General features: G+C 40.9%; 1 protein-coding gene across 2 annotated transcripts; it reads right to left on the bottom strand.

Moving 5' to 3' along the window:
• Positions 1 to 27548: 27548 nt before the first annotated feature.
• Positions 27549 to 122472, bottom strand: epha8 (eph receptor A8). Of its 2 annotated transcripts, XM_026344592.1 has the most exons (21): positions 122263 to 122472; positions 99008 to 99072; positions 80300 to 80353; positions 79879 to 80022; positions 78137 to 78286; positions 75077 to 75392; positions 52066 to 52221; positions 51508 to 51933; positions 45637 to 45761; positions 43991 to 44153; positions 41267 to 41399; positions 38298 to 38365; positions 37852 to 37977; positions 37107 to 37292; positions 36254 to 36315; positions 32813 to 33040; positions 29966 to 30115; positions 29690 to 29880; positions 29228 to 29230; positions 28593 to 28751; positions 27549 to 28042 (listed from the first exon to the last, which is right to left on the bottom strand). In XM_026344592.1, the coding sequence occupies exons 1-21, from the start codon at positions 122348 to 122350 to the stop codon at positions 27928 to 27930; spliced, it is 3108 nt and encodes a 1035-aa protein (XP_026200377.1). In that variant the 5' UTR covers positions 122351 to 122472; the 3' UTR covers positions 27549 to 27927. The 2 variants fall into 2 exon arrangements, with proteins under 2 accessions (XP_026200377.1, XP_026200376.1); XM_026344591.1 differs by lacking the exon at positions 29228 to 29230.
• Between the last annotated feature and the right edge of the window lie 21707 nt (positions 122473 to 144179).

Here is a 144179-nt window from a genome sequence, read left to right as displayed (position 1 = left end):
AGCCCTTGGCACTGCTTGTTTACCCTTCATTGTGACAGCTGTGTGTGTGTGTGCGTGTGTTTTTGTGTGCTGCTGTGTCGATCTGAGGAAGGAGATATTGCGTGTCAAGTGCTCTCCAGGGCTAAACTATCATTTCTGAGCGTTATCACACCATCCTACTTCCCAGGGGCTTGATGTCTTTCTCTCTATGTCTCTCTCTCTCATTCTCTCTCTCTCTCTCTATAACACACACAGACACACACACTTTGACTTACACACACGCAGGAGGCACTCCAGACAGTGTTAGCCCAGTGAGGCGTGCAGTCAGAGAGGAGACTGGAGTAAGTTGACCAGTTGGCGAACACTTTTTCAGACTGGAAAATCAGTCATGCAATGGTCCCACCCAGACACGCAGCTTTGCAAGACCTCACTGACATGCAAGTACAGAGTAAGTTAAAGTGTCTGACCATTAAAGTCTGTGGACCTCTAATTTGTTGTGTTCACTGCATACATATTTTATAAATAGCTTAAACTAGAGTTCCACTACAGTTCATACTCCTGTGTTGGGAGAAGGCTGCTGACATATAGTTTTTTCCATGCACGATACCAGCTCAACAGTACTTGCATGAAGCTGTCATGAACTGCTTTGAACTCCTGTGAAACAGCTGACAAACAGAAATATTGAGGGGATGCCGTGTTTGTTTCTATGTTCGTGGCTTTTTGTCACAGCAAGGAGACAAATTTAGTTTCAGAAGAGACTGAAGGCAGAAATACAAAACTGAACAGACAACAAGACAATTGTGCTTCTCTCGAACCACTAAACTGGTCACAGAGACACACTGAACCACAGTGTTTTTATATGTTGTCTTCTGGTATCGCCTCAGCTTGCTTAGGACCTCAATGGAGATAGCAAAAAAGTAGTGGGTGCCGGGCACTGTACACAACTTTCGCCAGATGGAAAACTGAGTTGACTTGAATCAGTGGAAAAACTGCTAAATCGAAATTAAAACCACAGACTTAACTTGGTGCTTTTGGTGATGATGCTCAGAAATGATGGTTTAGCCATGGACAACACAACTACACATGTAGTCACACCTGTGACTTCAAACCAGTTAGAACAGAACAAGACTTTTGGAGGAAAAATGTCTTCAAGAACATAAAGTGTTGTTTGAGTCGCAGCTTAGCTTGGATGAGTGAAATCTCCACAAACATTTGTCAATGTCAGCCTGTAGACCAGTGGTATCTTTTTGTGTCACCATGGTGTCACATTTCGTGGATCGTATCATCAGTAAACACCACTACAACTAACATTTTTATACAGGTGTCACTTATTGTGGCTGATTACATATTTTCCGAACACCTTTGTTGTATCTGCTGTTGAGACAAATTACACACAGTTACAGTCATTCAGGTAATTCTCAGCATGGCTCTGTCTATTTCAACATGAGCAAACGCCGAACCCAAATGTCTAAAAACACCAGCAGTAGTGATTTTTCGGTCTCAAACATGTTTCAAATGTGTCAAATGACACATACCAAATAACTGGAGGCTCTTTGATGACCACCATCTAGAGTTTATCTAAGTGGAGCTTATTTATAGGTGAAACCCACTACCACAGCTGGGCCACCATACACCATGACACAGAAGTACAATGAGAGTTATATTCTCAGAGTGGAAAACCATCTTTGGCACCATTTAAACCAAGACATTCAAAACTTTCATCTGAGATAATTGCAATTCCTAAACACTAAGGTCAGCACAAACCCTTAACCCCTATATTTCTGTGCCTTTGCTGTGCTTTTGATAGATAACTGGAAGTCCCTATAGCCTTGACTACTGTTGGTATTTCACATCATTGAATGACGAACACAGTGCTTGTGTTACTTAAAATTAACAGCAAGTAGGAATCTTATGCCAAAGACGAAGGGGAGAAAAAGCAGTACTGATTAACATTATGTTATCAGCACATGAGTCTGCCCATTGTTCTGTGGTAAGAAGGCCTAATCCTGCTCTTAGCAGTCTGGAGGAGATTGAAGCTTTTGTGTTTTTCTGTCCTGCTGGGTTTCTGGGTTTGATGAGTTTGCCCTTTGCATGTCTGGAACTTTCCCTTTCACTGACAGTGATTCATCTGTGGCATGCAGGATTGGAATGGCACACACACACACACACACACACACACACACACACACACACACACACACACACACACACACACACACACACACACACACACACACACACACACACACTCACATGTGAACCCCAACAGCCATATGAAGTCTCCATCTCAACAGTCGTGGTGACTGTGGAATCCTCATCACAAAAATAGTGTAGCTCGTTGCAGACAACAACCAGGCTGTCTGCTCAGCATCAGGCTGCCACTGAGAAGCACAGATGCCACTGTTTGTCCAAGGACTGCATGTGTATATGTGTGTGTTTGTTTGCCATTGCTCAGGAGTGCGGCAGATGCCTCTGTTTGAGGTGTCCTTGAAATGTGTCCCTGACCGCCAATTAGTGCTGCCTTATTTGTCCACTGCAATGCCGCCCCAATTAGCATCAAAGCAATACCTGTTACGACCTGCCATGAACCACAATGAGCCAAAGCCACACCTTTGCTCCACCACTTTAAGCTTGAAGACCCCAGGTCATCACTGTTAAATGGCTGTCACCATTTAATTATACTACTGCTCCAGCTAATGGAATGGCTGCCACTCTTATTTGTAGAAAGAAAGAGGCATGGTGAAGTGTTTTTGGTTTATTTGGTTGCAAGGGTAGGGGGATTTAAATTGGTTTCATATCCACTAGTCAGTATCATCTCTGATATTTCTTACACTTATTAGTAGGAGTGTAACTAGAGTCAGGGATTAGGTGTAGTCTACAGTATACACAACCAGTGGTCCAGATTCTGTGGAGTTTGTCAAAGATCAATACATAATTGGAAACTGTGCTTTTGTTCTATGAAGCTGCAGTGGTTTTATTTAATCTTTGTTTTGTGGATGCAATGCAAAATCATTGCATAGTAGGTTTTATTTGTATTGTAATGAACCTCCTCTCAGTAATACCTGCTACCCCCTGATTATACCCTCCTAATAGGTAGTTATGCTGTCCAGTCATCTTCTTCTAGCCATTCACTTCCTGAAAACATTCCACACCAAAAGAAATGTGAGAAATGTGAGACTACCGTATACATCTTCAGTCTACAGGCCTGCACTTCTATAAAATAATGAAGGTTAATACTGCTGTGGTTGTTGTAAAAGCTTTCAGTAATTTTAGAAATCAATATACCTACCTGCATAAACATGTTAGGTTGTTAACTGGCAGACACATTGTCTTTGTTAAGTAGATGTAAATCAAATTAAAACAAAACGCAGCATATCATACTATAAAGTTTTTACCAAGTTCTGCTGAACATTGCTGATGCTAACAAGCAAATACTGCTGCAGACGCTTCCACCAAACCCTGCAGGCAGCCATGGAACAGTTATCCACACGCAAGCTAGTCCACTGTCTACGACACATCCATGAATGAATGAGGAGCCTCAAAGCTCCCAAGAGATGTCTGCACGAGAGCTGGGATCAGCATCGAGTCGAGTCTGTAGTTCTGGCTTGTCTCAGCAGCCAACACAAGCACATGAAGACTTCTTAAGAGTATCATAAAGTCTGAAGCCAAGTCAATTTTATAGAATATCACAAGAGAATAGAATTAAATCCCACTCGGAATAGAAATGTTCACTGTTGTTTTTATCTTGGACCACATGTTTAATTCATTGAGATTTTTCCACTTTGGCTGTCTGACCTCAGGTTGCCTTTGCACTCTGACCTCCTCTCATTTCTCTTCTATCTCCCGACTGCTTGCTGGTACTGACCCCTGTCTGAAGTGTTTGCTGGGTAAAGTTTGAGCTGCCATGTGATGTTGAGCTGTGTAAACAGGGACAGAATAATGATCAAAACAAAACCCAAAACAGTGCGGAACACTCTAATTATACATGTTTAAGTGAAGCTTTATTATTAGTATTAGTATTATTGGTATATTGTTTTTATAATCTACATTGTTACTAAAACTTGTGATTTAAATTAAGTCCTCATAATAACACCAATCATTTTGATGTAATAATATCACAAGAAAGCACATCAAGAAATGATCAGTATCAGAAGAAGTAAATTATACTGGATAGCTGGTGCTGCTTGCATGTGGATCTCACGTGAACTCACCTGAATTGTCACTGAGTGTTAAGTTACTCCATTTATCCCCACTGTATACAGGAATATATTTCATTCATGAACATTCCCCCTCCTGCATGCCCCAGTCACGGAATAAGTCACTCACACACACACACAGACACACACACACACACACACACACACACACACACACACACACACACACACACTAGCATTTCCATGCATGTATTTTTAATTCATGAAAGGCAGCAGAAATAGAAAGTCGAAGGTAGAAGAGGAAGATATGATGAGAGTAAGACATGATATGCCGTGCGTAATGAAAGCTATCTGTGTTTGTGTATATGTGCGTGTGCTTAAATAGCTCATTAACCCTGCATCACATGAAGCTGGAGTCTATGCCATGATGTCACATTTTAGGGGCAGACAGACAGATACACACATCTGGGACTGTGCTTGCGTGCAGCACTCTTTAACCAAGCATTAACCCAGATTAGACCGGTTTCCATGCTGTGCCTGAGGGCAAAAACATTATTCACGCACAGTTCCTCCCACACAACAAAGTCAAAAATATTGATGCACATAGTGACTTTTAAGTTAGAGAAACTACAGAGATCGGAGACAAAAGGAAAGAAAAACCTGAAAAGACAAGAATGTTTTGTTGTTTGATAATGTCTAGAAGCTGCAGTAAATATTACACGGTTAATACCCTCAAAGTTTACCAGGTGGCAGGAGGGGAAGGAAGGAACCTTCACACGGAGGTGAAGAGTCCAGCATGAGACAACTTTTTATTGATGCTATTGTTAGCACCAACACGATGAACATGACCAGTCCAAACGTCACGGTTGTCATGTGACGAATGTCGGGCAAGGCTAAGGAAGCACACACACAAATAAATGCTGCTAAAAGTTTATTTAGAAGCTAAACGTAACACAGAAGCTCTGCACATTATCTACTGTATGACTGTTTCTGTGGAAACTTCTAGCGGGACACATGCAGAGGCGACTGACAATCAGCAGTTGGATTGCTGCATAACAAGGATGGGCTTCTAAAAGCCAACGCTGTGTTGTTCGAGGAAGGCAGGAATCCTGCTGATGTTGGTCATTTTTATTTTGGGAGCGATTAGTCTCTCCATTTGCATATTGGTAGCGGCTGATCTCCCTGGCACTCGCTCATTCATCCATATGCAATACAGCTGGAGAAGAATAATTTTCCTTTTCTAGCTTCAGGCTGTTAGAAAAAAGACACAACTCCTGAAGAATTGGTGTGGTGCTTGTGTTTAATGTATGAATTATATGCATGAAGCCTTTTTTTATTTTTTACAGTTGATTTGAATCCCAAATTAACTCGATGTGAAAGGAACAGGTCAACAAGGTCTGTGCTTCAAAAAAGAAGGACTTTAAAGAGTTTCTCATTGATATCTTGGGGTTTAGTGGGAAAAGAAAAGGTTAAAACACCCACGTGATCAAACAGATCATGTGATCAGCTGACTCGAAAGCCAGATGCAGATTTCCTGATTCATTAGACACTGAGAAGAAACGCATGTGTAAAACCTTTGGTTCATACAGTGCACTGTTTAGCTAGTAACTTCTATTTTCTGGTCTCTATGTTTGCTAACATGAGCTTTACTGCTAGGTCAAAGGGCTGCGATGTCGTTGGTGTGGTTGTTGGCACCATCACCCGTCAACACATCGAGAAGGATTTGAGTTTGAATTTGTTTTAAGCCACGTCATGGTGAGTTTCAGGGTCTGTTTCTTCTTGGCAGTCCGATTGATGCTGCATTAAAAACACGTATATCTCCCAAACACTAATATGGAAGTACATGTACTACAGTAATACAAACACATGTACAAACCACATTTCTGAGTTTGTAAAACTCGGCTTAGGCTCAACTCACAACTTTGTCAAGATTTTCAATAGCGTATGCAATAATATATATATATATGTGTACTAATATATATGTGTTCTCAGTTAATGTTTGATGGATCTGGTCACTATGAAACAAACAAACGCCATCTCATCTCATCATTGAGGCTTGTTGTCTCGTAACAGCGACTCTGTTTCTATGAGAACTTGTCATTTTGAAGATCGACAACATTTCACCTTCTGTGTTGTCTTTTTAAATTGGGCTTCCATACTCAGATAAAATAGTAGCAAGAGTACAGAGTAAAAGGACTCATTTGACAGTTTGACAGAACATATCCTACTGCTGTACTTCACTTAGATTGTCACGACATCACAAAAGAGGCGTATTTTGCTATTAATCTGCTTAAAAGGTGAAGAAGAGAGTTGAAAAACAACTTAAAAGAAAAAGTAATGAAAGTGAAAGTCATATTGAATTTTCCTGCCTCGCAGTAATGATTTACTTTTGTGTGATAAATACTTTTTCTTAACTCCTCCATAACTCAGAAAGAAGACATTCATCCAAACTGATTTCAAACATTTAAAAAATGTAAACAGGCCTTGAACAGAACGAAGATATATTTGAATGTCTAGCTTTTTATTTAGGATTCAGTCAGTGTGAGTGTGAAAGAAGATGATGTCAATCAAAACTGAACCAAAGCCACTTCAAGGTACTTCGACATGAACCAACACTGCAGTTCATTCTATAACAATTACACAAAAAAGGCCATCTTCTGTAATTCCCCATAAACCACCTGGATTGACGTGAGGTTATCGATGTACTGCATCTTCTCTATACCTCCGTGCTTCCTTGTGCAGACTTCTGTAGTTGAACTGGCACACTCCACACACTGTTGAAGATGCATGTAAGATACTCTCACACACAGACACAAACACACATGCTACAGATACAGTCTGCTCCACATTCATACACCTGCAAACTTGCAAACATGACATGCAAACTGCTGACACAGGCACTATAATAAATATAATAATATTATAAATAAGTTACACAGCTTACGGAAAGAATGTGAAACCCAGGTTACTTTCATATTCTTTAATATATCTGACACTCTCGTGTGTGTATTATGTCTTTGTGTTTGCTTTGTGTTTTCTGGTCCTTTTCACATTTAATCTCGAATTCTTTTCCTACATTCCTGCCTTTCTTGGTTTGTTTCAGTGTCCTTGCTTTCTCAGTCTGTCTCCCTGTACAGTACCAGTCACCATGATCAGCTCCACCTGTGTCTTACTCTGCCCACTCACCTTGATTCCATCTGTTTCACCTGTGCACCAGCCTTCCTTTATATACACTCCCTCATCCAGTACTCCCCTGCTAGATAGTCAGTTTTTCTACTGCTCTGCAGCCATTCACTTGTGAGTTTTGTCTTGTTTCTTGCCGTGTGCTTTGGACTTGTCTTTGTTTGTTTGTTTCTGTGTCGGACCTTGTTAAATTTTAGATTTTGCCTCCTTGTGTGAACCCTGGACCTTCCCCTGACTCTGCCCACTGAAAAACTGAATTTGGTGGCTGCTCAAACAGCCGTGATTTGGAGTAGTTACTTTTCCAGTTTTACACCCCGTCTGTTGTTATTCCCTTTGTTCGCCCCTTACTTTCCAGTTTAGTTGTTACTTTGTACGTTTTGTACCTGTATGTTTTCCAACCATGTTTTTTTGTTACTCTGTGTCTTCATTCCCTGCCATGAGCCTCAAGTCCCCTGGTTTCTCTGCCTTGTTCCTATTTGGTCCTATTATCACCTTTTTTATCATAAACTCCTTTTCTCATAAATCTCTGTCTGACGCTTTTGGGTCCTCCTAAAACCCAAAACGTAACATTTTCTTTTCTGCCTGCTACTGTTGTCTGACACATTGATCTCAGAAGTGTCATTTGACACAGGGACAATCTGATTATTATGATTCATACACATTCACTTTTCATGTAAAGTTCCATGGTTTCTTTGGTTGTGGAAAGCTGCTTTGCGAGAATGTCAATTGTAAAAAGCGCTAAACAAATAAAATTTAATTGAATTTGAAAATGACAAATTAAAACCTGATTGAAATTGTTCTAACATCACAGATGTTCCTTCATTTTTTAAATGAGTTTCAACAAGTCTTTACTGCTGTATTTTATACTTAAATTCTATATTATTATATATTTATACTTATGAACCCTGAGCAAAACAAACGGTTTGAGGTTAGTAGGACTGTGCTTTTGTTTAAAAAGTATTTTTACAATGATTGTAAAATCATAGTTAGATTATGTTCTGGATTAACTCAGACAAATTGGTCTCTAACTTAAACCAAGTGCTTAGTGTCTACTACATTCCCATTATTTATTTATGGTATTAATTTCACCTTCAAATAAAATTTTTTGTGATGCTGTAGACATCAAAGTTTTCTGCTATTCTAATTCTCACATATAAGTCTTGAGGTAACAGGTACGGTCTGATTGCTCTGCTCATTTTGACCTACAAATCTTCAGAAACTAATTTTTGCAATTCATTAGCCTTGTGTGTTCTTGCTGAGATCTTGCATTTTGCATTTGTTTCTCTTTCTCGGAGCTCCTCCCCTATCCTCTCCTCACCCATCCTGCTTTTTCTTTTTTTTTTCTTTTACACCACTGATAGGGTTTAGTCGGGAGAGACATGCCTTCGGCACTGCTTGAAAATCGGGGTCCCATTAAGCCCTGCAAAGTTGAATCTGAGGGCAGGATGTGTGTGTATGGTTGATAGTGGACTTTTTGGAGGTTCTTGGCAGAGAGAACCCATTTAATGCCTGTCACACATAAGCTACATACGTCTAGTGGAATTAAATGTAGAAAACACTAAACATGCCACCAGTGCTGTGTTTCATGTCTTTCTTTGAGCACTTTTGCTAAAGACTGCTGTGACAGTATCATCAGACATATAAAAAGGGTCTAATGAACAGCTGGATACCTACTCCACACATTTTAATTTGATTGTGTTTTATCTGTAGGTGTAATAATGCTAAATCAACATCATTTAAAAGCTAAATTCAGGCCGAGCTCTTTATCTTCACACAGTAGGTGCTGGTGTTCAGATTTAACATTTCACCCTCTAGCAGTTCCAAGCGATAAGTGCCGTTATCAGTTCCTCCACGTCCAGCCCTTTCAATCTGTACAGAGTTAAAATTACTGCAAGCGCTGGCAGTCGTACATGACACACACACTGTAGAATGACAGACAAGAACAACTGGTCTCAATCCATCTCCCAGCTTTTCATTGCAATAATGCTTCCCAGGTTCATTATCAATTTTTGTTGCTACTTAATGTTTCTGCCATTTTGTGCCGACTGTGCTTTTGAAGGTGTTCGTTGCTCCTTATGTGCTCTCTCGCTGCATTGCCACCGTTTCCTGGACGTATTTACTGTTCATTTAGCAAATCAACTTTGAAAGTCACCTCTTGTCTTTTTTTATTTTCCTCTCTTTTTTTCTCTCTGTTGGCTTTGGGCATGTAAACTTCTCATCACAATTGGTGCGCTGTCAAGTTGGATTAGCCCATGAAGTTTAACCTGTGGGTATTTTTTATTACAGGAAAGCCACTCCAGGCTTACGTCTGACAAATGAACCCAGCTGAGTTTAAAGTTCTGAGTTTAACCATTTATTTTCTGCAGGTCATTTCACCCACCTCAATGATTTCTAAGTTTAAAGTGTTTCCGCTGTTGCTTAATGATGCCACGCGAGGAGAGAGATGTGTGGGGTGACGGGGAGGTTGAGTCATGCCTGTGCAGAGGAAACAGACTACACAGGTAGGTAACAAAATCAGAGAGATCTTGTGAACTTGCGAGGCTTAAGGCAGTGTTAGAGTAAGTGCAGAAACGTTTACTCTGTTATAATATATAATTTATTCATCTTAGATTTGTGCTAACTCAAACTCTCATGTGCTCATGCCCTTTAACCAGTGAACATTAACGGGGAATCTCGATCAGATTTTTCCAATAACAATCACAGTTAAAGTTGTCAAATATGAGACTTCTACTTTAATCTGAACGTGAAAACATGACTAATGTTGGATTTATGTTCCTATAAAAAAAACCTTGAAAAAAAAAGCCTGTTACTCCATTTTTCCATTTCATGTCATGCCATACCGTGTGAATAATGCTTTATTGGAGCCACTTTCACCAAGAACTGCTGGAATTATTGCAAATGTAGGATTATTTGATAAAAGTAAAGTTTGAAGGACACAATTGTTATAAATATATTTCTTTTCTGCGTCACATTATTTCCTATTTGTTGCTGTATTTATTCTTCAAACTCATTTCATCTATGTTTTCGGGGAAACAATGACATTTAGCTTGACAGTAGAGAGGCAGTCGGGAAGCATGGGGAGAGAGGGTGTTACAGTAACCATGGTCCCCAATCAGCTGGGCACGTTGCCATAATATGGTATGCCAGAAAACAGCACATGCCTGAGTGATCCCAAACCTTTGAACATACATGTACATGCATGCATATGTACACAACCATATATCTGAGTAGAGAAACACGTTATACTGTACATCTGCATTTAAACAGCAAAAATAGCCAAAAGCCAAAAATATTGACTGGGCACCAATGAGCCCCAGCTCCCATCTCCTCTACTGTCTTCCCTTCTGTTCCTTGTTATAGCCTGTGAACTTTTCCTGTCCGGTCTCTTCCTCTGTGACTTGGCTCCTATCTCCTCACCTCCAACCACATTCATCTCCTCCCTCCCTCTCTGATTCAGTGCTGCCCCTTTAGCTTTGTCGCAGGGAGACGAGTTTATCATCATCATTATCACCATGTTAATTCCAGAGCCTTATCTTCCTAAATAAAGTGTGTGGTTTTGTCTCTTTGTGCTGACATCCCCAGGCTGCACTTGAATGTAGCTCATTTCTATCTTGTTCCACTTAGCACTGAAATGAACCAGTTTTTTGGGGACTAGCACTAGCATAGCTTGCATCAGCTCTGTGCAAGCTAATAGGGGTATCAGCAGTTGCCTGCATCTGAGAACATCAAAGCGAGCAATTCCCTCTGAACACAGAATCCGAGTGCACACAGCGGGCACGCATGCAAAAACACACACTCAGGCATGCACACATACACACAGACTAGGGTGCATACAGCGGGCATGAGAGAAGGGGAAGCTTCTTGTTTTCATATATGTTAATAGCAGCCTTGTTATTGTGCAGAAACTGCCGGTGGTGTGATGAAGTAATGAGGTGTCCTGGCTGCAGGGAAGAGGACAGACAGGGTTAGAAAACAGTACAGTCTGTGATTTTTTTTCCAGGCATTGATTTTGTTCCAAAACACAAACAAACTGTACACACACAAACACACACACACAAACATGAACATACACACAATTGATTTCCCGCCGCTGTCCGTGTTAGTGCTGATATGAATGAGGTGTTTGATGTGTTACACGTTGAGACGAATCATTGATGTTACTGCTAACACCACATCATTATCCTGTGAATGGCTTCATTTGATGCCTCTTCTGAACAACCTGCATGGGAACTGGGTCATGAAATTTCAGTCGTTCAAACAATAATACTGCAAAAACTAGATGAATGGGGTTTATTTGGAACAAGCACGGCTTTTGACCGGCTAACTGATGCACTATCATGTGTGACTGGAGCAATCACCGCTCCTTTATCTGCACACTGCCGTGACAAACACAACACATTAGGCCTATCAAAGTACTGTAATCATATTTGGTGAAGGAGCTTTTTTTCCCCCCATTTGTTGTATAATTTGATTTGTTCGGTGAGTGGCCACAGAGTGCTGCTCGTTATCATCTGAATAATTCATAATGAATTATATTTGTAATTTCTGCTTGTTTATTGGAGCCCTTTGATGCCATGCAACAAATGGATTAAGCAGATAGAGGTTAATATATTTTAAATATAATATATTTCTGCTAGCAGTACCTCATTACTTCAACAGAAAGCGGTTGTATGACAGCCAGACGTGGCCTTTTAGAAATTAGGGTACAAAGGCTTTCATAGAGTGATACATTTAGAGCTACTTTGATGTATTTCATTAATTATTTGGAACAACCCCATCGACCTCCTGAAGGCTCCTTTGGCTTGGTTCTAGAACTTTAGTCCAGCTCTTCTTCTTTTCCTGGACTCCTGAGGTGTCAACGAACTCAGTCTGTGCTTTGTGGACTTTGGTATGGCTAATAAGCAATCTCACAGGGTGCCCTGTGGGGAGCCCTGCACAAATATACAGCACTGGTCTCTAGGAGCCATTTAGTCTTTGCAAAACTGATGAGACAGCTGTGTCCGAATTCTCTGCGTCAGCTCAAGTTGCTTCACTAAAGCTCAGTGAGTGCTGGACTTTCCCAGCGTTGTGCTTTGTCTGAGATTTTTCAAAATCTCTAGTTTTAGGCCATGGCTGATATCCATGGTTGTTTGCAGACTGTAGCCTGTAGCTCAGTTTGACCAACACGTTAGGCATTTTCCCCAAGGGGATCAATAAAGTATGTCGTTATTATTTTGCAGCACAAAATGTATATTCAGTGTGAAGTACTGTGGCTTTTAGGTAGCAAGAAATTAAAGGTTGAGGAGGTTGCAGTAGTAGAAGGGCGTGTAGCACATCAGACTGTAATGCATGAGCCAGAAGTTTGAGAGCTGTTACACACTGACAACTATTATTTGCCTAACCTTAACCAAGTATTTCATTTGCACAACCTTATCCGTAGGAGCGTGAATCAAATTCATTATGTTTGGTTTAGAGGTCTTCACGGGCTCTCTTGGATGCTGTTGTATTAGACTGGTCCTCGTGTCTATTTAAGATAGGTGTATGTAAGTTTTGTTTTATTATTCAAAGTATTAAATCATTTACATCATGTTTTGTCTTTTCAATAAAATATTCTGTAGCCAACCGGGCTATGAGATGTATGAGGTGGAAACAAAACTTAAGTTATGTCCACGTATTTGTTCTTGCAATATGTAAATACATGCTTCAGTTTCTACAACTTTACCTTCGTTTTTAGGACACTGTTATTATTGTTATAGCCCATTACTGCTCCACTGTATCTGCTTTTTATTTAATGAAATGAATGCTCTGAGCATCATGCTGTTGCCAGTGTTGGTGTTCTTTTTCTTAGGGTCTGTTCAGGTCAATTATATTTTTGATGGTATCTAATTATGCTGGGATCTATTTGCATCTTGTCTAGCTTAGATAGTTAATAAAGCAGTAACACCAGATTCAGTGGCAAATATGACTGTCCTTTGCAGTGTGTGCAGTATGGTTTACCTACAGTACGTTTGGTAGGAGTTCTGAGTTGAGTGACAGCTGCAGTTGAGGTGAGTCGGGCATCTGATCAAGATGTCACCCAGATGTTGAGAAGATAGCATTACTGGGAGGAAGCTGCAGGGTTCAGGCTGCATTTTCCATTCTGACCTGAGAATGCCTCGGGAATCCTCTGGAAGAGCTGGAGGCAACACTGATTATTCTATCTATCTATATATATATATATATATGTATATATAAATCCTTGTAATTGTTGTTTTTGACCAATGCTGTAACTCAAATTAGCAGTTACTGTCAGTTTTGACCACTTGAACAACCTGTAAGCAACACTGAGATGGCCATTCCATAGGCATTAATGCACCCCCATATCATTATAGGTGCAGAAACTGGTTGCCTTGAACTGAGTGCTAATAACAAGCCAGAAAGTCCCTCTCCTCCTTCATCTGGAGGACTCGATGCCCATGGTTTTAAAAGATTTCATGTATTAATGTGTCTGACCACAGACTGACCACTGTAGCTTTACTACAGACTATTTTAAGTGACCTTTAGTCCCGAGAAGACAGCAGCATTTCTGGATCATTCATATGTGGCTTCTTCTTTGCGTGATAGATCTTTAACATGCATTTTTGGACCTCTGTGTGAACTGAGCCCATGCAGTGATGTCCATCTCAGAATGTCTTTAATGCAGTGCTGCCGCTGGTCCTAAAGATCTTGGCCTCCAATATTTAGATTAAGGCTTGTTCAGAGATTTCCCACTGTCTCTGAATCTTTTGATGATATTATGTACTGTAGGTGATGATATATTCAAAGTTTTTGGAATTTTACGCTGAGGAACAATATTCTAAAACTCTTTTACAAGCTGTAGATGCAGCTTTTCACAGAGTCAACCTCTGCCCATCTCTTCTTCTAAGAGTCTCTCTAAGATCTCTAAGATGATCTTTCTCTTCTTATCTTCTACCCAATCATGTTACTGACATGTTACCAATAAACCTTATCAGTTGCAAAATGTTCTTCCAGCTTTTCCCTGTTAGTACCACTTTTCCAACCTATTATTCAATTCAATTCAATTCAATTTTATTTGTATAGCGCCAATTTACAACAGAAGTTATCTCAAGGCACTTTACAGTGTAAGGTTTAAGACCTTACAGAAAATATTTATACAAAAAATTATAGAGAAAACCCAACAATCCCATTTGAGCAAGCTTTAGGCAACAGTGGAGAGGAAAAACTCCCTTTAGAGGAAGAAACCTCCAGCAGAACCAGGCTCATGGTGGGCGGCCATCTGCCTCGACCGGTTGGGGTGAGTGGAAAGAGAAGAGAGAAAAGAACAGCAGGCAATAAAGACAACAACAAGCATCAAGAACATTGGGCAGATGAACTGGATTCTGGAGATGTACAGCTCCAGGCCGAGGATACCTGCAGAAAAGTACAGAGAGAGGGAGACAGAGAGGAGGAAACACAACTAAAAGAGAGAGAAGACACAAAGTTACTGACATGCAATGGTGGCATTTGCATTGATACAGTAGAAAGGAGAGAGGAGAGGAGCTCAGTTTATCAGTAGAGGTCCCCCAGCAGAATAACCTATATCAGCATAACTAAGAGATGGTTCAGAGTCACCTGATCCATCTCTAACTATAAGCTTTATAAAAAAGGAAAGTTTTAAGTCTAGTCTTAAATGTGGAGAGGGTGTCTGCCTCCCGAACCTGAACTGGGAGCTGGTTCCACAGGAGAGGGGCTTGGTAGCTAAAGGCTCTGCCTCCCATTCTACATTTGGAAACTCTAGGAACCACAAGTAAACCTGCAGTCTGAGAACGGAGAGTTCTGCTTGGAAGATAAGGAACTATGAGGTCTTTAAGATAAGATGGAGCCTGATTATTAAGGGATTTATAAGTTAGGAGAAGAATTTTAAATTCAATTCTGGATTTAACAGGGAGCAAATGGAGAGAAGCTAACGTTGGAGAAATATGATCTCTCTTGCTAATTCCAGTCAGAACTCTGGCTGCAGCATTTTGGATTAACTGGAGGCTCTTTAATGAGTTATTGGGACATCCTATTAATAATGAATTACAATAGTCCAGTCTGGAAGTAACAAATGCATGGACTAGTTTTTCAGCATCACTTTGGGACAGGATGCTCCTAATTTTAGCAATGTTTCTTAGGTGAAAAAAGGCAGTTCTAGAGATTTCTTTTATGTATGAAGTGAAGGAGATATCCTGATCAAAGATAACTCCAAGGTTTCTTACAGTATTACTTGAGGCCAGAACTAAGTCATCAATGGTGAGAATGTGTTTAGACATAGTGTCTCTGAGATTTTTAGGCCCAAACAGTGTAACCTCTGTCTTGTCCGGATTTAGGAGAAGGAAATTGGAGGTCATCCAGGCCTTTATGTCTTTTAAGCATTCCTGAAGTTTGACTAATTGATTAGTTTCTCCTGGTTTCATAGATAAATATAGCTGGGTATCATCTGCATAACAATGGAAATTTATAGAGTGTTTCCTAATAATATTGCCTAAAGGGGACATATATAACGTGAAAAGAATCGGTCCAAGCACAGATCCCTGTGGAACTCCATAGCTGACTTTGCTGTGCATGGAAGACTCATCATTAACGTGTACAAACTGAAATCTATCCGATAGATACGATTTAAACCACTCTAGTGCTGTTCCTTTGATTCCAATGACATGTTCCAGTCTGTGTAATAAAATGTTGTGATCTATAGTGTCGAATGCAGCACTAAGATCTAACAAGATGAGTATAGAGAGTAGACCATTGTCTGATGCTAATAGAAGATCATTAGTGACCTTTACCAGTGCTGTTTCTGTACTATGATGTACTCTAAATCCTGACTGGAAATCTTCATACAAGTTATTGCTACGTAGGTGGTCGTACAATTGCTTAGAAACTATCTTTTCAAGGATTTTAGAGATAAAGGGCAGATTGGATATTGGTCTATAATTCGCTAAGACCCCTGAGTCCAGACTAGGCTTTTTGAGTAGGGGCTTGACTACAGCAACCTTAAAAGCCTGTGGTATGTAGCCTATTTGTAAAGACAGATTGATCTGATCTAATATGGACGTGCTGATCAAAGGTAAGACATCCTTGAGGAGTCTAGTTGGGATGGGATCTAAGACACATGTTGATGGTTTAGAGGAATTAATTACTGAAATTAATTCAGAATGATCTACAGGGAGGAAGCAGTCTAAGTACGAGCGTGGATCTAGAGTTGTTGTACAATCCATGCTATATGCAGGGATGATCTGATCAATTTTTTCTCTAATAGTTATGATTTTATTTGTAAAGAAATTCATGAAGTCATTGCTGCTGAGAGTTGAGGGAATACTAGGGTCAACCGAGCTATGACTCTTTGTCAGCCTGGCTACAGTGCTGAAAAGAAACCTAGGGTTGTTCTTATTTGCCTCTATTAATGAGGAGTAATATGAAGTTCTAGCTTTACGCAGGGCTTTTTTATATATTATTAAACTATCTTTCCAGGCTAGGCAATATTCATCTAAATTGGTGGAACGCCACCTCCTTTCCAGCTTACGTGATTTCTGCTTTAAATTATTGACTCTGTCTCAACTCTTTTGAGACATGGTGCTGCCATCAATTACCAAAGTTACATTTTTTTAATATAATGCTACATACAGTAGCATTTGTACATGTATAATCTGTTAAAAGATAATATTTAAATTTACATATTTTACAATCTGCTTCTCTAATATCCCCATTTACCTTGTATATTACTTAGTGTCTATTCTTTCTTATTGCGCCTTATTGTTGCTGTTTGTCCATTTGTTTGTCATTATTTAGCTGTAAAAAGTGAATTTCCCTTATGTTTTGGTTTCCTGAAAAACAACTAAATCAAAACAATAAACTGAAAGATGCTAAAATGCACAGCAGAGCTGAAAGCAAATGCAGAAGTGTCTAATATTTCTGTGAGGGTTAATAATAATGACTCATCCTTTAGACCCTACATATAGTGATTTTATTTGTTGTTGATATGAAAACTTTAATTAGTGCAGCTTTAATTATCATATCAACTTAGCTTCTGTTTGTGTATCATGGCCTTCAAACTGCCCTTTTCAAGTTTGCTAAAGATCTTTTAATGAGCACAGATCTTAGCATTTCCTCATTGTTGGCTTCATGACATGAGCGCAACCCAAACAGCTCAGCAGGCTTTTTCTTTTTTTTTTATGATTTAAAAATTGGGCTAGCATCTCTGGGACTGTCAAGAGTTTATACTCGGTGTTAGGGATTCAGTGTCTTCTGTTTTATTGATCATCTACATTGACTGCTGTGCATCAAAGCTCAATAGTAGGCTCAGGCCACTGAAGCTAAATAGCGATAGATATAAAGATAGATAAGTATATTTATTGCCTTATTGAATTAAAAGATGTCGAGTAGCTGAACTTGTATTTCAGACTGACGCTATCAGGCAAACGTGGTGTGTTTTCAGAAAGACCAATACTGTCCAGCAGCGGAGGCAGATTAAAATCTCTATGACAATATAATGACTTAATGTGATTTCTTCTGAACAAACACACGGGTAATTGGACTCATGCAGCTTTAAATCTGTTACCATGTGGCAAACATTTACACAATGATTATTATTCATTCGTCTGCATACATACATTATTTGGTAAACACTTGGAGACACTTGGAGCTTTCAGCTGAGCTACAGCTGTACAAAGCAGTTTTAGGGTGGCAATGGTGAACAACAAATGCAACAGATTCTAGTCAAACATAGTCTTTTATGTTTTTCTGTGTTGAAATAACTCCATGACCTGACCACATCTATACCCCAATGGCACTGTACAGAATCCAGAACACTCAGCAAAATGTTGAGTAGCAGTATTTTATTTGAACTTATATATTTATATTTATTTTGTCAGTCTGTGTGTATTTCATGAATTATAGATGACCTATTTACAGAGCAGCACCATTAATGCATGAATATATGCATAATATAATAGTGTTTGCACAAAATTGGGCACAGAAAACATATTCACTGTCGGTTATGCTTTGGCAATCACTTCTAGTCTTGAACCCTCAGGTGGAAAATGGCAGAAAAATGATATAAAATAGGACAGGATTATTTTAAAGACTGAATTTATGTGAAGCAACCATTAAATGCATGCATCTAGTGTGTGTAAAGCTGTTGTTTCATTAGGTGGTTCGCGTAAATTGGTCAAATGTTGCTGTAAACTAAAATACACATTGAGACATTTTTACTCAGTTGCCACTGAGTATGTTTACATGCACACAACAAATTAAGAAACACTGTAGTTATCTGGTTGGTGTAAAATATACTGTAGGTTCATCAGGTAACACTTTTCTTCTTTCTCTGCCCTTATTTTAGAAGAATGACACTTCATTGACATGAGGTTGCTTCCTTCATTGTGCTGTGACAGGACAGGCTCTGTGATAAGCGCACAGTCCTCCAGTGAGTCTGATTTTTACAAACTCTAAATGTATTATTAATGGCAGTTTCAAAATTATTCTGAAAATGAGGCTGTATCGCTGCATGTAATCTGCTCACCTTTAATTCTACACTTGATATGTCTGTCATGCATATGTTTACTTTAAAACCTCATTAACAAACCAGGTTGTACATGACCAAGAAATGTACTTTCTCCTAGAGAAATCTGGCCTTTGAACTCTAATCCCCCACCCTAAATATAGAAACCAGATTCCTGGTTTACATGGCACTTAAGAGCTCAGAAGAAAGCTGACAGTGACATAAAAGTACATTAACACACCAACTGGCACTGGCCCTGACCACTGATCAGGTGCCTTCTTTCTATAAGGGAAGCTTCTGTGTGTCTGGTGTATTTCCAGACATCGTTCACTTCCTCAAGCAGATTTCTCTTTGTAAAGCCAGGGTGGCATCACACTGAACTGATTGTTTAATAACTGATTGCCACTGGGTGGCTGTGGATCAATAGGTAGAGCAGTTGTCTACCAGTCATAGGATTGGTGGTTTGATTCCCAGCTGCCATGTCACATGCCAAAGTGTCCTTGGGCAAGATACTGAACACCAAATTGCCCCCAGTGAGTCAGGTCAGCTGCATAGCAGCTCTGCCATCGGTGTGTGAGTGTGTGAATGAGACACAGTGTAAAGTGTTTTGAGTACCAGTTAGGTAGAAAAGCACTATATAAGTGCAGAACATTTACCATTGCTTAAGGCTTTTACGATAGTTTGCTATTGAATACAGAGTGTTTATTTCTTCTCATTATTAATCACATTGTGTGTAGAACAGTGGCAGGGCAATGCAATAAAATCCAGTGGTGATAAATGTGCACACCTTATCCACGTTCATATGAAATGTTCAAAATGTTCAACAATAGTAGAGCTGAAAAATGTCTTGTTTTGTTTATGGAAAGTCCCCCACGCAGAAGTGTAAAAATAATAGAGAGCTAAGTAGAACTACCTATACAGCAATGCAATCCCCAGCGACGCCTTCTCGCTCAGCTCTCATGGATTGTCTACTTGATGAAGTATACTGGTGGAATTACAACACTCAGCTATCCACATGTATTGTTCCAAGGTTGTTCACAAAGACTTCATTATGACTGTGCAGAGATTTACACAGATTCGATTGAAAGCTTGTTAATGAATTTGCATTGTTGCTGCTTCATGACAGAAGCAAACTTGACAATAAATGCTCTCCCTCACGATGCAGACCTGCTGTGAGGCGATAAGACACACCACAAACCACTCGTCGTCGTTCTGCTCTGCTCACAGCTAACTGCGGGACATTCAGGGGAAACGAGGACGCGTACACAGTGGAGGCTCTGAGGGTTCCTGATTGCAGATACAAAGACGTCAGTCTCAAAGAAGTCAATGAGGGGACAGTGGAGATGGTCGTTAGTGATGTGCGGGGCTCAGCGTTGTCACAGGGACGAGGCTGCGGCTGATAATTGGGCCTGGGCCTTGATGGCAACAAAGCAACATGGCCTTAGTAATGAGATTAATGATGCTGTGTTAGGTCTTGTTTCACCAAGGAGAGGATTATCTCCTAACAGCCCTCCTAAGGTGAAGGAAAGGACAATTACTCAGACACAGATTCAGCGGGGCCATTCCCTATTCAGGCTGAGCTCGAAATGATGTTTCAGAGCTGGGTCAGGCCTGATTTCCACAGAAAAAAAATGCAATTTACTCAAAATCTCAGTAATGAGCATTAAGGAAGTCAAAGTCAATTGTTTTCAATCTGAGTGTTTCAGAGTGAGTATTATGGTGCTGCAAAGTTCACATCAACTCCTGATCAAACGTGCCAGGGTGAATATAAATATGCTTCTTATATGTGACCAACCAGAGTGATGACAGTTGGCTCTGTCAGAGATGAGTCCTAGAATTTTCTTGAGCCCTGCCCTATCTGAATGCAGGAAAAAGGGTTCATCACAAATCATCTTTGGATGATTGTTTAAATGATGTGACATACATCCATGAAACGGACTTTTAGATGCAGCTTCATTCAACACCACATGCTCATGTAGCCTTAATGGAAAATCCCATGCAGGGAGGGTTAGGGCACGGAAAATGACCCACTGGCCCAATCCTCGTGAACAAACTGCTCCAGCTGTCTCAGGTGGGAATGGTGCATTTTCCAGACTGGATGTTTCTGTTCTTTCTACAGATGTTCAATATCATTTAGATCAGGTGTTTGGGTCATCTGAGGTTCGACTAGCGGCCTAACTCTCCTCTCCAGTACTCTGGAATAGACTTTCCCAGGGAGGCTGAGGAGTGTGATGCCCCTATAGTTGGAACACACCCTCCGGTCCCCCTTTTTAAAAAGAGGAACCACCACCCCGGTCTGCCAGTCCAGAGGTACTGTCCCCGATCTCCACGCGATGCTGCAAAGGCGTGTCAACCAAGACAGCCCTACAACATCCAGAGACTTAAGGTACTCGGGGCGAATTTCATCCACCCCTGGTGCCTTGCCACCGAGGAGCTTACTGACTACCTCGGTGACTTCGACCAGGGAAATGGACGAATCAACCTCCGAGTCCCCAGCCTCTGCTTCCTCAACAGAAGGCGTGACGACGGGGTTGAGGAGATCCTCAAAGTATTCCTTCCACCGTCCTACAACGTCCCCAGTCGAAGTCAACAGCTCCCCACCTCCACTGTAAACAGTGTTGGCAGGAAACTGCTTTCCCCTTCTGAGGCGCCGGACGGTTTGCCAGAATTTCCTAGAGGCAGACCGATAGTCCTCCTCCATGGCCTCGCCGAACTTTTCCCAGGTCCGAGTTTTTGCCTCTGCGACCGCGCGGGCTGCGGCACGTTTGGCCTGCCGATACCCATCAGCTGCATCAGGAGTCCCACAGGCCAACCAGGCCTGATAAGACTCCTTCTTCAGCTTGACGGCTTCCCTTACTTCCGGTGTCCACCACCGGGTTCGGGGATTGCCGCCACGACAGGCACCAGAGACCCTACGGCCACAGCTCCGAACAGCCGCATTGACAATGGAGGTGGAAAACATGGTCCACTCGGACTCAATGTCTCCAGACTCCCTCGGGACCTGATTGTAGCTCTCCCGGAGGTGGGAGTTGAAGACCTCTCTGACAGAGGGTTCCACCAGACGTTCCCAACAGACCCTCACAATACGTTTGGGTCTGCCAGGTCTATCCAGCTCCCTCCTCCGCCATCGGATCCAACTTACCACCAGGTGGTGATCAGTTGACAGCTCAGCCCCTCTCTTCACCCGAGTGTCCAAGACATATGGTCGGAGGTCAGATGACACAACCACAAAGTCGATCATAGACCTCCGACCTAGTGTGTCCTGGTGCCACGTGCACTGATGGACACCCTTATGCTTGAACATGGTGTTCGTTATGGACAAGCTGTGACTAGCACAGAAGTCCAATAACAGAACACCGCTCGGGTTCAGATCAGGGAGGCCGTTCCTCCCAATCACGCCCCTCCAGGTATCACTGTCATTGCCCACGTGGGCGTTGAAATCCCCCAGTAGGACGACAGAGTCCCCAGTCGGAGCACCTTCCAGTACCCCTTCCAGAGACCCTATGAAAGCTGGGTACTCTACACCGCTATTTGGCCCGTAGGCACAAACAACGGTGAGAGACCTATCCCCTACCCGAAGGCGCAGGGAAACAACTCTCTCGTCCACCGGGGAAAACTCCAACACATGGCAGCTGAGCTGGGGGGCTATAAGCAAGCCCACCCCTGCCCGCCGCCTCTCACCATGGGCAACTCCAGAGTAGAAGAGAGTCCAACCTCTCTCTAGGAGTTGTGTTCCAGAGCCCAGACTGTGTGTGGAAGTGAGCCCGACTATCTCTAGCCGGTACCGCTCAACCTCCAGCACAAGTTCAGGCTCCTTTCCACCCAGTGAGGTGACATTCCATGTCCCAATTGCCAGATTCTTTGTCCAGGGATTGGGTTGTCGAGGCACCTCCACACGGCTGCCACCCAATCCACACTGCACCGACCCCTTATGCGCCTTCCTGCGGGTGGTGGGCCTACGGGAAGGCGGTCCCACGTCGCTCCTTCGGGCTGCGCCCGGCCGGGTCCCGTGGGAGAGATCCCAGCCACCAGGCGCTCGTCTACGTGCCCCAACCCCAGGCCTGGCTGCCTGGGGTTGGGGCACGAGTCGAACCTCGGATCCAGGAGGAACAATGCGGTTTTCGTCCTGGCCGTGGAACACTGGACCAGCTCCATACTCTTGCTAGGGTGCTCGAGGGTTCATGGGAGTTCGCCCATCCAGTCTACATGTGTTTTGTAGACTTGGAGAAGGCGTTTGACCGTGTCCCTCGTGGCATCCTGTGGGGGGTACTCCGGGAATACGGGATTCGGGACCCTTTGTTAAGGGCCATTCGGTCCTTGTATGACCGGAGTAGGAGCTTGGTTCGCATTGCCGGTAGTAAGTCAGACTTGTTCCCGGTGCATGTTGGACTCCGACAGGGCTGCCCTTTGTCACCGATCCTGTTCATTACCTTTATGGACAGGATTTCTAGGCGCAGCCAGGGGTCGGAGGGAATCCGGTTTGGGAATCACAGGATTTCATCTCTGCTTTTTGCAGATGATGTTGTCCTGTTGGCCTCATCAGACCGGGACCTCCAGCAGGCACTGGGGCGGTTTGCAGCCGAGTGTGAAGGGGCTGGGATGAGAATCAGCACCTCCAAGTCCGAGGCCATGGTTCTCAACCGGAAAAAGGTGGCTTGCACCCTCCAGGTTGGGGGGGAGATCCTCCCTCAAGTGGAGGAGTTTAAGTATCTTGGGGTCTTGTTCACGAGTGAGGGAAATAGGGAGCGTGAGATTGACAGACGGATTGGTGCATCGGCAGCAGTAATGCGGTCGGTGTACCGGTCCGTCGTGGTGAAAAAGGAGCTGAGCCGAAAGGCAAAGCTCTCGATTTACCGGTCAGTCTACGTTCCTACCCTCACCTATGGTCATGAGCTTTGGGTCATGACCGAAAGGACAAGGTCGCGGATACAAGCGGCCGAAATTAGTTTCCTCCGCAGAGTGGCTGGGCGCACCCTTAGAGATAGGGTGAGGAGCTCAGTCACCCGGGAGGAGCTCGGAGTAGAGCCGCTGCTCCTCTGCATCGAGAGGGGCCAGTTGAGGTGGCTTGGGCATCTGTTTCGGATGCCCCCGGGACGCCTCGTAGGGGAGGTTTTTCGGTCCTGTCCCACCGGGAGGAGGCCCCGGGGAAGACCCAGGACACGTTGGAGGGACTATGACTCTCGGCTGGCCTGGGAACGCCTCTGTGTCCCCCCGGAAGAGCTGGAGGAGGTGTCTAGGGAGAGGGAAGTCTGGGCATCTCTGCTTAAGCTGCTCCCCCCGCGACCCGGCCTCGGATAAGCGGAAGAAAATGGATGGATGGATGGATGTTTGGGTCATTATCTTGTTGTGGAACCCATGACCTGTGACTGATCAATATCTTTCTGACACTGGACAACACGTTTTGCTCCAAAATGCCTGTATAGTCTTGACAGTTCAATGTATCCTGCACACATTGCGCCAGATGCAGCAGAGCAGCCCCAGAACATAACCAAGCCTCTTCCATGCTTCCCAGTAGGTACAGTGTTGTTTTCTTTGTATGCTTCATTTTTCCGCCTCTGAACATAAAGCTGATGTGACTTGCCAAAAAGTTCCAGTTTTGTCTCATCTGTCCAAAGGACATTCTCCTAGAAGCGTTGAGGCTTGTCCACATGCACTGTGGGAAATTCCTGTATCGCTTTATTATGATTTGCTTTCAACAGTACAGTCTTCCTCAGTTCATCAGTTGTCTTCCATTGAGTCCACTTTGGCTAAAAGAGTGATGAATGGTGTGATCTAATGCTGATGTACCTTCAACTTTGGATTTGACCTCTAATCTCCTTAGAAGTTGTTCTGGGTTCTTTAGTTACCCTTTGTATTTTCTGTTATAATTGTATAGAGTGGCAGTAGCTCAGGTGGTAGAGCAGTTGTCTACGAACCCTAGGGTGAGTGGTTTGATTCCTGGTTCCTCCTGGCTACTTGCTGAGGTGTCCTTGGACAAGACACCGAAACCCCATAGTTTAGTGTTGACATACCGTCTAGCAGTCTGTTCAATCACACTTTCCCCAAGGGGATCAATAAAGTATTCATTATTTATTATTTCAGTGACCATCGTGGGGTTTTCATTCTTTAAAGAAAGGGTACCAGAAATGTTTTCAATGTCTGTATATGTGACTTTAAACACACATTTTTAACCACATTTTTAAATAAAAAGCACTGTCAGTCAGTGTTAATTTAGCTCTTAATTAAATTGCAGTATTATAAATAGGTAGAAAATCACCATTGCAGTCACACACAGACAAACGTTCCTTTATTGTGTATTTATGGACAGTTTGCACATTGATGATTTATCATTAGCAACAAGAATGATTTATCAACTGTAATAAAAGCTCTCAGAGTTGTATTATTTGGAAAACAAATTAATATGAATAAATAATGACTTGTGAATAATTCCAGTTGTTTTTTATCTTCCTTCCAGTGACTGAAATTGCTGTATACATTATAAATCAATTCATCTAGCAAAAACATACCCTAACATTATAAAATATGAATTTCCCAGTTCAAGTCCAGTGTCTTCAAAAGCATACTAAAGAAAAAAGACATCTTTTAAAACCAGTAGTGAAATGTCACTAATAATACATATTCAAGAAATATCATGAGGTTCTTCTCTAATAAAAACTGACATCAACCAACTAGAGGAAAAGCCTACCGAGGTGCACAAGAAAAAGACATTCTCTTGATGGCACATAGGGGATATAAAATAGGGCTGATTATGTACTTTTGAGAGCATTTAGATATAAGCATTCTACTTACATATTCTTCTTCACCTTTTCATCATCACTTAGGCAGTGTGATCACATTTAATCAGAAGTTACACTTTATTTTACAGTCTGCGTATGTGTACTGTATTCTCAGCATTCACAATAAAATGTGTTCAGATATTTACCCCGGGGTAAAAATATTATTGCACCAATTAGTGATTATGTTAATACCAAAAATAAAGTTCACTACATGAAATAACCATGTATCATTTTAGTCATAAATAACAACATACAAATAACAAATATTTGGGGGTGACAGGTTGCTTTAGAAGTCATTTCCTAAATTAAATTCAAATTCTAATTTTTAAAACTGGTTTAGCCTTAAAGCTGCAGAATGTAATTTTCTGTGTTAGAGACAGGCTCCTTAACTTATTTTAATGTGAAGAGATGTTGTCAAAGCCTTATTTGACACAGGTTCAGAAAACAGAACTGGCAATAGTGCAGAGATATTTCCTTCAAAATGTTTTTTTTTAATGAGGCGTCCTTTTCTTAGCAAGTCGGACAAAGTCAAACCTATATTGCTGTGAAAGGCCACCTTGCATGTTTTTATGAGACACCACAGATTTTTGGATGTATACTTTGGACACTCCGTGTGGACTGATTAAAGTGTCTTGCTATAGATGGTTAGATTCCCAAAAGTTGTCTATTGTTGCTATAATCAGCCAAAGCCGGATGTTCAGTTAAACACTAGCAGGAGGCCTTGACCAGTTGTAAACCAGGTGTAATGTAATACATTTAAGCAGACATATGAAACTGTGCTAGTTTTCATTTACAAACGTATTTTCAATGTAATACTGTTTTTCTTAGCTAATTTGCCTGCTTTCCACCAAGCTTAAACAATGGGTAATAAAATAGAAGCTATAATTAGCAACTGGTTATCAGTTAATCTACCAAATGCACAGAGACCAAATGGTAACTTATGTTAATTTTGGACATTAGTACATTTTAAAATACTTTTAAATACATTTCCAGTATATGGGATCCTCTAATAAAAAAAAGTTCTAAGCCAAAAGAAAAATAAAAGTATATTGTAATATAATTGATATATATAAAGAATCTGAAATAGATTTTAATCAAATATATTTGATCTAGAAACCAATAGCAACCTCACCTGACATTCTTGATCAGTAAACCATGCAGGTAGTAAGTAACCTTCAATCTTCAGTTAAAGTTAATTTGCTACTATTCCAAAATGTCAGAAAGAAACGTTCACACTGACAAATATATTTGCTCTACATTTAAATCTGATTTAAATAGCAATGGATTTGGAATGCATTTAAATTATGACATAAACCAAGAAAACTCCAAAGATACTGAAAATGGATGAGATGTTATAACAATTTTTGTTGGCCGAATTAAACTGTATGTATATCTAGACACATATAATATGTAATGTAAATATATGCAGGTTTTTTCACACTGAAAAATGGGAATAAATTACTATACTTTTCTTCCAATGTTCAATATTTATGTAATATTTATATCTCTTTAACAGACTAGTATTGTGACACAAGTTGTGGCTGTGAAGAGTTTTGAACTCTTTTGAACAAAGCCTCTGCACATAGAGAGATTGTAGAATAAAGTGCACTCTAACTGAATCATATAGATCTTCCAAGTACATTAGTTGTGCGGCACGCAGCTTCAAACTGGACAGAAGGCTCTAGGGCTCTCCTGGGGTCATTCATCAAGGTTGGACGGCGGAGAAATGTGCCTGTTGTTGGTATTAATAGCCTGGGGTGAAATAGGTCTTCTCCGCTGCGGAGACGATCTGGAAATTCGGGTGAGCCCTATCTCACTTGTCTCCACTTCTTCAGACTCGAGCGTCATTCTGGGCCTCATTCTCTTCAAGTGTTCACTGCAGGAGTGTCAGCAGATCATTTGAAACCCCCACCCCCAGACCCACCCCACCCACTACATCACTCCATGTATTCTTGCTATTGCCCGGTTCAGTAAATCATATTACTCTGATAAATTCATGATTGATAAATTATCTTCTCCTTGTAGACAATAAAATTAAAATAATTTGTGGTAATTAAGGCAGTCTTTCCATTTATAAACAAGACATTGAAACTCAGAAAATGTAGTCAAATAGGAGGAAAAAAATGAAAGGTCGCACCTGTCCCAAAGAAGTCACTTGCTCTATAGCTAAAACCTTTCATGTTTTGATCTTCTATCTCTTGAAGAGAAAGTCTCGTAAAGTTCTTCGACATCTTCTTCTCCCATTTATCTGCTCATCTCATTCCCATGGAGTTCCTCCTGACCTTACAATAGCCTCAGTTTCTAGATTTCAGCAACCTCAGAAGAAACCTCAGTGGTGGAGTTATACGTGCACCGACGGCACGCTCTTGTTGAGGACCTGCGCCCTCATTAGCTGGACACTGGTCATGATCTTCTTCTGGTGGCCCATGAGTGTCACCCCAAGCCTCTGGATGTCCCTAAATCACAGACACACATACAAAAACAGAATGAAAAGCTATACACACTGCCTTTAAAGCTATTTCAGACTCTCATTAGAGGTCTCTTTATTTGTCCACTTAGTCCTGAACTATCTGCATCTTCAACCAAGAATGATCTGTTCACCCTTCAAATCTCTATATACAACTGCAAGACTGCTGCAAGACTATCAAAGTCATTTACTTTATTATAAGGGAGATGTGGTCAGTGTGATGTGAGTGAGTGCGCTCAGTGAAAGACACTGTGGAAGTGGTGATTAATGAAGCAAATGAGCAGTGCAGAAACATCACAGCAATGAAACTTACATTTCTGCCTCTTTGCCCAGATTTACATGGAGCAGTTTTACAATGATCCAAGTTTGCTGAAGCTAAAACTTACTTCAATGTGTCAATCAAATAGCTTAAGCCCTGAGTGCAGTGAATCCCTGCTCTGTAGGGTGTTTAATCTACATACATCAACTCATGGAGCAGAGCAGCTAACTGCTGCCTATAACTAACAGCTTACCATCACTTCTGAGCTGTCAGTGCTTACCCTTGGTTCATGCTTATGACGTGTCCCAGAGTGTGGTACCCGCCTGCTGCAAAGTGGTCTTTGTAGCGGCCCATCTTTATGGTGTCCAGCCAGTCATCTACTGAGTTACAGCTGCTGAAGTCAGGGATAGTTCTCTCCATCAGCGGAGGACTGCTTAAACTGCGGCCGAGAGAAGGAGAAAGATGGTCAGAGATATCCAGAGAGAGGGAGAAAGATGAATGGGAAGACAAAAAGATTAGTTGGAGGGAGAGAGAAAATGAGAAAAGAGTCAAAAAGTGAGCAAGAGGGAGAGCGACTGGGGGAAAAGGGGCTTTGAAATGCGCTAGTAACTGAGGCAGGAAATCAATAGCACTTAAAATGATAGAGACGAAGTGGTGGCTGTGGATTCAGAATAGCTGCTTTGGGTAGATTAATACAGGGGAGAAATCCTTAACACTCCTGCTTCTCCTGTGCATCTTCCTCTACCTTCCATTTCCCTCCCCTCATACACACACACAAACACACACATGCACACACACACACACACACACACAGTCACAGATGCACAGTGCCATGCACCACTGACTCCGTTGGACCTAGGATCTAAACTGAGCAATTTGCAGAGGTCCAGCTTTTGTCCTGGTGTCCTCTTAAACCTGCTCCCACTTTCACCATGGATCAATGTCAATATCACAGCAAGGCTTTTACTTAACACACAGCGCGTCTATCAAACAACAGCGTATTGGAAAATGAATGCAACCGCTTGCTTCATCTGCCAGATAACTTTGAGGGAAACTTTAGGCTGCAACTTTATCCCACTGCGCTCGTGTTTGATTGCAGCAGGATGAAATTGGATTTACTTTGCCTCCCACACCAGGACAGTTACTTAGTAGCTCAACAGTTTGTCACCATATATTGTCGTGGAGATCATTTTTCAGCCCCTTGCAGACTGTGCCTTGCTTTGATTTGCAGCTTAATCCCCTAATCACGTGAACCAATATTTGACCAAATGTTGGCGAACTGTCTGGCCAAATTAAATCAATAGACTCCTGGGCATGTGTCACAATGCACCCATGTAGCTTACCTTTAAATATGGATCCATTCAGAGGCCCACCCACCTGCAGAGAGTGTCCATAGACTTCAGGTTCTCTGGGTTGCGGATTAGCTTGTCAAGAACGGTGACTATCTGGCAAAAGCGTGGCCTCTCGTTGCGATCCTTCTGCCAGCAGTCCAGCATGAGTGTGTGTAGAGCAGCAGGGCAGCCCATAGGAGCAGGAAGCCTGTAGCCTTCTTCCACAGATTTGATCACCTGCACACATACAGCAAAATATGGACAACTGTGACTGCTATAAAAATACACTACAGATTAGTTATGGTCAACAAACCACGCTCACATCTCTGTTGGTAAGGTTCCAGTATGGACGCTCTCCATAGGACATCACCTCCCACATGACCACGCCGTAGCTCCACACATCACTGGACGAGGAGAACTTCCTATATGCGATGGCCTCTGGGGCGGTCCAGCGGATTGGGATTTTCCCACCCTGTCAGGAACATACGGAAGTTCAGAATCTATCAGACTTTAACTTTATTTGCTACACAGATGTAGGAAATAACTTTCTCATTAGTAACTTATCCTATGGAAAAACCACCAAAACGCCTTGTAGCTGAGTTCACAGACCCAGACATGGACATGCAGGGGCACGGGTTCAAACTTAAAAATGTACCATTACAGCAGTCCAGTAAAGAGCTATTTAGGTGTAGAAATAATGTTATTATTTTTAATTGTGTTGCATTTGTTCCCAGAAAATGGCAGATACACATAGTCCAACCACACTACAAACTGAAATGTGACAATGTATAATATTTGCAAGCAAGTGTTTGTTGTGCGAAATGAATAAAATGTTGAAAATTCTGAGCGTTTATATTACTGCAGCAACAGTAATAGGAAGAAAGTGATAAAGGCCCCAGAGGCTTTATTAGCGGTGTGGGGGCACCTTTGATCAACATGGGGAAAAAGCCAGCTACAGTAAGTACTCACTTAACTACAACTGCTCCAGTACAGGCGGAGGTATTCAGAAACTCACTCATTTCAAAATTGAGTTGTGTATTTCTACAATTGTCCTCTAAATGCAATGGAGAAAGAAGTATTCACATATGTGTAGATAAAAGCGGCTTTACTATACCACAATGTAAAAATACTAAATTAGATGTAGTTACTATTACCAGCAAAATGCAAAAACAATGGTATAAATACTCATATAGCCTTTCTAGCACCTACTCTTATTATGCAGAGTGTGTTGTATTGTAACCATATTATTAACATTGTTTTAACATCTACTTTGTGTAAAACGTTCATATACTGCAATCAAAAGTAAATGTAATGAAACAGGTAAAATGATAGCATCGAATGTACAAGATAAATCAAGTACTCACTAAAAATATACAAAGTACTGTACTAGATGTACTTCATTAGGCTACTTTATCTCCTGCTGAGTAAATGTTAATGAAATCAGAAAGTTAAATGACATTAATGACTACACAGTGCCTGTATGGATGTGAAATCAGGACAAGAATAGACTTGCAAGTGTTTGCAAGTATGTGGACTACTTACATTATTCTTGATATAAAACTGACACTTAATTAGGTTGACAAATGGATGCATCACTCCTTTAACAAACAAACTGCTCCCGTGTGGGTGACTTTAAACATTTGAAGGTTACTTTCAAAATTCCTCTCATAACATACACTTGATGTCCTGCTGAACATTAAAAAATGCAGTGGAACTTGCTAACCTTAACCCATATGATGTCAACATTTTCAGGTTCTTCAATGTGACTTTGATTTCATACAATAAGCAGCTTTATTCACTTTTGGGAACTGTATTAATCTTCAGCCACTATCAGTGATTAATTCGAGCTGTGCTGTAATGACATTATATTGTCTGTCTAATATCGCAATCTACGATCCTTTCCCCTTCAGAATGTCTCTGAGTGATGCTGCACATAATCACCTTGCTTGTTGTAATCTGATGGCTGTGCTTTAACAGACAAGTATGACAAACTCTGATTTCCATCTGTGTGCCAGGAGCTGATAGCATCAGAATCTGGAAGGAGCAGCCTGTACATTTTTATTTTTATGTTAAGACTTATTGTATTTGTTCCCATTAAACTGCAGCTTTAATATCGGACTGTTCTCTGCTGGAGCAGTTAAAAATGGTTTTACTTTGCTCTCGCTTTCACATGGCTTTGACTGTATTTATGTTGCATTTGTATAGCTGCATCTGTCTCTAACCTTTATGTCTGTCTTGATATGACTTTCTTGGCCAGATCTCAGTGGGAATATAAGATATATCTTGTGTGACAGTGTGTATTTGCCCAAACAAAATGATCTGATAACTGTATTTTTGTGTTTTTTTAGGATCCTCTCATGTGCAATTTCTTGTGGTAATCTTTAGGGTTTATATTTTATTCTGGGGCTCCACTGATACAAGATTATATCATATCCCACTCTGTTATGAGCTTCTCAGCGTGTGCAAGTGTTCCTGTTGGCCAATCTACACCCAGTTGTTTTTGGGTAAAGTAAACAAACAACTAGTGGCATTGTGAGTTTTTACTAGTGATGCACAAATCAGATTAGTTATTACTAATATTGGCTCTATATTGAATTCTGTATGTTGGTCATTAACATCACGACTCGATTTTTTAGTTCTCTTTGCTATTTGGGCTTATTGAAACCTGATAAGTCTAGAAAGTTTCAGGAAGTTTCAGGAAGACATCATATGCCTTCAACAACAAATTATAACACATTCAAAACATTTTGCATTAAAAACTAGCCATGCTCTTTTCTTTACACACCTATTTGTCAAAGGCTGTGTAACAGTTGTGATCAGCTTGCACGCACAAGAACCCAAATGTGATGTACATGCATGTGTACGCCAGGTCCTAAGAGGTTACAGCTACAGCTTTAAATTTGGCTATTCAATTTAGTTCCAGGAAGACAGAGCAGATGCTCAGAGCATCTTAAGCATATTATTAGTTGCTTTTGTTGCATTCTGGGAAATGTAAAATGAAGGTTTTTGGAGCTTCACCCACACTCTGGGCTATAATAGAGGATATCTCAGCATCTGAGCCTTACAAGTTTGCTATTTCCACTGTCTTTTGTGAGACAGACTGAACTTTTATTTTATGGAACAGTGGATATGTCTGAGTGTGTGTGTGTGTTGCTCCATTAATGCTTGCCTCAATGTGAAAACTCACACTGGTGGTGTATGCAGCGTCGGGGTCGTCCTCCAGTACTCGGGACAGGCCGAAGTCAGACACCTTACACACCAGGTTGCTGTTGACCAGGATGTTTCGAGCAGCCAGGTCTCTGTGGATGTAGCCCAGGTCAGACAGATAGGTCATACCAGCTGCTATGCCGCGCAGCAACCCCACCAGCTGGATGATGGTAAACTGGCCATCGTGTCTCTACAGGAGGGCAGATAAGAAAAGAGAAAGAAAGATCAGGAAGGAAGAGGCGGAGTTTAAACAGCAGATAAAAATTTGATGGTATAGCAGCAAAGGAAGATGAAGAGAGTGATAATGGAAGAGATTTTAATCAAGATAGAGAAGAGAGTAAAGATAAAACATGACAGGGATTTGCTTTTAAGTAATAATCTGCAGTATTTTCATATACGCAAATACTGAAGCTGTTTGACATTGTCGATAGAATACAATGATAGAGCAACCTGTAACACAGCTTATTAGAGAAAACTTCCACATGATGCTATAACCTGCTAAAGTTCTCCTGACAGCAGCACTCCAATACAAAGCAGGATATATGTGTAGCCATTTTTACATTATCACACATGTTGAATTATTCCACAATGGCCTCTGAAAGTTTGTGAACCCTGCATGAATAGGACCTAAAACATAATGAACCAGTTAAAGAAACAAAACTACAACTACAAAGTTGGGATGCTCCAAAAAAAAATCTCCACTACCGCTCAAAAGTTTGATGTCACTTGTAAATTTCTTTGTTTTCCAAAGAAAAGCACATTTTCAATCAATTCACAAACAATTTTATCAATTTCACTAATAACTAAAATTAATAAGATGGTTTTTAAAGAATGAGCTAGATTTTTGCATATAGGCCTATTATTAGTCTGCATCAATCTCCCTAATTCAAATGAATCATTTTATAATACTAATGGAGCAAACAAGGGAGCATGGCAATCTGTAGGTTAGTTTAGTGTCTGAACATCAGCAGTTCCAATAGGTACCAATGGGCTAAAAGAAAGAAGATTCATTAGAGGCCCGTTTGTCTACTGTTGTCTGTATCCCAGACTGGCCAATATAAACAAAACACTGTAGATGGGCAAAAGGCACAGACATTGGACACTAGAAGACTTGAAGAAGGTGTTGTCTACAGATAAGTCCAAGTTTGAGGCCTCTGGATCAAACAGAAGAACATTTGTGAGATGCAGAATAAATGAACAGTTCCTAGAACAGTACTTAAAACTTTGGTTAAATAGGAGATTTGTACAAAGTGGAAGGAATCTTGAGGAAGGAAAGTGATCAAATTGAGAGCTGGAAGGTCTACGACACTGGAATTGCTGCAAAACGTGTTATTTATTTATTTATTTTGATGAAGGCAAAGCTTGAAGAACTGTCATCATTTTCCATCAAAATGATTATTTCAAACTCTGACAATGTCAGCATGTCCTGTTCTTTTCCTATATTTCCCATAAAGACAAATTTCATGTGTGTTTCCTTGGAAAACAATAAAATCTGAAATCTAAGTGATCCCAAACTGAGTGTGTGTGCATCAGAATGTGATGATCTGCAAATTACATAAACCCATATTTTATTCACAGTTGAACATGCTGTAGGAATCATATCAAATGTTGAAAAGAAAGAAAGACAATGTAATTTTAACTTTGAAATGAATGGCAGCAACACATCTCAATAAGGTTGGAACAGGGCATGTTTACCACAGTGTAAACTTCTAGGAAGCGAGGAGAACAGTTGCTGGACATTTATTGTCCCATTCTTGCCTGATTTAAGATTCTAAGTGCTCAACAGCCGTGGGTCCTATTTGCCGTATTCTGTGCCTCAAGATGCTCCATATGTTGCTCGCTCATCACCATTGTGTGGATACAGAAAGGTCTGGACTGTAGGCGGACCAGTTCAGCAGCCGGACTCCTCTACTCTGAAGCTATGCTGTTGCATACTAGATGCAGTGTGTGGTTTAACATTGTCTTGCTAAAATATGCAAGGTCTTCCCTGTAAAAGACCTGATCTGGATATGTCTTTCAGTATTGATGGTGACTTTCCAGATGCGCAAGCTGCTCACTCCATTGGCTCTAATGCACCAAGATACTATTAGAGGTGCAGGTTTCTGACCTTCAGGACTGACAAAAAGCCAGAGGGTCTTTCTCCTCATGAGTCCAGAAAACATGGTGCCCATTGTTTCCAAAAATAGTGTGACAATTCAATTTGTTTGGGCACACAGAGTGTACACAGTTTTCTACTTTGCCACACCATATTGAATGAGCTTTGATTCAGATAAGACTGCAGTTTCCGGATCTGGATGCTGTTAATATGGCTTCTTCTTTGCATGGTAGATCTTTAACTTGCATTTTTGAATGGCACGGTGAACTTTGTTCAGTGATAAGTATATCTGAGCCCTTGCAGTTCCATCTCTCCCCAACTTTACTTCAGAGAGACTCTTGACTCCCTAAGATGTTCTTCCTACACCCAGTTATGTTACTGACCTGTTGCTGCTTATGTTTTTAGCCTACTTGTCCCTGTCCCAGCGATCTTGAGACGTGTTGCTTCCATCATTTTATCACAATTTACTTTATTTTTTCTTCAAACGGTACATTTCCTCTGTTTAAACATTTGGTATGTTTTCTAGAACTAGGGTTATCTATTTATTTATATATGATCCAATATTTGTGTGTAGAAAAAGTATGTGAGCCTCCATGATTATCAATTGATTCAAAGCATACTGTAAGTTACCGACAGGTGTTTCCATCAATGACATGACAATCAGTTGTGAGTCCTGTCTTATATAAAAAGGGAAACTGTACCTTTACTATCAAAGTCTGTTCTTGATAACACAGGTTTGTAGAAGTGTCACAGACTGATCAAATGAAATTTCTGAAGAAATTACAGTAATAAGGGTTCCTGATGGTCACCATTAAAAAGTTATTATGGACTTATCAGTCCATTGTGAAGCAGATTGTGTCTGCTTCACAATGGACCCTGTTCTTCAGGGTAACTCCTGGAAGCCAAAATGCGATGCTTTCCCTTTGCAACTTTCCCTTTGCATTTTCTTTCATCTATGCCAAATGTGTCATTTCAGGTCTTGTGTGGGGAATACTGTCAGTATTATGTAGGAACAGATAAAATTCTAAGGGTTCACAAACTTTCAAGCACCACTGTATTCTCCTCAATGTGCTGAGAAAAAACTCATTTTGGAAACAAGTTGGAAATCCTCTGAATTAATAGAAGCTTAAATCAGAACTTTCTTTAAAGTTGCTGCAAAGTTGATACAACAAACCAGTGTTACCTGCAATGAGCAGGAGTTCATCTCTCAAGAACTGAACTCAAAGAAAAACACAGTGTTGTCCAAACAAACAAAACATCAGTACAAAAGATTGACACATAGAACGTCTACTGGTTAAATACACCAACCCTGAGGAAAGAGTCCAGAGAGCCGTTCTCCATGTACTCTGTGATGATCATCACTGGTTTGCCTGGAGAAACAAACAAAAACAGCAAGTGATGATGCTTTGGTTTTAACCATGCTTGTGGGAGAAGTGGATTGAGATGCCACTTCTGCAGAGACATCCTTGATTCCCAGAGGATAAATGACTGAACTACCTGCTAAAGACTTTCCCATCATCCTCATAAACTAAACCATGCCAGCATACAGTACGTGCAGCCACACTAACCTCTGGAAGCTGATCATATTTGTCACATCATATAATTGTACATCAAAGTTGATGTATTGTAATTATGACAAATATAACAATCTCAGTAGAGATTATTTTACTCTTTTACTTCTCTTTACCTTTTAGAGGGAGGTACTGTAAAGCAAATAAATACAATATAGCTTCATGTAAGAAAATGATAGCTTCATTTTCTTTGCTTTTCCACTGTAAGTGTAGAGATACTATATAGTATATATTATATACTATATAGATCCTATATAGATAGAAGCCTTTCTCCCCTCTCTCTTTTCTGCTTTCAACAGGGTCACCTCAAAAGAACTGTGGATTTTCTTTAACAAAATACAGTAAAAGGCGCCCCAGCTTAGAGATTTACATCAACAGCGCACATCTACGTACATGTAGACAAACCCTGTATATTTTACAGTATGTAGTCCCCCTTTAATCATACTTTATGCTTTTCCTGACAAATGAAGGTTTTATTGATTGGTGAGTATGTAAATATGCAGCTTCCCAAAAAAGTGGAACATTCCAGATGTTCTGTTCTAACAAGCAACCTTAATAAAACATGTACACAGATAATTCATTGGACATACTCTGGGTCACCACTCCCTCCAGACGGATGACGTTGGGATGGTCAAACTGTGCCATGATCGATGCCTCGGCCAAGAAGTCCCTCTTCTGCTTCTCTGTGTATCCTGCTTTCAGAGTCTTCAAGGCAACTGGGATGTCCCTTTTCCCCGGGAGCCTCATACGTCCGTAACAGACCTCCCCAAACTCCCCTGAACACAAGAGGGAAGGCCAAATCAGCACTTTGCAATTATCCACCTTTGCATGTACTGAACATGCGCTGTGCTGAGCTGCACCCCTATGCCCTTGTACATTTAGGTTGTTAATGAAAGAAGTTTGTTTGCTGGGTTGGACTCACTTATAGCATCTTTGCCTACATATATCTGTGTAAACCAGATTTAATTTTCTCACTAATTCCTACCTTCAGAGGAGAAACTTTAAGTGTACTGGCTGTTATTTGTCTCCCACAATTCTACAAATTAAATGTCTTATGTTTGCAGGTGTGGTGTAGCACAGCGTATTGTGGAGCTGACACAGTGTTAGTATTCCCTGGCTGTCTGAGGAGCTTTGATTGACAGCCCCACGCAACGCTCTGATTCCGCTCTGCCATCCTCCTCTCTGCTGCACACCACAGCCTTTACACCGGCCAATGATTTTAAGTTAGCTCAGCCAGCGATTCTCACTCTGCGTGTGTGTTTGTAAGTGTGTGTGTGGCTTTGTGTCTGTGTAAGACAGAGTGAGGGAGAGAGAGACACAAGTTCGTGGTTTTACCTGAACCAATGATTTTCTCTATTTTGATCCTGGAAGCTTCAATTTCTCGGGCAAACTCATGGACCGCCTGGCAGGGGTCCTCGTACGTGTGTGGGTCGATATAGAACCTTGCGTCGGGGAATGACACTAAGATAAACAACATTAGCATTTGGTCACATATCGGAGAATGAGAGCAACATCACATCTGAGCCCCTGTCACCGGGTGTGTGGAGGGAAAACCTGATGAAAGGGAAGAAATGACTCGGAGAAAGGCGCAGACACAGAGAGGGAGAGGATAAACAGCACGCAGGGAATAAGGCCTGGGTGTGCTATGTAATCACTCCGAGCGTGATGAAAATTGTTTGCTCTAAGAATGAACTTTATTACACAGGGATGAAAATGCGACCTCTTCAAGTAATGCGATCTAATCTATTACTGGTAATAATTGAGGAATGGGACAAACATACCGTGACCGTTCTGGTAATGCATCTTCTCCTCATCAGAGTCCTGGAAGGCTTTGCTGTAGCCACAGTGTCTGTACAAACAACATACACGCACACACAAAGGCAGTCATCCAAAAACGCACACACACACACACACACACACACAAACACACATAAACATACAGCTGGATGAACAGGACAAGAGTGAACCTTCTGTACTATCCAACTATGACTTAATAAATCAATAATTGGTAATAAGGAATTATTACTACTGTGATTTCATCATGGACAACCAGTCAACCTGTTCTCCCTGTTTTTTTTCACTGGCTAGAAGAAGGAGAAGGAAAGAGCTCAATGCGCTGTTACATGCAAATGGACAAAATCATGGGCTCAACATTTAGAAAAAAGAAATAAAATTTGATGAGAAACACAACCAGATATGAAACGCGCCACAGAGAAAACAACATCAGAATGGTTCTTGGGGAGCAACTAAACATAGGCTGTGTCTGAAATCACTCATCCTATTTACTATATTGTGCACTACAGAATATAGTGGTGAATATTGAGTCTGTAAACCTGTCCGCTACATAGTGCTGTCAAAGGTACTTTTCCCTTCCACAGTGGAAAAGAAAAAGTAGTGTACAGTACACTGCTTCCCATTTTAGAGATAAACAGTTAGCGATGGCACAATGTGACAATGATTAGCAAACGTCTGAAGTTTCAATTTGCTGCTCGCTATTGAGCAGACCTCTTAATGCATTTATGGGTATGTTGGTGGGATATGTTGTGGATTTTATTTTATTCACAAATAAAACCTTCATACCCCTCTCTTACAGCTGATTTATGATACAGGAAAAGTTGTTAAATTTGAAAAAACATTGATTTGATTAGATATAGATATAGATATAGATATAGATATATATAGATATATATAGATATAGATATAGATATAGATATATCTATATCTATATCTATATATATATATATATCTATATATATAGATATATATAGATATAGATATAGATTTAGATTTAGATATAGATATAGATATAGATATATATAGAGAGCAGAGATATAAGATTCCCAATTGCTGCTAGTATTTGACAGAAACCTCTTTTAATGCAATATATCTACTCTATAATCTATATCTTATCTATATCTATATCTATATCTATATCTATATATATGTGCAGTCTGTTTCAGTTCTGTCTAAATCTTCTACCTCGACTTATTTTAACACTATCAAATTCAGTGAGTGGCATATTGTAAGAGAACTTTTTATCTGTGAAATAATATACCTGAGTGCTTGTTACTGCCATTTCCTTCATTAGAGCATCTAAACCAGCACAAAAGCCTGTTTTCTTTTACATCAACTGCTCAGTACAAGACAGAGGCCTGATCCACTATGACGACAGGGCACTGATGGGGCATCTTATATGTTTTATACGTCATCATATACGTCTTTGTTGCAAACTCTTACGTTTGCTGGTGGCACTAAAAAGTGATGGACATAGAGGCAATTAAGCTATTGAAGTTGACTTTGTTGGAAAATTAGCTAAAATGTTTTCTGTTCTATTATTAAGTTTTCTTATACATGTTTAATTTAATAATGGCATACAGTACATGACATTTGTTTTGAATCTAATAATTACTATTTCAATCACATACTTCACATTCTGCTGGATAATGTAGTGGGATCCATATTAATGTTACACCAAGAATGTCACACCAGCAGTTAAGTCTGATCATCTTACTGTATTGTGTATTACTGAACTGATTCTGAAAAATAACCTAAACTACATTTATCAAATGAAGAAATGTTGTGAAGTTGAAGTATGAAGTAGCAGAAAATACAAATACTCAAATAAAGTAGAAATATCTAGTAACCATTGTTATTAATCTTCATTTATGTACTAATACGCTAAAACACTCTCACTGTCTGTTTCAAAATCAGATCTGAAGGGTGTTTTTTATTTGTCTGTATATTATTATCCTGTTCACACTGACAGTCCTTCAATTACCACAGACAGAAAGCTAGTGCTAACAATAAAGTAAAAACCAAAAGCTTTATGTGACAGAAGAACTGCTAAAAACCAAACTACCATATTTTTCTGGCAAACATTTTGATAAAGTGATGAGCTGGAGACATTAAAACCATCTATGCACCATCTAGAGTGATGGCAGTAGCACTGGCATTAGCCAAAGTACTGACCTAGGTATTCATAAAGATTAAAATCTCATTTAGTCAGTATACTGTAACAGGGCAGCATTTGAAGTGATCGACCTTTCATTTAGCTTTCAGCTTTACCTCCTGTGTAAACAGTCAAACTGTCCCTGGTTCTTTCTCTCCTGAGGACATTTTCTCATCAGTTGAACAGCAGGTAAACCAGAGGTTCATCTGTGCACTTCTTAGGAACCTTTTAAATTTTATCATCTAACGTTAAAGATTTCTTTAAAATCCTCCATCTCAGTGGCATTAAACACACTAGACTTTGCTGTCACGACAACATGATTTTGCCTGGATAACAACATTAAATATTCCAAATTTTTCTCCTCAAGTAGAAATGAAAAACTTAACATGTCTTGAGTGATGAATTAATTAAGTGCAATCAAATTAATTATTCGGTGCAGAATTAAAAAAGATGTAAGTTGAAGACATCAAAAGAGAGGAAATTGGGGGGCTGATGGGATAAGTGAGAATGTTTGGCTTGCAAGTTACTGGACATGAATCAACATACATAATTAAATCCACTATGAGGTGAAAATTACAAGTTCAGGAAAAACAAGAGTGAGAAGACAGAGAGGGTTGAGCAAATGAGAGTCGCTAAAGTTTTCAGAACTGCTCTTCATTAATTTACCTTATTACTGATGGAAAAGGTTACTTTCACTTTACATTATGTGGCATAAGCAGGGAGGAGTACAGGGTTTTTATCACAAGCAACAATACACAAAGAGAGGCACGGTAGAGTAGTGTAAGAAAGTGTTCCACACACAGCAGCGATGGGTAGTGTGGTAAAGTGTAGCCTTGCCGTTTCCTGCAGATGATGATGGCCAGAAAGGTCACCAGGCCGGACACCAGGGCCATGCAGATCCAGATAATGGTCATAGTGTTGTAGCGCATGGGAGCTGCGAACACAAACACAAACTGTGTTAGCTGAGGAAACTGACAGCTGAAAGGTTGAAATTTCCACTAACACACCCACACACACACTGGGAAAGACAGGCGGCAGGTACAGTCGAGCGTTCTCGGTTAAACAAGAACTTGGAGCTTCATTAAATAGCTCAGCATTTTCTAATTACCTCCTGTCTGCATTTAGAAAGTTTGCCCATGTCATTACAGGCAGGAAATATTGAGCTAATGTTGTCCCAGACTTACAGGCAAATAAGCCTCCACTTTCTAATACTCTATTATAACCATACAGATAGTATGATGTGCTGTATGACAGCAAGACAGGAAACGTAGTGTTTTCACATTGATAAACACACTGTCAAACATAACTTTGTACACCTAAAACTATTACAGTGCCCAAGAGGTCCAGCACTGCAAAGACCTGGTTTCACTTGCTCCAAGTTTCCTCCAGCGTGAGGAGGTATTTTAAGAAACTCAAAATCTAAAACACGGACTAGATTTGCTCAATATTTGGCCTAAGAGCCAACTCATACTTTAGCCTAACGGGAGCGACGACAGATACTACAGTACTATTGGGATGCGTATACTTCTAAACATGATGGCAACAACAGTAGCAACAGCATGAAAAAACAGCTTTGTTTGTTAGATTTGACTGAACAACATATACAAGTCAAACAAATCAACTGAAATAAAAAAAAAAAAGTTAAATTAGCCTTCACATCTCCTGTATGACATCCTGCCACCATCACTGGCATGTCACTAATTTTATCAATGACTGACCTTTAGTTCTGGTGTTCAAAACAGTTGCCTAACAAACAAATAACTAACAAAGATGCCAAATGATCAGAATTTTGTTTGCAGGGCCAAGAATAGTGGGTTTCAGAGCAAGAACCCATCTAGCCATTGTCTTAACCACATGTCTAAAGAGAAACAGCTGTTACTGGGAGAGAAGTGGGCTTCACAATGGACAGGACGCCAGTCTATCACAGTTACACAATGTATCGACAACCATTCACACCTCTGGACAACTTAGATGTCTCTGGACAGTGAGAGAAAGCTGCCAAAGAAGCAACACAGTTACAGTTCTCATGCTTCTCATGCACAGACACACTGATGACGCCAGAGATACAGCCCTTCATGTAGAAAAGCAAGAAGGAAGTGTGTGGAAGGTGGGTGAGTATCTATCTTCCATAAAGAAAAGTTCATTTTATCACAGCTAAAATAAACTTACACCCAGCAAAACTGCACAGCTAGCGTGAGGTGATTCGCATTCTAGTTCCTCCTGGCCACATGCCATGTGTCCTTGGATATGACACTGAAAAAGTGGTAATATCATGTACAAGCAGCTGGCTAACAACAATTTCCCATGGGGGTCCATAATGATAATAATAATAAAGAAGTGGTGTTAACATTGTGGCTGATTGGCATAAATGTGTACCGTACATATTTTAGGAAAGAAATGTAAATGGCAATATGTGAAAACAGTATGGCACTGAATGTAGTCCAAGATTTTGAAGAATCAGCACTGTGCAGTGTGGCAGCAGGGACAAACTTACAAGGTGTTGTAAGTTGTCTCAAATCTGCATATGTCTTAAACAGACATGACAAATATTGAGTTAGGTGCTCGAGCAACTGCTTGTGTCAGCTGAAAGTGACGGGGTGATGGGGCAGATACTGACTAGCTGCTGATATTATATTGTCCCTGCTTCCACACAATTCAGTGGGAGCGTGAACACTAACATGAAACAACACAGCAATTCAGTGTGATTATCAGGCTGCACTCAAAGCAGGTTGTTGTTCTGTGTCCCACAGGCCTGGGTACAACACAGCACTGAGGAAACACAGCGCTGTTTGCAACAGAAGTAACACACCCAACTCTGTCTGGGAAAAAGTCCACTCAGTGTGTTTTTCATAAACTTTGGGACTTATTGATTACTCAGCATGAGGCCTAGTGGGATGTGTGCAGTCCTCTTGTTTTCAGAGTCTGAAAATGAATCAGTATCAAGAGGAGGAAGAGTCAGGGGCCCAGTGAGCAGCAGAACGAAGGGAGACTGTTAGTAGTGAATCAGCACTGGGACACCAACCAGGCAGGAGGCTGCAGACCTGGAGCCTGCTCTGCACATTATCTGACAAAACTCCTATTAGGAAAGAAAAATATTCTAATAAAAGGTTTTTATAGTAACTTTCACTGTTGTACTTGCCTCAGGTGGGCAGACTCATGAAGACGTCTAAGCACTGTGTGCAGCTGTTTGAAGCTGGGATAGGCTGCAGTTCTGCTGACAGGGGTGACCCTCTAACAAAGCGTAGATCAATGAAATGGAGGGATGGACTGAGGCAGTTATCGGCCTTGCTGACACCCAAACCTCTTTAACCCTGGACCATGCTGTGCAGTCTGGCCTGGCTTTGAGACGTTTTCTGTGCCAAGTCTTTTAATAAAACAAACTGTTTCTCTGGTGGACCCATTTTCACTGTGTTAAACATCACACAACCATTCCTGTGGCTCAGGGCATGCAGGAGGATTGGAGAAATGATTCAGTGTTACCATCTTTCTGTTTTTCTGTTTCTTACAGCAGACATACATACAAACCTGCTTTCCCAGTCTGAATCTCCACATTCTGGCTGAAACGTCCGCAGCCGGCGGATGTTCTGGCTCGGACCTGGAAGATATACTTGGTGCCCGGCTTCAACCCTGACACTCGGGCGCTGGTGTTCTTAGACTTCAGAGTGGAGTAACTTAGCTCTTCATGATCCTTTAAGACAAATAGCCACATTTAAACTTAGGTTTTCAGGAAACGGACACGCCATTCAGCTTATAAGCTCACTGTTTGTCACCCTGAAAACAAGCAATGCTATTCTACATCGACACGTTGCAGATATTATTTCAAAAACAGGATATTTCTAAGCTGTTCTTAACAGTGTTTTAATCTTTTTTAAATGTTTTAAACTCATGGAGGTCGATTTGCCCAAGCCTATTGTTATTATAAACAAATCTGACTTTATCTACCAGTCAGATGTAATTGGCAGGTAATTACCTCAGATATCTTTTGATCTTCTTCTGCCAGACAGAAAAATGACAAGTCCTTTGAAAAATGTTTGTCTCATTTTTGTTTCCTTTCAAATCCCTGCACATTGTCGAACTTATTATGCTTACCTACCTTTTTTTATGTACATATGCATGCATTTGATGTTTTGAATGACTGTGCTCTCTTTTTGGAAGGCTTGATTAGCAATTAAATTCATCATTATCATCATCATCCTCGTGGCTACAACCCACAGCAGCCTCCCAGAGCAACTTCACAAAGTTAATTCAGAGATACTTTGCAAATGCGGAGATAAAAAAGGAGGTAATAACAGGAGGTGCAAGGTGCATCCAAACAGCACAATGAGTAAATCATTCATGTGTCCTTAGAAAGTATAAGAGCCTAATTACAGTTTGAAGAAGTGCTGGGTGCAGAAATAACAGCCTTTTTTGTCTTCATTATCACCCTCAGCTAGTGTGCTGTAGCAGCAGACGCCACCCTTGCTATGACTCATTGTTTAATACAGTCCTACAGAAAACTTAAGGAAGCAAATTGCTGACTTGTCCACTTCAAACTCCCAGCGGGCATCTCGCCCCCAAACAACCCCCCTCCACCCCCAGAGCGAGGCCAGATTAGGACACCAGCGCAAGAGACGAGCTAATCCTTCACCATCTTGCTTGTTTGGTTATGAGACTGCCAGCTGCAAGGCTGCTCCCTCTGCAATTAGCTGATTTCTATCAAAACACACACAGACCATCCACACACCCACACACGCATGCGCACGCGCAGCAATTAGCTTGTCGTGAGGCTTACGCACTCGCCAGCCGCTTGCTGTCACTGTCACTTTCACTGTGCAGGAATTGACGCCATCTCATCCTCTTTCCTTCTCTCCCTCTCTCGACCCCTATTTCCTTTCAATTAGCCAAGCTGCCAGCAGGATCATTTTCTTGGATTAAGTTATCCAACCGCCACGCCACGCCTCTGCATTCACAATATCTTGGCTCAGCTTATTTGCGGCCCTTTGAAGACAATGAGCTTATGTTCTCCAGGTATGAAGAGGACTGTGTCACTTCTTCTCCTCATAAGCTTCCTGAGTAGTTTCATGTTTTCAGTTTTTGGAAAACAAACAGACTCTGTTAACCTTAAGACAATTAACAGGATTTCTTTTTGCATCTGTGAGTGCAGATATCGATGCAATTAGTTAGATATGTACCTTTTCATAGTATTTGATGTCGTACTCCAGAATCACTCCGTTGGGCTGGCGGGGTTCATGCCACAGCAGAGTCACGCTGTTCTGACTGGTGTTCTCTTGGCGAATTGCTAACACTTCAGAGGGAGCTGCACAAGAAACAGGAAAGATTGATGCTGTGTTAGTTCAACGTGTTGCTCCTCGGTGACCGCCACACATACTAATGTAATGAGGTTACCCTGCAGTGAGGTCCCATTATCAGAGTAACTGCATTTCATAAAACACACTCAGACACGGTGAGGAAATGGGAATACAGTTAAGAAGATTCCACCTATTGCGCTTGCTGAGGCTCATTTATTGTGACATTAACTTCACTTCAACTGGTGTTGATGTTAAGAGCTCTTTGTTAGGCATAGTTCATTTTGACAGATGTTTTCTGGGTGCCTAACCTTGTCTATCTTCCATTTGCTGCTGTCCATGTTATGTACAGTCGGTTTATCAAGTCATTTTATGAGCATAAAATAGCTGTGCACAGGCAGCTACTTCAAACAGGGTTGATCAGAGCACTAACACTTAAAAAAGGTTTTGAAAACCAAACTAATGTAGAAATAGAGAACTGAAGACTGTTGTGTTAAATTTAATTGATGATCTGTCTACACTGAATCAGTCACTGACTAAATCAGCAACTCAGCAGAGGAGTTCCTCACTGGTGTCAGCTGAGGTGTTTTTCACCGTACAGCACCTATAAAAAGTGGAAGTTTTCGCCTTTCATCTTTTTTCTTTTACAACATTCAATAATGGTTAATTGAATTCTCTTTTTAAATGGAAAAATCTTTTTACAAAAAATGTCCAAAAACACTACAAAAACGGGTGCAGCCGATTGGTTTAACAGGTCAGGTTAGTTAAATGGAGATCACCTGAGCACAGTAAATGTGTTTTAGGGACTGTACTATACATCCATCTGGATCCGGAAGGTCCTGTTACTGGTCACTCACTAATTACAGCAAAAAAGGCAAACGAACGGGCATCCTCAAAAACTGAGTGTAAGTGGGGGACTAGTGAGGAAGGACACTAATACACCAGTGATTCATCTGAAACGGTTTGAACCGTCCGTTTCATCATTTCTTGCTCCGTCACCTTAAATCACTTTGTAAAGATTTGTTTTTATGTTCACATGAGAGAGTGTTTTGTGGTAATTTCTCTGTCATAAAGATAAAAAACCTCTAAGTGGAAGTGAAGACATTTATACCAGACAGAAACTGATAAGTGTAAATAATAAGCTATTCCAACATCAGGTGAACTTAAACCCTGTTACAAACAAAGGCAAACATAGTACAATACTGCTGGAGAACTGATAATAAATCAGGGAACATGGCCAAGAGTTAGAACGAAGTTGTGATTTGTTAATTGAAAGCTGGTGCTGCATACCTGCTGTAGGATAATGACTAAAAAGATTTCATAGCTGCCCTCAGTGGCTTCAATACATCCAGCTTCACCCAAAACTTAATCTTTCAGTCTTTACCATAGCTACTTGGAGCCCACATCCAGTCCCAAAGCTCAGCATACAGTGGGATATTTTAGTTTCTATGCCAGTCTATCTGTTCTAGAAAAAATACTTTTCTAAGTTTGTCAAGTTCAGAAGTTCAAGGTTCAAAGTACAGGTAACACTTCTGTCACAGCCCTTTTACTTTCCATCTGGGCTGTCATGTGTGCGACTTTCTGAGACTATTTTTGCATAAATTTCTGATCTGATCTTCATCTAAGTCAAGAGTATTAACAAATATGATGTGCCTATAATAATAACAACACAAAAAAGTCTGATCTTTATTAAGAACAACTACTGTATAAGAACCTCACAGTACAAGTGGAAAAACTCTGTGAACCCTTGGACCCCTTGAGCTGATGCAGTGAAGCAGGCCAATATCATATTCCCTCCACTGTACTTTATGATTAGGATGTTTTCATGATGATATCCAGTGCCCTGTTTACGCCAGATGTAGTGCTGTGTTTGCATCTGTCCACAAAACATTTTGCCAATACTGCTGTGCAGTGTCAATGTGCTCTTTAGCAAACTTCAGGCATGCAGCAATGTTCTTTTTAGTAAGCAGTAACTTCCTTCGTGGTGTCCTGCCATAGACACCACAACGTTTTATGTACTGTAGACTCTTGAAAACAGATGTTACAAAAAAGCTTGAGTGGGTCAGATGTTAATTCCACTGTGTTGTCATGTGACTTGGTACAGGCCGAGCTAGAGGTAGGTATGCATGTGCTTCAATTGATCTAGCAGGTTCTCACATGTGGCCTGCCCCATTACAAGTGGATGTGCAGACACTGTCTAAGCTGGCATCCCCTGTTAAACAGATCTATAGTACATCAAAGGAATAAGTGTGTTCAACTTGTGCAGTAACGCAGTCTTTGAATGTGACTGTTTGTAAAAGTTGATTTTCTGAAAAGTAATGTTAAATTTGCTTTGTCTTTGCCTTCTGACCTCCTGTCTGTGTCCCGTGCACAGCAGAAACTCGGCTCTTCTTTAAAACCACTGTTTGGCGCTGTGTTGTGAAATGGAGAAGGGATTAAAGGGATATTTTCTTCAAGAATAAAGAGATGGGTTCCTCATGTGAGAAAATGTAGAACAGGTCAGCCTGTGCTTAAAAGATAAATATATCATAAAGGGGTGAGGAAAACATATGATTGTGTCCTTTTTCATTTTTTCTGGCCATGTTTAAAAAAGGGAAAAATTAACACCTGTCAGTTAACAGGTGGACCAAACCAGGCATCATAACTGCGCTGTTACAACCCATTCCTGCAGTACGCCAAGCTTTAGTGTAAGCAGTTGATAGAAACATTCATTGTTGGTTTTTGACACTCCATCCTGTATTCACTTAATTGAACATGATGTTAATGTTGGTGAGTCTCCACCTATTAAAAAATGCTTCGATCAAATGTCTCTTGAAAAACAGAAAATTCTGCAATCTGAGGTTTTTTCATATATGTTAAACATGGCATTGGCTGAGCCATGCACTTCTCCTTGGTCTTTTCCATGTTGGCTTGTTCAAAAGCCTTACACAATTTTTAGGCCTTGTGCAGACTCTCACAAAGTGAATGTGGTTACAAAACCAGACTCCCATCCACTACCTACAATGGAAGACTGTGTAGACCAAGTTGGGTCAGCACAATATGTGAGTAGGTAACCTCCTTAAGGGTTACTGGCAGGTGGGATTTGTTCCTTCACCAGTTAACTATTAAGGTTGTTTCTGGTTTGCAGAGATGTGCTGTTTGTTTGGATGATCTATAGTGACACATGGGAAGACCACCTTGTCAGAATAGAACCATAGTTTGACAGATTGGCTTCACCTAACTATTAACTTGGCCAAATGTGAGGTTTGGCAGAGCCACAGTTACATATCTAGTGAAAAGTGGTAGGGCAGGGTGAAGTATGGCCACTGAATGCAGAGATCACCGCCATTCATCATATCCTACCCCCAACACTAAGAGTTGATGCTTCCTGGGTATGAAAGGTTACTATCGGAACTTTTGCCCTGGCTTTTCATCCGTTGTATCTCCACTCACTAACCTTCTTAAAGCTGAGGCTAAGTACCTTTGGTCCCCTGAATGTCAAAGTGCCTTTTGTAAAGGTGAAAATTATGTTGTGCTCATATCCAGTTCTCGCTGCTCCTCGGCTGGAGGAGCCATTTCAACTTCAGGTGGATGCCAGTAATGTCAGTGCTGGAGTTGTTCTGTTGCAAAGAAACGACAAGCGAGTTGCTTTGGCAATCAGCTACTTCTCATCTGAAAGTTTAACGACTACTTCGTGGTAAAGGAGGAGGCTCTTGCTCTTATGCTCCTCAGCACTTTGATGTTTATCTTGGTTCATGTGCTCCCGTTGTTGTCTATACGAATCATAATTCACTGACATTTCTACAATCACTTCAGAATCCAAATCAGATGGGCATTACTCTTCCAACCATTCCATTTAGATATACAGCACATCAAAGGCTCTGAAAATCTGGTGGCTGATGCTCTGTCTCGTGCCCCGTTACCATAGCCCCAGTCTGTAACATGATCTGATTAATGTTCTGTTTTGACTTCCTGTCCTTTTGAATAGATCTAGAGATCACATGTTGTGTAGGCTGGTTGATAGGGGTATTAGGAGTATAGACTGTAAATTCTGGTTTAACTTTGTTCTTAAGCTGGAGGGTGTGACAGCCCCTTCTACTTCCTGTTTGGGCTGTCTTGTTTAGGCAGTTTTTGGACCTTTTTGGGCAGGAAGTCATCATTGTCTTGGCTCCTCCTTCAGGTTTATTAGCTGGAGGACTCAGCCATTTGCTCTCTATCTTCCTGAGCATATGGTTTGTGATTTGGTCTAAGTTGCTTTTTGTTTGTTTTGTTTTCATCTCAGTTAATTTTACATGCATATATACACTCACTACACCACTGACATTATAGGCAGATTGGGACATTTTAAGGTCTCTTTGCTTGATTTTTGTTAAGTTAAATAAATAGTTGATTTAAAATCTCATGTGTAGTTAGGGTTAGGCTTATTTGTCCTTCCTATAAACCAGATTATCACACTTTGTTAAACAGTTTTGTCTAATATGATTGCTTTTACATCAACAGATTGTACAGTTGATTAGGTTGGTAGTATTTGATGTGTTTAAATGTCAGTTTGGAGCACAGAGGTGTCAGAGTTAGACATGAGTAATGTTTGCTGACAGTGGCAGCTATTCTTAACAAGTCCTTGTGGAAACAAAGTATGAGCAACACAACCTGTTTTTCATTATCAGCACAAAATGTTGTTGAGACAGCATATTTCTGTCAAAGATTGTTATTTTCACACTTTTTATTCTTTTTTTTTTAACTAAATTTGAGAAACGAAAGATGTGTGATCATGGGCCAAGGCTGGATTCACATTCAGAATGCTGCAGTGAATCTCTAACATGCCCAAGGGCGATTTTTTAAGAGCATTTTTGTGGCATTTCTCTTAATCTTGGATAACTTGCAGGATGTTTTTCATCCTGGACATACCAGTTACAAAGAGTCACCTGAGCCATCCTGATGGTGTCACAGCTCTTCACCCTATGCTCTGTCCTGTCCTGTGTTGTCTTTAAGCATTTTTCGACTACAGGAATTGAGGAACCATAACTTCAAGTTTAACCTGAACCTAACCTAACCTGAACTTTAAGAATCTGTGAGGCTTTGGTGCAAGGTTCTGTCTTACATTTCAATTTCCATATTGCAAACTGAAATGACTCAAGTAATGTTGCTGAAAGAGTGATGGCACTTTAACACCACCACTCTGGGTTGTTATCTTTCTTAAGTGCTGTTTAGTTGTTGGAAAAAAAGCTGTGGGACAGAAGACTGAAATAAATAGATCTAATATTGATTTTCTTGCACATTTACACATACTGACTTTTAAACATCAGCATCATTAAAGTAATAGAAGGCATAGGCGGTGGGGGTTGACAGATTAAAGCAGAGGGTGAATGAGTCCAGCAGCAGAGCAGCTCCCAGACTGCTGACCTTTGAGACAGGGTCAGCTGCCTCAAAGGACACACCAGCAGCTGCTGGTCCAACTCTCTCTGCTCCGTATCACCAACCCACCAGGCTATTTGATTGTCTTCTCAATCAGAAGACAGGGAGGCGGTGCTGTGGAGAACAGACTGAACGATGCAGAGCAATCGTTTCTTAGACTTTCCCCTAGAGAACATTGATTGTGGTGATGTAGCATTTGTTCACACTACAGGATTTGGTGGGAAAAAAGAGCTCATTACTGAGAGCATGACATAGCTTTGAAAGTAGTTACTTGAGGAAAGTAGTTAAATCTGAACTAGTAGTTAGCAGGACATGTAACAAAGCGGTCATTAAGACACTGTACATCATTGTTCCGTACCCTACCTGCCTGGTTCGTTGTGATGTTGACTATGGCGTATAGCGGCAGCTCATTGCTCAGGTGCGTCACTGCGTTTGTGGCCAGGATGCGGAAGGAGTAGTTGGTATGGGCCACCAGGTTCAGCACTGTCACCCAAGGCTCCGTCAAGCCGGACTGACGAGGGATGAATCGAACTGCCGCAGTGCCTGTCCGCTCCACTACCCCTCCTCCGCCAACCCCAACACTCGTCCCTCCAACTGCCTTGCCTCCACTTGAGCCTCCAGGGGAGGATGCGCAGTCCTCGCAAGGCCCTCCTTCCCCAGAGCACCTTTGACACAACAAGCTGTACTGCAGGTCGCTGCGACCTCCGGTATCTAGAGGGCGGTCCCACTCTAAATTTACTGAAGTTCCGTTGACTGAGGAGATGACATTTACTGGAGCAGATGGAGGGCCTGGAGCAAAGAAAGGTTTGATCACTGTTGAAGAAAGTCAGTTGGCACATTTGTGTATATACTATGTGTCTTTGCACTGATTTAAAGTGTTTTTGCCAGTGGGATTAGGTGATCTTGTGTATTTGTACTTACGAGAGCATGGAGCTGCTGGTGGGTCATCTGCCGCTCGATAGTAGTTGGAGTCGCAGGGGCAGGAGAGAGCAGCTCTGGTCTCTGAGTGGCTGTGTTGAGGACATTTACCACACAGGCCATCGCCTGCCACCGGCTTATAGAAACCCACCTCACAGGCTGCAGCAGAGGGCGAGAGAGAGAGAGAATAAATAGAGTAAATAGAGAACTTGCAGGGAATGGCTGTGCACTCCCATAATCACTCAGACCATGATAAAATTGGTAGAGAGTGCAGGCAGAAATGCATGAATCACACTCCTATAGCAAGCTGTGCATATCAAGTTTTTCAAAACTGTGTCATCTCCTCTGCTGCATTCATTTTAGGACATAACCCCCATGCGCTCCCTCCTCCAAATCTATGTATAATTACAGGTCCTTGTAACCGTAGAGACTGCAGAGCAGGGGAGATGAAAGTCATACTTCTTTCTGCTCAGATTTGGGCTGAAAAGGCTCTGCACTGTTGATACTCCCAGGGAGACCATCAGAATCCAGACCGTGTTTCAACCTTATTCAGCTCCTCTGATACATATTCACTTTTAACTCTGCGCTGATTAATAATGGAGGGGGCTCTGATAAATATATTCTCTTTCCAGGCAGTTAATAGGCTTTTGCTATGGTAAATGGAGCAAGCGTAAACCTTGCATACACTCACTGCAGCAGACACCAGCGCGTTGCTGTTTGCTCTTCCACACAGGGTAATTTATGTGTGCTTCCCCAGAATGCTGCATGTTCGTTTACAGGTGCAGTGTTTTTCTAACCTTTCCTACTGCAAAACCGTTTGAGGTGCTTAGACTTCGAAGGTGGTGAAAGACACATGAAGATGGAACACCAACATGGGTCAAATTAAACCAAGTGGATGGATAAAATGTATTGTGCAACACTTTAGATGTGTTTCAAAAAGAATGAAACGGTGCCATGTTTGTACTTGAAAAGCACGCGTGCAAATGTTTGCCATGACTGACAGAAACACACACAGACACACGCAATGGATGATGTTTGATTTGATTTTATTGACTTTTTATTGACAGCAGTTCTAGGCTTAGCTCTCACTACTGTAGAACATCACTACTGATGTTAATCTCCGTTAGCGTGTTAATAGGGAATTTTATGACTGTATTTGCATCGAGCTAATTGGCTAGCTTTCAGCACATCATGGCACACTTTCAGTGTCATTTGACTAGGATAGGAAACGTGTCATACTGTTGTAGATAATTAGATGTGCTGTCAATGTCTATATGGTTGATTTATACATCTTTTGTGTTTTCATTTGGGAGGCAAATAAAAAGCCTGAACTATCCTATCCGTCAAACTGGACACCCACATTCAGGGAGGGCAGAATATGCAGAATAGCAAAGAGAGAGAAAAGAATCATTTTTTCAAATCCTGCATTTCTCCGTTTTTTTTTTTCTTCCTTATACTGAAAAATTGTACTTGAGATGGTCAAAAGGAGCTGCATTGTGTCTTTGTAGATTTAGAGAAGGCGTATGACAGGGTGCCGAGGGAGGAGCTGTGGTACTGTATGAGGTCGTCGGGAGTGGCAGAGAAGTACGTCAGAGTAGTTCAGGACATGTATGAGAGAAGTATGACGGTGGTGAGATGTGCTGTAGGTCAGACAGAGGAGTTCAAGGTGGAGGTGGGACTACACCAAGGATCAGCTTTGAGTCCCTTCTTGTTTGCTATGCTGATGGACAGGCTGACAGATGAGGTCAGACAGGAATCTCCCTGGACAATGATGTTTGCGGATGACATTGTGATTTGCAGTGAGAGTAGAGAGCAGGTGGAGGAACAGCTGGAAAGGTGGAGGTTTGCTCTGGAAAGAAGAGGCATGAAGGTCAGTCGTAGTAAGACAGAATACATGTGTCTGAACGAGAGGGATCAAGGTAGAAATGTTAGGTTACAGGGGGCTGAGGTGAAGAAGGTGCAGGAGTTTAAGTACTTGGGGTCAACAGTTCAGTGTGATGGGGAGTGTGGAAAAGAGGTGAAGAGGCGAGTGCAGGCAGGTTGGAGCGGGTGGAGGAAAGTGTCAGGAGTGTTGTGTGACAAAAGAGTGTCAGCAAGACTCAAAGGAAAGGTGTACAAGACAGTGGTGAGACCAGCTCTGCTCTATGGGTTAGAGACGGTAGCAGTGAGACAGAGACAAGAGGCTGAGATGGAGGTAGCAGAGATGAAGATGTTGAGGTTCTCCTTAGGAGTGACCAGGTTAGACAGAATAAGGAACGAGTACATCAGAGGGACGGCTCACGTTGCCTGTGTTAGCGACAAAGTCAGAGAGGCCAGACTGAGATGGTTTGGACATGTTCAGAGGAGGGATAGTGATTATATTGGTAGAAGGATGTTGGAGATGGAGCTGCCAGGCAGGAGGGCAAGAGGACGTCCAAGGAGGAGATATACTGTATGGATGTCTTAACAGAAGACATGAGGTTGGCTAGTGTTAGGGTAGAAGATGCCCATGATAGAGTTAGGTGGAGAAGGATGATTCGCTGTGGCGACCCCTGAAGGGAAAAGCCGAAAGAAGAAGAAGAAGATTCTGAAAAATTGTACTTATACTTTTCAATGTAAAATTATGCTTTTTGTAAGTTCATTATTTTAGGGTGACTGACATTACTAAAACTGCCCCTGATTAACAGATAGTTGTGACTGTTAATCTTGATTAATGGTTAATCTGTTAAACTGGTTGATTTATTACATACAGGTAAAGGTAAAATTGTCTCTGAAAAGATAAACTTAAAAAAAAAGAAAGGGCCATAATCCCTCACTGGTTTCCCACTTGCAAAAACCATCACTATTTTTTTTAATTGCTATGTCCAGAGGTACCACAAGAGTCTGAGCCTGATGTCTACAGCAGTGAGAAGTCATCCTGCATTATGCAAAAGAAAGCTTTGACAGACATATACTGTAAAATTGGAATGAAAATGAAAATAAAGAAGAAAGAAAACCAATAATAATGGATAAAAACACTGCACTGCTCCAAAATTAAAATAAATAAAACAAAGGGGAATATATTTCTGGGTTTCAGCAGGCCTCATTTGATCACATTCTATAGGGGGGAAAAATCAAGGCTTCTGGGAAAACTGAAACAAACTAAATTTAAAATAGAAAACATTATACAGTAGAACTTAAAAAAACAAAATAGTTTCATTAAAATGTGACACAGAAATATTTTACTTAAAAAACACACCGGTGCTAATACAACACTATGTTTTCTTTTTCATAAAGACAAGTGAACATTGTAGAAAGTATGTCTGGACCGTCTGAATATCTCTGAGCTTGTTTTAATTATTCAAGACTCAAACATTTTGGAACCTTTGTTGTTTTACACCTCTGCAGACTTCCTGTAGTCAGACATGAATGTAACAGTGTCACTTGGGCAAGAGGCACAAATAGAAGCAGCCACAATCTTATGAAAAGGTGTCATCACGCCAACGGACTGCAATAAGTATTTGTTTTTAATGGCAAATCATATGTCTGCTGTACTTTTTAAACAGGGATTTTGTTGAAAAGATCTTTTCACATTGCTCAATCACCTGGCATGAGCGTTACATTTACATTTAGCAGACGCTTTTATCCAAAGCGACTTACAAGTCAGTACAAGGGTAAGCATGAGGAGGTCTTGCCTAAGGACCCCAACTGGTGGTAGGCCACGGCTGGGATTTGAACCCCAGTCTCCCACATGATGTTACCACTACACTGTTAGTGATATGCATGCAAAAGAGCATTTAGATTAGTTTTCTATTGTTGAACAAGTCTAAGCTTTTTATAAGGTTCACAGGCTTCTTGGAGGACGTCACTGAAATGAATGCAAAGAGTCAATATTTACAGTGTTGGCCCCTTTTTCTTCATTTGTGCTGCAATTCGTTCTGCCATGCTGGATAACCGCCTCTGGATCAGCGCTCAATGCCGATTACAACTTGTGGACTTCTGCTTTCCCAAGAACAATTAAAAGCTGGAAATGATTAAAGGGAAACATAGAAAGACAGAGATGTACAGACATGAGTGCGAGGACACTCATTGATATAATTCATTCTCTAGCCCCGTGCTGTTGCACAGGCCATGTTAATCTACTCTGTTTCACTTTTTAATTTATGACATGAACTGTCTTACTCTAACCATCACAACTAACTGCCTCGCCATAAACTTTAAACAAACACACTTTCACATACAGAGATTATGTCAAAGAGATGGATTAAGCCATTTAGAGTTTAGGAATGTCTTGTGTGGTAATATCGGTTTAGTTGTTTTTTATCATTTATTTAATGGTGATTTGATTAATTAATATCAGTTGTGTCTGACAAGCTGGAAACCTGTAACTCGTGAGGGTGTTGAAAGTTTGGAAAACAGTAAAACATGATCGATTTAGCAGCTTAGGGACAGAGTCAGTAGGTGTAAGGTGAAGAGGAGCTGGAAGCAGCTTGCAGAAAAGGATTTAGCAGCTCAACGTCCTTCTGCTGTTTACTGAGGAATCCAATGCTTAGACAAAAACGTCTGGGTTTTATTTTCAGACACTGCGTTAACATGCCCTCAAACCTTGAGGGACCTGCAGTGTTTGCAGTGCGCATTTCAGCTAAGACAGTCCAAGGGTTCTGCCAAAAAGTTGATTTTGAAGCCTGACTGTGCGACTTGTTATCCTGGGATGTCAGTGGCAAGCAGGGGTCACCATATGCAGGGAGTATGTGAGTCTTAAATTAATCTTATAGTCCTTAAGTGACTGTCAGCAGTGTCAGCAGAGCAAAACATGAATCCACACCAGATTCCCATATCGTTATCCTTGTAGCACAGAATATACAGTATACAGAAATATCCCAGCATCCATCCCGGCCTACAGCATTTTAAAATGACTGCTATTAGTTTAGATAAAGATTCTTTTCATCTGAACTCTCTTTTGTTGCTGCTCTTGCAGTGCTGCTCCACATCTGTGGTAAACAGTGCAGCTTTGAGCACTGAGTTTGGAAAAAGGAAAACCTCCAATGCAATCATTAGCAAATATATTTGTACAAAGTGCAGCCAGTCGCTGGAAGCAGGTTGTGGCAGGTGGCACAAAGGCCAATTCTTTTTCAGATGGTGGATTGCGAACCTGCTTGGTGGTGGTGATTTCACTGAATGTTGTTACTGGGTTTTTCTTCACAGCTCTCACGATGCTACTGTCAATAGCTGTGGTTGTTTTCCTTGGCTGACATGTTCTGTGTATGTCGCTCGGCACACAGTGCTTTTCTCTTTTTCTGGACATTCCAAATTCCCTGTTTTGCTTTTCTCCCATGGCATTTTTCAGAGGATCATTTTAAATATTCTTTGGGAAAGCCATAAAGGAAGAAGATGAACTGTAATGTAGATCATTTTTATGTCTGGAGGATATTTAAAAATGGCCATTTCTATTGTATTTCTGGTATTACACCCACTGCAGCACTCTACAGAACCACATTAGTATTTGCTGCTAAAGCATGGAATTAGTTTAAAGATCTCAACATTTAAGCAATGTAAATTGAACCATTTTTAAAAGGGCATTAAAATTCAAGGAGGTAAAGCTGCAACATTTAGAACTGTGAAAATTTTAATGGAGAATTAGCTTTAACCCTGAAAATGTACAGTGCACCACATAAACACCCTCCTACACACACCTGCACCAAGTGCTGATGAAGTAAAACACAGAGCAGATGCTCTGATAAACATACACACACATGCACACACAGTGTAGTGTATGTGTATCACTACAGATAAACAAGCTTGGGGGCGATAGTACCCTTCTCTTTCACTGCCAGGGCCCTCACCGGAGCCAGAAACTATTTCTATTTGCAATATTTATCCCAGACTCTTTTTGCTTCCTCCTTTTTATCCTGTTAATCCCTGCATCCCTTGATGTTTTTTGTGAAGCCCCTGAGTTGAAAAGCAGGTCACGATAAACATCGGAACAGCTCGTTCATCAAGGAGAAAGGCGGCGAGAGCTTTGAAGTCTCTGACAGATTCACCAGGAGTTCTGCACACTCTCAAGTCACACAGACATGCAAAGGTTATGATAATGCAAAACATACACTCACATGCACAAAATGGTCTGGTGCAGCCTCTGAAACAACATGGATTCAACAACACGAGTGGGCTTGCAAAGGGAGAAAAGAGGTGCTCTGTGTGAGGACCAGCTGTGATAACCTTACACTCCACTTCTAATGTGCTGCTCATTTGGTGTTCTGGATAAAAACATGGTGCAAATGGGAATGATAAAATGATAATCTGATAATCTTGATCTTCTAATCTGCATGATTAGAAGATCAAGAAGACTTGAAGAAGAATGGGAAGTAAAGAACTGTAGGTCTGGAAAATTACATTGGAAAAGCATCAAAATGGAGCAACTTGGAGCTTGACCTACACTAGGGACTAAAGGTCAGGATATCTGAGTCTTTCCTCTTGAAAACGTTCTTTACATGGGTAAAGAAGAAAATCTCATGCATGTTGAACTTCTCTTAGTCCAAAAACAGGGTATTCGACTTCTTCACTAATGTTCAGACTGCAATGTGCACCAGGAATGTAATGTACAGGAAATGATAACACAAACAGTATAGATACATTTAATATATTCATTTTAAACCATATAGACATGTTTGTAGCATGTAAACATAGCATAAAATGAATAATAAAAGGATTTATGCTGTGATGTGTGCTGTGGAAGCTACGTTAAAAGCATCGCTCTGTAAGATACCAGTTACTTACACAGTGGAAGAACCTGAACTACACGACACTACTCATACATAAACTAAACACATAAACACTATTCATGGGAAAGTGCAGGTACTGTACATCAGTCAGACAACATGGTCCTGGTGGGGGTACTGCACAGAGCAGGATTACTCAGTGAGCTAGCAAACTTTATTAAACTAAATAAATAGCTACTTGAGTCATTATGAACATATAAACTACCAGCAAGCTACTGTAAAATGTAGTAAAACTAGAGGTTTAATGAAATGTTGTTCTCTGCTTCCCAGCACTGACTGTGTTGGTGTGATATGTTGTACAATCATTCTCCCTTAGCATAAACAAACAGACTGTCAATAAAACAGAATAAATATGCAACAGAATTCATATGAAATATACATTTTTGAAAACATCTGCACTAACAATACAGCTGGAGTCAGATTGTCGCCAGGACATCACATATTCAACAGCTGGGAATATAAGTTGCACGTCCAACTCTTCTCTCTCTCTCGTAGTTTCCTGTTTTCCCTCATTATATTAAAATCATTTCTTTTTATCTAATTTTTTAGGGCTGATTTTTGACACATTAACTGCTGTGACCGCTGTCCATGGTGCTGAATCTGCTTCTTAAAGCGTTTTTAGGAATTATGGATGAGTCTTTAAATTTAGAGTTGAGGTTGCAGCTTACAACAAGTTAAAATCATCAGTATAAAAGTTAAATAGCATTTGTAACAAAAACCACAGTGGTTTTCATTAATTCTCTTGTTACAGAACGTTCTGACATCATTTATTACAATTCACAAAGCGGGGCTTGATCTCTACTGTGTAATAAAGTTAATTCCACTAAATAATAGTTCATATCAATAATCAAGTTACTTTTCAGTCAAGTAAGGGATGTGATATGTTTGAAATATGCACTATAAACGGAGTAAGTGATGGAAATAGAGGGAGAATGGAGTTGCAGTATAAAGAGACACGCGCTTCTCAGTTTGGTCCCACCGCTTTAGATAAACTGTTTACAGAATGTGTACTTTGGTAAATGTGTGTGTCTATGCATGCGTGTGTGCTCATGTGTGGCTGTTTGAGTGTTGCCCGGCGTGTCAGTACCTGTCAATGCAGTGCACTCGCTACAGGAGAATTTGCATTACAATGAATCTTAATAACCATGTGCAGCATTGTGTGCTGACCTTGATTTATTCTCTGTATAAGTGGGTAAATAAATACACTGGGAAAATATAGGGGAGGGAGGAGGGGGGGCACTGGAGAAAGCACATCATCGTCCCACGCGTGAGGAGACTGAGGGAGGAGCAGGTCTTTGGTGCGACCAGGGTTTATTGGTGAAAGCTCACATTCAGCGTGCAGCGCTGCCTCTGAGGCTGCTCTATTTCAATGATTTTAGTAAATGTAGAAATTACAAAAAAATGAAAACATTAATAATTTTTACTTACAAAACAAAAATTAAAACTGAAAAATACAAATTTCTCCTCTTCTCCGGAGAGAAATGTATAAATAAATGTTCGAAGATTTTGGTTGGTAAAAGTCCCCTGAGATGGTAAAAGGTGGAGAAGGTAAAAGTCCAAAGGTTAAAAATTCATGCTGGTCCTTAACTAACACACACACACACACACACACACACACAGAGAGAGAACAAACTGACTTTCTCTGTCTTGTTTATTTCCGTGATTTAAGGAGATCAGAAACTTTCTCATCATTTTGTCCTAATACAGCTTTAGGAACTAAACAACTGGGGGGACAGTGGGGAACAGGTGGGCTGCTAATTCTATAAAACCTTGCTCCATATAATCTTAGTTATAACTCTACTCTTCCATCTATTTTTCTAACTGCCCCCTGTCCTCTCAAGGGTCACAGGAGTGCAGAGTCTATCCCAGCTGTTTTTGGGTGAGAGACAGGGTACATGCTGGACATGTCAACTGCCTATCACAGGGCTGACATACAGAGACATGAGGGCAAATTAGAGTCATTAATTAACAGAAGCTGATTATTGACATCTTTATATGATTCTAACAGTATCAAGTTACCATTCATCTGTGTTTTTCAGACAGCCTCAGTCAGAGCAGGTGTGGTTAAATACAAGCCTCACTAATGTCCACACCACATTTTATAATATACATATCAGATTTATTTTTTAACTGCATCATATTATATAAGTCATTATAAATGGCTTCCAGTAAACACAGGCAGAGAGAGAGGATGTCTGAGTTCATCACTCGTCACTAAAGAGGATGTGTCAGGAAAGAATTGGACTTGTCCCGCTTTGTTCAACCACTTCACTTCATACTGTATATATATATATATATATAATTGATACACCACTTACACACAAGCTTTTTAGAAGAATCTTTTATGAACCAGGTACAAGTTGCAGCACTATGTCATTTCTCTGCTTCAATCAGTAAGACAAGCAGACATTTATTGATAATGAATTAGCACAAATGTTTGCTTTTAAATTGACCTATAAACTTAATCCGTCAACTAAAGCAGATCTAACAGTTCAATACGAGCTTCAAGAATATATTCAGTCCTGATGTCCTAGACCACAAGCCGCGTTGACCTTGTAAAGGAAGTAAGCACACTCTAAAATCTAGTGAAGAGTTAGCCAAAGGCTCCTCAGCTGGTTCCCCAGGGAGCACGTGAAGCCACTAACAAGCCACCAAAGCTGTCTGAGTGATAGATGAACGTGTCGCTGAGATCAGCTGTGGAAATGGGACACTCGGCATCCACACTGTCCCTCTTCTTACCACTAGTTTGCACACTAACAGCTGGATTGTCAACCTTTCAATTCGAGGCGAGCCTGATTTGCTCAGTGTTACGTCCAGGTGCATGCAGACAGGTGACCTTGGGCATACTGTAGAATGGATGAGCCTGGTTAGGATCCAACAAAGGAGTTTGTGGTAGGTTCAGAGGACAACACAGAAAGACGATGAGAGTTTTCCTACTTGGTAATTATTGTGTGTAGGTGTTTGCCAGATTGACAGCTGAGCAGGCACATCAGAACTAATGGAGAAGGAATTTCAGATGATAGCTTAGGAACGAAGCTGAGTCGTAGTTGTGTTAGCAGTGTTATAATATGTAATATGTTAACTTATAATATGAAGCCATTTAGTGTGCTAACAGCTAATTATCTGCAAGCAGTGTTACACTTTAAAACTGTCATTAATTCTAAGGGTTCACATACTTTTTCCACTAGCACTATGAGGTTTTTATGGTTATTCTCAATAAAGACATGAAAGATCCAATTTTTTTGAGTTATTATTTTAGGTACGTTGTGTTTAGGTTTATTATATTTGTTAATACTCTTGAACTTAGATGAGGTTCAGATCACATTTTATTACACATTAATTCACAAAACCATAAAATTCCAAAAGGTTCACATACTTTCCTTTTGCCACTGTATTGGTTAGGTTTAGGCACAAAATAATCATTGTTAGCAAAATGTTGGTTTGGCTTAAAGTAACTTCTTCCTTAACATGTATATATACATATGTGATGCAGCGTAACATCCCTGTGGTTACAACAAGATGCAGTTTCACACTGAAGTATAATTCTGGTCTCTTTTAGTAAAGACCTCATGACCCAGCAACCAACTCCAAACACCTCCCTGCTGTGACTAAATACTCTATTAACATGTCATGTTTCCTACTGCTGCTAGGTATCAACGTCGATACTTCTTTATTTACTGCTGTGACAAAGAATCTTTAATGTCCTAGTTTACAAGGTGCCATTTTCCAGTAAGCTGGTGAACAACTTAAATGCTCATGGCCAAGTGTGACAACTGACCTGCTAACTTGCTGCTAAAGTGTGTCCTGACTGACCTGGATGTTTAGGCCATTTGGCCAGTTTGACCAGCTTTAGTGGCCCGTACAGCTATTACAGCTATTACAACTATTCAGAATGTATTTCAGTTTTTAAAAGTAGAGTTAAATAATCAGCTTGTTGCTTTTTTTCTGGTTTTACATCTTAAAAATCTTTAATACTGGAGCCATTCCAAAGTTTAAAGAAGCAGCTGATATACAGGTCACATCTTGGGTTTTGTCAGGTATACAGGTGGGAAACTTCCTTCCAGACAGTTTTGTTTAACAGTTTTTTGATGCTACTTTGCTTTTTATGTATCTTTTGGAATTATTGCAGTTACTCATTTAAGTTGTTGGACTCATCAGCGGAAGAGAGATGGAACCTGCACTGAGAAATAAATCATCAAAGTTAATCAGCAGTTCGATGCCTGGACAGACTCATTCCATATAATACAAGTTTGTGATCAGCGCGTCCATCACTTATCATTTGTTTGTCATTTCTTTTTGGCTGTTTCTTCTTTGAAACTTGATTACAAAGCAGGAATATCACCCCCGATGAGTCAGATCAGCTGCATAGCAGCTCTGCCATCGGTGTGTGAGTGTGTGTGTGAATGGGTGAATGAGACACAGTGTAAAGCGCTTTGAGTACCAGCTCGGTAGAAGAGCAGAACATTTACCATTGTCGTAGATGGCTGTGCAACAGCAGTTGATATGTTATATTTCATGGCGCAAGTAATTCTCTGTAGCACACAGCATTTCTGTCTGTCTGAAGAACATTAAGATATGACAGAAACTAAGACAAATAGCAAGTGTGGCTTCACTATCTTGAGTCCACATACATCCCTGCCTCTTCTTGTCTCCCTGTTGGCCTCCCTGCTGGGTTCACATCAATTCCATCAATGAAGCCATCACAAAGGGAACATTACCGCAGTGTTTTCCTGTGAAAAAAGGCCTCGTAATTACAAATCAAACGAGACAAATACATCCCGGTTAATGAGCGTTAAACGGATGTTAATTATCCGATTGAATGGCTGTCACCATTAAACTGTGTCTGATGGAGGGGAGTGGGAGGAGGAGGGGAAGAGATGGGAGGAGAGAGGGTCAGGAAGAGGAAGGGTAGCCTGAAGAAAAAAAGAGAAGAAGAAGCCAGAGACTGAGCAGATTGAGAAGATCAGACATGTGCAGCTCGTGTGTTGGAAATGAGAAGCGAAGAAGGGGAACGGCGCGTGGGGAGAGGCAGCGGGGGAGGGAGGCTAAACTTCTCTCTTTCTGACATTAGCAATCGCTGCGATGCATCAGAGGGGAAATTAATCAACTGTTTTTGATTATTTATATATTTGGAAATGACAAAGTGTGCTGAGGAGAGAGAGCTGAGCCGAGGCAGGAGTCATACTGCGCTAATACGGTCACTGCCGGTCTAACAGGCAGCTCCAGTCATAACACATCCATCTGACAGGGATCAGAAAAGAAGTTCACACGCTTCACATTCAAAACAAGGACCAAGTCCACTCTGATTCATCAAGCAGCTCACATAACAAGGGAGGAATCTACATTTGGATTAGGAAGTACTCACAGAACAACTTTTCAGCGTGTGTTTCATGTTCAACGTTTGTGTGTGTGTGTGTGTGTGTTGAATGAAGGATGCAGACAAAGTGTGAGCCAAGCAGGGCTCAGACGAAAACAGTCCAAACTGTTCAACAACACACCCAACGGTGTGATTAACCTTTCGCTGCCTGTGAGCGGTGCTGCTCAGTCTTGCTAAATGAGTCTAAATGGGTTTTGTTCTTCATTGAGGTCAAACGAGTTTCAGGTTCTTGCTGTTGCTCCATCATGAGCCTATTTCTGATCACGCAGTCACATTCCTAAAACAAGACTAATCTGCAATCTCATATCATTAACCCTTTTTTTCAGGTCTCGGCCTTTTGATACACACTGAGTTTGTGTAACGCACCAAAAAAAACCCGAAAATGTTTAGTTGATGTAAATGAAACAAGCAAAAGAAAAAGCCCCTGTTGGTTCCTCTGCTGCTACCAAAGTGTTGCCATTTATTAATTCCTGTCAACGAATTAATGAATGCCTAAATAAAATATCATTAGCGGCATTACAGTCAGCAAGCTAGCAGTTCATGAAGGGTGACAGCTGGGCAGGAGTAATATGCACAGCTAAATGAAATATAAACTGCATTGATAGAGACCTTACAGCAACTGTAACATTTTATTAATTCAACTGATGTTATGCTAACATGCTGCATATTCCTCCATTAAATATAATCACACTATGACACTTCAATAGTGTTTTTCCACCACATGGTTCCATCTGAACTCAAATTGACTCTACTCAATTTGCTTTAGGTACCAGGTACTTCATTTTCCACTGTAAATATATAGCAGTAGCCTCTCATTGTAGCTTGTTGTCATAGCGACGGCATGTGGAGTGAAGGATATCAAAAGGATGCTGTTCTTGTTTCTTGGTATGTGACTGTTTATCACAGCAAGGAGACCCAGTTTATTTCAGAGGAGACTGAAGGCAGCAGTACGAAGGACTGAAAAAAGAATCAGGAGAGTTTAGGAAATAAATCAGGTCAGAGGTCAGAGGACAAGACAAATGATCTGATTACTGATCTCTCTGCTGTGTTTTGGCACTACATCCCCTTTTGTTATCACTTTAGCTCGTTTGGAACTTCATTTGAGGTGGTGCCGTAACAGTACCAGGTACTATTCATGACCAAAAGCCAAAGACATTGAGTCCAACAGTACCGTTTGGTTGAAATCTTACAAACCTAACAAGACATATTCATTTTATTTGGTGATATATTTTTTTCATTATTACAAGTTTGCACTGTTCACACCTGTAAATATCCGTGTCAAATGTTGTTACTGTTGTGTCACCTCCACTAACATATGACCTCAGCATAAGTTACGGGACCACACAGAGTAGTAGTGATCACTAACTACAGGTTACATCCTGTTTGCAGGTGTTTTTCTTACGGCACAATATAAAGACATCTGTAGCAAACTAATTAATGCGGGAAAAGGTTGTGGACAAACTAGGAAAATAAGATGTGTCCTCCATACAGCAGGAGGACTGTACTGGCTGTTGTACAAATGTTAAAGCCATCTCCCCCCTGGAATAAGGTAGGGTGCTTAGGGGTGTACAGGAGCTCTAGTTTTAGTTACATTTCATTTGTTTTTTACTTTTTACTTTCTGTTAGTTGTATGTATTATAAAGGGTTCGGTTTGGAATAATAAATGCCAAAGATTACATAGCAGAAACTCCCATTTCTATTCATTTGGTTTATTTTTTGAAGAAATCATCTGACTTTGACAAAGTGTCTCTCTGATGCCAACGTCATGAGCTGAGCTGACCTCCCAATATTTAAAATGACAACATCATTACAAGTCACGACGCACGCGTTCTATCCCATACATTCAAGCATCCACACAAGCTCTGCTCCCTTCAGCGCAGCTCTGAAACAGGGAGAAGTAAATGACAGCACCTTGTGTGCACATCAGTTTAACTCAACAAGAAGTCGGGGCAGAAAATCATTTGAAGAAGTCCCGCAGTCCCTTCAGACAGAGGCTGCCAGCTTCTCAGTGATCTGCTATCATGTTGCCTGTCTCTTTACTGTCAGCACTAATAGCTCTTAGACACTGGACTGGGACATGGGTGGCTACTGCAGGCCAAGGGTGGCACACACTCAATCAATAATTTAGCCAGCAGCTCTCGGCCTTTGGTGTGCGTGTCTGTTTTCAGACCTGAATTAAGCATTCATATGAGCTGCACATAAGAGGATTTGTTTGTGAGTGTGTCTTTGTATAGCCATGCATGCATGTGCATGAGTGTGTGTGTGTCAGCAAAGTTGCTTTGTGCGCTGATGTGTAGCCCTCTGCACCTGCTGTGGAGATAGGACTTCGGCCAATCAAAACAAAGATTGGAGGGAAGTTTGAGTGACACAACAGTGCCGTGTCTGGCTGAGATATGATTCATTCTGTTATCTCTCTCTCCCTCACACACACACACACACACACACACACACACACACTCAGTCATGATGGCTTAACTGCATTAAAATGTTTAATAAAAACATCTCCTCTCATCCTCTCTCCTCTTTCCTTTCACCTTTTCCTACACTACTCATGTCTCCTCTCTATATTCCTTCTCTCTTCTCCTCACCTCCTTTCCTCCTTTCTTCTCTCCTCTTTACCCCATTTCTTTTCCTCTCCTCTCCTCTTTACCTTTCCTATTTTATCTCCTCTCAAATGTATTTCCCTCACAGTTCATCTGCTTTCTTTTCTCCTCTTTGCTTCTTTTCATTCCCTCTCTTCTCTTTTCCTCTATACCTATCTCCCTCTCTCCTTTTCCTTTCCTTCTCTCCTCTCTTACTCTCGAGATCATCTTTTGCTCTTCTCCTCCGTTTCCTACTTTAATCCTTCTTCTTTTGGTCCTCTCCTCTTTCACTCCACTTTTCATCTTTCCTGTCTCCTATTTCCTATCCTCCTCGCTCAGCCGGCCAATCAAAGTCCTCTGTCCTGTGTAAATCCAGCGAGAACCACGCAGACACACACAAAAAGCCTAATTAGTCTTGGCACAGCAACAACAAATCCCTCAGCAATGACACTCACACACTCTAACAAACAGCTGCACACTGTTTACACATTTAATGAGACCCACACAAATGTGGATACACACTTTTGCACATGAACACACACATTCCCAATGCCTCCATTCCCAATGCACGGTATGTGGTGCAGCAGCTGTGATAGCTGTTGTGTTGTGCTTTTGTAAAGTTTTGTTCAGCCCCGTCATTGTGGGTAATGTTATGTGTGTTAGTGTTTGTACTGTGCGAACATTATGGGTTTGATTAGCTTGAAAGGAAACCGTCCAGTGTTGTAGTGAAGCTCAGTTTCAGTTAGCCACTCGTCAGGCCCTGCTACCTGTACCTACCTGCTGTATTTCTGGTTGTAGTATGTAGTTTTAAGTATTAAAGAATAATTTCACTACATTACAATTTGATATTTCTGTAGTGCTACCCATTGTTTCAGCAATTTGCATAAAGCTACAACAGAAACACAATAGATGTAGTAGTCACACCCCCCCACCCCCCATAAACTGCCATCATCCAACCTCCAGATAAACTCTAAGCGTAATTCTCACTCAAATATGAGTCTAAATCACACAGTTTGCACATCTCTGAATACAAATTGCATAATTTAGCACACTGTGTTCACCTAGAAACACTGGCCCATAAAATGCAACACCCTGATTAGCAAATAGTGTTACTCATGTTGCACTTGTGCAAACTATAATGGAAGAACACTTCAGTCGTGTCACAGTATAAAACAAGATGCATGAGGTTACACCCACACAGACATGAATGCCAGCGATGGAGCCACCATGCTAGGTGGGTTTTGCCACACTGCTGGGCAGGGGAGAGCATTACGGCCAGTGTGGATGAGGTCCTCGGCCCCTGCCAGGTCTTACATTCGAGTCTCATGTTAGCACTAGCTCACAGTTAGTTTTTTGAAGGTTGAAACGTGAAACTTGAACAGATGTGTCAGTCCTATCTAAAAGAGAGGGAGCCTCTCAGTGAATTAAATAATAAATAATAAATAATAAATGAAGGTTTAAATAAATGGATGTAGTTAGCTAGGCTTTTTTCAGTTGTTGCTCCAGTTGGTGGTACGTCATTCCTTTCATGTTTACATGGTAGAATGACAATAAAGCATCCTTAATCCTTGAAACAGCCATTAATGGGTCATACCCCAGACCTATCTGAATCACTTAACATCTCTAAGCAGGATCCAGGCAGTGATGAAGAAGTCTGGAACCAGTCTAATACTGTAGTTATCACAGTAATAGGAAGCGAGCATGTGTAGTTAAAGCATCAGTGACTGATGATGGACTAATGTAATACCGTACTGCTGGACTTTGGTTTAAAAGTGCGGCTGTAGCACAGACAGCAATTACATTTTCACATTTATTGTCAGGCAAATAAATATTTATTTAAAAGGTGCTGTTTTTATCTTGGTGTGAGATACAGTACAACATTAGTCTCATGTATACTGGTGGAACATAACTAAGTGCATGTATTGCACTTACAGGGAGTACAGTTTTGAGGTACTTGTACTTACTTCACCTTTTCCATTTGATTACAATATAACATTAAAATAAAAACAACATATTTATTTTGAACAGAAATAGATGTTTAAAACAGTGTTTGGCAGTTTTGGGGGTTTGGTAAAACAGGTCTAATTGCCTGTATTTATCTTTTTAGCATTGTTGTCATTTTCCCAGAGCAATCAAACTTTGTAGAAATAATGATAAGTCATGAGAAACAACCATGACCAAAACTATTAAATTAAAGTCCACACTGCAATACTCTGAAACTTGCTTTAAGAGTAATAGTTATTACCTTTCTCTGGGTTCAAATTAAGTTGATATGAATCTCTGGTGGAATGGCATTAGAGGATTCAAATGGGAGTATGTGTGAGCAGTGTGTCACACTGTGCAAAACAAAATGTGTGTGTGTGTGATCGCGTGTGCACTCACACCGGGCAGCTTCCACTGCCCCGAGGCGCTAAGTGTGGGTGTGTTACTGGAGCCTCGGTGTCATTATCCTCCAAACAGTAACAATGTTGTTGATCAGCAGTTGTTTACAAACCGCCAGGAGGACGGAACTAATTTGATCACTCCGTATTCCCCCGTCTCTCCCTCTCTGGAGACTGTTTCAATTTGAGCTTCTTGTATGTTCCTTGATAGTTGGCCGCCACAAGTTGATTCTGACAGCAATTATGAATATCGTGTTCCACTCAAGTGGCCGTGAGCCGGGGAGTAATGAAGTTCTCACCAAATCATCTGTTCCCCAAATCACTTAACTGCATCTTCATTAGGAACCAGGAAATCATGGTGATACTGAGCTGAAAGACGGAGCAGCTACACAGTGGTGTCGCTCCACACCACAGAATTAGATTCATAGGCTTCATTTCAGCTTATATTGAAAAGATTGATTAGGAATTATAAATACAATGGTCTTTAACTGGTGTTTCATGATGGTTTGCAGGAAAGTCTTTTCACCTGCATATTTTAAGTGAAATCTCTCTTCTTTTTATACTTGTAAAAATGTATTGACAGTGGACATTTTCTATCAAATTGTCCCACTAGGCCATTTTAGTGCTAAAACATTTGACTAGTTCGAACAGAACAAACCCCTAAACTAGCATTTTATTCTCAAGTGTTTTTTGATGTCTATTACAGATCATCTCTTGCTCTTGAAATCATAGTAACACAAACCACTTTAACTGGAAATTACATTGTTTGGTACCAAAATGTGAAAGTGTTTTACATTTTCGGGTTTTGTAAAAAACCGTCCTTGAATTGCCGAATCAAAGTTCGCACTTGAAATGATGTATTGTCAAGTCTCAGGGACCCAATCCCTGCTCAGGATCGATCCAAACCCTGCCCACCACAACCTCGGTCGGAAACTTGCAGTCCAACTTTGTTTTTCCTGGCTACAGCAGACTCACTCTGAAAACCGAAAAACATTAACAGCAGAGTGCAGAGCAAAGACACTCCCCACTTGTTGGACATATGGATGAACCCAGAAGTCTCTCTTCTTCCTCCATCCTCTCAGGATCTGAAAAACTGTGGATTTATTTGTGTGTGTGTGTGTGTTTGTGACCCAAACCTGTGCATCAAACTTTGAAGACATAAGTGTTACAAACACAAAGAGATGGTATTTTTAAACTCATCACTGTGATCTACACAGCTTTGAAAATGTTCAGGCACGTTTGGGGGACTTCAGGGACCTATTTTAGGGCCCAAAAGGAACATAATATAGGTACTTTAGAAGATTAGATGCATGTAGTAAAAAATAAGTTATTACAACATTTGCAGCTTATTTAAAAGAAATCCAGGGTACAGGGTCATGTACAACATGACTTATACAGAAACCCATTAAACCCATCTACCAGAGTGGAGATTCAACTGTTTTTAAGTGTCTGGACCTTGGGGAGCTGTTAGAGATGGCCATGCACAGTTCTGTGTTTGGAGTTTCAAGAACCCAAGCACGTGTGTGTGTGTGTGTGTGTGTGTGTGTGTGTGTGTGTGTGTGTGTGTGTGTGTGTGTGCGTGTGCATCTCCACCTCTGCATACATGCATCATATGTTTGAAGGGGAATATACCAAAAATGATGAGGAGTAACAGTGGAGTGGAGGCAAGTGCTGCCAGGTTGGAGAAAGGGCAACGCTCCCAGATCTTTGGTGTGTGTGTGTGTGTGTGTATTATATTAAATCCCCCTTGTCACCTGCTGCCGTCTTCCTCTGATATTTCTCTACGGTGCCGCACATAGCGATCACATTATAAGGTGGAGGGTGACACCTTACTGTCTTCTGACGTCCCTCATTTGACTTTGTTTCTTAACCACTGCCTCTGTCTTTTTTCTCCTTCACTTAATGCCATGTTGCTTCAAACGTGTTCCTCTGTTCTCCATTACCCACCCTCACATTTGTGTTTAAATATAAGGTACCAGAGTAGATATTTTTATCTACTAGTTCTATTTTACTATTGTTCCATCGTCAGCTCTCACACTCACACTGCTACTTCTACCTTCATTAAAAAAATAATTTCTTGAGAGTAATCTGATTCTAATCCTATAAGAAATAGGATTTCTGGTGCGCTGTTCAATCTGACTGACATGGCAATTTTCAAAATGCCATTTTTTGCCATCATGTTATCTTTGGAAAGGAATCAAACAAATCTGAAGGTTGTTTTAATCTACGACTATCTACTGCAGATTGATCCAAGTAGTTCACTTCAAATCAGCCTTTCAACATTTTAATTCAATAGTTGAATGTTATTCTAAAAACATTTATTTTATATTTTAAAGCAAGGTAACCATCTGCTCATCAACATACATTTTTTTATATCTTCATGGTGTGCACACATTTCAGAATGACACAGGGATTGGTCAGTCAAAACAAACCCGTGTTGTGCTGCCACATATTACACATATCAGTCAGGGTTTTATTCAGTCAGTCTAAAATGGCCACTTCACAGATTTTCAACTTGCTTCCTATTGTTGTCATTTGTGGAGAGTATGCAAACATGAATGGGATTAAACTTCCCTCTGCCTAGCTTATTGAATTATCTATCTGCTGCAACCTCTGCAGATGATGTTATAATGGGGAGTTTATCTGTTCAGATTATGCCAGAGGAGTCCTGTAGGAGCAGGTCAACCGAGACTCGAAGTAATAGTAGTACGAGCAACTAGATGACATCATGAAATATTCCTCCAGATGATGTCATCTGTTAGAATCATCATGCATGAATGCCCCCATGTATTTGTCTGATATTTCTCACTTAGTCTAAACAGGGATTATTATGTATATTATTACATATTATTTTGTAAGATAATGTGTCCATGAGAATTTAGCAACATTTCCATTAAAAATGTGGTGATAGTTGTTTGTTCATCTATCCAGGCTGGATGTAAAACTATTTATCTCTGAACTCTATCTCTGTTTATTGCTGAGTTAGTCTTAAATAGTTTATGTAGCAGAAGATATGTAAGATTTGAAACCACATTTTGAAATTCTAGCACACTCAGCATGTTTAATTTATTTTTTTGGATGAAATGGTGCAGAATAAAAATCATGGTGTGAATATTTACAAACTCCATGCAAACTTCAAACAGCTTCGGTACGGAAATGATGTATGAAATTAGCATCATTTCTGATGGTGTTAACGTCCTTAACCTCCTGTTCATGTACTGTTGTTTGGTTGTGTAAAGCTCCTTAAGTGCAGGGCTTAATGTAATTGTTTTACTGTACATGTAATAGCTGCAAAGTGTATGAATTTCTATGCCAGCAGTTGGATTCTGTTATTTCCTACACACTCATAAGTAACACGAAAGCATCAGGGGCGTAGTGCAGAAGTAGGAGGACAGGCTGCGGCCCATTGACTAAGAAGAGGAGCGAGCTAACCCACATGTGTACTCACCAACTCCTCTGTGTGTGTGTGTGTGTGTGTGTGTGTGTGTGTGTCAGGCTTGGGTGAACTGGCTGAGCTGAGTAGATGTGACCAGCCTAAGTGTGTGTGTCTCATATCGGTGTGTCCTCGATCGCTCTCACTGTATGGGGCACTTTAGTCCATTCTGCACTGGCACCAGGAGGCACGCATGCACACACATATACAGTACACATCTGCGCACATGTATACACAACTACACACACGCACACAGTCAGTGTTTTGATGTAAACTCAAGTGGACGAGGGGTTCAGTCAACTGCTCCACTAGAGTCTTCCCCTCGCCTCCCCCCGGCCCTCCTCTTTTTTTCCCTTCGTCTTCCTTTGCCTTCCCTCCCTGTGACATTTTTAACGGCACGTCACGCAAGCCTGAGCTCACGCACAGGCACACACACACACACACACACACACACACACACACACACACACACACGTGCACACATCCTGCATCATGTCGTGCTCTCAGCCAAAGTTGTGCACCTTTGTCAGGGGAGAACCACTTAAACACGCTCATGTACACACACATATTTGCTCACATTCATGTCTGACACACACACACACACACACACACTGACTCTCACACGCACAAAGACTTCACCACTTAAGCTGTCTTCCTTTTTACCATCTCGTGCCCTTCCCCTTCCTCTCTGTGCCTTGTCTGGTCTTGTGTGTGCGTGACTGTGGCTGGCTTTGGCGAGGGTGAATTAGCACAGCGACCCAGTTTGGTGCCAGAAGAGACAAGACGTCAGCAGAGGATATATCGTGGAGTGGTTTTCTTTTCTCTTCTTTTTTTTCAGATCCACTTTGCGCTCTGGCTGCGGTGATGTAATAGTGATTGAAATAAGGGGTAAAACATCACCTCTAGCTGAGGACAATCATAAAACGAATGAATTCTATTTTCAGATGCTTTTATGCTTTATTTTTCTTATTTTTATCTCCATAACCTCCCATAAGCTACGTTGGTTTGTTACGTTCAGCCTTCAAACGTAGAGAAAATCTGTTTCATAAACATGATGTGACTACAGATGTGTGTGTGTGTGTGTGTGTTCAGGTAGAGGGAGTAAAAGGAGGAGCACGGGATGCAAGCAAACCAGTGTTCCATGTCTTGTTCGGCTAGTTTAGCTGACAAACTGTTCTTAGCGTTTAATTATCCGTCGCTCTGTGATTAATAGGTTTTAATTACCGTAACCCATGGCAACCTTAAATATGCACAGCTCTCTGAATGAGGCCAGTCCATCAAATAACTGTGAAAAAACTCAAGAAAGACAACAACAATCAGAATGTGGTTTAAAATAAATAGAAACGCAAGAAGGTCAAAAAACTTTGCATCTGAAATGTCTCACTTATTATTCATCATATACTGCAGAATGAGAGATGGGACTCAAGCTCAGCACAGCTATTTTCTCACTATTTACCTACTTGAGAAAAGCTTTTGACCAGACCTTGAACTTCTTCACTTCATTTATTATTATGTTTTCTTTTTATATGAACCACAGCCAGAGCTTCAAACAGACTTTTTGATTCGCTAGAAAGGTTAGAACCTTTACAAATTCATGTGTTGCTTCAGAGGCTTTTCACATTCTGCTGCTGCCGACGCTCTGAGCTCACAGGAAACTTTCACATAGCTAAATAAACGAGCATCTTTGATTGTATGATCACTTTTCTATTCAGCAAAGAGGATGGGAGAGATAATAATTCACCAACAGATTCAAAATGTGCTAATATTTTCCAGGATTTCTTAAACAGAATTAAGCAACTGTCACACCGCTGCTTTTACACATCGGGTCCATTTCTTCTGTCCGTCCCAGAGCCTTCCCTGTAGTAAAATATTCTCATAAAGGGGATTTTTATTTACATTTCCACAGCAGAGGCACAGCCCCAGACAGATGATTAGTATGCTAAAAGTTCAATTCAGTTGTTTTTCACTGTACATGAGCAGTGATTTTTAAAATAAAATCAATTTAAACACTTCAGAGGAAAATGTATTTTTAATTATCTTAGATCATTAGTTCATTTAATTGACTAATTACTAGTTGATGAAGGTAAAGGAATTCATTTGAGGTTAGTTAGTAACAACACAAACAACTACAGCTCCTCAAAAAGCAAACCAGAAAGTGTCCACAAAACGGTGATCAAACCACAAACTAGTGTGTTTCATAATCCACTTTACGGGGTTTAGTGCTGACCCGCAGCTCTGCTCAGGTTCACCTCCCTCTGATGAAGCTCACTCACCTCCAGCTCTCTCTGGAGAGCTTTCAGTTTGTGTTGTCCTCTTCCCTTTATCCAGATGTCCTGTTTCTCATCATTTAGTTCTCTTATTTGCTGTATAGAAACCAATCTGCTGATGTCTCTGCTACATGAAGGACTGTGTGTGTGTGTATTCAGTGAGGTTTAAGGACTCAGCGTTTGCACAAACGGTACCAAACAGGTTAGCTAGGAAAATGAACGCCTCAGTTAACTCACCCACGCAGGAGTCTCTGTGCTCCTCGAACCCAGCGGAGCACACGCACCTCCCGATGGGTACCAGCCACTCTCCCTCAGCGCTGCAGTACATTTTGGGTGTGTCCCTCTCCTCTGCGTGATCCACACACTGGCCCCTGACCTCCACCAGGGAAGACGAGTCAGCCCCAGTCACCACATCAGTGAAAACCGCCAGTTTACGGCTCACACCCACGCAGCGCTTGTAGTACACACGCACTGAAGTGAGGGCGATGCACGCACCGATATCCTGAAAGGCCAGGTAGAAGCCTCGCTTGGTTAGAGGACCCACACCTCGCACCTGTGGGGAGACACAGCAGAAATGTAAAGAGTTAAGAGGGATTTAACAGTACAGGACAGATGACGTGACTTTTATTTAAATAAATAAATGAAAAGAAAAGTACTCTGGACACTTGAGCCTCAAGCAGAGGGGCGGCCGACAGGGGTCTGGCAAGCTCCCCTTTCTGTGTCTTTACCGCCAGAGTTTTCTTTCCTTTTCACATTTGTTCTTAAAAATCCCCCAATGGGAGTGATTTCACCAGATGTGAAATCTGAATCGATTCGTTTTTTCTGGCCCCTTTAAAGTCTTTACATGATGGAGCAGCTAAAAACTCCAAACACTTGAGAGTTTGTGTTGTTTAAATTCACTTTATAAAGTGACACTATTGAACAGTACTGATGTTACAGAGACTTTACAAACTTTCAGTACATAATTAATATACCTTCAGTGCCGTACACTGGATATATGGACATACTGAATTGCATATTTATGAAACCTCTGTGCTTTTATCAGACTTACTAGACAACTTACTCGAATCTGAAAAGTTCTCCCTCTTCTTTCGTATTAAAACTCAAAGTGTGGTTGCTGCAGTTGTTTTTGAACAAAACAGAACAGTGTGAATGCGACCGTAATTTAATCTCTGGACTGGTGTTTGGTGTTGCTCTTTGGCAGCAGTCATTAATCAACTGCTCCGCTTCCAACAGCAACCCAGGAACATTTTTATATGCTTGTTTTTCATATCATATCGCAATAGACTATCTATTTAACATCCAGGAATTGATTGAAAACATTTGTTGTTCGAAGGTTTTGACTGGAGGTATTATGAAAAATAAAGACCAGCTTTTTTTGGAGACATAAAAACATCAAACACACAGATGAGCCACGACATTAAATCTCCATATGGTTTTTATGTTGTGGTGTTACCTCACTTGTAAGTCGCTTTGGACAGAAACGTCTGCCAAATGACAACATGTAAATGTTTTTAATTTGATGATGATGATTGCCTGCAAACCATTTCTTATTAATGAAGTAAGTAAATAAAGAGGGGAGATGATCAGCATGTGCCATGTAGGTGCAACGTCCCTGGTTCAAGTCCAGCTGGATACATTTGCTGCATGTCATACCCTATTTTCTCTTTTGCCATGTTGCCTATACACCTCCTTATTACTACTATCTAATCAAGGTAAAATGCCCAGAAATGAATAACAGAAAAGAAAGGTAATTTATCCCCATGAGCAAAATTAAAATTTCCATGAAATGTTGTCATAAGAAATGCTACTGCTGTGGCTACGGTAGCTCTAATGAGTCAGTATTTTACATTAACACCTGTCTTTTTCTTATGAGATTGCAGCAAAAAGGAAAGAGATGTTAAGGTTTCCTCACATTTCACAGGCTGGAGTCTGTATTTTTCTTATACAGGGCACCGACGTACCTAAAGCACAGATGTACAGTATCTGTTCATGCTGAAGTACCACTTCTGTGGCTCAATTAGCAGCTTATTTACCCACTGATTTAAAGGACTGAATAGATTTTTCACTGTCAGACTGACTCACCAGCCTCCTGATGTATCAACACACTGTGCTAATTAGACATCTAATTATGAGTTTTTACAACCTTCCCACGCTATTATTATTTTGTGTATACTATTTTGTGTAAACTTCAGAAATTAAGCATATGTTGTGTAATCAGAACCAACAGCTGTCATTTAATGTCCCTTTAAGGCATTTTTTTCTCAGCATTGTTTTTCACATTTTTTACACTATTAGTTTTTTCTTTTTTTGTTTTGTGTTTTTGATCTTACAAGTGCCAAGTAGAAAAATCCAGTTTAATTTGAGTTTCATATCAATTGATTTACACAATACTGATATAGGATTTCAAAGTAAAGGCACAACACAGGTGAAAATCTGATCTGACAAAAAAACAGAATGAAATGTCTAGAAGTGTCTTTCATCTGTCAACTGTGGGGAGTATAACATATGCACAGTCCAGAGGATTCACAAGACATACAGAATATGCAAGATATGGTTAATATCAACCTGTAAAAGATATATGAAATTGTGAAAGTCACATTTTCAAGTTATATAGCAGGTATGGAAACATGCTACATGAAGCGAAAAGCTATATTAAATAACTTAAGTTAATTCTCTAACAACCAAAAATGCAGGTTTACATCAGAAATCAGAAAAGCAGAACAAACTCAGGGTGTAAAGGATGCTGTAGATGTGCGGCAATGGCATTGTTGGCATTGACACCTGCAGCTGAGACGTACAGGTAAAAGGTTTGTTGTGGTGACGTTTATAGCATTGACTGAAACAAACCCCCCCACCCTTCTCCTATTCAAGCTTTTGTTTGTGTTATATAACTCAGGAATAACCTATTAGAAATAGGACCACACGCCATAAGTGACACATTGTCTTTGTAACAGTGCCAGGTATCAGTAGAAGTGTAGTTCCAGTTTTAAATCTAAAGCCATTATCCTTATCAAAGTGTTTCCTTTAGTACAGAGCTGAGCTCTGGTGTTTGTCTTCTGTTGCAGATCTACAGACATGAGTGACAAGACTGGACTGGAAGTGACTGGAAGAGACTCTCCAGGGCTGTGAATGTTTCCAACCTGCCTGGAACTCCTGTGGAGCTGTATGTGCCAAGAATTGATATTAACTTACTCTCCAAACTGTGACATAGCTCTAAACAGGCTGCACCACCTGACATTTACTTGCTGTACCAGTCACTGTACCCGCTGTGTTGGTTGGTGTTGTCGCTCATACCTCAGTGTTGAGTTTAAGTCTGCGGACGCCCAGGTCCACCCCTGTGAAGCTCTCGTCAGCAGCGATGGTGTCAATCTTAATGAACAGGTTCTCTCGTATGGCCGAGCCCACCGCTCTGTCCGACTCGTAGTAGTACAGGTTGAAGGTTTCCTGTGGAACAAGCAGGGCTAGTATGAGTTTGTATCAAAGTCATCTAGGAATAGAAAAGCTAAGTGATAGCTACCTGGCTGAAACTGTATTGTTGGAAGTAAAGCAAAAGCTCATTGTCTTCAATTCCCATTGACCAGCTTCACCAAAAATAAGATAATAAGAGATCAAAACCAATGATTTATTTAGGAATGTATTCTTCGTCTTGTAATTATTGTTCCTTCCTCTCAAAACCTGATGCCTCCATTACCCACAATGCAACTCAACCCCAAGACTTAGCTACAGGCATAAAGCAAAGATAAGGAGTTGTCCACAGCACTGTGATATGCCACATAAACTCAACACCCTTATAATTTGTGAATATGTAGTCTTCAGCCGTCCATTAGACTTCATACAGCTCCCTCTGGACACATGCACAACTTGCATCACATATAGCAGTACTCGCCAACGCCTGGAAACACATGTTGAACACAATCTATCTCCAAACATGTAAATTTAACCTTTGGCTATTCCATGTGACAGTTTGCACATTTCAAAAATGTTGTTGATATCCAACCAGTTTGAATATTTGAAGGCATTTATGGTGCCTCAAAGCCGATACATGCTTCCTACAGGAGATCCCGGACATTTTGTAATTATTTGTGCCAATTTTTCAAACTCTTGCCAATGAGGACAGCGTGCACCGTGGAAGAGCTCAAACATGACCTTAAGTGCTCATACTAAAGCACTTATAGCCACTATGCAAAAATAACCTAACTACGGTACATTGCTTAATTTAATTACTGAGTCTGGTTCAAATTAAACATAATTTTGATTTGAATTTTTTCAGTATTGAAACTTAAAATCCCAAGAATGATCTCCCTGTGTGTAGCAGTTACTAGTGGTCCAATTAGGGCTCCATTATGTGTAAAAAGATATTGAACGTGCAATAAAGGACATTTTTAGTTAAAAGGTAACGTCAGTACCCTAATAATAATATATAGAATATTTCCACTCTTTTGTGTGCAGCAGTTTATAGTAGTTTAGCGGACTCTACATGTCTCATAGCAAATCCAGGGATTGCATCTACTGTACGTTATGGGTCAATGTTTCCTGCAAGTGCTGACATTGTAGTTTATACACCTGACATGTGCATGGACACTATTACTGTTAGAAAAATAACTAAAATAAAAAATCTTTCTTTGTCTATCAGTTACACTCAAACTCAACTGCTTATTTTCCATTTTCTTGTCATTTACATGTCGACATTGCCACAGTCCTAGAAAGATTCATCAGGTCTATGCTGTTACACTCTCGCAGGGAGAACTTCACCTTAATGTAGCTCCTCCTGGCTCCCTCTCGGGTCATCCAGTAACACTTCAGACATTCAAATCAACTCACAACTCAGTGTCCGAGCTGCTACAGGTTCTCAGTGTCCCCGGTTTTTGGATGGTGCTAACTATGTAGTTTTTCTACATTGTACCGCGTGTAGTGTATACTGGAAGTTCTGTGAGAGCCAGAGTTACTGTATTTACCAGACACAAACACATTATATGGCTAAATTCCTTCGCTCATGCTCTCCCTTCCCCAGCCTCTCGTTTCTGTCTGAGTGTTACCTTGCAGGTGCCCAGTACTCCAGGCATGCTGTTACAGTCTCGCAGAGTGAACTTGACCTCAATGTAGATCCTCCTGGCTCCCTCTCGGGGGATCCAGCCTGTCCTGAGCCAGTTGTTCTGACTGGGGCTCATCACATTACAGACCTGATTCAGAGTAAGTGTTAGAATCAGCAACTGTAGCAGCAGCAAGGTCAATAAAGCAAACATTATAATTATTAAAGATGTGCTCTGTGGGGCTAGTTATTTCTTCAAAATCCTTTGGTTGGCTGCTTAATTGAAATTGTGATAATACAATTATATTTGTGTTATCCGTGATAGAAGAATGCTGAGACATTTGTTTTATATATTATAAATACATAATAGTAAATGACGAAAACAAGAAAATAAATAAAAGCATAAACAAAAACATGTAGTTACACACCTGGTATGTGTGGATGGGACTGAAGTACTCGTCCATCTCATTAATTGCATCCCACTGTGCATAGAAAGAGAGAGAGGGAGTCAGTCACATGTTCATACAGTAAACAGGAGATCACTGAGCTGCTAGCTATATTAACCAGATCATCTGTGCCTGTGTGTCTCCCTAAACCTCATTAGAAGATTATTAGCTTTGACTTCAAATGAAACATTTAAGGCTAGTATCACACAGGTGGCATCATCTTAGTGTGGCAGCTGTATGATGTGGTATAATTGGATATCTCAGAATACAAACAGTATGGTTTTCCAGACAACTGGTGGTGATTTCAAACCTCGTCATCTACAGTGTGTGGCTTTACATCGGTGTTAAACATGCTGATGTGTTCCACTCCATCGTCCTGGCGAGCAACGGTTACCACATGCAATCATGTGTTCTACATTTCAGCACGTTCACTTAATGCAATTCCGACGGGACACATTTCCCTTTAATGAGATTCTCCTCATGTATGCGATTAGATTTGCATTGTTTACTGAATGCCGCAGGCGGCCAATAATAGAATTACGAGGAGGACGACAGTAAGTGAAACGTGTTGGTATTTCTAAACGTGTTAATGCGATTTACACCTCCTTGGAACTACCACTGTACATCCAGCACTGGAGGAAACTCAATCACAGGAAACAGACTGTTCTGCTGCTGCTCTGTGCACGTTGTGAGGAGAAATAAGCTGCACTTCCAAACACCTCTGTCTATGGGTGCCCACAAAATTGCCAGATGTAATAGTATACACAGGAAGATTAAACTCAAAACCCACATTTATTTGAATGCATCACTTGGCACAGTATGCACACAAGGACACTTTTGTTGTGTTCAACAAAATAATCTCTCTCTCAGGTACAGACTCCTGATCCACTCAATGTACCAGTGATTTCATTTCTTTTGTCCAATATTCACAGATGGCACCAATGTAAACAAATGGAAACCTACAGTATGTATCTGACACATTAAAGTAATGACTGTATCCTACTTAATGTAATCTGACACACCTCAGCAAATGACAAAAGTCACAATCTGTCAAGTCGTGAACATTTTGCCCACTAAACATACAACATCATGGTGGAAAAAGTAAGTGAAACACTGAAACACGTAATGTCACTAAAAACCAACTGGAGTGAGGTGTTAACAAACCTGCAGTCTAATCAATGAAATGTGAAATAAAAATGGAGGTGTGGTTTAAAGCCATCTTGACCTATAAATGTGTCAATGTACTATTCACAAGCAACAGATGTGAATGATGCCTTACAAAAAAGAGATTGCAATAGATGTTTTATCAGCTTCGAAATATTGCATTTGGAGATATTTGTGAATTTTATGAAGATCAAATCTCATTTCATGACCAATTGGTGCAGAAAATTAAGAAATTGCAACAAGTTCACTTACTTTTTCTCACTCTTTTAGTAGCTAAGGGAAACACATCTCGAGTTTGACACCAGAACTACAGAAACACTCAGTTTCACTTGTTCACTTGCAGCTGTACAGCAGTGTAAACAGTCTTTGACCAGTAACCAGTAAAGGCAACAAACTTAACAATTGATATATATACTGTACATTGAACAATATAATATAGTCAATATAATAATAATCTTACAGTTTGTTTTTTTCACTTTTCCTATCCGCCAGAATATCCGATCTTGTAAAGCAACATTGAGTTTGGTTGATTCCAGTGATATAAAATAATGTTATTGAGAGGGTTAGAGAGAGACTGGTCTGGTTAAAAAGAGGAAAATGAACTGTACCCAGTTACACACAATGGGTTATTATACTTTAAACAAAAGCACAACCTTTCTATGATCTTCCTTAACTGAGAGCTTTTATTGTCCAAACTTAATCACACACTGAAGTGGAAGTTACACTCAGGTCTGCAATTTCACAGTGCAGCACAGTACATGTTTACCATGTGACTGACTTTCCTTTAGCAAAGCACTTCACTGAATCAAAAAATATGTTGTTCTACAACACAACCATGCTATCATTACGTTTGCTTCAAATACTGAATCACGTATGTAGTTCAGTTGTGTATGAATGTAATTTCTGGGAGACAGGGTAGAATTGTAACAGTGAGCTCTGACTAAAAATATGAAGCTGCTGAACGATTTGTACATTTGTTATTGACAACAACTTGTGCATCTAAGATCAAAAAAACATACTAAGAATGAAAGCAACCTGCAACATGAACAGGCTGAGATGGAACTAACACATTTGGATTAAGGAAAAAAAAAAGGATTGTGTTTTTACAAGTTCTTTAAAATAGACAAATCAGCTCAGGACATCTTTAATGTGAACTAGTAAAGGATTTGTCATGAAAAGAGCCCCAATACGGGATCCTTTTTGTAAAAGAACACTGGATCTTGTCCATTTATCACAGTTTTGGTTGAAATATTTATGGTAATAATGGCTGCACTCCCGTTATTACAGTACACTATTGATTGTTAGTGTCATTAATATATAGCGTTAATGGTTTTCTTTATTCATCTGAAGGCTAAAGAGTGAGCGAATTGTTACATTAAATGTGTAGTAATATCGCGGTGTCTTGGCAACTGTGTTTCTGTGAAAATGGAAACAAAAATATGCTTGGAAAGGACTTTGATGTTCCCCTCAGGAGTAATTAACAACAATGGTGATTTCTCCACTTTTTTTTGTCATCAATCATTCTGACATTACATTATCAGACCGTACAGCTAATAGTAGTACTGTGCCTAGGTGCATCCTTGTGGAGCTGCTAGCATGGCAGATTTTAATAGTAGGAGGCTCCTTGACTAATAACCTGTGGTTATTAGTGCTGTTTCTTTAGTTTCTACAGGGGAAACAGTAAGTCAAATGTTGTTATGATGAATAGTCATGAGGTGCTAACATATGAGAATGTATCAAACTCTGCACTTTCTACTTACAGTTTTTGTTGTCAGTGCAAATCCAGTTGCACTGTTAAATGGTACATTTGAGGTGAGTGGAAAAAAAAAACACACATCATTCTTTGGAGCACCTGCATTAGAAGCAGCCTTACCCGCCACAGCTCAGTCATACAGGAAATAAGGATGTTTCATAAACAGGTTTATTCATGGTAACAGCGAGGCTCAATTGCAGGGTGTCAAAAGTTCATGCCAAGAGCTCAGCTTAACCCATATAGCAAGGCAATGGGATTTTTGGAGAGCGGCTTTATTCCTCCTCTACTTCTGTTCAAGCTAGGCATTTGCAGGTGCAAGAAGAGATCATTCAGTGGATTAAAATAATGCTGCAGGATATCATTTATTGAAAGTGGGTTTCTGCATGCATGTTTCTATGCACATGTTTAATTTGCACAAAAAAAGTGGAAAAATCTAAAAACTGAAAAGCTTTTAAAGGTAGAAAACTAACGTATTAATTCAAAAGTAACATGCAAATGAAATAGACTTAATAAATTGTGTTGTGCATGATACATAACAGAATGTTTCCATCCTAATGAATTCCTCAGTGTGAGTACTAAATCACCCATGTGCCTCTTTGAGAAAGTGAATTTAATTGTGTTTTTGATGAAGTGAGAGGAGAGGTGCCCCTTACAGCTAAGGGCAGCTTTGTTTGTTAATATAGAACAGAAAGACACAATGGAACTGGATTTAAACACACAACACACACACACACACACACTCATGAAAAAGAGAGATCTCAAAACACAAACGGAACAAGTGAGCCTCTCACTGCCAGACTGCTTCCTTTCTTCTGCCAAGACAAAGGCAATTCTCCCAATCTCCCTCTTCAGATGAGCTGCAGTGAGGATTACAGGTGAAGGTGCTGCAGGCATTTGGAAATTGGTATTGACCAGAGCCAAAAGTGATGCTCCCTTGAATCATGGTCATGAGAAATGTCGACCTTCAACAGTGATTGTTTTGCAGGTGTCATGAACAAGCTCATCTTAATGCATGAACAAATGACAACATGCACGTGTGTTTAGAGCACTGATCCTGCTCGACTTGGTGAGTGGGGGGGGGTTCATTGAAAGGTGTCACGCGCCCAGCTCGAGCTCTGCCTCGGATACGGCAACTGGGTTTTCCACGGACGCCCTCCAACCCCAACCCCCAATTACTTACTCTAACACTCACTCCCCAAGGCCCCACAAGGCAAACACCACTGGGATAATTAAGATGTAGGAAGTCTCACCCATCTCACCCTTCCCTCTCTTCCTCATGCTCTCATCTTTATCAGCTAAATTGAAACCGTCCTTGAACTTGCAAAGACCCTGAGTAATTAGTGGGGTCTATCTCTCTCATTATTCCTGACTTGTGTGCTTGTGCTGTGCTCCCAACCTCCCTCCTTTTTTATTTTTTTATTTTGGTTTTTCTTGGGAAATCACAGATTTAGCCACTTGTAATTTTCTCCATGAGTGAAAAATCACATGAGCTGAAGACAGATTCAGGGATTCTGGGAGCTGTAATCCAAGCAGGGTGAGATTGGAGCGGAATAGTTGTTGTTTAGTCGTGAGAATAATGAAAATCTTTTCTGCTCGTCTCTAACAGACAGACAAGAAGAAAAGGGGAAAGAAGAAGAAGAAGAGGAGAAGCCTGAGAGATTCAGCGGGGCATGTTTATCTTCTGAGAGCGATAAGAAAGTTTCCTATGGTGACGACAACAGGAATGCAGCGCTTCACAGGGCGGCTGACTGAACACAGAGTGGGAGAGCACGGATATGTGTGTGTGTCAGACAGAGAGAGAGAGAGAGAATGACAGAGTGAGAAATTAATTGGCTGTAAATTACACATCTGTTTCCTGCCTCTCAACTCATCGGATCTCTCATCAGGAGAAATCAAACGTGGCAGACAGAGATCAAAAGTGTTTCCTCTCACACACAGACACAAATGCATTAACATGTGCACACAGCAGAAATCACAAACACAAATAGGCTGCAGGTACACAGCGTATGAATATTAAATGTCTGGAACAGTAAACATCTAAACAGGACTTATTGTCATGACTTTTGTGAAACTGTTAATTTTTCAAAATAAACACTGAGATAGATGGTGACAGTGGGGACACTAGTTCTTCAAATAGAGTGCACTTTTATCCCCTAATTCTGCAGCTATGTCCTCTACATGGAGACTGCTAATGTAGTATCCTAGTCTAATGAATTATTAATCATCAGAAATGCTAATTATCAACGCAACATAGTACTTTTTGGAAATTATGAGTAAGTGGAGAGGTGTTGTCTGAGGCTTTTGTGACTCACACTCATTGAGCAGTTGGGCAGCAGTGCAGATATATCCCTCTTCAAGGTTTCTAAGTGAAACTCACCTTTTAACCAATCCAATCGGACTTGACTGATGACAAACCCTGTTTTATAAAGATTCTCAGAAAAAATGCAGAATGCAACTGATTTCAGCTTCATTACTTACTTACCAACCCCCAGTGTTTGAGGGTCTGATCAAGAAAAGTCATCCAACTATATATGATTTATGAGGTGCTGTGATCTAAATGCATTTAAATATTCATTTCAATTGTTATTGATAGCCCAAATATGTTCTTATAGCATTTGGGCCATACCTGTATATTATGATATGGGCTCATATCTAGTGTCAATTTATGTGTAGCCACACTATAATGATGATGTTTGAGCTACTGTAGATCTACGTTTATCAAGCGAACCAGCAGAGTCCCATCTCTGCAATAAGTAGCCCACATTCAGGTGCTATCTCTGAGTTGTCCTGCCCCTGTAGGTGCAACAAAGTTAACAGAGTGTGAAGGACTCAAGTAGGTACAGATGTATCATTGATGTGAAGGTCCTTTATTCTTATTGCATATGCCTGTTTTACCTCTCTCATCCTATGATTTGATTTTGTCTTTTGCTTCTCTTCTTCTATGTCTTCATTATGCACTGCTCTGTAGTAAGACAAATCAGGAAAGATCAGTGATAAGACAGAGTGGACGATAACCTCAGTGTGCTAAACGTGACCCTTTGATGATACCTCATTCGACTGAACACCCAGAATGCCCAAAGTGAAATGATATCATGACTGATTCCACCACTGTCTTCATTACATAAAGCACAAACACAAAAGCTGTGTACTCCAGCCTGGTGATAGCCTCTTCTCTCATTTGTTGCTAATTGTCTTTCCACAGCTCAGCTTCTTCTAACTCTTTGAGGCTATTATTACTTGAACGATCCACGTTCCTCAGTTTCTCTGATTCTCCAGTCTCCCAGTCTGTTTTTGTTTAGTTTTACTCGGTTCATTTAGCGCTTGAACTTAAACAAAGAAGTCGCTATCTGAGTTGTCTGAGGATCAGAAAAGCTGTTGTTAAGCGGAATAAAAGTGTTTGTTAATGCAGCAGCCTCCAAAGCGGGCATCTAAACCTTGTGCCTATTCTCATACGAGCCTGACGCCCTGCAGCATGAAATCGATACGAGTCTATTCAGAACGTACGATATGAAAGAGAACGGATGCCAAAACAGATGAAAGAGAGAATGAAAGATTGATTAACAAATATAGAGAGAAAACTGGTTGAAAAGACAGATGATTATGTGCTGCTGCTGTGAGGGACAATAGAAAGGGAGTTGCCTGTTTAAGGCTCCATTCATCATTGTTGTTTCTGAAGAAGCTGGAGGCAGCTGGGCCTAGAAACGCATAGAGTCTTAAAGGGAGTCTGGTGTGCTAATGGGAAATATTCCCTGCTCAAATTTCACATTCTGGTCAAGTTGCATTTCTGACAAGATTTCTTCAGAGACTTCCAGACCACACGAACAAACAAAGTGCTGTTGAATTCACCCACTTTTTAATGGAACATAAAAAAGACCAGTGGCCCACAGGTTAGACTGCACCCTAATGTACCTTGTACCTTCATCTCATCCTATAGAAACCTCTTACTAAACCATCAGTATTATCATGAAGAAGTGGCACATTTAGTGTTGTATACATGGGAATAACCAATCTAACATATTACCTTTCAAAATGTGCACGAATGAAGTTAGCAAACCACCTTTGTCCTGACAGGACAGAGCTGAAGATGTGGCAGCTGTTGTCTTTGGAACTTTTAGTACATACATTTTAATATACAGTGATGAGTGATGCTTGACTGTATGAAACTTGATAAATGCTTTTCAGCTTTTATATTAATTTAACAATGATATATAAATAATAAAATAAAGGTTTCTGCCATGCTGCTATGTGTTATTAAATGTTTAGAAGGCTTTGGATAGTTTAATTTGGGGTTGAACATATTCTTCCATCTAAAATAAAAATATTCTTTGAGATAAAATACAATACAGTATAATTCCTCCAACAGGAAATCACCTAAAAATGGTTAAGAACAAATCATTGGACTATTCTGAAGTGGCCTTCTAAGAGTCCAGATCTAAATCACATTGAACATCTGTGGAAGGAGCTGGACGTCTGGAGGAGGCACCCTTCAAACCTGAGACAGCTGGATCAGTTTGCTCGTGAGAAGTGGGCTGAAACACCTGTTGACAGGTGCAGACGTCTCATTGAGAGTTCAAAAGCAATGAGTACATTTTTAGTAAATTTGGATTTTTAATTGATTTTGTCAGTGTCAAGTTATTTCAGTGACCACCACGTCTGTATTTAGTGCAGGCACTAGACAGTAATACATCACTGTTGTTAGTTGTTTTTAGCAGCTTGTACAAATTGTATTTTACAGCCTTTACCTACAGATGATGTCAACAGTTGCAGGGCTCATCGGAAAACACATTCCATCCCCTGCTGGAGACAGTAAGTGCACCGTGATCACACTAGTCTTTTTGTTTTTCAGACTCACTTTATTAAGTTGTAATCTCCTTTTTTACTCTAACTAGTATACAGCAGCACATGATCAGAAGACTTGTAATCCGTTACTACTACCCCTCTCTCATTCTCTAAATCATGCAAACACACAAATGTTTGGAAGAACAGGCATTCAAGGAAAGAAAGACAAGACAAAGCCCAAGAATGGTGTCTTCTCTGAAAGATCTCATTTCAGATTAGTTTGTTTGACGGAGGTTTCCTCAGAGCTCAACACAGACAGAGAATGACAGAGACGGAGGGATAGAAAGAGGATGATGAAGATAGTGTCGGTGGGGTGTGTTGGCTGTGTAACACAAAATGCGTGTGTGAGTAAGAGAGCGTGTGTGTTTGCTGGTGGCATTTTCAGGCTTAATGCTGAGCTCTATGTGAAGTAACAGGTCTGCATATTAACTCAACGGAAATATCAGGTTCTGCCTAACACCTTTCTGCCTCTCATACTATCAGCCACAAAACCAGGACAGACTTAATAACTTTGCTTCTGTGTGTGTGTGTTTGTGTGTTAATGTGTGTGTGCAGATGTCTGTCTGTGGGCTCTTTGACAGCGATAACCTTTCTGAAATAGGAGTGTTAATTGCACTGGTCTGGGATCAGTGGGGGAGAGGGTGTAATTGCTATCTATTCTGGGATGCAATTTTTACAGGACAGTGTGTGTGTGTGTGTGTGTGTGTGTGTGTGTGTGCACGTGGAAAAAGATGAAAACATCCTCACAAGGAGGGTTAAAATGAATAGTTTTTTTCTGCCATTTCAATAAAATCTCTAAAGAGTGGCGTCTGTTGTTGTCATGGAGGCTTTAGGGCCAAATATCGACAGTGGCAGTGTTTACATCAGTGTCTGTTCATGGCCTCGCTTCACCTCTCCACGCCTCCAGTACTGTGAGCCTGGAGCAGCTGGGAAATGTCCTATTCGATTTCGATTTCAAAGATTTTTCTTTTTTTCATATTAATCTACCTGCTACGCTAGGAGATGATGGCTCAATAGAACAAATGTGACCAATAATCAGAAACACTTCTTTTCGTGAGCAGTGCCAGTGTTTGGGCCAATTTCCTCAACAGCAGCCTGTTGCACCAGCTGAACACAGTATTACTGAGTTCATATGATGTTGTGCAGCAGTGTTACACAGTGGACCAAGCTATCTTTGGCTATGTACAGACACTAACTACAGGGAGTTCACTCTCCGATTAATACTTGACAGCTGAAGGACCCAGCAAGCTGTGTCATTACGACACGTAATACGAGTTAGAAAACAGAATGTTTTGTACACTGTCAGTTGTTAATGATAAATAGTGTGGGAGGTTAGCACATTTTGACAGCCTCTCTGTGTGCACTCAGTCACTTGGTGCTGTGTCTCAATTATTTTTCACATTCACAAACAGTTCCCTGTGTGAAATTGTGTGCAGCAGAATCCAGCACTGTTGAGCCCGGCGGTGAGGGACTGCAGCACTGCGACTCCAGCAGGTGGAATGATCAGATTCAAATGAACTTAATTACTCTTTATCAATTAGTCCTTTGAAATACTGGTCTGATTGACACAGATGCTACATTGGCATTGATAGTGATCGTCTGGGCATCTCTAATAGAAATACATAAAAGTGGATACAGAAAGATTTGGGGTCATGTCTTAAGTACTTTCTATTAGCAGCAGCTCAATAGCACTTATACTACAATGTCATAAAATGTGGCATATAATTATGATGGTAGCACTGCGTAGCATTACATTTTAAACAACAGTCACACTGTTTGCATGACAATTACAAAAAAGTGTTTTGTAAATTGATCCTGACCCTGAAGTATGTGCAGTTGAGGATTGTTAATGTAATTGATCATGATGATGTGAAGGTCCATTGTGAAAAGTAAAAAAACTGAGTAATAACAACAGACAACATGAATAACCAGCACTTTCTCATTTCCAGGAAGTAACGGTTCTTTGGGGCAGGAACTACCTGCTGGGTGTAACCCTAACCCACTTGTCTTTGTGTCTAAACTCTGCCAAACTTTGAAACTGAGCATTAATGATTATTGTCACGATGACAACACTAACTCTCATTAAGTCTTTACTGTACATAATCAAAATAAAAAGACTTTGTGTCTGCCCAGGAAATTTAAAGTCTGGCCCTCTGTACCATATACAGTACATATACAGTATGTAGTAGGTCGTAGTATGGTTTAAATCTTGACTGCCTTGTTCTGCCTTCCTCTCACAGTCCACTGACAAAACAGATTAACAGTAATAGTGTAGGTGTGAATGTCTAAATGTGTCAGTGACAGACCGATAAACCTTCTCATTGTGACTCTCATTCATCGTGTGCTGGCTTCATCTCCACAACCCTAAAAACAATTACTAGTAGAGCAAATAGCTCTAACCTGTACAAACAACACACCTTTGTAAACCACTCCACAAAGCTATAAGAGAAGAAGATGGCTCCATATTCGAGGCTTCGAGGGATCATTTCATTCCACACAGATCTCTGCAGCACTGGTTATAGCTGACAGCAGAATGGAGCTGTCTGTCAAACCCAGTCTGGGCTGAGGTGGTCTGTCTGCCTCCAGCCTCTCACTCAAACACCTGGGCAGTTTTTCTTCTGAGGACTGAAGTGCTGATCAGGATGCCTGGATCACAAAGGCGTCAGCTTCCTCGTCGGGAAGCTTTGGCACGAGATCTTTTAAAATGAAGACATCTCCACATTGAGGCTACGTTTACTAACCTGCCGGCATTCGCGCACACACACACACACTCATCTGCAGCCCTTACAGACGCCTCACTGAGACCCTCCAGGTGATCCAACACCTGCAGCAAGTCTTTTCCATCATCTGGTGTCTTTATTAAGTGAGCTCCTTCCACAGAGCAGCTGCAGAGGTGTATCAGCAACACCATCAGCCAGCAGCAGCTGTGCTGTGTCGGCCACAAGGTCGTCTCACGGGAGCTTGTATGGCCAATTACACCGCAGCGGACAGTCATCAAGAGGGCAGCACAGGAAGTTCAAAGACTAGCTGAAGGTGTGTTAAGGAAGTGTGTAATCAAACTTGCGTAACATTGCTGCTGATGGCAGCAGAAAAGCAGCCATAGTCTTGTGAAAATAGGCTTCTCATTCAAAAAGGTCATTCAGCACTGTCATCAATTAAACCAAACACATTTCAGTGAAATAAGTAACAAATTATGCAGATATCTGTTTGTTTCAATTGAAATTAAGCTTTAACAATTCACAATTCATAACTAGTACAACTATTAAGTGATCAGCCAACTGTTTCAAAATAAATGATGCTGTTCAACTTAGTTTCTGTCTCGATACAGTAAAATAAAACAAGTCAGTTGTGGCATTTTTTCTATTTTGCTATGTAGATAACACTCATTACTTTTCATATGGATGTATTTGTATACATCACATTACAGTATATAAGTTACATACCAGCCCAGATCAGACCAAAGATTTTTCATAGAGCGGGACAACGCACCCTCATTGTTTTAACAGTATATTGTGAGACCAGTGTTAGCATACAGCACAACATCACATCACTGAAGGGTTCTTTCACCATAAAGACTTCAAGTCACTGCTGCAGCTTCTGATTTGTGTTGACTGGAAGTTAAGAAACAAAACTGGAAATTGAACAAAGAGATAAAAGGGTGCCAAAATCCTACAAGTTGCATCCCACATCTGTCTCTGAGTTCATTTGCACCAGGATGTGACTGTAAAGGTCTGATAAAGGTTATTTGTAGGTTATAATGTACATTCCAACAGTCAGATACTTTGACTTCCTGTGAGAAAGTTCTATTATTATAATCATTTGCAGTTGCAGACGTTAACACCAGGGAACCTGCAGGTCCTCAACCGACCTGTTCAGACTGCAAACAAAACCCATCTTTAAGGACCAGCCGTGGAAAACACTGTCAAATAGTACACATAGCAATATGCAAAAAAAAAGAAATGCTCAGTGTGTGTGTGTGTGTGTGTGAGAGAGAGGAAGAGACAATAACAAGGACTTGGAGAAATAGTTAGTAATGGTAACAGACTGTGGGCTTTTGACACTTCAGCTCATCACTTGCTCATCCACATCATGGCTTCCACAGCTCACGTTAATCATCACAAACACACACACACACACACACACTGTACTGTCAGCTGTATCGATTGTGGAGTGGCCGGTGGATGAACCTGTCATGGCAAACATAGATCGGACTGGAAGATAATGAAGTCTTCCTGCCCTATCTGACAAGCTCCAAGACAAAGTTACAGTGTGTGTGTGTGTGTGTGTGTGTGTGTGTGTGTGTGTGTGTGTGTGAGAGAGAGAGAGAGAGAGATGCTCCTGGGACAGCCCATGGGCATCCTAACCACTGCCTGAATAAATTGGATGGAAAGAAGCCCCTTGAGTCGAAGACGTGATCTGTCATGATGTCATCTAAACGAGACTTTTATAGAGGAACAGGTCAGGGTGTTAATAAAGACCTAACACACACACACACACACTCACACACCATCGATTGAACTATGTGCAAGCTGACAATCTTAAGCTATTTTCCATTTTAACATTTTAATCCAGCAGTAACAGTGGTAAAAAGGACTTCCTTTACTCTCTGCGTTGTTTTCCCTCCTTCTTTGTCCAGTTATTTATGGACCTGACTATTAAAAGACACAACTGAGATTATTCTATAGTTTTCTTACTGACAGCATAAAGGCAAATCCAATTATACAGTATGATCTTAATACTTTCTGACTTTGGCATTTGGCAGTGAGCCCACTAGCGCATATTTAAAACAACGATATAATGATGTGTTTAAATACAACAATACAACAGTGCAGTGTATGTGGGGGAATAGGTACACAAGATACATTTAAACACTCAGCAGTGCCAGTGCAGCTCTTCTAGTACCCTTTAATGAACAAAGGATATTTACAACACAGAGGATTAAGATATACCAGGCTCTGGATAAACCAGCGGTCCTTCCCTGTTTCTGTAAAAGTAAGTTTTAGCTCTGTGGCAGATTCTAGCACTGTTCCTGAACTGCTTTATATGATTTACAAAGCTTAGAGAACATAAAGCCAAAACTGAAACACAAAGGGAAATATTCCAGGGAAATTAAAGCTTCATGATACCTAGTTCTGCATTCAGCAATAGAGGGACATGCAGAGGGGATTCGAGACCACAGCCTAATGAGCCCAGTGAAAACAACAGTCAAGGCTGGGAAGTGGTACTGTAGGCTAAAAATGACATAGATAAGAGTAGTGTAGCAGATCGCGTGTGTTCGAGAGAAGCTGTGCCCGGCTGACACATGTCAATGCACAACATTGTTATGCTGTTTAAAGGAAGTGTGTTTTGATCTGGCTTATTTCAATTGGAAAGATGATAAGAGGAACCATCCCACTGTAATTCTTTATACAGTTATATTTTGTAAGATCTTAAACCTTGAGATTACTTCTGTGGTGATTTGGCACTATGCAAATAAAATTGAATTGAATTGAGTTGAGTTGAGTTGAGTTGAGTTGAATTGAATTGAATTGAATTGAATTGAGTTGAGTTGAGTTGAGTTGAGTTGAGTTGAATTGAATTGAATTGAGTTGAGTTGAGTTGAGTTGAGTTGAGTTGAGTTGAGTTGAGTTGAGTTGAATTGAGTTGAGTTGAGTTGAGTTGAGTTGAGTTGAGTTGAGTTGAGTTGAGTTGAGTTGAATTGAGTTGAATTGAGTTGAGTTGAATTGAATTGAATGGAATAGAGTTGAATTGAATTGAATTGAATGGAATAGAGTTGAGTTGAGTTGAGTTGAATTGAATTGAATTGAATTGAGTTGAATTGAATTGAATGGAGTAGAGTTGAGTTGAGTTGAGTTGAGTTGAGTTGAGTTGAGTTGAATTGAATTGAACAGAATTGAATCCCTACACTTGTCATGGAACATTTATGCTTTTGTTTTGCGGGTTAGGTAGCAGACAATTACAATGTGAAATGAACAGAGTGATTGGTGTAAACTAGGGATAGTGTGGAATAATTCTGTGCAGTTCTTCACAAACCACCTTTGGCTGTGTACAGACACTGGCTACAAAGAGCATTGTAACCAACAGCAACTCACAGATTCTGTGCCTAGATCCACCAACCTGCCGTTAGGCGACGTTTGTCATTTTAATCTTGATTCATCTTCAGCAGCGACTAAAAATTAGATGCTGCCAGCTGAACGTTTTGTACACTCACATTTGCTAATGTCAGTTTAGCAAATGTTGTCTGAACTCAGAGTCAACCCTCAGTAAGCCCAAATAGTTTTCCATCAATATTCTTTATTTTCACACTTTCATGCAGCATTCTGCAGATTTTGATCAGCTTTAATTCAGCTGATATTGATTCTTTCAAATGTGCCTGAATTCAAGCATACAGTCATCTTAGGGTACCGATGAGTCCTTCTCAAGACATGATAAATTATCACTATTTAAAATGACCACTCATCAAATGCCCACAAGAGCTAGTAGAAGACACCAAAGCATACTGAAACAGTCTATCCTCTCTGCAAACCATGCAAAGCTGTCAGTCAGTTCAGATAACAGAATCTGAGCGTCAGAGGTAATATTACCGCAGTATAAAGAAATGTACTGGTGTATTGTTCATTGTGTTAGTGTAGTTTTGAATCTGCTGTAAATAAGGTTACAGTTAACATAATCAAGGTTACAGCTCATACCAACTGCACATGACACACACTTGTCTACTTATTTTAATGGTTTTAAGTCATTTTCATTCTACTGTGTGAATGAAATGAATTGAATTCTACAGGCCGCCACTAAAACAAACTGAACTGTCTCTGTCCCTCTGTTTGAAAATGACTGCACATTCAGGAAACTACACACTGACAATTTTAATCCATCTTCCTCCAGCTTGGACATTTATTCCTCTTGTATTCCCTGTGGGCAACCTTTCTATCTATGTCTCTCTCTCTCTCTCCCTCTCACCTTTGCTTTACTCACTTGCTCACAGTGACATGTGCGTCGCCTCCTGAACAATAGCTCAATGTGAAAATAACATTATTGCACCTCTAGGATAACAGCAGAGCCAAGTTTAAAGTATTTGTTATGTAACAGTATGATTCATATGATATTGCAGAATCCAAACTTCTCAGTCGCTTTGTGAATCAGACAGCCTCTCTCAGCACCAGATGATAGCAGCTTTTTGTGACATAATTGTCAGGTGATAGAAATCTTTCCCCACCACTGCAGTTGTATTTTCTCAATCTAAGACCATCAAAGAGCTGCTGCTGTCCGGAGCAGAGGACAGCTGAAAAACTGATGCTGCTTGCATGGCACATTCATAACACTGTAAAGTGTCAGGGTGGCAAAAAATTACCTTACATGCTTGCTGTGTGTGTGGAAGTGTAGAAGGGTGGGAGTGTGAGAGAGTTAGAAACTGTCAAAACATCCATTTATCAAAGATTCTGTGGGGTCCCTGTAATGCTTTTCTTTCTGTGTCTCTCTTACACACACCTACTCACTCTGTCTGCAGTAGGAATAGTGTACGCGTTAGAAATGATCTTCATAGAATGCTACGTTTCATGCTACCTGCCTTTTTTAACCATGTGAAGGTTGAAATAGATTGTAGTCGCTGTAATTAGTCCTTCTCTTCATACATCTGTGAAGAGATTCTCTCTTTCAATTCAGCCAAATAAAGCTGTGCCTGTTGTTATTTTACTAAAACAAATATGCTCTGTACAGCGTGCCACTAGCAGTTACAAAACAACAGAGATGTATCACCAACTCTGCAGCTCCCCTCAGGCCTGTGGAACCTGTTTAGTGTCGGTTCATTTGTCCCATCCATGTCAATTTTCTTTCCAAGTAGCAGCTATTTTCAGCAAAAGCTCTGATAGTCCCTCTAAGTGCTACCTGCCTTTAGCACCAAATACTATTTATCATTAGCAACTACCTAATAAAAACAGCATCAGTAATGAAAAAGACAATTTGTATTGAGAGATCAAAATAAAGTTAAAATAAGAAAACAAATTTCTATAAATAAAGGTAAAGATGATAATACGTCAGTGTTATGTTTGCAGAGTGATCAATTCGCCCCAAGCGTCAACAATTATTCTAAAAATGTCTGAATTAGAAATTTAATTTAAAATAAATTCTCTGACTTTGCCTGGTAGTCCTGTGGACTTAATGGTTTGTGTGATTTTCAAACTGTTTCATCAAACTGTTGCCACTATTAAACTAATGTGTTGCTTAATTATTCAGGCCTAAGCATTAGTATTATTACAGTATACTTTTCTATTGTCTGTCAGTGGAGTAAGTAAAGTACTTAACAAGGAAACACAGTCAAGTGAAACACAAAGTAACCTTGAAGTAATCTTGCATTAAAAAGATGTTTTTTTTCTCTAGCTCTTCTAACTTGAGTTTTACAGTAAATTGTTAAGTTTGTCTGTTATATTTTGACCAACCTTGGACATTGTGGATATGTGTTATGCACCTTAACCACTGGGTCCTTTGATGCTTTCTACCGATCAGCAATGATACAGTTCAGAATATTTCTACATTTTTCTAAATTCTAAACTAGTTGGAATTATTATTTGTTAAGTGTGTGTGAGTCAAATGGACCGGCTCAAACCTTCACATTTCTGGTTTCCTGTCAGTGTGGTTTAAAAATCTGAAAGCTTTAAAGTGCTGCTGCTGGTGTGATAGTTTTGCTAAAGAGTAATTGTGAATTCAATTCAGTTCAATTCAATGCATCATTGTCAAGCTCAAAATATGCCTAGTGTACAGTGGCACTTACTTCTCCAATCCAATTAAGCCTCCCACGTGGACGACAGTAGCTAATAACTTTGTACACACACACACACAAAAATAAAACATGTACACACAAGATGTATTGCAAAATGACAAATAATGTATTACAGAAATATGTATTTATAACAGGAATGTGTGCTAACGAGTAGTGTAAATAATAATAAAAGCACATGGTAAAAATCTGTGATATTAATGCAAAAAGTAGTGTTTCGTTTATTCGTAAAGCGTGGGAGTGACATGAATTCAGAGAGATGAAGGCTGTGCTTTCTCAGATCATTCTGTAGTAAGTTCCAGTCAGAGAGAGGCTTTGATACCACAAATGGTGCGAGCTGACAGAACTTGAGTGAGATAAAGTTGTGGGGAACACAATGGAAATGAGTTTAAAGAGACAGATGGAGGAGAATTCAACCAGGAACCAATTCATATGAATATCTAAGAATTAGCAGACTGGATTTAGTATAGTGCTAAACAATGGTGGGTGTGGTAATTTGTGTGTATCTAGTGACTATGATGGTTCTTGGGGTTTATTGATGTGTGCTGAGAAGTGCTCAGGTATTTGTAATAGGATATTTGGTTCAAAGGACTACTGTCTGTTAAGAAGCCTTGTTAAATCTAAGAGAGCAGACTGAATCCTAATATGTTTTATTATTTATAGCATTATTAAAATATTATTTATATGTTTTACTTACTTACTTCACTTTACTATTGTCTTATATTAAACATGTATGGGTTGTGAATGACTATAAAGAAATAAAGAAAGACAATGATGGAACGAAAACTAGCTCAATAATGTAGATGACAGTGTTGTCCACGTAAAGGTGAACTTAGGGAATTTAAATAACTGATGTAAAGGGAGAAAATTGTAGTACCAACTGAGGAGCCCTGAGAGATTCCTTTAACTAGTTTAACATGTGAGAATATCGCATTTTTTGAAACTACCTAAAATATTAAAGTGAAAGAAATAAGCACTAAATACCTAAGCTAAGTTGCAATTATACAGTTAGGCCACAGCTTTGTTCTCATAGTGATGCAACATGCTTTCTAGCTTCTAACCAGCTAGGCAATCAAAAGAACGAAAATGAAAGAGGTGCTATGGCGTAAAACATTTGGTAATCACCGAGGATAGTCAAGGGAGTGATTTCAGACATTGTCTTCGTAAGAAGTAGTCTTCATTAGTCATTTTCCCCTGCGGACATGTGCTGGTACAAAACATCATACAGTTTGTTTCACCTTCCCCAAGTGCTTGTCATTCAGCACAAGATACCTTATGTAACCTGGCTAAAATGACTAAAGCTGAGCTCCGGCTCTAATTACATTCAAACATTTGATATGCAGGAGCTCTGGGTGAAAAAAAACATCTCTCATCAAATCCGGAGTGAATATTTTGGGTATACTGAACCAATTAAATGAAACACTACAGGCTGAGTTTATGTAATCTAGATGTTATAACATGGATCTGTTAGGATGGAGCAGATTCACTTCTCACGCTGATTTTACACAGAAGGCATCACTTCGCTCAAATCTCTAATCCAATTCTTCCAGCTTTTTCCTCAGAACTTGAAAGACAATCCATCTGTTCCTCCTGGCCGCTGTTCAATCACACCGCCTTCTGTTGTGTGGGCTGGAGGTGAGTTAAATGTTTCTACCACTCCACTGACAGCCAGGGGAGTCTGGGACACGGTGGCACCTCGCTGCTATAAAGATCACGGCTGGAGTCCTAATTCATCACCCCAGGCATCATCATGTGGCATTACAATATGCTAATGTAGCAACGCTGTGCCCTCGCTGTCACCTCGTTCTCGCTCTTTCATCTCTCTCCGTCTTTCCTCGCTCTTCTTCCTCCCCAGGGAAGGCTGGAGGTTCTCCCGTTCTGTGATATGCACCTTGCTGCCAATATGTGGTGGGGGCTGAAAGTGATGTCAAGGCTGATGTTGGAATTAGGTGAGTGTTGCATGTCTCTGTCTGGCTTCAACTGACGAACATGTAATTAGCCTGAGTGCCAGCATTACAATGGAATCCAATTTATTAAGCACAGGCTTCCCCGTCACTGCCTCCCATGCCTTCAAATGGGATAAAATAGAAATAACTTTGCAACACGTGGTGGAAATGTGTGCAGTTGGTTACATTTTTGTTTGTGTTGCTTTCTGAAGCCTTACCCCATGTGACGGATATGTTAGCCAGCCCCAGTCTCCTGTGATCGTCGTTGTGTCCAGCAGATTCACTGCAGAGAAAGAACAACACGACAGAGGTGAGTGATGAACTTTAAATGATTGTTTTTCCCATCCGCACACACCCATGCTATCCTTCAACACCATCCTCTGTGTGCGCTGGCAGCTCGACAGAGTCACACACATACACCTGTCTGACAGGTGTGACTGATGAACGGGGATGGTCGTCACGGCAACTCTGAGCCGGGTGTCACAGCGTGTGATGTCACCTTGACCTGTTTCAACCTCGAACAGGGACCTCAGCTCAGAATAGAAGAGGAAACAACATTATTGTTAAACGTGCAGAGTGAAATAGAGCACCTCGCTACCATCGACTGCCCAGTGAACTCCTATGTATCGTACTCACATTTAGACAAACAACATATATGGTCATTTCGGTCGGAAGACTTTCTTTTCACAATATATCTGAACACACCTTTAGCTCTGACTGACAGGATATTACAAGAAGAGTGATTTACCGATGAGGAACAAAGTGGAGGAACAACTTTAAGAACAGCTAATTGTACCCACTGGCACAGTCCATGTCTTCCTCTGTGTGTGTGTACAGTATACATCTCTCCCCTTCAACACTTCCAGCTAATGTGATCTCTGCCCCAGGGCTGCTTGTCAAGCAGCCAAGTGATGTTCCTCACATTAGAATGAGTTTAACAAAACACTTCACACTTCTACGCTTTCCATCTCTCATCCTTCATCTTGCTGCCTGACACCTGCTTTTTCTTCCTGTCTCTCCTGTGCATTAAAGCTACAACATGCAGTGTTTATGGCTTTAAGCAGGAAGCAAACTGGAAGGCCTACCCTCCTCCCCCTCAGCCAACCAAGTTCATGTGCAGGTGCTTTCAACTCATAGTTACGTGTTTGCAGATAAACACCGTCACTCTGTGGTTACTTTTGAATGTGGGAAAGTAGTTACTGCACTTAAGAAATGTTGCAAACTTTAAGTTCAAGAAATCTGAATGTGCACACACTCATTAAACATTGAGGAAACATGGTTGCCAGTGCTGTGTTTCATTTTGCAAGAGATTGGTGGAGTTGAAAAACACTTAGAGTTGACTTGAAGCGTCTGCTCTCTGAAAACTGTGTGAACAGCTCAATTCCCCAGATGTTTTCACTTCTGCCTGATTAGACATCCTCTCACAGGGCCCCGCTGACATCTGACTGACTAATAATAATAACAATAATATTTTTTAATAGTTTTTCTATCTTGAATCTCGTTACTGCATCTGTCACAGTGGGCCAGATGCAAACATCTTTATGACCTTTGTAGCTGGCAAGGAACAGAACAACAAAGCAGGCTAAAAGCCAGACAGCCTTCATATTATTGACAATAGTTAATAGGTTAATGTGCTAGCAGGTAGTTGCCTGTTTAGACAATCACACTTCTCATAAAGCAGACAAGACACACTGGACAAATGAAGAGAACGTCAGGTGCTACACTCCAAAACAAACCTCGTGCCTAACATTTGTTGAAAGTGTCAAGAAACAGCACTTTTGAAGAAAACCTGGCAAAGCATCATCAGTGAAGAAATCTAGCATCTGGATGCACTGGTTCCAGACTTCACGTAGTCATTGACTGCAAAACATTTGCCAAGTACCAAGTATTAAAACTGACAATTTTATTTCAGAATATATTAGCTTGTCCAAATATATTTGAGTCACCAAAATTAGGATTATGTGAATAAGTGAATACCACACTTTACACTATTTGAACCCATCCATTAAAGATGACTGATCCCCCATATGACCATATGTAGATGTCAGTTGACGTCTAATTTTGACTCTAAGGTCTACTTGAAACAGTGGTGGTACACAGCCAACTTGATAAAACAAATGTGTCTCAGACCTCCATCGACGCCGTCTTGTATGTGACCAAACTAATGTAAACATGCCAACAATTACAAAGCTCACATACTGTTGTTGATGTTTAACACTACACCTCTGTTAAGTTTTGCCATTGTATGCTAGGTTTTGCTATTTAGCAAAATAGCATTGAATAGCATTAGTTTAGGCCAAAATCCAAATACCTGCCAAAAGAAATCTTGAGCGAATGATGGTGATAAAAATCAGAGAGTCAGTTTCATCCTAATTCTAAAGTCTACTGGCGATGCCACTAATCCATGTTTGTGGGCGACCTGCATTAAAACTGTGTATAAACATCCTAATTAGGAACCTCATGTGCTTAACGTTGGGTGACTTTAACAGACTCCTAGCATATCTCTGCCCAATTTGATCCTTAAAATAGATCTAATTAGTCCGAGTAATTGAAACACCTGCGTGGGCTGACACGGCTTAAACACAAATGATGTCCTGAAAAAACACACTGATTTTGCAGATGACTTTGTTCAACTATTCCAGGCAGTCTGTCTGTTTGGTGGCTCCCAATAACAGCAGTCAGCCATTCTGAAAATAATGAACTCCAATATGAAAAACAGGATGCTTGTGTTTACCATCCTCTACAGCAGCACACCAAAGACATGAGGTCTAATCTGGGTTAGTCCCACACTAAACAGAACTTGGTTGCTGCTGCTGGTTTGCAGAGCGTTTTGTGTTCTGTGGGTCAGGAAGAGTCTCTACACCCACAGTTCACAGAGGCAAATAGGACGAGTGTACGCCGTCATAATGGGAATAGAGCACTCTTATCTGCTGTGGCTCCACTTCATGATTTAGCCTAATAAGACGGTAGTATTGTGAAAGTGTTTTCCATAAAAATGTGTGAGCCTCATGATCTTCTAATTTCTCTGTGCAAAGACTGTTGCATGCCACACAAACGCTCACGTGTCACAATTATCTGGTGTGTCACTTCTCCTAATTTAGGGCATCGGGCCGCTGAGGAGGGCAGTGGGTCAGAACACATAGACAGATGGCAGTGCCACCATCCTCTCTTCCCTGCATCCATCCCCCTCCCGCATCCGTCGGCCTTATCTCTGCCTCTCCCTCCCTCAGGGCGCCGACGCCCCACCGTCTCGTATGGATGACGTGCTGGCCCTTCGCTCTACAGCCAAGGTCACAAATGGATGCCGCCAATTACGCTCCTCTGAGTGCTCTTCATCAGGCCGCCAAAGTGACATAATGAAAGCAGCATACTGTGCAAGTGGATTTAATAATTCTTCAACACACTGAGGGAATTTCTTTCTCAGCGATACAGTTATTAAATGAAAAAAAAAAGAAAAGTGACTCCGAAAACATGTGAGGAGGTGTGTTATCACCACGGCAGACCGTATGAAGATTCACAAACCATTCCCAGTGGTATTAATTTAATTTCCTCTCAAATGAGAAATAACTCTGTCTTTGAAGGTGGTGGGAGTCGTTTATCTAATTTGCTGTGGCTGTCTGAATTATGACTTGTATACAAGCGAAAGGGTTTAGTGGCATGTCTGGTGTTTTGCTTTAGTCTGACAGGAACTGTGTGGATAAAGCAGAAGACGGGCAGTAATTAGCACTTTGCCCTCCCCATACCCTCCAGCCCTTCACACATCTTCTCATCTTCTCCCTGTCCATCGGTATGGTTTGTGACTTAATTTGTGGTCTTTTTCCTGCGAGCAGCTTGAGGCTTGTTGGATTGGTTGCTACCTGACCTTCAGGGCACCTTGATGAGGAGTAGCTCTAAATTGAGAGGGACCGAAAATATTACTTGTACACAAACCAGTGCAGCAGTGAAGAGGTTAAAGCCTTTGTTTGGATGCGGAGGCGGGCGGAGAGGCCGAGTGCTTCTCCTCGAGGACTCCGGGCTTGAAATTGAGTTTGTTCCTGTTTCACAGCGTTCTGTTCATAACAGAAACACAAGCCACCAATGCCAGGCATCCCCACACCACCACCTCTACCCATTTCTCTCTCGTCCTCTCCACACTGCTTCCCTCCACATCTCAGAGAGCGCCAGATGAAAAAGCATTCCGCCGACTTGAGAGCTTGTTTTTGCGCGCACTCAGAGACATGCCACATATTTCCCAGGGCGTTGGTCAACTCTTCACCATTAGTTTTTCCTCCCCCTTTGCCACACGACTCAATCTAGCCAACAGGTTAGCGGGTGTGTGCGTGACGCCTGCGGCCTGGCATCCATGCTTCGGACATGCATCAAATCAGGCAGGCCTGCCAATGCTCTTTAAAATGTGAGGCACACATTGACACACACACACTAAAATCAGAGGTCACGGCAGGCTGACAAAGGGAGTGAATGTGTCTGAAGTCAACATGGAAGAATTATGGGCTGTCTTGGAGGAAGTGCCGTTTGCCTGCAGTGCCTGCGGTGTCTCCATACTGATGATAACAACAATGTCGCCTTTAAAAAATAAAACACACACGCGCAGAAGGGGAGGAAGTGTACAAGGAGGAAATGGCAGAACACAGAACAGAGCAGATGCTCAAAACCTCATTTCCAGCCAAAATGACACGGTCATACATTTCAAAGTATGAAGTTGTAAAAAATGTGTCTAAACACACACTATCACACACAGACAGCAGCCAACATATGTTGGAAACACCTTTGACCATTTCTAATGTAAAAATACACACATAGCATACATATGCACACACACACACATCGACGGCGCAGCTCTTGGACGAGACAGGGACCACGACAGCTGTGTAATTATCTCATCAACACCTCCCTTCTCTAACAAGCTTCCCCTTCTCGTCTCTCTCTTCTCGCCGCCTGTAAAGCTCCTCATCAGCGCCGCGACCAGAGGAGACGATAAAAGCCTCCGTCGCAGAGATGAGAGGAGCGCCTCCACCGAAACACCAAACCCTATCCCCTTTGCTCTTATATTTACACACACGCACACATACTCACACACAGACATCTTCTATCCTTTCTAGTTTTGTTTTGCATTTGCTCCACAGTCCCAATGCCAATTCCCCATTCTCCAATTAGGAGAGCAAGTCCACATAAATTATTACCTCTCCAAAAAAAAAAAAAAGAAGAAGCACTCTACTCTCAACAAACCAATACAAAATGACTTGAAATAATTGTTTTCATCAGCAGTGCCACCACCCTCCTCCTTCCTTTGTTTCATTGTTTATTTTTGGTGACTTGAGAAATGTTTAGGGAGGTGATCTGAACTAAATTAGACACGTGAAATGAAAGGTGGGGTAGAATTAAGGGTGTTCAAGTCCTTTGATTCACAAATTGTTCATTTGGAGCCTGTGAGAACACAGAGAAGAAAGGAGCTAAATAAGTGCTGGATCGTGTTATTGCAGCACACAAGGACACTCAAGTACACAAGCATGGTGGGCTTTCACAAGCCTTTAAGGAAGGAAGAAGGGCACGATTATGATTGCTCAGGCATGGCTGAGCTGCATGACAATCGTTGAAAAAGATTGGTTTTTACTTAAAGGATATGCATCTGTTTGTAAGAAAATATATGTATCCCCATTCATTTTTAAATAAATAAACCATAAATAAACTCTGTACAATATTCACCTTCGATTCAACCAGCTCCTGAAACGATGGTCTAAATCCTCTTCTTCATGGTGCTAGGTAGTGATTGTGCTGGAGAGCACTAAACTCCATCCATCCATTATTATTAATATCACTAGAGCCAATCTCAGCTGTTATTGGGTGAGAGGCGGGGTGCACCCTGGACAAGGAAGCCAGCTCCTCACAGGGCATTTTCAGACATACACTGAAACCCTGAACTTCTCTAGACGTCGCCTGGCGTAACTCGGTCCGGACTGTAAACGGATGTTATTCAGAGTAATGTTCCATCGAGCTCATGTGTGAATACAGCAGGTGGAGAATTCATAGTGGGAGAGTGGGTGTCCCCTTTCAGATGCTCTGTTCACCACAACACCACAAAGTAGAAGACCATACTTTCTAATCGTATTGTATTGCACTCGCTTTCAGGAAACTACGGTTATAAACATAACTCCTTGTTTCTAATCATGCAACTGGCTCTACTTTAAGGGGCTGTAATGAACACACTGTGATTTTCATGGTGTGCTTTTTGTGTCACGTTGTACCTCCTTCACGCTCTGCACAGGAACCACGCCGTGCTGGAACCAAAAGACTAGATTTCCCCAAGTAACAGCATGTCTGACACGTGTTGTGTGCTGAATTTGTGAAAGAACTGATTCTTCAGACATTGTCCAGAGTTCTTATGTGAAAACAGCAAATAGTCAAACTCGGAATCACATCTTTTGGCAATTATGGCTACGTTCACATCACGTACTTCAGTGGTGGCCTCCCAGGTGACTTAGATCTGATTTTGTCACGAAAGTGGAATTTTATTTTATTTTTTTAAATAAAGTGTGACTGTATATCTGATTCATATCCAGTCAGAGCAGGCAGTTATTTGTTTGTTTGTTTGTTTGTGTGTTTACCGTCTCAATTCTCTGCCATCATCCTCTTGCAGTCTATTAAACAGAACAACAGAGGCAGCAACAACAGGAAAGAGGATGCACGGAGAAATGAAAGTGTCCGATTTATTGCACATTTAAAGAGACGCTTGTGTAACGTCGCATGCTCTCTAGATGGAGAGAACATACAGCAACACTCACACAGGAAAAACACGGCAGCTCCTGTACGTTCAACCACTCTGCTACTGTGCCACCATAAGTATTTAACTCCTTTTATTTTCAATTATTTTATTTAGATCGTTACCTAAAAACAAATCTAGCCACAGGGGTTGCAAGCCAGTGACTTCTGTGCCGGTCCCAACCCCGGATAAATAGAGAGGGTTGCACCATGCGAATCATCAATAAGACCTAAAAACAGTTGAATTGTAGTTTAGCATGTAACTTCTGTGATTCACACAGATTGTGACAGGTTGTTGATGGTGCAAATGATTTATGGGGAGAGAAAAATGTCAGAATCAGCCTTAAAAACTGCACATGTCCATGTGTCTAATCCTTATCTAAACCCCTACATTTACACATTAAGGGGATATGACCTTACTGCCCATTAGTGGTAGCTTAGACCCTCACCATATTAGAAATATTCATAACCATACTTATTTATTTTTTATGAGCTGTTCACCACTCCACACTTCTAATAAGTGAGAATAAAAAAGTGTCTTCAATTGTTATTACTGTTATTTTTTTTATTTTTTTTGTTCATATAGAGTCGTCGCCGTCACCTCACCAAGTTTGGCTACAGAGTCTGGTTTGCAAGATGCTAACAGAGCATCAGAGAAAAACAGTCTCCTTTTATTTGACTGAGCAAAAAAAAGACAAAGATTTTGTGGCTTTCTGGATGATAAATGGGCTGTAAATAAACCACAACACATGGGACCAAAACTCCAAACTGGGATTGCACACAACACATATTTGTGTTTGCTGCTTAAACACAACCTGACATATGTCACTGTTTATCATGCCAGGTTTTTTTTACTGTATTGTAAATTCTCATTCAGGATTTTTGTAGAATACAGTCATATTTTTAAAAAAACATAATTATCTAGGTTTTATATTTTCAAGCTAATTTAAATAAAATAATGAAATGATTTTCTTTTTTTTGAAGTATAAACAGGTTTCATACTTTTTAAAGTTCACTCAACTTATTAAATAAGTAAGTAATTCTTTTTTTTTTTTTTCATTTTTATGCTGTAATAACTCTACAGTGGTTATACTGCCCTCCTTCTTTACATTCATAAACTGGGGGGGTCAATCATCAAAAAATCTAATTCATAATAATAATTTGTCTTTTGAAAAGGCAAAAATTAAATATGACTTCATTACATTAAAAGAACCACAACTAAAAAAAGATGAAGCCACTTCATACAAACCAGTGCACAATCCTGAAAGAAACTTTTCAGAAAAGTAACAAGTGTATCAGCACTTGTTTCTCCCTTAAGTGTAAAGTTAACTGTCCCGTTGGTTCAGTTCCCTCTGTCACAGATCACTACCTTCTCATCCAGAGCAACACACAGTGTGTGTGTGTGTGTGCGTGTGCGTGTGCGTATGCATGAGTTGCTCTGAAGCATTTATTCACAAACGACCCACCTCTACTCATCACTAATGTCAGTTTGACAAAACCCCATCAAGTCAAATTTGCTGCACAGGACTAACTGTCCTTTGTTTCGTGCAGGAGGAGACAATCAATCAAAGCCGGGGTGCAGGTTACAGATGTGCAGCTTGTCTTGTGTTAATAGTCTGCTGGCAGCAGAACATGAGCCCATGTCAATCATTAATCCAGTGTAAACCTTTAGTGACAAAACAAAAACAGTGTGATTTTAAGAATTCTCTATAATAATAAATAAAACCCGAGTAAACAGTGTTAGTGTCTTTTTGTAAATAGCAAACTGCTTTCATCTGAGGATTAATACATATTTGGAGGTTTAATTAGATGTTATGTGGGGCTGAGTATTACTATTAAGGATCATGTCTCCCAGTGCAATATGTGTCTCGATGTGTTTTTAATAGTTTTGGAGCTCTATGGCACAGAGGAACAAGATATATTAATCTTTGGGTCAGGGGGAAAAAAGAAAAGAAAAGTTGTGCATGCCCTACTTTTTACAGTACCTCGATCAATTCACTGTTGCTTTTGTTCTTTTTAGTAAGATTAGAAAATACTTTCACACCAACGTTGGGCAAGTAACTTTTTAAACTATGACAAATTACTTTTATTATATATTACTCACTGAGGAAAAGTACTCATCACCAAACGTAATGAGTTATATTACTTGATACTTACTTTTTTTCTTACTTTATTCAGCTCTGTCAGGTCCAAATTATTCACACCCATTCATTCTCATTATTTCATGTGTAGAAACAGAAAAACAGGTGAGTAAAGCAGACAGCCCTGGTTTATTGGCCATTTAGCTACCGGCTGAGCTTTTTGCACATGCTATTTAACTGCGACATTTAGCCCGGGACCTGTCATTTTTGTCTCTGATTTTCTGAATTACATCTACAAGTCCCAATGAATCAATATGCTTTACATGTACAGAGTACTGTACGTCACACTGGGGTTAGGTCAGTGGTGTTATGGTAACATCCATTCTTTCTTGCTGTATCTTCTCTGCATTTGTTGCAGCAGTGGCCTATTTTCCCCACAGGGATCATTAAAACTTCATTGTTACCTCTACACCTACACTCACCTTCTTCCCTACTCCTCCTCTTCCTCGTCTCATCTTTCTCCAAACTCTCCCTGAAGTTTCTCTCCCCAGAGGCCCATCTCATGTCCCTACGTCTCTGTTGTGGGGTAAGCATTTTGTCCTTGGTGCAGAGAAAGCAGCACAGACAGATGGAGGGAGAAGACTGCTGAGAGACTTGTGACACCCTGATGCAGACGTTCCTTCCTAAAAACCTTTCATCTTTTCATCGTCCAAACTCTTCTCTGTTTGTGTGGTGAGTGCAGGGAACAGCGATTTTTAAAGTGGCAAACAGAGCCAACAACAGCAAACAACAGTAACCAGCCGGACGCACATGCGCACACTTAGACACTCGCTGTTTTCTCCTATTAAAAATCTAAATATGCTAAAACGTGTATCACTGAAGTTGGTAGGTGATTTCCCTTTTTCACTTAAAGTAGAAATAATACATTTAAAAGTTAGCAGAAAGATGTATCTATGTAATATGTAAACCAAGTACAGTACTGTATCTGATTTCCAATTCAATTCACTGCTTAAATGAAATAGTCTAAAGTATGAATTCAGATTTGTGCAGAACATTATACTTTCCAACATTTCTTGTTCCCACTGACACCACACCACTTTGTCCTCCTCCCTACAGTACATAGACTTTAAGCCTAATATATTCCATCGTCGTGCATGATGTCATCCACAGCATCAACGTTTCCCATCATGGTTAACTTGAGACACCTGTGTTAAAGTTAAGCATAAAGACTCTGTGAAAAGATACAAACGTCTGTGTCTTGTGGGAAAATCCTGTGTCTTCTTGACCCATCCAAACATTTCAACCTTCTTTATTGTGGACTTTTAGCTCAACACACGATGTCACTACTCTAGGTTTAAAGTGTTTATATAAAGGGTTACCTTTGGTATGACAAATGATTGATAAAGCATTTTTAACTGGGGGACAACAGGCTGGTACGTGAAGCACTTAACACAAGTCACAGGTGGCATGTAACTACATACATTATACTGATAATGTGCTACTGCATACTATACACCATACGTTTGCTGTATTGGTAGTTTTATGTACGAGAGGATCTTGTGACTTGTGAGAAAAACATCTTATTTTAAAAGGCCGCTGTGATACTGATGACATGACTGGACACGTTTGATCCACGGATGTTCATTATCAGACAAAAGGTGACGATACAAACACGTGTTCTCATACAAACACATTCAGTAATGAAACACTTTGCAGTGACTGATGACTGAAAATGAAGAAACATAAAACTGAGTCAGTCGCTGTTCTTGTCATGAAGTGATACAATGTCCCAGGATAACTCCTGAAAGAAAAAGTTCAATACCCCCAGTAAACAGTTTAATACCAGAGAAATTAAAAGCTAAATAAATAAATAAATTAAAAACAGGACAACAAACAGGCTGCAGGGCCCTCAGGACACCAGCACACAGGGAGCAGGGGATTGTAGACTTGATTTGTTAGGTGTTCTAAAACAGTTTCTAGCATTATCCCAGAGTAATAGGACTCTGTCACATGCTTGATACTTTTTTGATGAAATCATTACCTGGCTCATGCATTTTTGATTTGTTGGTTTTGCCAGATCAATGCTACAGGAGACAACAGGCACAGCACAGAATTCTAATATCTAACTGATCCATCAATGTCAACCTAATACGGGAAGGATTTTATGATCATTTGTACATAATTAACTAGTGCTCTAATTAGAAAATGTGACATGCACATTTTATTTCTGGTTTAGGTGCACACATTAGTTGCACCTGCAGAGTAATAGCGAATATTCATGCAGCCCATTGATTGATGAAATCTTTTGCAGTATTTAGACTGCAGCTGACTGTCACCGCATCCCTGCAGCTGGAAATAGCTCAACAGACTGCACACACAAATCACAAATGAGCCTTGCATTGCAACATAATATATGAGCATACACATGAACCTGCTGTTTCTGGAACCTACATGTATTTTTATGCCAGAGACACGACACCACAATCATCATCGCACCACCAGAGCACTACAAATTGTTATGGAAATGAAGCATTGAAGTGTGCACTTTTGAAGCGTGCAACTTTTTCCATAGTATCAGCACAAAATGCACCAGAGGCAGCGCTTTCCTACAAAACAAACAAACAAAAAAGTGCAGAATATACACGTCCCTCTCTAAAATCACAGGGTTCGGTCAGAGAGAGTGATCAGCGTAGTGTGTGCTCCTCTGCTGGAGTGATGACGAGATCATTTGGTTTACACTGCACCCGTTGCACATCCCTCATATCTTATTTTAGCAGGTGTTCCCAGGCTGGAACATGGGACCCTGCTTTGTACATCCCTGCAAGGCATCGTGTTTGCTGCATGATGGAGGGTGGAGGATGCTCAGGGCCAGCGAGACTCATTCTTTCCCAGGGGGGGAGACGAGTGAATAGCAAGCTATGCTGCTGCCCAGGCCTGCCTGGCTTCCCCTGGGAAAACATTCAGAGGGGTATAGACGTATCCTATTTATAGAGCAGGTAAGGAGGAGAGGTGAGGAAAGAAAGAAAGCGAGAACGAAGAGGGGAGTTGAAAACTAGAAGAGGAGAGACAGCAGAGCCTAAAAGCAGACGACAGAGTGTGACATCTGCAGCCGACAGCGTCCACAGAGATCTGGGGTGATGTCTGCAACACCTGCCGAGAACAACAGAGCCCCCAATATTTTTTCAGTATGGCCTGCCGGTGCAAAAGCTAACAGATTACACCTCATTTTATTGACTTATAGCACAGAGAGTTCACACAGAGGTTAGCTGTGCTGAAGTGAAAGTGCACGAGCTAGAGCAGAGAGAATAGTTAAGTGAAGACGATGGTGATATTTTATCAATACAGACTCGACTTGCAGCCTCGAAATCTCTGTGATGTTTCTCCACCAGCACAGTTCTCACTCTGCCTTCCTCTTTAATAAATAAAATTACTTTTATTCTTTATTTATTTTCCCACACTCTCTCTTGCTGCTCCACCCGCAGGCCCCCGCGCTGTCAGCTCGTTTCAGCCCCTGTGCAGCGTTGTACAGTATGTCTCTATTTCACACTGACGCCCTTTAATCATTTTCATCATTTCGGCGAGCTGACATTTTACATAAAGAGCTCTTATCATCCCTGGCTTATGCTTAATGATGAATGGTGATAATTACTGTCAGTCAGTGAATCACTATTTCTGCCCTGGAGTGTGTGCGTTAAGGAAAGAAAGGAGTCTGCAATATGATAACATAATAAAGTGGGCCATATAGTGAAGTGCACCATATGCGGTCAAGACTCTATCTTCTCCCCAACCCCCACCAGCACATAAGCTATAAGTAATGTCTGTTAAACATACAGTGTGGTTCCCAACTTGCAAGAAAAACATAAAACATTTTCATTGACTTTACATAGGCCATTACTGACTCTTTGTGCAGTAATTACCTTGACCCGGTCCAGTCTCTTTCCTGTGAAGCGCAACAACATGATATTGATTTTGACCTGCTGTAGTGCAGGTCATCCTTAGGTGAGGCAATTAGTCCATCATCATCCATTTAGCCACTCATGCAGCTGCACTATTACTGTTGCATATAGCTTGTTAACGTGTAAAAAGCAAAAACACTTTGTTTGACACAGCATTTGGGTTTCTTCAGAGGAGGAAGGCCTAATGGACCTATAGTATCCAAACATCTGCTCTTTAACGTACTGCTACGTACAAACTCATTAACACACCGAATGTGTATTATTCTGCAGCTGAACGAATGGTTCTGGCGCAGGCCAAATAATCACAGCGTCCACATTCGAGTCTTGCTGTATATTGTTGTTGCGTGTCATACATGTCATTTTTCTTACTCCAGTAACATTTGCTACATACAGAGAATTGTTGCACTGTTTAAAAACTGTTAAAGTGCATGGAAAGTACTGAGAGATGGTTTCAGGTATTTTTTGTTAAAGCTACAAAATGTAACTTAAATGTTGTGCAACTTCAGGGGAACTCAAAGTTCAGTCCACACAGATTTACTGATTTACATTTATAGTTCATAATGTTGACTTGTGAACTAAGTTCACGGTCCCACAAAATCAAAGAGTTTATGTACGTTTCTCTGATGCTCGTAACCTTGACACATACATTGATTGCCCCAGTAGTATACCATAGTAACATTATGGACGCACATTGAGTGAATCATGCCTTCGCCGCTCTCTTTCATACACACGCTCATGTTCTTTAGTCGCAATATGATCTTTTCAGTTCACTGTCTGTGTTTATGCACAACACTGGAAACCGGAGTACAGAGTGGAAACTCAGCCATCGAGTTGCCCACCGACTCTCGGGTCAACGGTTCAAGGCCCAACTTCTGCTAACCATATGCTGAAGTGTGCTTGAACAAGCCACTAAACCCCCAAGCTGTCCAAAAAAACCCAACCACTGAGGTTGCACAAGCCAGTGCACTCTGGGAGCCCTTCTCAAGCCTGGTTATATTTAAGGAGGGTTGCGTCAGGAAGCACATTAACTATAAAAATCAGTGCCAAACAACTGTGCGGCTCATCATCTGCTGTGGCAACCCACAAGGCAGGAGCCCAAAATAAAGCTAAGAAGAAAAAAAAGAAGAAATCTAGTTGTCATCATTAACTAAACAATAACTAAACAAACTAACGTTCCAGCAGCTGTTTTTCCCCTTGTTAACAGTTCTTAGCTGCGTATCTCAGAGAGCTGAAACTAACATGCCCAGGATTATTAGTGTTTTAGCTGAAGCACAGAGCCATACATTTTAACACTCGATGGCATACTGCTGTATTACTGGGGGTGTTTTCCTCGCTGAATGACGTGTGAATGAGTGGAAAGTTACAGAGTGGCGAGCTAACGCGAGCATTTCCTCATCTGTCAACACAAGTGCGAGAAAAGTCGCCAGCGCTGTCTCGGCTCCAGAACCTCGCCGGGGTACACAAGCTTTGTTGTTAATCTAGTTTGAGTGCGAGTAGATGAATGAAGCAAGTGTCGCGCATTAAAAAGGGCCAAGTGCGAACAGAAGACGACCGAGAGAGAAGGAGAGAGAGAGGAGAAGAAAGGAGTGTTTGGAGTCCCCCTGCTTTGGCTGCGGCTGCTGGGGATTCGCAGCCACTGAATCATCCCATTAAACATCACTGCAATGATTATCTGTGCGATCTTCACATTATCTGAAGGAGAGATCTCCCCCTTTCCAAGCTCAACTTTTACAGTTTGGATAATTCATTATTTATTGTGTATTAGTTTGTGCAGCTGCAAATCAACCATGATCCTCTGTTGCATTTTTTAAAGTGTTTTACTGCTCTGATTAGTCGCGTTAGGAACACACACACACACACACACACACACACACAGAGTCAGTGATAAAACACAAAGCTAGTGGTGCTTAAAGAGAATAAAGAGGAGAAATAAAACACATTTTTACAGGTGGTAATAAAGAAAATAAATGACTCGTAGGTGGCGCAGCGGCTCGTCAGTGTGCTGCAAACGCAAAATTACAGTTTCTGTCTTTTTGTTCCAGCCTTCACGAAGCTCTGAGACCATGTGTCACTAAAGGGTCTAGAAACAGTCACCATGGTTTGGCCTGTGTGCTCCGGTAGTATCTCGAGTAAATGACGAATTCTGCTGTAAAACAGTGATAGTTCACTGGAAAAGTCAGCAGGTCAGGACGAGCAAAGCTTCTTTTTAGGCTCCATTTACCACACACCTGCCCTCCAAACAAGGAGAGCGTGCGCTTATCACTCCGTTTTCTTTGCACTAAACACTGCTGTTACTTCAGCAGGAGGGAGCTCACAGGCCAGGTGCTGATGCAAGACACTGAAATAGACTTTTACAAAGCTTTAGCTAAAATACCGTTCATTTAATGTGGTCGCTTTCTCCTCCCAATCATTAGGTTGTTGCTACACATACACCAGGCATTAATATCATCTCCACCGAGATAACTCGGTTAGACGGAGCATGTGTGTGCTTATGCGGGAGGGAGCATGTGCACACATACGTGCGTGCCCGTGTGTATCTGTTTGTGTACGCACACGTGTGGATCTTCAGCAGATGAGAGATAAGTTATCTGGCCCCCTCACCACCTCCACCAACCCCCTCCCCTGCCACATATTAATTAAATCAGGCCGGTGATATATGGACAGATTACTGGGTATAAAATGTGTTATTTCCTTATGAAAACAGGCCTTGGGAGACATCCATCAGCCCCAATCAAACTCAGTTTGGGGCTCACTACATCATGTGTGAGCATGTGGCCCACCTGCCACAATCTGAGAGGTAATCTGTACTAATACACGATTGTCGTCACCAGGTTTTTGAATGCCCACAACAGCCTGCATACAGGGCTCAGAACCTTTTACAAGTAAATGACTTGGACACTGGCAGTGAAAGAGCAAACAGTTATCATAGACGTGGTCAGACTGAGACCAGCATGTATCTGCTGAATTTCAGGTCACTTACTCTATTTCTTTATTTACGTAAGGGCAGCGAGCTTCACCATCATAAATGGAGAAAACGTGGATAAAATGTGATGTATGTTTTTTGGCAACTCACTTATTGGCACATGAATTTAGATTTTCCTTAACAACGCAACAAATAGTCTTGTGGTGACTGACCAGACTAGTTGTACTTAGATCACAGTGCTGCTCAGTAATAACGGGACTTGAACCTCACCTCTTATCTTAAAGGCCAGTTATAACAAAGTGGTTGGCATTACCAGGAATTGTAAGTGGTGTTGTAAGCCACCTACTCTGACACCACTTTAGACACAGGCCTGACTTCCCTCCAGGCCGTTCCACAGTCACACACACTTTGACTCATGTGTCCCTAACTACAGTAAGAACGGCCAAGCAGAAGTGCAGCCCAGGTGCTGAATGCCTATAAGTTAAATACTGAGCCCACCCAACAGTCAGTCAGCACTGAAGAAACTGTATGACAAATAAAATGTCTTCAAGAACTTCAAGCAAGTCCAGTTCCTATTGACGATTCTGAAACTTATCACGTGGAACCCGCTATGAATTCTGGGAAATCATCTGCTTTTGGGCACAGGCTTCGTGTTAAGAAACAAATGTTCTGTCTCTATAGTTATAAACTATAGAGTTATGCAGTTATAAACTGAACTACGGTTAAAAACTTGAGCTGTGTTGTTACGTCTGAACAGGATCTTTAGGGTAACCATGGCTTGATGATTGAGAATCTCCATGAACAGTTGTCGTTATAAAACTACAGAATGATTTGAACTTATTTTAACCTGTGAGAGAAGGTGTTTGATTGATTTCTGTGTGTACAGTTGATGCACGAGTAGGAGCCGGCCATTTTGTTTTAGTCCACCCTGCAAACGGTAAATGTGTGTAAAGAGGGTTCAGAGCGGGAAGAACAGGAGACAAAAGGAAGAACTCGTTTTTATAATGTCTATTTTGTGACTTATAGAATTTAGCTGTTAAACCAGAAATCCACAATGTGTTTGTTTTTTTCTATTTTTTCTGTCTGTCAGAAATGACATTTTCTATAGTCATCAGCAAAAATGATGAATTTCAGTATTTATCCGGAAAAAAGCTGGAACAGACCAGATATTTCAGACATGGAAAAATGTGTCCCTGCTCTACACTAACTTTGTAAAAGTGCAAGAAATGCGTTCCCGTGTTTCTGTTTGATGGGCCCTGACCACCCAGTTGTCTACCTCTGGTATACGCCCCTGCACAGAGACTGCTCAGCCCATCTTCTATTAACAGTAACAGTTAACACTTTTCACTTAACTATAGTCGCTATTTTCCCTCAAGGCAACCATCTAATTAACTGAATTTAGCCAAGCCTGATGACAAAATCAATATGTGAAGACTCTTAGACACAGCGTTATTCTGTTGATGGGGGCGTCAGAGCTTAAAAGCTCATATGAGTCACTCTGGACGGCAGTGACAAGCAGCCTCTTCAGTCATTTACTGTACGTTAGAGGACCTGTTGCAGCTTGTTGCTGTTTGAGCTGCGCTGACTCAAAGGAAACGCTCTTCACAAAGTGAGCCAGCCGAGCACAAACTTTGAGTTTGACCTTATTAGATGGACGGCTCTTTGTTGCTGCAGCAATTGGAACAGGTTGGCAGGTTTGCCGACGTTTATCAGAGCACATTAGACCTTCGCTGGGCTTCCATTAAACTTAATGAACATTTAAATCCTTTAATGGATTGAAGGGAATTGAGAGCAGCAAATTATCAGCTAGACGCTCTCCGCTGGTGTTGATAAAGACACCCGCCGATGGAACTTGAAGAGACGCATTTGAGACAGCAGCCTCCCCCCTCTTTTCCCTCTCTTCATCTCACTTTGCTCCCTCTCCACGACTGTCTCACACTCATTTCTCTCCCCCCGCTCCCCATCTCTGTCTTTGGCCTGTGTATTCCTCTATCACACTGCCTCTCTTTTGTTTCTAACACACGCTGCGTTGCTCTGTCTGTCTATAACGGAGCAGAGGAGGCTGTTCCTGCAAAGCCAGATCTCCGTCATTCATCAGTCCCCATGAAGACAACATCATAGAGATCTCTCTCCAGGAGGAATGTGCTAACACAACCAAAACACCAGCCCATTACAGAGCTGTCAAGCATCGCCTGCAACCTTCTCTCCCGGTTTCTTGCTCTTTTTGCTTCATCCTCTGCCTTCCCAGTGAGGGTTCCTCCAACCTACATGGTAGCAGAGTGGAGAGAAATGAATGCTGCTACAATCGCGGTGAGTATAGCGGGGACGGCCCAGGGGGTTGCTGAAGTCTGGCCAGCCCTGCATCAGGTCGCGCTAATGGGTGGAGAGGCCTCGAGAGAGACCCCTGCTTTGTGAGGCCTCACCTGCTTCTGGCTGCAGCTCAGGAGGACCGGCAGACCAGGCTGTATTGATCTGGTAGCTCCTATATTCCTGTTGACAGCTGGCTAACAAGGCTGATGTCTCAATAAAGAGAGGTGCCTTGGGGAGGAAAAAGGGGAAGGAGCCGGTCGGTCGGTCGAAAGCAAACCTCCGTTAAGACTTTCAGAGGTAAGGAAAGGTTCATGCCCTTTCTGCTTTGACACTAGTTACTATTGAGCAAGAACTGAGAATGAAACATGGAAAAACACAAAAGTGTAACAAGCACTTACACGACAGGTGAGGGGTGAATTGGCTTTAAATGCTTTGAAGTGAAACAGAGCAGTAATTCAGTCACTTGCTGTTAATGTCAAATTTATAAAACTCTATTTCACATTTTAAAGGAGAACTGCTCAGTAATTAACACAGAGTTCTGTGAGTCCTGTGCAGAGCACGGCGTCTAGCACACGTTCTTTTAGTCTATAGCCCTCCACATCTCCCAATGCTCTTATATCTATTATTGACTGCCAGCTCTAAGTGATCGGGCACAACAAGCAAAAGAAGTGAGTGGAGGCAACACACCGGCAAAATAACTGATGAGGCCGCTGATCAATTTTTGATGCGCAAAACTTGAAGATACAGTTTGGACACTGCTCCTCGCCTCTCCTCGTCTGCTGAGGTGTTCTTGAGCAGCACGCTGTAGCAGCTTCAGTTGCTAAAATGTGCTTCTTTTCCCCCCAATCAATCCTTCCCTTCCACGCTATTAATTATGACTAATTGTTGTGCATTTTTCTCTCGTGATGTTACTAAACATGCAGCAGGCACGCTGTTGACTGATGACAGATCAATGCAAACAGCAGTGTCTGTAGCACTGATCAAAATGCTTGTTTCTTCTTCTTTTTTTTCCACCACAAAGACACAAATTTATCTTTGGCTTTTATTGCACAAAGAGAAAAAAACTGTTGCTTGCAGCAGTCTGGCTCCTTTCAACTTCTCCCTCTTCATTTCCTGTTTTCCCCGAGATTCAGTCGCTGCTAAATTACATGTTCAAATCCTAAAATAATGGAAAAAAAAAGACGCTAATCTTCGCTGCTCCTTATTGTTCCCTGCCTCTGTGTCTCTTTCCCCCTGTTGGTCCCGCTGCAGCAGAGGTATGTGGTAATAATCATCCACCTACAGTTTGCTCATTAGCTGCGAGTCCTGCTCCCTGCGTGAGTCTTTTCATGTTCTTCTGTACCGACAACAACCTGAAGAAACGCTCCGTGTCCTTGCTGGGAACGCAACGGTGTGAGACAGCGTGCAGGAGTTGAATCAGGGACAGTGCCCCGCACACAGGAGGGGCCGCTTGGGGAAACCACCACCTCCGTGCAGACAAATGATTCACTACACAACAAGTGTGGGAGCTGCAGGAAGATACACTGTGTGTGTGTGTGTGTGTGTGTGTGTGTGTGTGTGTGTGTGTGTGTGTGTGTGTGTGTGTGTGTGCTTGGCCTACACGGATTTGAGCAGAGCTGATTCAAATACTGATCACACTATTTCATGCTGCTAACTTTAATGCAGCCATTTTGGTCCCGAGTCAGTGTTTTTCGCTCAGAATTGTTTCCTTGAAAACACTGAATGAAGGATGTTTACTGCTGTGATGATGTTAATTCAGGATTTCTATCTTTAGTGTTTAACTTGTATTGATTCTTAGTCTATTGAGCTGTGACTATATGTAAAATGTGCTTTTGGCTGTGGTACAGCAGGAAAATGTTACTTCTATGGAGGCAAAATAAAGAAATATCTAATGAAATCAACAATCAAGATTTATCTAATGTATCCGTTCATTTCTTTAACAAATTAAAAGATAGCATTATTATAGTTTTTTTCTCACAATTTTATGATTGGCTGTCGAACGTCCAATCACATTAATGGCCCCACACTGTTCGTCCTAGCTGGCTGGCACAGACTGAGCTTACAATGAAATGTTGAATAAAAACTGCCAGAGTGAAAGTAAAGACCTGCATTAGTCAAAAACATATTGGAATATTTCACACCATAGTTAGTTTTATGAATTGTGCACTAATTTAAATTTTGAACACTTTACAAATCCATACAGCAAGTAAGAATGTCAATAATCATAATAATAATAATAATGGTGTAATAAATAAATGCACACATACTGGTCATGCGGTTGAAACGTCCCACATTATAATATGATATCATTTTTTTAAATGGCTTAAAATGATTTGAAGCATTTTTGCTTCCAGCTATTTTTCATTACATGTACAGGGAGATAATGTATTGTTGCTCTCCACTGAAAACCATATGCTCATAGTACTACTACTACTACTACTACTACATACAAGAGCTTTGGAGGTGCACGGTTTTCAAAGGTCAACTACAGGATTCATCGCAGTATTTTTTTTTCATTTATAGAAAAATGATTTTGCAATTAAATATAATATACGGATATTTCAGCACGTGCCTGGTTGTACTTGCAAAGGATTGTCATCATTTCAGACGCTATACTGTGTCCTTGAAAATAAAATGTTTGGGTACAAGCTGAGCTCTGGAGGCTTTACCTTCCTCCGCTACGTCTCTGCTGGTCTGTTACCGATTCCAGCTCCTTCTCTCTTCTCTATTCCTAAATTGAAAACAGTGGCAGTTTGATTGGACAGTGTGCTGTGTGTCTTTCAGGCACACGGTGGATTGACAGCTAAATTCTATAAGTCACAAAATACACATTATACAAACGAGTTCTTCCTTTTGTCTCCTGTTCTTCCAGCTCTGACCCCTCTTTACGCACAGACACATTTACCGTATGAAGGGTGGACTAAAACAAAATGGCCGGCTCCTACTCGTGCATCAACTGTACACACAGGAATCAATCAAAGCATCTGTCTCGTCTGTGTGAGGGCTCTTGAATGTGAGTGTGTGTTGTGTAAACGCTTACCTGTCCCTCCATCAGTGTCATTTCCAGCTCTCTGGTCATTTCAAAGCTTATCTATCTCCGTCATGTACATATAATATTTGTAATTGCCCTCGAGTCGGACCGCAGCCAAACCAAAGCGAAAAAGAGAAATTCAATTTTCGGCCCAATCGTTTTTGAACCGGACAAAAAAAATGTAAAAGTCTGTTAGATCTCAGCTATTAGCTTGACTTAATTTCTATTTGTGCCCTAATTACATCCGAACTGGAACAAAAGCAGATATACTTGTTGCTATTTGTGTTTGAGATGATGCAAAATCTAATTTTGGGGAAACGTTCCATTCACGATGCTCTGGTGACTTTTTATCACGGCGTCTTTCTAGGGTGACTAGAAATCAACTGATTCAGCCAAATTAATTAAAACTGTGAAAGTGCCCCTCTCCTGCCATTTTTCTTCAAGGTGCACAGTTTTTATCTCATGGCAGGAGAAAAGGGGGGGTGCCTGGAAAACCATTACACATTCCTCCTCACGAGTTCAGTTGTAGATGTATGTTTCCAGCTGGGGAGGAATCAGTATATGACTACATACAGAACACTGTTGGAGTACATGTGCAGTGCATGGGTTCCACAAAACCACCTGTGAACATATTTTATGTTCATATGTTCATCATATGAACAGTTTTTCACATTAACTGTGTTGTTATTAGCAGCACTGCTTTATTGATTCTTACATTTTACATGCTAATGACAGTTTTAGGGAGATTTACATCCCTGAATTGTGAAATGATCACATTTAAAAACCCTTTGAATAATTTTATGTAATAAATAATTACTATAAAACACAGTAAACACTGTTTGAAACTAAAATATACATTTAGACCTTAAAAAATGTGTCCCAGCCATGTTGTTTTTTTTCTGTAGCATACAGTAGCAACATATCAATATTAGCGTGGACTGAAACAAATATTTATGGTGTATTCATTTACATAGTTTTGCGTTGCACATAATAATATTTAATTAATTTAATCCATGTTTCAAATGATTCTTGTCTGTTGTCTGCTGCAGTTCTACTCTGACTTATAGACAAATGATAGATATTAAAACTATCTCATGAAAATGCTGCTTTTCACAATGAACCCTTGTTTTGCACAATTTATTTTTGCATTCAACCTGCCAGTCAATATTAAGTAAGATTAAAAAAAAATAAAACAATGTCTTAAAATTCAGCATAAGGGGAGTTCAGAGTTGTGCGTCTTTATTTATCTGACTGAGCTGAAGCGTTCATCAGTGAAGGAGCAAAGGGCGGTCATCACAGGACGGGTTGAATGAATTTGAAAAGCAAAAGATGCGGGGAAGCAAAAATGAGGACACATGTTCCAGTTCAAACAAGAGCAGAAGGAAATAAAACGTGACATGTTAATAACAAAGGACTTTAGTGGTGGGTTGTAAATGTGGCGGTCACTCGGGCAACACATGAGGCCGTATCGACCGCCTGTCTGCCTCCTGCTCCGTCTGACCTAAGGCGACCCGACTCTTCTGTCCTGCTTTTACAGAGCTTAACACAGCATAAGTGTCTGCCCTCGCCTCTCCACTGCTGAGGTGATCCCACCTGAACCACAATACTGATCTCTCACTGTCTTTCTCTCGTTTTTTCCCACTTTTCTTCCTCTACTTCTGCTGCTGCTGCCCTCCCTCCCTCCCCTGCAGCGGTAAGCTGGATGTTGCTGTCAGGTGGTGAAGAAGGCCCTAACAGTCCAATCGCTGCTGTCACTCTGCCTCCCGAGACCAGACCTATGTCAAGGACCCTGTCAGGCACACACACACACACATACACACACCCGAGAAGACACACACACACACACTTATAGAAACACGCAGAGGGACGTTGTGGCATGCTTGTGTGGCATTAGTTGAACAAGTTACAACAACAGTTTTCCGTCTCATAGTGGAAAGACAAAGGACAAGGAGGTGGAAGCAAACAAACCCAGGTTTAAGAGAGCGCAGCTCGTGCGCACGTATAGAAAAACGCACATCATTTGAGAGGAAATGCACAATGGAGAAAATGCAGGATGTTCACCTCGGATCACATATAGGAAAACAGCGTAGATCCACACACACACACACACTTTCACGTCACTGCCTAACCCCGCTGCAGACACATGCGCTGTTACTGCAGCTGACACGCAACCCGGGCAAAGATAAGCAATGTCAAGATGAGTTCACACACACATATGGAGACATCACCCAGATTTCATTGAGTTGTACTGAGCAAACTTTGATTCCGGGTTAGGAAACACAAACACACCGTCTCTGCAAGTGTGTGTTTACATTTCTTGATATGTGTGTGTGTTTTCTAGGAGCCCCACATCTATGAAGTTAATTCACAGTGTCAGAGCATATATATTATTGAATTCACACACACACACTCTTACCTTCGTTGCTGTTAGTTCCCGCCGTGCCCAGAGCCTGTAGTGATATAGTCCATAGCAGCATCGCAGCCAGCCCCGGATCTGAAGCCATGGTGTTCTCCCTCACACCCCGCCAGTCTCCCTCTGCCTCTCTCTCCCTCTCTCCTTCCTCTCTAACTCCCTCGCCCTCGCTCTCCCTCTCTGCCACTCGCTGCTTCTCTCTCCTCTCCTCCTTCTTCTTCTGTGTCCCAGGGTTGAAGCGAGAAGCCGGCGCTGAAGGGGAGCGTGTGTGCGTGTGTGTGAGGAGTGTGTGCGTGCGAGCGCAAGGGCTGCGAGCTCATTGGGTTGGAGTTAAGAGCCTGCCTCTGTGGCTCTCAGTCTTCAGTCTGCCGGCTCCCTCACACACACACACACATATACATACATACACTTTAGGCAGGCAGTGGTGAGGGTGAGGGGGGAGGGACAAGCGCGTCTGTCAAAGTCTTAGCAGCCAATTAGAGCGCAGGATCAGCCCGACTGTGCACACTAAGTGCTCCCTCTGTTGCCACACCTACCCATCCTACCTGCCTGGCCAACTCTCACTTTCTGTTTATCTCTTTGGGTCATCTCTCTCTCTCTCCCTCTCTCTCTCCCTCTCTCTCTCTCCCTCTCTCTCTCTCTCTCTCTCTCTGTTATTTACCCTCATTTGTCATTGGCTTACTTCTCCCACACACACACACACACACACACACACACACACACTCACCTACCCAGTGGCAACTGGCTCACTGATGGGATGAACTGGAAACAGCAGCATGTCTGCAAGGCTCAAGGACAATGATCGGCCATCGATCCAGCGTATTATATTCATAAAGCTATTATCTGCTGCATGTCCAGGTGCAGCACAGTGTGACCTCACATGTGTGTCTGTTATTCAAGGGCTGTGATCAGGTATCGATTCATGTGAAGATGGGGGAACTCACGCACGCTTTTCTTCACACTCAGCTGCGTGTCGAAGTAAAATCATTACACACACAGTGCGTGGTTCACAAAGGTGACAGGAGATAAGATTTAAGTCGTTTGTCACTGCAGTCAAAGTCTGTTTACAGCGCTGATGTTCACGAAGTAAGAGTAACTTTAACACTGTACAGCTGACAAAACAAGCCCATCACCAGGTCCATTTAGAAGCTGCTCCGAAGATAATCGTGTGATTTGCCCGAAAGCCCCAGAACAGCTTCTAAATGGCTTTGGCATGAGATTGTTTTCCTCCTAAACAGCATTTACAGTATATAAAATAGAATTACAGTGTTACGACAACTGACATCAACCCTAGACTGTATTTATTACTAATATGTATTATTAACATTGTTAAGCTAATTATAGTTGTACAACTAATAGTGCTTCTGCTACTAGAAATAATAGTGGATAAAGTTTTGTGTTAAGTTTTGTCAAAATAATACTAGAAATGTGTGTTTTCCTACTAAAACCACCATTACTACAATTTTAAAAACAAATATAAATTAGATAATCATAATATTAACAATAAAAACAATAATAATAATTAGTAGTAATTGTAATGGTAGTAGCAGCAGAGTTTATTAATATTATTGTCATAATATAAATGCATAATATTTTAAACACAATTATTATTATTAACATATACATGTGAATGTTTTTGACATTATACCGTGTCTACAAATAGTGTTATACTATTTAATTTTATTATGCTACTACACATCCACAAACAGTATTATTATTATTATTATTATATTATTGTCATTATTATTATGTGGTTATTATTTCTAATACTACTACTAGTCTACCAATTTTGCATTCTTAACTGTGTGGTGTGTGTTAAAAATAAATAAATATATAATTTTATTTATTTATTAAATTAATAAATAATAATAATAAGAAGAAGAAGACGAATGTTGGCGATATAAATAATACAATTTGGATTTAATTATTAGAAAATAATAACCTTACATATAAATCATTTAAACGACTTTATAAGTGAAAGGATTATCTTATTTTAAAAGTTGGAAGTGTGGTCTAATGTGTACAGGATGAGTGTGTCACAGTGCTCAGAAGTGTGCAGCACTGCTGTACGCCCTGAAAGCCTCGGGACACGGCAGCACAACACTGTCAACGCTCGGCTGCCACCACGACAAGGCTGCTGCTATAGAGCCACTGCTGGGGCCACTTGAGTCGCCTCTTACATACACACAACAGGAAGGAGGGGAGTTCTGCTCGTCCTACAATTTATTGAAGACTGTACCTGAGGAGTACCACAGAAGATTGAGGGTGAACAGAGACACAGCTGGCCTGCAATGACGAGTGTCCAGGCCAAATTCAGGCAGTGCCAGCCGCCCCCCACCCACCTACCCACCATTAGGCCTGGAGACACAGGGGTTTCTGTTTGAGTTTTTAATGCTTCCTCCAAAGCACGTACAGGGGAGCCTTGTGCCTACGTGCAATGCCCCAATGATTGGTGGACCAAGCAAGACATAAACACAAAAACGCAGAGGGATATGCATCTTATGCAGGCAGACGTAGTTATTCTGTGTATCTGCTTTGTCCCCGGTCTGCAGTGTGTGTGTGTTCAAGTGTGAGGCTTCAGTGCTTTACCACTAGGCTGCACTGTCAGTCTGCCTGTCTAATAGGCTGCAAGCCTGTGAGGGCGGCAACATTGTCATCCTCACCCCGACGCTCCAATCTTTTTAAGACCAAGGGAAAGAACGCTCTGCGGACCAGCAGAAACCCAGAAAAAAAAAACACTGATTTTTGTCAGTGTCTGATGGGAATGCACCACCAAAGGGATTTACAGAGAAGGAGCAGGCTGACAAAAAGAGTTCAAACACATAGAATTAAATTAGATGTTTCTATTACTGGTAAAAAACAACAATTTATGTAGGAATGATTTCCCATTAAAATAAACAGCCTGGAGCGACTCACTACGCAAAAGTAGAAAATATACAAAGTGTATGTTCTGTGTTTTTTATCCAAACATGTTCCTTTTTAGTGTATTGAACCAAAAAATAGGTGTGTATCAACACACACAAAAAAAAAAAAACTCACGCTAGCTGCCGACTCAGTCACCTTTTGCTTCTCTAGTAATTGGTTTTTAGTGCAGAGGCACATCAGTGTGACATCTTAGTTTAGGCACCAGTGTAAAGTCTTGTAAAGTCTCTCATTGCTGCCTAGAGGAGGGTGGTAAACAATTTCCACATTCAAAAACAAAATGTCCAAGAGTGTGTGAATAATAGTACTCTGATGATCAGCTATTATACAAATAATAGTGTAACTCAGAATATGAACATGAAGGAGTCATACTAATATTCCAGGGTCATTTTGTCCTTAATTGAAGTAGTGTGAGTGAGAGAAACGTGTGACAGACGTGCTATAATACACACACACACACATAGTGGCAAGCTCATTAAAATGGCTCCCCATAGCTCTCCACTCTCACAGTGGGTCTTTGAGAAGACTTGTTGTTGTATACTCGTACACTGTATGCATGCACCATAATGAGAACATTTACTAATGCCTATCGCCACGACAACAAAGTGGGGAGTCCCCCGTATGTGTGACCACCACGTGAGAATCTGGGTTCCCGGTGTGGGGGCATGGGTGGGGGTGTCATCTGTGGCTAGCGTTGGGCATTAATACCTTAAGGTGTGTGACTGCATACGTGATCGCATGTGTGTGTGTGAGTGTATGACGTATGCATGTGTGTACGAGGCAGCGAGCAGATGGCGGGGGTCAGTGCGTGCCTACTGTTGTGGGGCTTGTTGGTGTGTGTTGGCTAAATATAGCGCGGTTGTGACAGAGCTGCTCAAAGCACAGTCACCGACTCTGTCGCCGCTCTCACTTTAATTCTTTGATCAGTTCAGCTCCACTTATTTCACCTCAGTGTAATCCAGTCACTTCAAAGCAAGTAAATTCATTTCAGGTAAATTAATATCAACTATAAACTAACAAACCGTGGAATGACACTCAAAGCTGTAATTTCACCTGACAAATGTTATCATCTCCAGTTAGCATAGCTGTTTATTATCTGTTGTTTTAACGACGTCCTAGAACTTACTTTATACCCGTCTGGTAGGATGTACTAGTACTAATGATAATAGTACTTTATTGTTTACACTCACCTCTTTTCCACTAAGCCCGTTCCAGGACTAATTATGGGCCGGTTCTTCATTTTGAAGCAGCTCTTCATGATTTTATAGCCAACTACGGCGCCTAACCAGGAAAACCTGTTCCACTAACCGGAGATGCTGTAGTTCACACACGTATTTAAGTTGGAGAACGTCCTTCAATTCCTTCATTCCTGAAACATCACACTTACAACAAGAATTGGATAGAATGAGTAGACTGTGACCTTTGACCTTTGGCTGCCAAAGCCTGAAGAATTTTTCACGGACAGTTGTGGCAAATTTGAAGGAATTGCCCTAATGCATTTCTGACATCAGCTCTCAAGGATTAGATAATGATGAGGCCACTATGACCCTGACCTTTGGCCTCCAAAACTAATCAGTTCATCACTGACTCCGACTGGACAGGTGCAGTTCCATTCCCATCTAAGTGTTTAAAGCGTTCTTCACATATCACATTCACTGATGGGCCACAAGAACTGGATGAATGACCTTGTCATTGTCTCTGTGACCTTGACCTTTGACCTTTGGCCACCAAAATCTAGCTGTTTCATCATTGATGTTCAAGTTGACATTTGTTCCAAATTTAAAAACATTCCTCCTATTCAAACTCTTTTAATTCAATTCAATTCAATTCAATTCAATTTTATTTGTAGAGCGCTTTTTACAATTGACATTGTCACAAAGCAGCTTTACACAACCAAAGAACAGTACATGAACAGTGTATGTATATGAGTCATAATAATGTGATTGTCCCTGATGAGCAAGCCGAGGGCGATGATGGCAAGAAAAACTCCCTGAGAAGGCAACAGGAAGAAACCTTGAGAGGAACCAGACTCAACAGGGAACCCATCCTCATATGGGTGATTACATGCTGTGTAGGCAGCAGTTCAGTATAACAGCTAATGTCTTTAAGTTAATATGGAGTCCAGTTAGTTAATTGCAGGCAGACTTGTTCCATTCCTTGACTATCGAGCGTTGAGTCGAGACCTCCTAGAAACGGCTTCCGACGTCCGCCGAGGCCAAGACCAGGACTTCATGGTAGTGTGTGACGAACTCCAGTCTCCAAACGCATCCCAAAGGGCAAATGGTGGATCCAGGTGACGAAATCTCCAGCCAGAAGTTGGGTATCAGGATGAGTCAGACAGGTCCAGAGGGCAGAGGGTGGAATGATGTGTAGCTCGACAGAGAGACAGGAAGAGGGAAATAGAGAGGAAGAGGGAAAAGAGAGAGGGAGAGGGAAAGAGAGAGAAGAGGAGAGATTGCAGTTAGTTGTGATCACAGTCAGATAAAGTTTGAGGTGAATGTATATTTAGTGTAGTGCAGCAGGGACTCCGGCAGGACTAATTATGACAGCCTAACTAAAAGGGTGGGTTCAGAAGAAAACACAGACATGAGGGCGCACTGGGATGTAGAGCAACCAAACACTTCACCATCAACAAACCTGAGTGATCAGTGAGAGTTGGGAAGACAGCATCTAAACATACCAGTTCACCATAATGCTCTACGTCCATGAGTCCTTCCCAGATCTATTTACTCAAATGCTTGACTAAATAGGTAGGTTTTTTTACTGGTAGACTTTTGAAACATCTGCAGGAAGCATCGAGATTCATTAATTCAGGACACTGACTTTGCAATGATCACAAAAACAGTGTTTAATAAAACTATAGCATGTGGTTAAATTGGTTTTTACCTGGGTACATGCATATATATACCAGTAGGACAGTGGGTGAGCGAAGCTGAGATGTATTCTCTCTCTGTAACATCCCCTGATGAAGGTAACTGCTCAGTTTGCAATCACAAACTCAGCCAGCCGAGTCTCATCTAATCTAGTCTTAATCTCATCTGGATGGCTTGTGTGATCAGACTCTGCACTGTGACATTCATTTTCTTTAAGATTCTCATTTTTAGTTCTTCTTCTCTGCCCTGTCTGGCAACAGCGGGACAGAGACACTGAAAATATTAAACTATTTAGATCACCTGCAAAGACCTTTTTCAGCCTCCTCGTCTGTTTTGCTTGTCATCTTCCAATTGTTCACTCCCCTCTCCAACATTGAGGTCACTGAACTCCTATCAGTGTGCCACGGTTTACACAGCTCCAGGTCAGAGGTGCTGCACTTACCAGATAGACTCACAGAGACGAGCTTTGTGACTAACATTGAATCACAACAGGCAAAAAGTTAAATATTCAGCAAACAATTGCACTTCATGATAAATTCTATCACACAACAGATGGTGGACGATTGTAATTAACAATAACAATTACATCATACAGACACAGTATTATATATGTTTTTTAACCATTTTAAAACAATTTCAACCAGTGAAGCAATAACAACAGGGTTGTACAAAACCCACTCTGTTGATGTGACTTTGATTCCAGATAAAGGCTCGAACGATGGTTCTGAAGTGGTCTCCTCCCAGAAGATTCCAGAAACGTTGATGATGACAATCATCTCTTCACAGTGTTGAGATACTTAAGAAGATTTCATGATGATGCTGAAGGTATTGCTTTATGTCATTAAGAGACACACTAGGATGCTAATCAACAACAAAAATAGTGCAGGCCCATTCAAATTGAACAGAGAAGGCTGAACAGTATTAATAATAATAAAGTTAGAATAAAGTTTCTCAGGGAAGAGAACTTTGAGTTCAGAAAGTATTTATTTTGTCTTTTATCTTATCTCTGAGCATTTGTGATTGTTGGCATTAAAACAATCAAGTAGTGTGGATTGAAAACTAGACCGATTAATACTTAATGATCAAGTCTAAATAGTCAATGCTTTTTATGTGCAGTTCTTCATCTGTATGTGGCAACTACACAGGGTAAGGGTTGGGGTTAAGGAAAGAAATAAAAAAAACATTAATTGCATCTCTGTGATGTGATGGAACACCTCATCTTTTGTCTTAAAGGCTGAGGACAAAGGCTACACATCCATTTACCTCCCTGACCTTTAGCTACTGCCTTGCTACATAAGAGACACCGGACTTCATCTAGTGTAGATCATGATGTGTGGAACCTTTCAAACATGACTCTTGGGCAGAACAATGAAATACATGGACCCACTAAACATATTAAGAGCTACAGTAAGTTGGTATCCATACTGTCAAACTATAAAGATAAACAGCCTAATAATCAGAGGAAAAAGCAAATCAGATTTTTCTCATGTTGCACTACCTGTGTCAGCAAAACAAACCCAGCAAACCTTCGAAAGGTCTATATGGTCACACTGAGCTCTCTGGACCAACAAAGTGCCTTTTTGTGTCCGTTCTAAAAGCCTTTCTCCAACTTTTATGAACGTTAATGCTAATCATGATATTCATTGTAGGATTTCAATCATTTCTTTAAAGTTGCTACCTTCCAGCAAATCTTTTTATGGGCAACTACTCTCGGTCTGACCAAGTAACCCCACGACATCTCCAAGAGCATTCAGGTCTAGTGGATTTAATGAGCCTCGTTTTCAGCTGAAACTTCACTCCTGTTACCTGCTGCTAATCTGTAATGCTTCCTTTGTGTAGCTAGGACCAAACAGAGCCTGACTGTCTGTCTAACGTACCTTTATGAACAGCTAAAGCACATTTAGACAAAGTGATGTGCAGACAAGACAGCCTGATGTTACTATGTTATGCTTTGCGTAATGAGCGTTGATTATTCAGTCTATTTTACCTGCATATGTTACTGATTGCTTCACTCATTTCAGTTCTTCCCCCTGTGATTTCTTGTCTCAAACGACATACATTTACAGGACTTTTTTCTCCTGCTATCTTTACAATATTACAAGTCCTGCAGTTTCTATGATGGTTGTGAAAGTGTACAGCCAAATATATTAATGACTTAATCCAGCAAGGCACTTTAACGTCAAAGGCTGAGCTGCGCCCTCAGTGATAACACACAAACATCGTCTGGAAAGCACGTGTCTTGTCATGTCAGTATGTCTTGTATTTCAAGGTGTTCAACATTAACTCTTTAGTATGTAAGAGAACTGGAAATTATTTTATTTTTCTAGTGTTTCTCAGTTATTCATGTACCTACCCAGACACCTCACCCTGAAGTTCACACATTTACCATCCTGTACCTGCAGAAAGGTGTGAAAGTAAATATTTGATCTATATAAATCACAATTTTAAAAGAAAAGCCACTAATAAACATGATGTTTTTCAATTGATAGCCAGTAACAACCTGAACTATAATCTCAGCATCTGATTTCAGTGTAAAATGTGATTTATAACATACAGTGACATGAAAAAGTATGTAAACCTTTTGGAATTTCATGGTTTTCTGCATTAATTTCTCTACTTATTCCCCTAGCACTATGAGGTTTTTATGGTTGTGTTATTATTTTAGGAACATCATATTTGTTGTTGTAATAGACTTAGATGAAGATCAGGAAAAGATTCCCATACTTTTTTCAAGTAGCCTAATGATGAATCAATCTATCCTTCATTTATCTATCTCCACTTGTCCTCTTAAGGGTCGTGGGAGTACTGGTGCCTATTCTGGGCCTGCAGGGTCCCCAGTCTATCACAGGGCATGGTGAACCAAAAAACAATTCTCCAGAAAACGTTCTATTTGGTTGAGCTAGCTGCTAAGAGAGACTCAACCTGTGCCATTTTGCTGAAGGTTTTGTCTCACACTGAATGATACCAAACGCGACTTTTATGCTGTTGATGGTTTCCTGAGAATTGTGCACACAATTTAGTACTCACTGTTTGTGATCTTAGCTCTCAGAGTGTTTATATAAACTGTGTGTGGCATAACTTTTGCACAGCAATTCTGGTTGTACAAATGTACACTATCCTTATTTGATCATATTTAGGTCAACATATTCTAGAAACACTGCTTCCAGTTATTACTACTTTGCCATTATTTGCTATTAAAATACTTTTAGTAAATGTTGTCTTTTGATATTTCACATTGCAATACTTGAAGGAAAGGCAAGGATACTTTCCTTTGAAGTGCTAGGAGGTGTTAAATGTAAAAGTGTTTTTTATAACAAACCTACAATGACTAGAGTACTTCCCTAAAAAACTTTAAACTGTTGTACCACTTCAAATTCAATACAATAACAATAAATTAAAACAGAATATGAAATATAAAACAGCAATATAAAATCACTGCTAAAACAAGATATTCCCAGCAGAGTGGTTAGAACTTGCCTGAAGAATACTCTACTACAAATGCAAGTACCACTTCAAATTCTTTATTCAAGTTGATGTAACACAATTGACTTAAAGCACTAAAGTATTCCACTAAGCAAACTGCGTACCTTAAACAGTATTGAGCTTAATTTGAAGAATTATATTAACTAGTAATGGGTATGAAAGCTTTGGCTGTCAAGGCCAGACTTATTTTTAACTTTGCATATCACCTGGTCGTTAATTCATTAAATTACATATTCTATTTGTTGATTAGACAGCACACCTACACCTCTGGTGTGGCACAGAGGAGAGCAGTGAGCTTTGCAACTCTTGGAATTGAAGCCTGCAGCACATTCTACCAGGATGTAAGGCAGCTTTGATGCAGGGCTGACACAGGTGGCACCATGACCGGGTCCCGCACAAACTCACAGAAGTTCTGGAGGCAAACAGAACCAGCCCAGTAACATCTCAGAGGTGGATTCACTGTGTTATGAAAGGAGAGCAGGCCCGAGCCAGTACTGAGTGGAAGCTGCTGTTAATCGGTTGCTCAGGTTCCCAATGGAGGTCAACTTATCCTCCCTACGACCTGACTTTCGACCTGACAATCTCGTGGCAGTATGGAATGCAGGTCAAAGGGTAAATATGGTGAAAGTTTAGATCAACAGCAAATTAAATAGGTGCAGATGACAAAGCTGAATAAGGAATAGGAACAGTTTCATATTCGATCTGTTACACATGCTTCTGATATTGCTTTGTGAAGATTCAGTATTTCATAACTCAGTACAACAATGATTTAATGTCAGCACACAATCAACAACAACCCAAAATTAGCTGAAGATGATCTGTCATTATATAAGGCCCTTAATAAAAAGAGTGTGTGTGTATGTGTGTGTGTATGTGTGTGTGTGTGTGTGTGTGTGTGTGTGTGTGTGTGTGTGTGTGTGTGTGTGTGTGTGTGTGTGTGTGTGTGTGTGTGTGTGTGTGCTAGTGTTTTCTCCAGAGAAGAGGGTTTTATCCAAGAACAATATCAATAATAAGGCCAAACTCTGTGTATGTGTGTGCTGCTTTAAGTGTGTATACAACAAACTGTACATTTGTGTGTGTGTCTCTGGGAAAAAAAGAGTGTGAAAAAGGGCTTTGCAGGGTCAGGTTTGTTGTTGTGTTAATACAGTTTATTGCTAATTAGCACACTGCCTTCTAGCCTCAAGTGTCCTCTCACAGTACACTCCATTTCCTAACAATCAATTTTCATGAAAACAAGAATTGGCCCTGAAACTACAGTCACAATGACCCAGAGTCTTTGTTGTTCCTTTTTTTTTCTTGGTTGTTTTCTCCTGCTTTATGTTCTCCATGAGCATGACATTTCAGCACAAGACTGACATCCCAAAAGACGAATAGCCAAAAGTGATGAGTTGTCTTGTATCTTGTCTCTAAGAAAGCTTGTCTTGACTTGTTTGGAAACCCCGAGAGTTGACAGACTGACAGGAACCGCTCCACTGAGACTCTGTCAGACACTGTGTGTGTGTGTGTTGGTCTTATATGTGTGCCAGTGAGGGTCACAGAGTGCCTGTGTGACACATGGCTTGTTGTATCTTAAATCGGGAAAAAGAAAAAAGACGGAGACGGGCTCTCTGGCCAACAACTTACACAGAGACGTGAGAGTGATATTGATCCTTTTACCCAGCTCTGTGAAATAAAGCAAGTAATGATATTTCCCAAAATATTGAAGTATTCCTTACATGTATTCTGCTGGAGTACTACTACTTACAGTATATATACTTCACTGTGTTGTCAATTGAGCTTGTGAATCAAAAGAGAAAAGAAAAAACATTTAGGACAAGGAATGAAAAGTTCATCACATGTCATGGCAAAACCCAAGCCATGAAATTCAAGGAACTCTCTGTAGACCTCCATGATAATATTTTTGGGTCAGGGTATAAAAGCATTTTGTAAAGCTTTGAGTCTTCCCAGAGGAACAGTTGCCTCAATCATTTTGAAATTGGAGAAGATAGGAACCCCCAAGACTGTTCCTAGAGTTGGTTGGTCAGCCAAACTGAGCAACCAGACAAGAGGGACCTCAGTCAGGGAGGTGATCCGGTACCCAACAACCTGGCAGATGGATAATCCACATTAAGACAGGTCAGGACTTTATGTTATAGTGGTTAGAAAGAGCCCACCTTCTGTCTGGGGTTTGGTAAACAGCATTTAAAGAGCGTTAAAGAGCAAGTGTGAGGAAAATGAGACACAGTGAAACTGTGGTCACTCAAACACCAGGTGCTGCACGTCCCCATCCTAATACGAACTCTGTGGTAAAACTGTGTAATCTTTTGTGCTTAGATTCTGCTTTGTATAAATTGTAAATCTGTCTCCACTGTCGTTGGTATTCATTGATGGACCAGAGGCGGCATTGATGATAGTTTGTTGCTGGCCGTTACATTCAGTATATAAAATATGAACAACACGTGCTCTACTCCACAGGCTAGCAGATGGAAGGTGTAAATCTGAAAGGTGTTTATATCTTAAACCACCTCATCAACGGTACAGGTTCAGGAAAAAGTACACCTCCTGTCTCAAACATCTTCATAGACTGTACTGGATTTATTAGCTATAAGTAATTAGGATTCAAAGTTCTCATTTGTAGGTAGGGCTGCAACGAAGAGCCAGTGTTTCCATGTTTTTACACTTACTATAGCCTGCATGACAGTTGCTGCCTTTTTTCACAAGGTATCATCTGAATCTTTATTTCTAATTTATTTCAGCATTCAAATGCATCATAATTAAGAATGAAAAGTTAACTTTAAAGCAGCCCTACATACAGAAGAGCTAATATCAGAAGCCAACAGAACTGAGCTAGATTTACATAAACTAAAACCCCAGCAGTCTTTCTTTAAACCTGTGTCCTTGTTTGTGAGATGGCAGCACTAATCACTGACCCTGCGTGCTACCCCAGGAAAATATTATCACCTGTGTTGGCTCTCCTTAACAAATAAATGTGACAAGGTGACACAGCACTAACGGAAACACTGATACACCATCTCCCGCCTGTTTCCCAGAGTCTGCAAACTACTTGTTCTGGTGCTTTCATCACCTCTGTTTCTGTACACTGTTTGTGTTCTCTTAAAGCACGCTGTGACAAATGTCACCAGACCTCTATAAAAAAATTGACCTACACAGTTATAGGGGTCTTATAGAGCAAAGAACTTGAGAGAAATACATTTTGGCAGCAGATTACACTTATAGTGCCTGAAAGATTTTCTATTTAAATCGAAATGCAACAGTAGAGATGCTGTAAAGAAGCTGCCAGTATGGTGTCCTTGTAGTGAGAAAAGAACATTTATTAAAGTAAGTGCAACTATTGAAACTGTCAGGATGTGACTAGTTAGCTTTTACTTATTAGAGCCTCACAGCAACAATCATAGGCCCAGACTGAGGACCTTATAGAACTGCAAAATAGTTTTTTTGTGTGTGTATTTACCAAAGATGGAAAAAATAAACTTTATTAATCCCCAAAGGAAATTTAGGAAAGTGTCAAACTATTTATTTAAACAAAAATCATAACTGATGCTTTAAACTAATCATATGAATGTAATGCTGTGGCCACAGTGGTGACCAAGGGTCAACCCAAATAAAAAAAGGAGAGAGGAAATTCGAAAAAACACTAGAGCAGGGATTCTCCTGGTCACTGGGTCCTCGAGGCGCACTGTGCTCCTTAATTTGCCTGTATCAGGTTTATTCAGATAAGGGTGGAGTGGAAGAAGACAGAGTAAATTGGTATCTTTCGACTGACCACACCTGATCCAGGTAATCAGCAGTGAGTAGGGCAGGGTTAGACATATTGTATTTCTTGTCCAAACCCAACCCTGTGCAGTGTTTTTCTAATATGGCCCACGTGCTTCACTCTTAGGCCCATGGGTCAAACCGACAGTGTCCCAAACCCAAACATGATTTGTACATTTCAAAAACCCAAACCAAACCTAATTTGGCTCAGGTGTTCACTTGCAGAACCTGAAGCTGTTCTTCTTTTGCAAACTGTTGCACCCTTAACTTGTCAACCATCTTATCCGTGTTGTGTAGAGTCTACCTCTCACAAGAAAAGGATACAGTTTCTGGTTTACCAAATTTTTTTGAATTGTAAATTTTTAGTTTTTCTCAAACAAACAGCTGTGACCGCACCACTCCCTGCGTTCCGGGTCATTTCTTATGTCGTTGCAATTATCAGAACAGAGATAACAAACCGCTTATATGACAATATCTTGCTACAATAAAGATCTGTTTGTCTTCTATTTGAATTGTTACTGTGACACTACTTGTCACCGAGGAGGAATGTAGCAGCAGGTAGCACCTTCATACAGTAAGACCATATGATCTGACTGCAGCACCTCCTTCTGTCATCTCCCAACGCATCGCCTCGCTCATTTACACTTCAAAAAGGAGCCTAGCTGCTTTAAGGAAGCACTTCTTGTGTGGGCACAGGTGAATATAGGCAAGCCTGTGTGTGCATAATTAGAGGAAGCTTTCTCTCTGTGGCCCCTTGAGGTTTCTTTTACAACCTGGAAGCAGTGATGTCAATTCATTTTGCTGCATTTTATGAATCTCCCTGCACCCATTTTCATTTAAGGCGTAGAATCGATAAGGGACAAATTGTGCAGCTGATGAACTGCGATGGCCCCACTGTGTACTGTAGGTGGGCGTGACCTATCACAGCGGCGCTGGCGAAGGAACACGTACACACTACTGTGCTGGAATAAACAAAGACAGAAATAGATCTTTAGGTATTGTGCAACTTGCTGCAGAGACAACAGGGTCGTCCTCTCTCAATCCTAGTCTGCGTCTAAGGATCTCTTTATCTATGACAGACTCTCTCAAAAGGGTTGTGTGTTTTTTTTTTTTTAAATGAGCATGGAAGAAGGAGGGAGATGGAGAAGAGGAGCTGGAGCAGGAGGAGAGAGAGTGAAGAGAGGTAAACAAGGACTGTCACCAAACAGCCAGAGAGAGTTCTTTGTCACTTGCAGAAAGAGAGCAAACAAGGCAGGCAGAGCGAGAACAGAGGTGTGTGTTTGTGTCAGCATCTCCGCATGTGTGTGTGTGTGTGTGTGTGTATCAGCAAGTCTGAATGTATCTTTGTGCCTGCGATTGAAAAGGATGGTAGGAATTGTGGGAAGCCGTGGGAGGTTACTAGGAGTGCTGCATCATGGGAGGTAGGTTCAAGTAAAGTTCAACACTGAGTGAGTTGACCCAGAAGCATTGTCAGGATAACACACACACACACACACACACACACATGCAGGATAATAGCTGAGTCCAAAATTTAGCATCTTGGGGGCATAATGCCCGTGATGCCTTAAATCACTGTCTAAAGGCCTTAAACAGACACACATCCACACACACACACACACACACAGGCATGCACAACCACTACACAAACATACAGTTGATGAGCTTATCTCGTCTGAATGTAGTCTATTTATTTGTTTGCCAAGAGTGCAAATACAGCAGGGACAAAGAGCACCAGGCACTGTAAATCCATTTAAGTGAGAGAGAAAATATATGTGAGCAATCTCCTGCCTGTGTGTGTGTGTGTGTGTGTGTGTGTGTGTGTGTGTGTGTGTGTGTGTGTGTGTGTGTATGTGTATGTGCACTACTGCTTACTGTCCATATCAAAAACTATAGGTTGTGAATTCAGACAAAACTTAAATTACTGAGCAGCATCTTGTTCTAACCACTTAAAGTGCAGCCAACAGAATCTAACATGAACTATGCAGAATGCTAAATTGTTCTGTGTTTGTAAGTTCATCAAAGCAAAAAGATTTTTTGTTTTTGTTGAGTTCAGTAACATTTCATCCATTTCTGAATTTGACAGTAAACCACATGGAGTTAACTTACAAATGAGACCAGGTGCAGAAGGAATCGTTTTATTTTGGGTATGCCATTTTTAGCATGTGCACAAAAGACAGCAAAAGTTGAGCATCTACAAGCGTGTCTGGCTCAGCTTCTTAAAGTGAATGTAAGGGGTGAGCAGAATCAGGACTATTGTTCTAATAAAAGTCAGGCATGACTGAAATAAAACCACCTTTATTTTTCAACTTGCTTTTTATTTCATTGTTCTTTTGGGTGGAACACAGTTAGATCCCCATGTGGCTGGGGAGTCAGTTAGCTTTGAACTCAGCAGGTTTATAGATTTTGACATCAAAGGTGACCAAGGTCAGTAGTGCTCTTCAACTCTGCTAAGCACCTGTCATCATGATGTTTAGTGTAGTGTTGCCCCACCATTACTACTTAGCCAAAATTTAAGCTCATGGCAAGGTGCCTCTAATTTCATTAACTCTGTCAAAATCAATACTGCAAAGTGTCAAAGTGATAGTGAGCTCTAATCTCACAAGAACATTTGAATTTGGAGTTCATATTTTTGTGTATCAGAATATTGACCATATAGCAGCAATACATATGACTAAAGGGTAGGTACAGCAGTGTCATCTGACACTGTGGCGATAATACTGTGCCTCAATAAATGAATTCATATGTTCAACTGGTACTTACCTACATACAAACCCTACTTATAAGTTCAATATGAAATTCATACAGAAGTCCAGGAAACAGATGTATGCTGCAGTCTAAAGTCACTGAGAGAAGCTTTTACATACCCCACCAAACAAACTGCCAAATTCAAGCATTATGACATGAAATAGTGCTTAAAACTTCTCACTGACTCCCATCTAACAAAGTTTAGCTTTAAGCAGGGCAGTGCGAGACAGACGCAGTTTCCACTGAGAGCTTACCTAGATGTGTCCTGGCTGCTGATTGCGTTCAGTACGTCAGTTCTGAGACATCGACTGTAGTACAACTCATTTAAAATCAACTCTCTCTCATCCTCTCTCACCACTTCCTGTTCATCCCAAACTAAAGCCTGAAGGATGAATATGAAATGACCACTGTATTTATGCCAAATGTAAATGGATGAAATTATTTGAACAGTACATATTATTGAGATATATAATATTTCATTAATAATAGCATTCACATGACAGCCGTTCACACCTACGGGCAAGTTAACCGAACCTGACAGACATGCATCGTCACTCCATCTCATCCTAGAGCATCACCTTTTATTTTACAGGCTTTGTGTCTTATGGATATTATATTTTTATTGGACTATTTAATATGTGAACATGCTTTTCACCTGCTTAAACTATATGTTTCTAGATGAAACATGTTCATGTCAGTGTCAGTTGTGTTAGAATAGACATGAGCAGAGAATTAACTATCATTGCTTTTGTATTTTAGCTAAATTAATCTAGACAAACAAGGAGCTCTAATGGTAATTATTGTAGCTGCAGAATGAGTAGTTGAACTTTTCAAGCTTTTCTCAAACCTCATTAAAAGCAGGTGGAGGTGCCTGGGAAACAACAGGTAATGCCAGGTATGCAAGCTGATTGATTAGTTTCATCAAATTGTTGACAGTGACACTGCAGGCCAGATGGTTTTAAAATAAATAGAACGCTTGAAAACTGCAAATATGATGCAGTGAAGTGCACTTTCTATTTCAGAAAATGTGATGACCTTCGCATTCACACACAAGTGTGGCGGTTTTCAACCATATTTCTACGTGGCATCCTTGAATTAAACTGACTGCATGGAGAATTGTCTTGTTAAAACAGACTTTACTTTCATTAAGCTTTAACAGACAAAACAACTAGTGCTACTGAGCATGTGCCTGCATTCACAATCACCCCTCAAAGTGCGTGTGGCTTTGAGAGATAGTTTGGCATATCGAGTGAGAAATTTCAAATTGCATATTGTCTAAAACTTCAAAGGTCAAGTTATGCATAACCATGATAATGTGTACTCATAAATAATAGCCATGTTATATGGTCATTAGCCACAGTTTTTCACCAGTTGTTGTGGTGAGATTGTCTCAATAGTAATGAGACCAATAATTCACATTTGTTTTACACACTGCTGTTTACTTCGGAATATCCTAAGAAGAGAAGCACAGATCAGATGGGGCTGTATTTCATCCACAGTGATGAACAAGACACTTTGTAAAGATGCCATCTGTTTGTGCTCCGATCAAAACATTCAAGAGTAACGTAACACTGAATAGACAGTGTTTGGAAATGCTTATACTGAGAATAGATTGTGGATTTCTAATTCACAAATACAGTGGCAAGAAAAAGTAAAGGCAATATTTGCAAACTGGCTTTCTGTAATCATTTAGAAAGCTGCTCAACCACCTTTGGCAGCTACACTCAAACACTTGCATTCGCCATACAGTGAGTCCTGCAAGACTTCCTCAATGAAGAGTAGCCACAGGACCAAATAATCTCCAATTACAGACAACTGGTCCAACTATAGACTCATGAAACTCTTTCTGGCTACATGCAAATCAACAACTCTTGATCAAAGCTCTTCTGACAAGTCTTTTTGGCAAAGCATGACTCAATGCGGCTCCTGAATAGCACAGGGACGGGATGTTTTTATAGGTGAAATTAGTTCTAAACTACACTTCCATTCTCATTTCATTGAATGGACTCCAGGTGTAGAAATATTGTGTTTGTTATTTGTGACTTCTGTGAAGATCAGATTACACTTTACACATTACTACTTTTACTACTGTGACTAAAGGTCAGAGGCAGACTATAAAGAGACCATAGTCTTCCTAAAGTAAGGAAACACACATGTTTAACACGTTTTCTGCATTTTCCATCACTTGAAGTTGGACTGGTGTAATGGTCCTCCCACTGTGTCCTCTTCTTCTGCAATTGTTTGATGGCTTCTGACTGGTAAATGATGTAATAATAATAATAATAATGTAACTTTATTGATCCCCTTGAGGAAATTCATTTTGGACAGCTGCCAGACTGAGTTGGTGCTACTACAGGGTTTCGGTGTCTTGTCCAAGGACACCTCAGCAAGTAGCCAGGAAGAACCGGGAATCAAACCACTCACCCTGGGGTTTGTAGGTGACTACTCTACCACCTGAGCTACTGCCGCCTGTGTACCAACTTGTCAAACCAACTCCCAATATTCACAGCAGAAAGGAAATGTGTACATGTATTCATTTTCTATTTTTTTTAATGGAAAATCAGTTTAAACCTGGGAGGTGACAAAGCACACTTTTTTAGAAATAGTGGTAACAGCAAACTCTCCCACCTCTGCACATCTGGTCTTTTGCTGTGGGAAGTGAGAGTGTTTGGCTGGCGCTGACATTTACTCGACATATTACAAGTTTAACCTTGACCCCTCAAATTTTCTTATTCTTGCCCTGATACTGTGTTGTGGGAGACAGCGAGTTGAGTAGACACAGAGCTCTTTTAGTGGGATAACAGTTATCTTTGTGGCTTCAATCAAGGCCAAAACCATCTCCTAAGAAGTCCCACATGTACATGCAGCTATGGCTTACCTTATGTGAGAGTGTGTAATCGGGAACACTGGAGTAATGTTTCCCTGCACACAGCTGCTAAGTGACAACAAAAGGCCCGTCACTGTGATTAATGACAAGGGAAGTGTCCCTGCGTGCTTCCTGTGTGCAGGACTGTAGCAGCAGCTCTGAATGGAGCTGTGTGCACTCACCATCAGGCGTTCATGTGCAGGGCGTGCATGTGCATCTCTGTCGGGCTCTTTCTTCACAAGTTAATACCTACACTTATCTGTGACCTTGCACACTCTTACCGGCTTTTCTCCTCTCCTGCAGGGCTTGCCCACCCAGCCTGATGTTTTTTGGCTCGGGAGAAGAAAAAGGTAGGGTAGAAAAGAGGAGGACACTGTGCCATAACCGAAACATGACACGCCATGACATGGGGAAAAAACAGAGATGGATCCAGAACGCAGTGTCACAACATGACATATTCACCAAAGTGTTTCAAAAGCAGCAGGGCTCTGACTTCTTGCCATAAACTTGTTTTCATGCCACTCCATGTTGGCCAGACTAGCTGCTCTTCTGCTTTTAAGGTGAGAAAGACAGAGTCAGAGAGGAATGAGAGTGTATTGATTAACGTTTCTGATTCTCCCATCAGGAAGCAAGCACAAAATCCAGCTGGGGTAAAATCGCATCAGCTATGGCTGCTAAATTGATGGCCCGGTCTGTAGAAAAATCCATACGTTTATTTGGTGATTGGGATGCACCACAGAGCAGCACACAAAGCGAGCAAAGAGTATAACACAAAAAAGAAAGTCTCAACTCAGAATACAGGACCTGTTTGTTCACATTTTCTCATTTACATGCGCCCTGCTGTGTAGGCTTCAGTGGCATCTAGCAGTGCAGTTACAGACTGGAGCCATATGAATATCACCCACTCTTCCCCTTCCAAGAGAGTCTGCGGTGGCCGTCAGGTGCCATGTCATCGCCTAAGATTGCATCGAGTTACTGCGAGGCAGAGGTGAAGAAAGACTAAGGGCTAGACGACAGAGAGGAGCTACCAGAGTGGAAGCCTGAGGAGAAATGAAATGTGGAAATGCTAAATTCCCTCTCTTGGCTTGTCTGTTCTGGGCTATCACAGAAACTACTGCCCAGCGTCCAGACTACTTTACTTCAGCTTCCGTATTGATCTGATTGTGCACACAAGTTTTTTTTCCCATAGGGAACTGTTTTAAGAGGAGGTGCTATGAAACAGTGAGTTTGTTTTTAACTTCACCCCCCCGTGATTTGTTTTATTTTAATGGGCTACAAAAAACTAATTTTCTTTCAAAAGCTGTCAAACTTTTGAATAGTAGTGTAATCCTCCAATGGGATTAACAAAAGCCACCAAAGCATTTTCTTTTTCACCACATAAAATGAGTGGATGAAGTGACCTGTTTGCATGCTCCACAGTAAATCATCAGAAAGGGCAACGTGGAGCTTTTACTGAAAAGCAGGATTTGTCATTTCCTGTTTTCACTCTGGCCACACATAAAAGCCTCAGAACTCACTGTGCACGCTTTAAATTAAGGACAAAAGCCACACTCCCGCAGATAAAGACAAACTCCTGAAGAGATGCACTTCACGGTGCTCTTGAACGGAAGTCTGCACAGCGACGGCGGTGGCTTTCGACAAGCATGCTAACGAGGCCGCGGTGTTGTTCGACGTCCTCTGGCTTCTTGCTGGAAAAAGTGTCCTCTCCCTGAATGCTGGAGACGACCACAGGGGAAGTGAACTGTCTCATATTGTCCCAGATGGACTCATTATACGAATAATGACTCTCTCCCTCACACACACGCACATACACGAACCCTCTTCTTCTTTTTTCTCTCTCTTTCACACACACACACACACACAAACGGTCTCTCTCCGTCTCCGTTGTGTCTCTCGTGAGCACATCAAACAGAAAATAGGTGAGAAAAGAGAGCAGCGAGACAGACAAGAGGAACGGTTTTCCTTGACATGCTTATCTCCTCCTGATTAAAGATGGTGGGATTTTCTCCAGCAGGTTGATTGCAGTTTGCTCCCTTTGAACACAACAACCTTGGTCAGCTTCACACATTCCAACAGGGACGATTTGTAAAAGACGAGCACGGATTTGAAATTTAAAGCGAAGGCCAGTTTCTTCTTCTTTATGCAAATCAGCTAAATGAAAGCTTTTTTTTCTTTTTGTCGAATGCTTTGCTGCCACTCTGCAGCCAGTGTTTGGCCAGTGCATCACTACGGGCCACTGACTTTCACTTGGCAGAGGCGCCTGTGGATATCGAGTTCTGAACATTCAAAGAATACACACTCTTAAGCATCCTGTGCGCGCACACACACACACACACTTTGGGAATGAGGCACACAGGGGGTGAGCAGTATGGCCACACATAATGGCTGCAGTTGTTTCGATTGGCTTCATGTTTATGTGTGTTATTGTTGAGGAACAGAAAGGAGCTTGCTGATCAACACAACAGTGCCTCAGTTCCTCTATTGGCCCCTGCAAACACCAGGGACTCTGGGCACAATTAAAACAAGCCAGCTGCAATTATTAGCTGCTTCTCCTCCTCCTCTTCCTTTCCCTTTTAAAACAGAGATAAAGCCAAGCCTCCTGTGAGTATAATCTTGGGCCTCCTCTTACTTTCCCCAATTGGAAACACTGCAGATGGAATTAAGAGAGGGAGGGCCTGAGAATTTTAGGCAGTTAATTCAGAGCGAATCACAAAAGCTTGTGAATGTGGGGGGGGGGGGGGGGGTATCTGCAAGCTTGTATATTTGTTTTTAACTTTAACTTAAATAGAAACAGCAATTAGAAACATATGTACAACATTATATATACAGTAAATATATATATATATATATATATATATATATATATATATATATATATATATATATATATATATATATATATATATATATATATATATATATATATATATATATATATATATATAATGAGAAAATGATGATGGGGTTCTGAGTAAGATGCTGGCTGAGAAAACAGGTTGTTCAAGGTCTTTTCAAAGTCAGCTGGAGACAGTCTTCAACCAACTCAAGGAGCTAATGTCAAATAAGGCAGCTACAGATGGTGGGACTTTCCATTGCCTGTCCTACTGATAAAACTGTCCACAGAGTCTGTCCACAATACTTTACATAACTACAATGTTGAGGTACTTCTACTTACTACTACTACTGCTACGTCTTCTGCTACTTCCCCACTTTAACTCTACATTTCAGAGCCAAATAATTTACTTTTACTCCATTCCATTTGATAACTATAGCTCCTA

The sequence above is a fragment of the Anabas testudineus genome, chromosome 5 (assembly GCF_900324465.2).
Source record: "Anabas testudineus chromosome 5, fAnaTes1.2, whole genome shotgun sequence".
NCBI classification, from domain to species: Eukaryota; Metazoa; Chordata; class Actinopteri; order Anabantiformes; family Anabantidae; genus Anabas; species Anabas testudineus.
This window is presented reverse-complemented; position numbering and strand designations above follow the sequence as displayed.

Excerpts from the sequence above, each read along its gene's own strand:
- epha8 (XM_026344592.1), bottom strand. The coding sequence starts at position 122,350 with ATGGCTTCAGATCCGGGGCTGGCTGCGATGCTGCTATGGACTATATCA. Across the intron at positions 80,023-80,299 it reads GTCCCATCCACACATACCAG|GTCTGTAATGTGATGAGCCC; the intron begins GTGTGTAACTAC and ends ACTCTGAATCAG. Across the intron at positions 51,934-52,065 it reads ACCAGCAGCTCCATGCTCTC|GCCCTCCATCTGCTCCAGTA; the intron begins GTAAGTACAAAT and ends TCTTTGCTCCAG.